The 143,224-nt window shown below is 43.7% G+C and overlaps 9 protein-coding genes across 9 annotated transcripts; 5 read left to right on the top strand and 4 right to left on the bottom strand.

Annotated features, from left to right (window-relative positions):
• Positions 1-5,347: 5,347 nt before the first annotated feature.
• LOC133002550 (natterin-3-like) lies at positions 5,348-6,963 on the bottom strand. The gene is made up of 2 exons (XM_061072399.1): positions 6,870-6,963; positions 5,348-6,435 (listed from the first exon to the last, which is right to left on the bottom strand). The coding sequence occupies exons 1-2, from the start codon at positions 6,961-6,963 to the stop codon at positions 5,348-5,350; spliced, it is 1,182 nt and encodes a 393-aa protein (XP_060928382.1).
• An 18,288-nt stretch (positions 6,964-25,251) lies between these two features.
• On the bottom strand, positions 25,252-27,885 carry LOC133001427 (natterin-3-like). The gene is made up of 2 exons (XM_061071001.1): positions 26,796-27,885; positions 25,252-25,292 (listed from the first exon to the last, which is right to left on the bottom strand). The coding sequence occupies exons 1-2, from the start codon at positions 27,883-27,885 to the stop codon at positions 25,252-25,254; spliced, it is 1,131 nt and encodes a 376-aa protein (XP_060926984.1).
• Positions 27,886-30,712: 2,827 nt separating this feature from the next.
• LOC133001426 (beta-1,3-galactosyltransferase 2-like) lies at positions 30,713-46,829 on the top strand. Its single transcript, XM_061070999.1, has 4 exons — positions 30,713-30,772; positions 40,603-40,824; positions 41,316-41,817; positions 46,576-46,829. Exons 1-4 carry the CDS (start codon positions 30,713-30,715, stop codon positions 46,827-46,829), a joined length of 1,038 nt encoding a protein of 345 aa, XP_060926982.1.
• A 3,943-nt stretch (positions 46,830-50,772) lies between these two features.
• On the top strand, positions 50,773-53,938 carry LOC133002258 (calumenin-A-like). Its single transcript, XM_061072030.1, has 7 exons — positions 50,773-50,816; positions 51,114-51,350; positions 51,953-52,146; positions 52,223-52,386; positions 52,538-52,598; positions 53,418-53,617; positions 53,781-53,938. Exons 2-7 carry the CDS (start codon positions 51,115-51,117, stop codon positions 53,883-53,885), a joined length of 960 nt encoding a protein of 319 aa, XP_060928013.1. The 5' UTR covers positions 50,773-50,816; position 51,114; the 3' UTR covers positions 53,886-53,938.
• Positions 53,939-56,301: 2,363 nt separating this feature from the next.
• On the bottom strand, positions 56,302-57,862 carry LOC133001424 (natterin-3-like). Its single transcript, XM_061070997.1, has 2 exons — positions 56,805-57,862; positions 56,302-56,308 (listed from the first exon to the last, which is right to left on the bottom strand). The coding sequence occupies exons 1-2, from the start codon at positions 57,860-57,862 to the stop codon at positions 56,302-56,304; spliced, it is 1,065 nt and encodes a 354-aa protein (XP_060926980.1).
• A 5,476-nt stretch (positions 57,863-63,338) lies between these two features.
• LOC133001419 (beta-1,3-galactosyltransferase 2-like) lies at positions 63,339-86,119 on the top strand. The gene is made up of 5 exons (XM_061070993.1): positions 63,339-63,398; positions 70,077-70,148; positions 71,251-71,472; positions 71,927-72,393; positions 85,930-86,119. Exons 1-5 carry the CDS (start codon positions 63,339-63,341, stop codon positions 86,117-86,119), a joined length of 1,011 nt encoding a protein of 336 aa, XP_060926976.1.
• A 4,059-nt stretch (positions 86,120-90,178) lies between these two features.
• LOC133001418 (calumenin-A-like) lies at positions 90,179-93,491 on the top strand. Its single transcript, XM_061070992.1, has 7 exons — positions 90,179-90,222; positions 90,520-90,774; positions 91,377-91,570; positions 91,647-91,810; positions 91,962-92,022; positions 93,015-93,214; positions 93,387-93,491. Exons 2-7 carry the CDS (start codon positions 90,521-90,523, stop codon positions 93,489-93,491), a joined length of 978 nt encoding a protein of 325 aa, XP_060926975.1. The 5' UTR covers positions 90,179-90,222; position 90,520.
• A 19,481-nt stretch (positions 93,492-112,972) lies between these two features.
• Positions 112,973-114,870, top strand: LOC133001228 (protein FAM163B). Its single transcript, XM_061070746.1, has 2 exons — positions 112,973-113,065; positions 114,427-114,870. The coding sequence occupies exons 1-2, from the start codon at positions 112,973-112,975 to the stop codon at positions 114,868-114,870; spliced, it is 537 nt and encodes a 178-aa protein (XP_060926729.1).
• A 10,937-nt stretch (positions 114,871-125,807) lies between these two features.
• On the bottom strand, positions 125,808-142,040 carry adamtsl2 (ADAMTS-like 2). The gene is made up of 18 exons (XM_061072237.1): positions 141,936-142,040; positions 138,566-138,708; positions 138,327-138,402; positions 138,029-138,131; positions 137,218-137,363; positions 136,795-136,918; positions 136,533-136,613; positions 136,251-136,426; positions 135,752-136,055; positions 134,253-134,604; positions 132,346-132,449; positions 131,575-131,701; positions 131,275-131,488; positions 130,371-130,526; positions 128,982-129,152; positions 128,466-128,642; positions 127,941-128,085; positions 125,808-125,935 (listed from the first exon to the last, which is right to left on the bottom strand). Exons 1-18 carry the CDS (start codon positions 142,038-142,040, stop codon positions 125,808-125,810), a joined length of 2,832 nt encoding a protein of 943 aa, XP_060928220.1.
• Between the last annotated feature and the right edge of the window lie 1,184 nt (positions 142,041-143,224).

Below are 143,224 nucleotides of genomic sequence, written 5' to 3'. Positions count from 1 at the left end.
AAGATGATCAGTGACTGTATATAAATATGATCAGTGACTGTATATAAAGAGGATCAGTGACTGTATATAAAGATGATCAGTGACTGTATATGAAGATGATCAGTGACTGTATATAAATATGATCAGTGACTGTATATAAAGATGATCAGTGACTGTATATGAAGATGATCAGTGACTGTATATAAATATGATCAGTGACTGTATATAAAGAGGATCAGTGACTGTATATAAAGATGATCAGTGACTGTATATAAATATGATCAGTGACTGTATATAAAGATGATCAGTGACTGTATATAAATATGATCAGCGTCTGTATATAAAGATGATCAGTGATTGTATATAAAGATGATCAATGACTGTATATAAATATGATCAGTGACTGTATATAAAGAGAATCAGTGACTGTATATGAAGATGATCAGTGACTGTATATAAATATGATCAGTGACTGTATATAAAGAGGATCAGTGACTGTATATAAATATGATCAGTGACTGTATATAAAGATGATCAGTGACTGTATATAAATATGATCAGTGACTGTATATAAAGAGTATCAGTGACTGTTTATAAAGTTGATCAGTGACTGTATATAAAAAGGATCAGTGACTGTATATAAAGAGGATCAGTGACTGTATATAAAGAGAATCAGTGACTGTATATAAAGAGGATCAGTGACTGTATATGAAGTGGCTCAGTGACTGTATATAAAGATGATCAGTGACTGTATATAAAGATGATCAGTGACTGCATATAAAGATGATCAGTAACTGTATATAAAGACGATCAGTGACTGTATATAAAGATGATCAGTGACTGTATATAAAGATGATCAGTGACTGTATATAAAGATGATCAGTGACTGTATATAAATATGATCAGTGACTGTATATAAAGATGATCAGCGACTGTATATAAATATGATCAGTGACTGTATATAAATATGATCAGTGTCTGTATATAAATATGATCAGTGTCTGTATATAAAGTTGATCAGTGACTGTATATAAAGATGATCAATGACTGTATATAAATATGATCAGTGACTGTATATAAAGAGGATCAGTGACTGTATATGAAGATGATCAGTGACTGTATATAAATATGATCAGTGACTGTATATAAAGAGGATCAGTGACTGTATATAAATATGATCAGTGACTGTATATAAAGATGATCAGTGAGTGTATATAAATATGATCAGTGACTGTATATAAAGAGGATCAGTGACTGTTTATAAAGATGATCAGTGACTATATATAAAGATGATCAGTGACTGTATATAAAGATGATCAGTGACTGTATATGAAGATGATCAGTGACTGTATATTAATATGATCAGTGACTGTATATAAAGATGATCAGTGACTGTATATATAAAGATGATCAGTGACTGCATATAAAGATGATCAGTGACTGTATATAAAGATGATCAGTGACTGTATATAAAGATGATCAGTGACTGTATATAAAGAGGCTCAGTGACTGTATATAAAGATGATCAGCGACTGTATATAAAGATGATCAGTGACTGTATATAAAGACGATCAGTGACTGTATATAAAGATGATCAGTGACTGTATATAAAGATGATATGTTACTTCAATAAAGATGATGAGTGACTGTTTATAAATATGATCAGTGACTGTATATACATACCATCAGTGACTGTATATAAAGATGATCAGTGAGTGTATATAAAGATGATCAGTGACTGTATATAAAGAGGTTCATTGACTGTATATAAAGATGATCAGTGACTGTATATATAGATGATCAGTGACTATATATAAAGATGATCAGTGACTGTATATAAAGACGATCAGTGACTGTATATAAAGATGATCAGTGAGTGTATATAAAGATGATCAGCCACTGTATATAAAGATGATCAGCCACTGTATATAAAGATGATCAGTGACTGTATATAAAGACGATCAGTGAGTGTATATAAAGATGATCAGTGACTGTATATAAAGATGATCAGCCACTGTATATAAAGATGATCAGTGACTGTATATAAAGATGATCAGTGTATATAAAGATGATCAGTGACTGTATATAAAGAGGTTCAGTGACTGTATATAAAGATGATCAGTGACTGTATATAAAGATGATCAGTGACTGTATATAAAGAGGTTCAGTGACTGTATATAAATATGATCAGTGACTGTATATAAATATGATCAGTGACTGTATATAAAGATGATCAGTGACTGTATATGTTGGGACTGAGGTCCCAGTGATCTGACTTATAACAAAGAGTCGTAAAACTTGGGACCCGCCTCAGGTGACCCCTTACATTTAAAAAATCCAGCATGGAGCTCTTATCTCCATGTGGCAGAAGATCACTTCCTGGGTCCCCCACTGTAAACCGCCCCTTGGGGCCAAATTCTGATAGTTAATTGGCCGGGGGCCACACTGACCCCTGACCCCTCCTCCCAGGGGGGAGTCACCTGGAACATGACTTAAAAAGGCTGTGCTTCCAGAAACCTCTCTCTTTCCTCCAAAGCTGACGTTCCCACCAGGCCCTTTCGGGTCTGCCCAGAGGTTCCAGCAAACTTAAGGAGGGAACTACTTTTCTCTTAACTGCTCTTTTTCACTCCAGCACAGAGGTCCCCACCAGGCCCTCCGGGTCTGACCAGAGGTTCCCGTTGCTTAAGGAGGCAATAAGATGTTTGTTTCAATTCATTTCATTCATTTATTCTTTTATCTTAGTCGACGTTTTTATTTTGAAAAGGACTTTTCCTGTTTAAACTTTGAAAGACCAAACAGGAAATTGCTCGCTGGACGATCTCAGACTGTTTCATTTTCCCCACGGACTTTACTTTTGTTTTTCCAACGATCTACAAACGGCTTCAAACCAGCCGTCCCCTGCAGAAGCGCGAGATTCATTCCGCTGAGGAGCACGAGCTCCACATCCCTGAAGAAGAAGGACGACGTTCATCCCGTCACGGAGCACGAGAAAATCCGCTCCTTGTCCGGTCCAGCGGCCGAGCTCCGGAGCTCCGCTCGTGAGAGAGACCACGTGATTCACTGGCCCCCGACACATTCGCGCCGAGGCGCAGACACACCGCGAGGGTGGTACAGTAAGAGACTTGATTATCTGGGCAGATGTTAGTTTAATATGTAGCGTATTGATTTAATACTTGAGTGTATTTTGTTGATGGAACCTCCGTGTTCCATTGTTTTAGCCGGCCACTACTCCGAGCCGCTACTTCCGGTTTCCGGTTTGATGGCAATGTTTTGTGTTACAGTAATTAGGGCCGCGAGAAGCGCCTCCGCCCGCACTGTTAACGTCTGTGTGAGTCTGCAGTGATTTCACCGATCAGAACCTCGGCCCACAACGTTCGCTTGAGGGCTGAGGGGTGAATCACTGTTAATCTATCTCTGGCGTGTTTTTAAGAGCTTCTTTGAACTCTCCTTACATGTTTTCTCTCTCTCTCTCTCTCTCTCTCTCTCTCTCTCTCTCTCTCTCTCTCTCTCTCTCTCTCTCTCTCTCTCCTTCTAACTAGACCTATACACACTTTCGATCTGTATTTAGAATACAGTTCATGTAAGATAGTTAAATCTATATTCAGAGAGGCTGAACACATCTGGAAACCATTCGGCCCCCAAAGCCAAGCAGAGATAAGAATTCTCTTTGTCTGAAATTTCCTTTGTGTAATTCATGTGACGACCACCAGTGTGAGCTCCGGCCACATGGTGTCATTAACATAGACTCCATCTTGAATAACGCAAGTTAACCCACCATTTTGAGTCTATTATTGCCACGCCTCCTCTCTCTCTCTCCTCCCATCCTGGCTCTAAATTCATAACGGCTCCGCCATCTTGTTTTGTAGTCAATCCGCCATTTTGAGAGTTTTTAGGCCTTGATTCCACGAATCATGATCGGCCGCTATCTTAGATGTGACTGCGTCATCGCCACGCCCCCTTCCTTTTCTCTCTCTCTCTCGCTCTCTCACACACACACACACACACACCCCCACACACACACACACACACACACACACACACAGACACTTTGAGAGACACAGACAGATACACACACACAGAGACACATAGATGGACCAGAGGTTACATGCGTGTTCTAAATTGTGATAAGCTGCTGTTGTTATCTTTGAAATATGGGAGTTTGTTAAAATGATAAATCATTAAATAACACTAACTTTATTTCACATACACACACATAGACACACATACACAGAGAGACACTTTGACACAGACACACACACACAGAGACAGACATACATAGGTAGACCGCAGGTTTTACATGTATTTTCTGAATTGTGATAAGTGCTGCTGCTGTGTTTATCTTTGAAATATTGGAGCTTGTTAAAATGATAAATCATTGAATAACATTATAACTTTATTTCCCCTTTTTAATGAATACTTTTGTAATTAAAGTATCTGTAGTCTGTGATTATTTGTGCATAAGTGTGTGAATACAGCTGGATTATGATTGCCTGTGCTCGAACTTAGAAGCCTTCACTGTTAAGTAATCGTTAATATTAAAATATTGACATTATTAATTTGACATTTATCATTATGAGACTGATAATTATAGCTTGATTTGTTGGTCCCTGGAAACCAGGGTGGTGCCCCCCTTTCTCAATTATTAATATAGATAGTATTATTCTTAAATTGATAATTTTATTGTTTTTGACTAATTCTTTTCATTATTCTTGGTTGATAACCTTATCATTGTTAATATAGCTTGTACTTTCTAATTGATAATTCCTATTTTCTCATTAGTGGTTTTATTGTTATTTGATTACTGATCATCTTCAATTAATAATTTAATTATTTTGATAGATAATTTTTATTATTTTAATAATCATATTTCATGATTATTAATAATTAGCCAACGTCAAGTCTACTCCTATTGCACAACATATATATAAAGATGATCAGTGACTGTATATAAAGACGATCAGTGACTGTATATAAAGATGATCAGTGACTGTATATACAGACCATTAGTAATTGAATAGTTCAAATGTTTCAATATCAAGCAACAGAACTGGTTGATTAACTTTTTAATAATTTAACAGTTACTTTTTATCTGTATAATAAATACATCTCAGTTTAATGTTTTGGACAAAAAATTGAATAAAGTATATCTGCATTGTACTTTAGGAATAGAAGGAATAATCAGTCAAATCTGTTTAATCAGTGTATGTTGTATTATATATATATTTATATGTTGTATTATTGTATTTTATTTAGTGCAGTAAAGAGCTTGTGAAAACAATGGAGGAGGATTTCATTTGTGTGATTTGTTTTTTATTGAGACACTTTATTAGTTCTTAATACAACAAACACCAGATGTTCTCTCAGTCCATCACGGACACGGCTTGGCGTCGGCCACCGGCTCGCAGCGGTCCACCACCGCCCGCACTTCTCCGATCTGCACGCCGTCGTACGTCCCGGTGATGGACGTCCACTGGGTCTCTCCGTTGCGGTAGGTGCGGCTGAGCCGAGCCGTGTAGGGGATGTCGGCTTTGATCTTGCGACCTTCCATGCGGACTTTGCAGGAGTAGTTGGGTTGAACCGTTAGCTCCACAGACACCGAGTGGCTGAGCGACTCCACCATGGTGGTTCCCTTGGTAAACTCTAGCGTCTTCTCGCCGCCCAGCTCGATGCCCCCGGAGCCGATGAATGGGATGTTAGCGGTGATGCTGCCTGTGATGCCGAGCATGGTGGATCGGCCGATGTTCCACGTGGTCTCCACCTCGCTGGTCTTTGAGATGGTGACTGTCTTCGTCACCGCTTGGCACTCGTTGTTGGTGATGCCGGAAATACGCATGGTCTCAGGAGGATACTGGAAGATGGCGACCTCGTCGATGGCGTACTTGACGTCACTGATGTGCTGGGTGTAGGCGTCCTTGTTGATGGCCAGGACCTGGTACTTCTTGTACCAGTACTCGTCGCCTTCCCAAGGCAGGAAGAAGGCCTCGAACTGAGGAACCACCTTCCCCAGGCCGTACTTGTTCTTGCCAACGTAGATGCTAACACCTGGGCAGGTTCTGACTGAATCCTGAGGCACTGAACCGTAGGAGCCTTCCTTCCACTCCAGGAACTCAAAGTTGTCTTTGTTGGCCAGCAGCTCGAACTCGGAGGCGTAGTACTCACGGTCTCCATAGGGGTATCGGCAGTACGGGCCCAGGCTGGGGCTGTAGAAGCCGGCCTCACACCGGAATTTGCAGATGTAGTCTTGGCGCTCGGTGTAGCCGTTGTAGATGGAGACGGCTCCGTTGGGCAGAGAGCCGCTCCAGGCCTGCCACTCCAGGTTCACGTTATCGGTGAACATGTAGGAGGAAGGCAGGTCCTGCTGCTGCTCCAGGTCGGGGGGGGTCAGGGGACTCGACACCACGTTGTCACCGGTGGACTGAGGCTCCAGGTCCTCCAGCTCTGGGTTCAGCAAAGAAACTGTGGGAAATAGAAGTTCACATGTTAAACCACAAGTTCATCTCATGGTATTATCTGTAAAAAACAAGGACTAAATAAAGATGGACGACATGACAGCTCCTGAAAGTGAAGCCAAAATATCTCCACTTAAATGCAGCCCCCTGGTGGCTGGCTGCAGTATAGGTCACAAACCCTACCTCCATGTTATCGTATGGGACATGGGCTTCACCAAAAAAATCAGAGTATATGTTAAATTAAAGTTTCTCATATATATTTTTTGCCATCACCTCGGTCAAAAACATTTTGTTTTCAGCCCTGTTTGTTTGTTTGTTTCGTTTGAATGTTAACAAGATTAATGCAAAATGTATTGGACGAATTTCCAGAAAAGAAAACATCTGCATTAGAAGTGATTTATGGTCTAAATCTGTTTATGTCTCAATAATCTGAGGGTTCACCTTTCCTTAGCTGCGAGCTCTTCTTCAGGATGTCCTGCAGACTGGCTGAGGTCAGAGCCATCAGGCCGCACAGCAGCAACAGGGACAGCTTCATCTGGGGATCAAACATAAAACATTTCCATATCTTTATCATCAATACAATTAAAGCAGTTTTTAACAGAATCAGGATCTAAACATTCAATCTTCAGACATGAGAGTGGACGACTCCATCCTGTCCTCTGGGCTGAGCACTGGAGACAAACTCCCCTAAAATAATAATAAAATAAAACTACAAACTGTACTGATGTATTTTGTCAGATTTAGTTTGACATTTTTTAATCCTATTCTGGGTCTTTCAATGTTAATGATTTTAATCTGGTATCATTATTTCTAATGTTGAAAATTGTCTGACTAACAATAGTTATCTTATGTTTAAGCTTAGTACAAGTACAAGCTTTATTGCTGTTACAACATGAGCAGACCTGAGTGTTAAATAATACGTTAGATGAAAATACACTCAATGTATAAATCATACTTTTTAAAAGACTTTTACTGTTTGTGTCTATTTAAAATTTACTATGAAAATGGTATTTATAAAAATCCACCTTCAGTTATACCATCACTGTTATAATTTACTATTCACACTATTAATAGTCGCAGTTTATGAAACTATTCTCGATGATCTAAAGTAGTTTTTTCTATTTGAATTAAACAACTATTATATATATATATATATATATATATATATATATATATATATATATTTATTATAGTGCAACAATTAATGATACTTTAATTTTAAAGTCTTTAGCTGAAACACTGTAATAAAACAATAGTGTAAATCTCAAACTGTACTAATAACATCACTATATGTGGAAGAGCCTGAGCAGCACTCACCTTCACAGCCGCTCCCCCACTGGCTCCCTCACCTGCTGCTTTATAAACCTGATTTATGACTGAATCATAAACACGCGCTGACCTCGACCAATCAACACAAACTGGTGCAACAGCTGAGGAGGACTGGGGGCTGCTTCTTATTATTATTTCTTTGGATTTGGTTTTTAAGATTTTCTTCCTTGTGAATGTTTGTTTATTGTTGGTTTATTTGATGGTTAGTGGTTGTGTTGGTTGGTTTATTTCTTGGTTTATAGGTTTGTTGGTGAGTTTGTTAGTTGTTTTGTAGTCTTGTTAGTTGGTTGGTTCACTTGTTAGTTTGGTTTGTTTGTGGTTTGTTTCACTAGTTAGTTGGTTTTATGTGGTTTGTCTGAGACAGAAGTGAGAAAGTCCATCAGTAACTTTCCTGTGTAAAGTGATCGTGCTGTTCTCCTGATCCATTGTGACCTGAGGGCAAATAAATCCAGGATAAGATTCAGGATTATTAACGTGTAAAGTGTAACAGGCTGATAAGGACGTGACTTATCATCGGCTCTTTTGTTCACACTATCTCACTCAATGACCTGAAGTGTATCAGCTGATAATCACAGAATTACTACAGGGAATAAAAGAATCTCCTCTCATGACAGAGAGAAGAAATCAATCACTTCATCACTTCTTCTTAGTCGACATCACGTGAGAGGTCGAGATAATGAGCTGAACCTCGAAGGAAAACTCAATAAATAAAAATTATCTTGACTCAACGACAACGACATCTCATAGTTTTCATCAGTTTGATCAGTTGCCATGGAGACGGCTCAGGTGTCACTAAGTCGCATGATGACCTGTCTGGCCTGTAGATTTGAATTGTCCATCAATAAACACAAAACTGGTTATTTGTTCTTTGTATTTACAAATCGAATTGAAAATCCAGTCTAAGAATAATATATGAATATAAAATACATCACATGCAATATTTGGAGTATTAATTAATTATGTTATAAGTAGGGATGTCCGATATTGACTTTTTTCCGATATCCGATATTCTCCAAATTCTTAATTTCCGATACCGATTTCAACCGATATGGTATACCGATATACATATGCAGGCGTTTTTTCCCCCAGACTAATTTTAGGTCCCATCACATTATTTTCTGCCATACATTGTCTATATAAAAATAAGGAAACTACTTCAACTTATGGAAAAGTTCCATATTTATTAACATTTTGTCAACAGATTGGATCATCATACTTTTCCTGAGATCATCCTGACAATGCCAATTACAACTAGGACAAATCTGATTTCATAAAAGTGCAAAGATATAGCCTAGAGACAGACTCAGTCCTTAGCCCATTACTTGGACTAATACAGTATTTGTCAATTTAAAATATAAACTGGGCTCAATCAGCCCTGCTAAACATGAGCAAAAACACAACCTGTAATATTAATGTGGTGTGCAATAAAAACAAGAAAGGCACACAGTTCAGTTCAATTCAAACAGAGTAGTAAACAAAACACCTTTTGTCCAGAAAATGATGCTGAAAGATTGATGGGCCATATGTAACTGTCCATAACTTGGCTAAAACAATCATTACAAATATAAACCGTTTCTTTCTGCCCTCTCTTTCATAATGAATAACAAAAAATGTGCAAATAAAAAAGGCACAAAACTAAAAACAGCTTCAGTTGAAAGAAGCAAACATAAATTAGAGTGCAACGACTTAAAGTGCTCTAATTCTCATCCTCGTACTACTGTTTAAGAGGGAGATTTTTCTGAATGAAAATAAGCATCTCAGCATTGTCGCAATGTATACGATTCCTCTTCTCGTCGATGACATGCGAGACAGCACTGAACAGCCGTTCGCTGTCTACACTGGTGCAGGGTGCAGTGAGGTACTTGCGTGCTACATGGGCAAGAGCAGGGAAGCTGACTGTTTGAGCGACAGTTGCGTTGTTTTCTGCAGGGAGTCCTTTCCTCCCTCGTTGTTGTTTTGCCTTACTTTGCTGCAAAAACGCTTCGTGTGCCTAGGGGTGGTTCTTCTTAATGTGACAGATTAAATTCGAAGTGTTGAATGACGAAGCCTTGCTCCCCCCTCGCATGACATGCGCCTCACAATCTTTACAAACCGCAAATCTGCTATCCGCAGGTGAAACGTTAAAAACATTCCAGACCGCAGACATTTTGTGAAGCAACTAGCGGGCAACCTGTTAGCCACACTAACCACACTCTTCTGTTGTTGTTTTGGTTCCTGGTGCGGTTTGTTGATGTCATCAATTGCGCACCGGTAAATGTCAGGACCCAACAAGCAGCAGCGGCAGCACAACCCAGGCATTATAATCGGTTTTCATTATCGGTGGAAAATCCGATAACGATATGAACAGATATTAAAAAAATAGGCTAATATCGGCCGACCGATATTATCGGACATCCCTAGTTATAAGCTCAACAAATGAGACTTGATCTTTAATGTAGGAGCTTCTTTACATTGTGCTGTTGGTGATGTCTTAGTGCCACCTGCTGGATGTATTGGATATTTCAACATCTACTTTGATTTTTTTGTTTAGACCTTGTTCCATCTGCTGACATGGAGGGGGTGGAGTTTATGACCTATACTACAACCAGCCACCAGGGGGTGATTGAGATGTTTTGAGTAATCATGCCGTCCATCTTTAGGCTGTTAGCTAGGTAACTGTTGAACCCCCCAGTTTCCCGGTGTTATGCTAAGCTAAGCTAATTGCCTCCTGTTTCTACAGTAACTGAAACAAATCATCTTAGCACTATCAGTGTTGTACTTCACGCCCTTCATGTCCCACACCAGGTTTCCCTCATAGTTGGATTTTCTCTTTAAATTCTTGAAGCGTTCTCTCAATATAATCAAAAGAAATGAAGAAGAAGCTTTGGTTAAAACAAGGAAAGAGACAAATATTCAGAAAACGACCATCGAAGAGTTCACAGGTTTGAACTTCAAATTACAACTTTGAACAACACCATGAGGTTTGCACCACACTGCCCTCTGGTGGCATCAAACAGAAACCAGTCAGATCATTGTTATTGTTCACTGCACCGGATTTTATTATTAAATCAAAACAGATTTTCTTTCATTTAATTTAAAATCTTTAGAATTTAAGTTTTTTTTGTTCCTTCAAGAAACAAGAGAAAGTTGATGCTTTGTTTCTCCCTCCCTCCCTCCTACTTTCTTTCTTTCTTTCTTTCTTTCTTTTTCACTCCTTCCCTCTTTCCCTCCCTCCGTCCCTCCCTCCCTTCCCTCCCTCCATCCCTCTCTCCATCCCTCCCTTCTGTCCCTGCTACTTTCTTTCTTCCTCCCTCCCTCCCTCATCCCTTCCTTCCCTCCTCCCTTCTTTCTCCCTCCCTCCCTTTTTCTTATTGACGAAGAAAAGACAAGATGATGACTTCTTTACTTCTTTTGGACCAATAAGAAACAAACATGGCAACTCTCTGTAATATACTGATAAAGAAAGTCTGCACATCAGCACATATTTATAAGATGATAATTGTTGTGCAATAATGGTTAGGCGTTCAATAAATGTGGTTATCAAAATTTATTATAAAACATTAATATTTAAAATATTAATATTAAATCATAACTTTAGTTTGTTTGTGCTCTGACAGGCAAGGTTGATTTGCCTATATGTAAAACCAACGGTGTTCATCTCCTGCTGATGATTGGTCCAGCCAATGAGAATCGAGCACATGCTGAGTTGGACCAATTCAATTGGTAGAGATGGAGGAAGAGGGAAACCGAGAGAGGGAGGGAGAGACAGAGAGACAGAGAGACAGAGAGAGCAGGTGAAACGACAGGTGAGTTCAGCTGTTTGTTTTTATTTGATAAAGAACTGTCATCATCATGATGAGATCATAGTGAGAGAGGTGTATGTAGATGTGTTTAATATCTAAATGTGTCTCAGGATGATCCATCTGTTGCTGATTTGCTTCGTCTCCTGCGTCGTCCTCGGCAGCAGCGAACAAACAGAGAAGAAGAGCGGAGTGATCGAGGAAGAGCCGCTCTCTCACCTCGAGGACCAACACGACCACGACCACGAGCACAAGCACGAAGCTCTTCTGGAACCAGATGGAGCGAGAAGCTTCACCCAGCTCGCCCCAGAGGAGAGCATCACTCAGCTCGCGTGAGTTTACGACTTACTTCGTAAACTCACGCGAGCTTTGGTGTTTTGCGCACCTACAGCATCATCAACACGTCACGCCAGGAGGAGGACCCAACGAGCCAGGAAGGCAGGACTGCCTAGTGAACCAGCCAACGAGGCACTCCTGCGTGTACAAGAACCTCTGTCACTCAAAGTACATGGATATATAAAGTATGTGCGCACTTTGTCTAAGCGCCATCATTCGTTGAATGTTACTCAACATGAACCGTCTTTTAGTTATCGGCATCGTCCTCTTGGTCATCCTCTGCAGCAACGAGCATGCAGAGAAGAACAGCGGAGTGATCGAGGAAGAGCCGCTCTCTCACCTCGAGGACCAACACGACCACGTGCTCGACCACGGCTATGACCACGACCACGACCAAGACCACGAGCACGACCACGAAGCTCTTCTGGAACCAGATGGAGTGAGAAGCTTCAACCAACTCGCCCCAGAGGAGAGCATCACTCAGTTCGCGTGAGTTTACGACTTACAGCCTCTTGGTGTTTTGCTTTGTTTTTCTGTAAAGTTGTTACCATCAACGCAGACACTCAGACGTCAGAGTATCAGTTGTGCTCGTATCCGCGAGTGGCTTCGATGAAGTTCTCTCTCTTCACTCATGTTTCACCTTTAAGTCTGTGAACCTGTCACTCGCAATCTGTTGCAGTTCTACATCCTCACGGTTTCATAGTTCAGTAGTTTTTGCATAAAACAAACTAACAAACAACCTGATGACAACTTAACGTCCTCGGTGGATTTAATGAAACAAATGACAGAGTTCAGGTGAAATGAGGAAAAGACTCTTTCACAGACGTGTGTGTACGTGTCCTCTGTCTCTCATGAGTCTCCTGCTCAGGGCCTCATTTATAACCGTTGCGTCTGAAAATTCCTTTGTGTTAATTCACGTGGCGACCGCCATTTTGTGCTCACGTGGCGACATTAGCACAGGCTACATTTTGGATGTGACAAGACCATGTCACCACGTGACTGCGTCATACGTCATTGGCAGGCACGCAGGCACGCAGGCGCACACACACACACACACACACACACACACACACACACACACACACACACACACACACACACACACACACACACACACACACACACACACACACACACACACACACACCACAGGTTTTACATGTATGGTCTGAATTGTGATAAGTGCTGTTGCTCTGTCTATCTTTGAAATATTAGAGTTTGTTAAAATGATGAATCATTAAATAACATTAACTTTATTTCCCCTTTTTAATAAATGCTTTTGTAATTACAGTATCTGTAGTCTGTGATTATTTGTGCATATGTGTGTGAATGCAGCTGGATTATGATAGCCTGTGCTCGACCTCAAAACCCTTCATTGTTTATTATATAATCATTAATATTAATTATTGAGATTATTAATTTAACTTTTATCATATGAGACTGATATTTATAGTTTGACTCGTTGGTCCCTGTAACCAGGGTGGTGAACCGCTACGATAAGTAATAATTACAGATTGTATCATTCTTAATTGATAATTTTATTGTTTTCATTAATTATTTAACTATTATTAATTGATAACCTTATCATTTCTAATTAATTATTTAACTATTCTTAAGTGATAGCCTTATCATTTTTAATTATTTTCAATAAATAATTTTATTATTTTAATAATCATATTTCATGATTATTAATAATTAGCCAACGTCAAGTCTACTCCTATTGCACAACATAAATGGTGCCCCCTGTGAGGCCATCTAACTCCAGCTGTATCATAATACTTTGTACAATAATCCAGATTCATTTTTCCCAGAAATTTTTTTTTTGAAAAATTAATTTTAATTTTTTTTTAATTTTGAATTGATCATGATTAATTGTTAAAGAAGAAAATTATTTTGGAAATGTATTCTTTTTGCAAATTTTTATTTTTAATTAATTTGCACCTTTGCCAAACAGGTATACCAGTGCCTTGTGTATCCGTAATTGGTTGCTCATCTCAATGCACAATAATTATAATTAATTTTTTTAAATTGCTTACCAGAATGTTGAGTACCTAATCCCCCGTTCACATACTCCCAATCAGCAACTTGGTACCTAGGCAGCAATTTTTTAAAGATTTGGGAGAAGGAACCAACATTGGGACAAACAGCTTATGTCTTTAAGGTAAAGCTCTGGACAAGGCATCAGCCATCACATTTTCAGAACCCTTAATATGACGTATCTCCAGATGGTATGGTTGTAAAAACAAACACCATCTCATTAAGCGTTGGTTTGAGCTCTGTAGCGAATGCAGAAAAGTTAAAGGATTGTGGTCAGTGTACACCACTAAAGGCCTACATCCTTGACCGATGTACACCTCAAAGTGCTGCAAGGCCCAAATTAATGCCAGGGCTTCTTTCTCTATAATAGAGTGATTCAACTGGTAAGAGTTAAACTTGCGAGAGAAAAAGCTGACTGGCCTCTCAATCCCTGTTGCATCTTGCTGCAGCAACACAGCACCAGCACCCAAATTGCTGGCATCCACCTTCAGCTGGACAGGTTTTTCCAACTGTGGAGCTGCAAGCACAGGAGCACAAGTTAGCAAAGTTTTCACTTCATTAAAGGCTTCCTGACACCGATCTGACCACTGGAATTTAACCTTTTGGCTCATCAGGTCAGTCAAAGGAGCAACAACTGCTGACAAGTTTGGACAGAACCCCCGATAATAACCCACCATACCAAGAAACCTGGAAAGCTCCCTCTTTGTAGTGGGAGAAGGAAACTTCTCAATGGCCTCCAACTTTGCTGTTAGAGGGCACACCACACCCTGCCCAACCACTTTACCCAGATATATATATTTTTCTTTTTACCAGTCTGTGCTCGGGTTACTCTAACTGCTGGAAATACCTCTGGGTAAACAGGTTCCCTCACCACTGGGTTAGAACAACCTACCAGTGAAGGCAGTAGATCAGGCCATACTTTGTTTCCAGCCAGATCATTCCCTAGGATAATCGCCACTCCTGGAACCGGTAATGATGGCCGGACTCCCATGGACACCTGTCCCTTAACCAGTGGTGGAATGTAACAAAGTATTTTTACTTCGTTACTGTACTTAAGTAAATTTTTACGTATCTGTACTTTACTTAAGTAAAAATAATAGTGCATACTTTTTACTTTTACTCCATTACATTTTGCAGCTATTATCTATACTTTTACTCCGCTACATTTCAACAATATGAGTCGTTACTCGTTACATTTTATGAACACAGTTTCGCCAAAATGTTGCTGTGACGGAGCGGCTCCGTCACTGACCACCAGCGCTCCACACACGCACACAGAGTCACACACACGCACACGCAGCCACACACATGCCAACAAACATTTCCACTCTTCCTGTTAAAGTTCATAGTTAATCACTATCTAACCATCAGCTACTCTGTTTAGCGCTGGGCCGACAGAGGGTGCACACTCCACTCGTCAGCTCCGCATCTGGGTTACACACACATACGCACACACACACACACAGTCACACACAGTGGCTGGTAGCCAGCCGTCCGGACCACTCTGTGAAGAAGGAGGAGGAGACGTTTCTTTAGTTTTAACGCGGCCACTTTATTTATTGCCTGTCCACCGGAGCAACACTCTCATCACCTCTAGGTGCTCGTTCACTTCTCGTATTCACACACTTCTTGCGCAAGTTACCCAGGTGCACTACGTCCCTCTCTGGGCCCGTTCCTTAAAGGGGCAGGCCATACCTGCAAATGTTGTTGCTTATAATTATTACTAGTAGTGACTCCCCAGATGAGACACATAACCCTCATGTAGATAAGGTGCATAACCCAGATCACATTCTCCTGCATTTAGTTTTGGGTTAGTATGGAATTTTACAGCATCCAGTGCCTTCTCCCTGTCAATCTGCTGGGCACGAGCCGCAAGGGCAGCACGCTTAGGTCCCCTGCTATTTTGGGGAACCTTGTTCTGTGACCTGAGGGCAGGACACTCGTCCTTCCAGTGTCCCTCCCCTAGACAATAGTTACAGGTTCTGGTTTCATTCCCTTTATCCCTCGAGCCATACGAGGACTTTAACTCTGGACTCAAAACCTCTCCACTCAGTTTAACCTGACGACCACTAGATAGATCTTCCCTGTGCCACCAGTCATACATCTTATGGGTTAAGGAGTATTCATCAGCCAACACAGCAGCCTCTCTTACCGTTCCAACTTGCTGCTCATTTAGGCAAGTAGTAACTCGGTCAGGAAGAATATCTTTGAACTGCTCCAACAGAACCAATTCCTTAAGACCTTCCATTTCATTTACCTCAGAAGCTAGAAGCCAGCGATTAAATTGGGTGGTCAGTCCTCGCACCAGCTCTACATATGTTTGCCCTTCTGATTTTCTCAGTTTCCTGAACTGCTGGCGATACGCCTCCGGCACAAGTTCATAGGCCCTAAGTACTGCAGCCTTAACCTTGAAATAGTTCTGAGTATCCGCTACACTTAGAGCAGACAATGCCTCTTGAGCCTTACCTGTGAGCACACATTGTAAGAGCAACGTCTTCTCTACATCAGTCCACTGGCGTGCTTGACCTAACCGCTCAAAAAGACCAAAGAAAGTATCCACATCCTTTTCACAAAATGTTGGTAGCAACTTTAAATTATAAACTACATCAAAAGTATCTGTGGACACTGCTGCCACAACTGGTGACAACTTACCCTCTTTAATCAGCTCCAGTTCAAGCAGCCTAGTAGTTACTTTTAATCGTTCAAACTCCCATTCTTGCTCCCTGGCATGAACTTCACTTTCCTGTTGGTGATGTAGCAACATCATTTCTTTCTTCTGTTCAAATGTTATGGCACCAAAATCAGAAAGGAAAAAAGCTTGTACTGCCCTTTAACCTGGATCTGGCCGCTACTTCCTCATCAGCAACAACCTAGTCTCTGGAAGAATCAGAAGGGGGGAGCACTGGCAAAACACCAACCTTTTCTAACTGGGCCTTTAAAGTAGCGTACATTACTTCCTTGCGAACCGTTTTAGGAAGCTCCATTTCATAATGCTCAGCAATTTTTAGCAACTGCTCCCTGGTACCTTTTCCGTGCACCTCCACACTGGGAAACTGCACAAAATCCTCCATGGTAGCCATCGTTTCAAAAAACCCACCCCAGATTTTTCTGTTTAATTTATATACATTTCATCACCTTTGGAATACCTCTCCCCTGACTATCTGCCTAACCAATGCTAACTACCTTCTCTAGACCCTAGTCTTCATGCATTTCATGACAGGTGTTTTAAACACAAAACCAATGACCAGGTAAAGCCCCAGCTATGCTGTTACTCACCGGACGGACATGGACGTGTACCCAAGACACGAAGTCAAATCATGTTTATGCACAAAAATAACAATCCAACAGCCCCCCCGAGAGAGATACTGTTGCTTAGTCCTACCAGGAAAGGTAACTCCAAAGGTAAATCCCTCTAATTAGTGCCTGATAATGAATTCAATTAGTCCCAGTGATGTAAGCTCCAAGTACTACATTCACTCTCTAAAGTTATCACACACTCTGGTCAACCAGTGCACTATTCCAGGGGAACCTTAACCTACTAGAGGCCTATTACGTTCTCCGTATAGAAAAGACTGAGAAACAAACCTGGATCTGGATTTCGGACGAGCCCCCACTTGTTACTCCTTGGCTCAGGTGGTGCAACAAGAACCACAGACAGCCACAAAGTTCTGTAGTCATAGTCTTTATTCTAGCAAGAATAAATACAAACAAAACCTCCAGATGCCCCTGTGGAGGTAGACCCGGTGAATGAGAGAGAGACAGAGCCCAGTCTGCAGGGCTCCCAAGTAGTGGTTCCCCAGGTGTTCCACATTCCCACTGATCATCTGTCCGACTCCGCCGACAGGAGCCTGAAAACACGCCCAAGCACAGGAGACAACTCCAGGGTTGTCACAACTGTGTTTCTCTCTGCAGAATCCTCGTGGACAGAATCGACATCGACAAAGACGATGTCGACATAGCCGCCGACACCGACATCACACTGCAGATCAGCGCCGACACCGGTAAAAAGTTCCGCTTACAACTTTCACTCAGAACTCAACTGTTAATAAAATACATTAAATATGTGAATGTTCTGTAAACTAGAAAGAATTTTCAAGGTTTAGGGAGGACGGACGTTTAAAGTGGACCTCAGAGGTGGAGCAGGTAGAGGAAGTGGAGGAGGTATGGGAAGTGATGGAAGTGAAGGGAGCGGAGGAGGTAGAGGAAGAGGAGGAAGTGGAGGAGGAAGAGGAAGTGGAATAGGTGGAGGAGGAAGTGAAGGAGGTATAAGAAGTGATGGAAGTGAAGGAAGCGGAGGAGGTAGAGGAGGAGGTGGAGCAGGTGGACAAGATAGAGGACATGGAATAGGTGGAGGAGGAAGTGAAGGAGGTATCAGAAGTGATGGAAGTGAAGGAAGCGGAGGAGGTAGAGGAAGAGGAGAAAGTGGAGGAAGTGAAGGAGGTAGAGGACGTGGAATAGGTGGAGGAGGAAGTGAAGGGAGCGGAGGAGGTAGAGGAAGAGGAGGAAGTGGAGGAGGTAGAGGACGTGGAATAGTTGGAGGAGGAAGTGGAGGAGGTATAAGAAGTGATGATAGTGAAGGAAGTGGAGGAATTAGAGGAGGAGGTGGAGCAGGTGGACAAGATAGAGGACATGGAATAGGTGGAGGAGGAAGTGAAGGAGGTATAAGAAGTGATGGAAGTGAAGGGAGCGGAGGACGTAGAGGAAGAGGAGGAAGTGGAGAAGGTAGAGGACGTGGAATAGGTGGAGGAGGAAGTGGAGGAGGTATAAGAAGTGATGGAAGTGAGGGAAGTCAACGAGGAAGAGGAGGAGGTAGAGGAGGAAATGGGGGAGGTATAAGAAGTGATGGAAGTGAAGGAAGTCGACTAGGAAGTGGAGGAGGTAGAGGAAGTGGAAGAGGTATAAGAAGTGATGGAAGTGAAGGAAGCAGACGAGGAAGTGGAGGAGGAAGACTACGAGGAGGAGGAGCCTAAGTCTGATCAGTTTGTCGTCACCTCCCACAGGTCACCCTCTCACGAAAGAAGATCTCAACATCCTCCAGATGCTGCAGGTGGATCTACACTTCACAGCCGCCGACACCGACATCAAACTGCAGATCAGCGCCAACACCGGTAAAAAGTTCTGCTTACAACTTTCACTCAGAACTCAACTGTTTATAAAATACATTAAATATGTGAAGGTTCTGTAAACTAGGAAGAATTTTCAAGGTTTAGGGAGGACGGACGTTTAAAGTGGACCTCAGAGGTGGAGTAGGTAGAGGAAGTGGAGGAGGTATGGGAAGTGATGGAAGTGAAGGGAGCGGAGGAGGTAGAGGAAGAGGAGGAAGTGGAGGAGGTATGGGAAGTGGAATAGGTGGAGGAGGAAGTGGAGGAGGTATAAGAAGTGATGATAGTGAAGGAAGTGGAGGAGGTAGAGGAGGAGGTGGAGCAGGTGGACAAGATAGAGGACATGGAATAGGTGGAGGAGGAAGTGAAGGAGGTATAAGAAGTGATGGAAGTGAAGGAAGCGGAGGAGGTAGAGGAGAGGAGGAAGTGGAGGAGGTAGAGGAAGTGGAATAGGTGGAGGAGGAAGTGGAGGAGGTATAAGAAGTGATGATAGTGAAGGAAGTGGAGGAGGTAGAGGAGGAGGTGGAGCAGGTGGACAAGATAGAGGACATGGAATAGGTGGAGGAGGAAGTGAAGGAGGTATTAGAAGTGATGGAAGTGAAGGAAGCGGAGGAGGTAGAGGAAGAGGAGAAAGTGGAGGAGGTAGAGGAAGAAGAATAGGTGGAGGAGGAAGTGAAGGAGGTATAAGAAGTGATGGAAGTGAAGGAAGCGGAGGAGGTAGAGGAAGAGGAGAAAGTGGAGGAAGTGAAGGAGGTAGAGGACGTGGAATAGGTGGAGGAGGAAGAGGAGGAGGTATAAGAAGTGATGGAAGTGAAGGAAGTCGACGAGGAAGTGGAGGAGGTATAAGAAGTGATGGAAGTGAAGGAAGCGGAGGAGGTAGAGGAAGAGGAGGAAGTGGAGGAGGTAGAGGACATGGAATAGGTGGAGGAGGAAGTGGAGGAGGTATAAGAAGTGATGGAAGTGAGGGAAGTCAACGAGGAAGAGGAGGAAGTGGAGGAAGTGGAGGAGGTAGAGGAAGTGGAATAGGTATAAGAAGTGATGGAAGTGAAGGAAGTCAACGAGGAAGAGGAGGAGGTAGAGGAGGAAGTGGGGGAGGTATAAGAAGTGATGGAAGTGAAGGAAGTCGACTAGGAAGTGGAGGAGGTAGAGGAAGTGGAAGAGGTATAAGAAGTGATGGAAGTGAAGGAAGCAGACGAGGAAGTGGAGGAGGAAGAGTACGAGGAGGAGGAGCCTAAGTCTGATCAGTTTGTCGTCACCTCCCACAGGTCACCCTCTCACGAAAGAAGATCGCAACATCCTCCAGATGCTGCAGGTGGATCTACACTTCACAGCCGCCGACACCGACATCAAACTGCAGATCAGCGCCAACACCGGTAAAAAGTTCCGCTTACAACTTTCACTCAGAACTCAACTGTTTATAAAATACATTAAATATGTGAAGGTTCTGTAAACTAGGAAGAATTTTCAAGGTTTAGGGAGGACGGACGTTTAAAGTGGACCTCAGAGGTGGAGTAGGTAGAGGAAGTGGAGGAGGTATGGGAAGTGATGGAAGTGAAGGGAGCGGAGGAGGTAGAGGAGAGGAGGAAGTGGAGGAGGTAGAGGAAGTGGAATAGGTGGAGGAGGAAGTGGAGGAGGTATAAGAAGTGATGATAGTGAAGGAAGTGGAGGAGGTAGAGGAGGAGGTGGAGCAGGTGGACAAGATAGAGGACATGGAATAGGTGGAGGAGGAAGTGAAGGAGGTATCAGAAGTGATGGAAGTGAAGGAAGCGGAGGAGGTAGAGGAAGAGGAGAAAGTGGAGGAAGTGAAGGAGGTAGAGGACGTGGAATAGGTGGAGGAGGAAGTGAAGGGAGCGGAGGAGGTAGAGGAAGAGGAGGAAGTGGAGGAGGTAGAGGACGTGGAATAGTTGGAGGAGGAAGTGGAGGAGGTATAAGAAGTGATGATAGTGAAGGAAGTGGAGGAATTAGAGGAGGAGGTGGAGCAGGTGGACAAGATAGAGGACATGGAATAGGTGGAGGAGGAAGTTAAGGAGGTATAAGAAGTGATGGAAGTGAAGGGAGCGGAGGACGTAGAGGAAAAGGAGGAAGTGGAGAAGGTAGAGGACGTGGAATAGGTGGAGGAGGAAGTGGAGGAGGTATAAGAAGTGATGGAAGTGAGGGAAGTCAACGAGGAAGAGGAGGAGGTAGAGGAGGAAATGGGGGAGGTATAAGAAGTGATGGAAGTGAAGGAAGTCGACTAGGAAGTGGAGGAGGTAGAGGAAGTGGAAGAGGTATAAGAAGTGATGGAAGTGAAGGGAGCGGAGGACGTAGAGGAAGAGGAGGAAGTGGAGGAGGTAGAGGACGTGGAATAGGTGGAGGAGGAAGTGGAGGAGGTATAAGAAGTGATGATAGTGAAGGAAGTGGAGGAGGTAGAGGAGGAGGTGGAGCAGGTGGACAAGATAGAGGACATGGAATAGGTTGAGGAGGAAGTGAAGGAGGTATAATAAGTGATGGAAGTGAAGGAAGCAGAGGAGGTAGAGGAAGAGGAGAAAGTGGAGGAAGTGAAGGAGGTAGAGGATGTGGAATAGGTGGAGGAGGAGGTATAAGAAGTGATGGAAGTGAAGGGAGCGGAGGACGTGGAGGAAGAGGAGGAAGTGGAGAAGGTAGAGGACATGGAATAGGTGGAGGAGGAAGTGGAGGAGGTATAAGAAGTGATGGAAGTGAGGGAAGTCAACGAGGAAGAGGAGGAGGTAGAGGAGGAAATGGAAGAGGTATAAGAAGTGATGGAAGTGAAGGAAGCGGAGGAGGTAGAGGAAGAGGAGAAAGTGGAGGAAGTGAAGGAGGTAGAGGATGTGGAATAGGTGGAGGAGGAAGAGGAGGAGGTATAAGAAGTGATGGAAGTGAAGGGAGCGGAGGACGTAGAGGAAGAGGAGGAAGTGGAGAAGGTAGAGGACATGGAATAGGTGGAGGAGGAAGTGGAGGAGGTATAAGAAGTGATGGAAGTGAGGGAAGTCAACGAGGAAGAGGAGGAGGTATAAGAAGTGATGGAAGTGAAGGAAGCGGAGGAGGAAGAGGAAGAGGAGGAAGTGGAGGAGGTAGAGGACATGGAATAGGTGGAGGAGGAAGTGGAGGAGGTATAAGAAGTGATGGAAGTGAGGGAAGTCAACGAGGAAGAGGAGGAAGTGGAGGAAGTGGAGGAGGTAGAGGAAGTGGAATAGGTATAAGAAGTGATGGAAGTGAAGGAAGTCAACGAGGAAGAGGAGGAGGTAGAGGAGGAAGTGGGGGAGGTATAAGAAGTGATGGAAGTGAAGGAAGTCGACTAGGAACTGGAGGAGGTAGAGGAAGTGGAAGAGGTATAAGAAGTGATGGAAGTGAAGGAAGCAGACGAGGAAGTGGAGGAGGAAGAGTACGAGGAGGAGGAGCCTAAGTCTGATCAGTTTGTCGTCACCTCCCACAGGTCACCCTCTCACGAAAGAAGATCGCAACATCCTCCAGATGCTGCAGGTGGATCTACACTTCACAGCCGCTGACACCGACATCAAACTGCAGATCAGCGCCAACACCGGTAAAAAGTTCCGCTTACAAGTTTCACTCAGAACTGTTTATAAAATACATTAAATATGTGAAGGTTCTGTAAACTAGGAAGAATTTTCAAGGTTAAAGTGGACCTCAGACGTGGAGCAGGTAGAGGAAGTGGAGGAGGTATGGGAAGTGATGGAAGTGAAGGGAGCGGAGGAGGTAGAGGAAGAGGAGGAAGTGGAGGAGGTAGAGGAAGTGAAGGAGGTATGGGAAGTGATGGAAGTGAAGGGAGCGGAGGAGGTAGAGGAAGAGGAGGAAGTGGAGGAGGTAGAGGAAGTGGAATAGGTGGAGGAGGAAGTGGAAGAGGTATAAGAAGTGATGATAGTGAAGGAAGTGGAGGAGGTAGAGGAGGAGTTGGAGGAGGTGGACAAGGTAGAGGACTCGGAATAGGTGGAGGAGGAAGTGAAGGAGGTATAAGAAGTGATGGAAGTGAAGGAAGCGGAGGAGGTAGAGGAAGAGGAGAAAGTGGAGGAAGTGAAGGAGGTAGAGGACGTGGAATAGGTGGAGGAGGAAGTGGGGGAGGTATAAGAAGTGATGGACTTTAAGGAAGTCGACTAGGAAGTGGATGAGGTAGAGGAAGTGGAGGAGGTATAAGAAGTGATGGAAGTGAAGGAAGTCGACGAGGAACAGGAGGAGGTAGAGGATAAAGTGGGGGAGGTATAAGAAGTGATGAAGTGAAGGAAGTCGACGAGTAAGTGGAGGAGGAAGAGTACGAGGAGGAGGAGCCTAAGTCTGATCAGTTTGTCGTCACCTCCCACAGACGTCCCTGTCACAAAAGCAGATCTCAACATCCCCATGGTCCTGCAGGAGAATACAACACTTCACAGCCGCCCGCACCGACATCAACCTTCAGATCTCCGCCAACACCGTATTTTATTATTGATACATATGAAGTACAGTTTAATGCAAGAGGTAGTGATGGATAAAGTTTTCTCTAAAAAACAAGTTAAGTCTTTCATTCTCACTTTCCACCTTAAAACTATGAAATGAACTGAACTTGACATGTCCTCCAAAAAGTTCTTAAATGTTGTGTTGACTTGTTAAATGTTTAATGTTTGACATGTTTAATGTCATTGCACTAATATTTTTTCAAGATTCTCCTTTCATTAAAAATAACTGTTTTTGGATTGGATTTATGACCCCTTGTCCTTTTTTGCACTGTATAAGAGCGGCCCCCATCAAGTTGTTGGAAGTAACTAAGTAACTTTTACTTAAAGTACATTTTAAATGAACTACTTTTTACATTTACTTGAGTAGATTTTTAGATGGGTACTTTTACTTGTACTTAAGTAAAATTTCATCAAAGTAAAGGTACTTTTACTTGAGTACAATATTTCAGTACTTTTTACACCTCTGATGATTTTACTTTGAATGATACATTTATTAAAAGTTCCATTCACTTTTTGTTTACATTGTAAAACTTTAAAACTTCTGTTTGATCAATAATTTAAAATCACCTTCAGTTTATGAGTTTTTACTGCTTCATTTCTCCAGTTAAATCTTTTGCTGATAAACACTTTATTGATCAGTTTATTGATCAGTTTGCTGTTTCACAGGTTAAATGTCATAATTTACTGGTTTCATAGTTTTTAAAATTAATCAAACACGTTGATGTTTAACACTAAACCCCAGTTTTTTCTTTTTTTCTTGAATATGTTTAAAGTCAAAGTTTCTGGAGAAACATTCATAAAAACTTCTCTATATATTTTTTTAAAAGAACCAAAAATATTTAATTGTTCCTGTTTGAAATAAGTGAAAGCAGATTTCTTATTTCTCAACCACTTAAATCCTGAGTCGATCTTCAAACATGATCAATTTAGGTTTGAATCGATTTGTCTCAGTAACAAACAACGAGCAGCAGAGAAAACATTTATCATTATTTTCCTGAAGCTCTTTAACAGTTTAACAGTTTCTATAGAAACACTGAGTCCTTTAGCTTTCACTCAGTTGAAATACTGTGATGCGTCACCAGGGGGCAGCAGCACACAGACAACAACAAAGGAACAATAATGAAGTGGTTTGTTTTAATCTCACTAAATATATATATTATTGCTCAGCGTGACTCTGACCTTTCTGTTTCTGTTCATGAAAACGTATGGATTCCTTTGACCTCGGGGGTTCGATCCTTGTTTATCGATTATTTAAACCACAGACAGGAAGTGAACCTGTGATGTGACATCATTTAAATAAATAAAATCCCAGTTCACCTTAAAGCTCGTGTGCAGAAATCTACAGAAAACATTGAGCAATGTTCTAATGAGCGGCCGTTAGAGTCGAGGTCCTGCTCTGATGTGACAGCACCACTTTGTGTTGTATGTCCGTGTGTGATAAAGATAGATGGATAGAAAGAAAGATGGAGTCTATGTTTTATTTATCGGTGGTAAAGTGGCGGTGAGAGCTGCAGTGAAACCATCAGTCCACAACATGGCCGACCTGAGTGTGGCTGAGCGCTGCGTCGGAGGTCGACCTCGAAGTCGTACCGCTAGCGCCAAAGTAACCAAGTTCACCACAGCTGCAGTTCACCTAGAGGGCAGTAGTGAGGCAGGTAGAGCGACCGGAGCAAAACAGCAAAATGATTTTATATCAGAACTGAAAAAGTATCTTCAGTTGCCCAACAGCTCGTTAGATTCAGCTGAGCGTCCAGGACGAGTCTCTCTTAATGAGACACTGACAGAGACGAGCAGTTCACGGCCTGGAGACACTTCCTGAGGTGGATCTGTCAGAGACTGAAGGGAAGCACGATAAACACTATACTGATTAAATAATGATAGTAATTTTATTATTATAAGAAACACTGCACAAACAGAGACGTTTAAAACTTTAAAACAGGTTAAATATTGTGTGAGACTTGTCCTAATCATAATTATATTGTTTAAAAAGACAGAATTATTCTTAATGTAAGGAGAAATATTGCATTTCATTATCATTCATTCACTTATTTATTGTAAAGTAAAACAATTTACATTTTATTTGGTTTCATTTCATGTTACTTTTTTCTCCTGTGATTAATGATTAATGATGTTAATCATCATCATTAATGATGTCCACAATTGGGGTGATTCTACCTCTATATTGTTCTTTCTTCTCCTCCCCTACTTTGCTGCGCTTTCTGAATCGTGCACCTGATAATTTAATCCTTTTTTGATTCATCTTCAACTCTTTCCATCGCCTCCCCACACACACACACAAGAGAGTATGTGCTTGTGTTTTTCTGTCTGTTTAGACACAACTGACAAATGTGTGGATTAAGCAGTGTTTGGCAAGTTACTGAAAATTAGTAATTAGTTACAGTTTCTAGTCACTTCTTTTAAAAGTAATTGATTTACCCCACCAGTTACTGTATATCAAAAGTAATTAGTTACTAGGGAAAGTATCTTTTAAGTTACCTTTATGTCTGCTTTTTAAATGTAATGAATATGAACTGTACTGAACAGTCAAACACAATACATATATTTTTTAGACCTATTTATTGTAATCAACAGGGCAACAGGCCCATTTGTGGGTCATTTGGTACCGGGCCGCACTATTATCCGGTAATTTTTCAAAATAAAACCGTTTTATTTTGAAAAATTACCGGATCCTCTGCGTTATGACTCATGCTTTACGCATGTCAAGACGCTCGTCTCGGTCACGTCACTTTTTCGCTGAACACAAACCAGCACGGTATTTGTCAGACCCATTTGTCAACAAACCAGGTTAATCCAGCATGTTTGTTTAAGAAGAAGATCAGACGCTGGAGATCGCAAATGACGGCGGCCTTAAAAGTATTTTTGAGAAAACAACTCTACCGGTGTCCTGGATTAAAGTCACGGCAGAATGCCCTGAGATCGCCACAACAGCACTTACAACTCTGTTGCCATTTACGACATCATATCTGTAGTGACATGATAGACCGTTTGAAATATATCAATTTTCAGTATATTTTCCGGCCCGATTTGCTCGCAGCAAGCGAAAAAAATAGAACATACACCGGAACCATCGCTGCAGATCGCGAGCCGGCCGCGGCGCTGCCGGTGCGAACAGCCCAATTATTTAACATCGGCGCGGAAAGGAAGCGGACAGCTTTCGTGGCGCCTCGCGGCGCTTCTATCTCCGGTGCGTCCCCGGGTTTAGAAGATGATGTTGTGATGTGAATGTTTTGGTTTATATTGCATGTGTCACGTCATGATAAATCAGTCCCTTGTGCCGCCCTCTCGGCATTTTGCGCCCTAGGATACCGCCTACTTCGCCTATGCCAGGAGCCGCCCCTGGTATCGATTCTCGTGACATCCCTAGACACGGCTTGGCGTCGGCCACCGGCTTGCAGCGGGCCACTACCGCCCGCATTTCTCCGATCTGGACGCCGTCGTACGTCCCGGTGATGGACGTCCACTGCGTCTCTCCGTTGCGGTAGGTGCGGCTGAGCCGAGCCGTGTAGGGGAGGCCGGCCTTGATCTTGCGACCTTCCATGCGGACTTTGCAGGAGTAGTTGGGTTGAACCGTGAGCTCCACAGACACCAAGTGTCTGAGCGACTCCACCATGGTGGTTCCCTTGGTAAACTGTAGCGTCTTCTCGCTGCCCAGTTCGATTCTCCCGGAGCCGATGAATGGGATGTTAGCGGTGATACTGCCTTTGATGCCGAGCATGGTGGATCGGCCGATGTTCCACGTGGTCTCCACCTCGCTGGTCTTTGAGATGGTGACTGTCTTCGTCACCGCTTGGCACTCGTTGTTGGTGAGGACGGACATAAGCATGATCTCAGGAGGATACTGGAAGATGGCGACCTCGTCGATGGCGTACTTGACGTCACTGATGTGCTGGGTGTAGGCGTCCTTGTTGATGGCCAAGACCTCGTACGTCTTGTACCAGTACTCGTAGCCTTTCCAAGGCAGGAAGAAGGCCGTGAACCTAGGAACCACCTTCCCCAGGCCGTACTTGTTCTTGCCAACGTACGTGCTACCACCTTTGCACGTTCTGACTGAATCCTCCGGCACTGAACCGTAGGAGCCTTCCTTCCACTCCAGGAACTCAAAGTTGTCTTTGTTGGCCAGCAGCTTGAACTTGGGGTTGTGGTACTCACGGTCTCCATAGGGGTATCGGCAGTACGGGCCAAGGCTGGGGCTGTAGAAGCCGGCCTCACACCCGGATTGGCAGATGTAGTCTTGGCGCTTAGTGTAGCTGTTGTAGATGGAGACGGCTCCGTTGGGCAGAGAGCCGCTCCAGGCCTGCCACTCCAGGTTCACGTTATCGGTGAACATGTTCTGCTGCTGTGGACTCGTCACCACCCTGGCTGAGGTCAGAGCCATCAGGCCGCACAGCAACAACAGGGACAGCTTCATCTGGGGATCAAACACAAAACATTTCCATATCTTTATCATCAATACGATTAAAGCAGTTTTTAATAGAAACAGGATCTAAACATTCAATCTTTGGACATGAGAGTGGACGACTCCATCATGTCCTCTGGGCTGAGCACTGGAGACAAACTCCCCTAAAATAAAACTACATACTGTACTGATGTATTTTGTCAGATTTAGTTTGACATTTTTAATCCTATTCCGTGTCTTTCAACGTTAATGATTTTAATCTGTATCATTATTTGTAATGTTGAAAATTGTCTGACTTACAATAGTTATCTTATGTTTTATTTTTTTAAGTACAAGCTTTGTTCCTGTTACAACATGAGCAGACCTTAGTGTTAAATAACACGGTAGATGAAAATACACTCAATGTATAAATCATACGTTTTAAAAGACTTTAACTGTTTGTGTCCATTTAAAATTTACTATGAAAATCGTATATGAAAATCCACTTTCAGTTATACCATCACTGTTATAATTCACAATTCACACTATTAATAGTCGCAGTTGATCAAACTACTCTTTAAGCAGAATAATATAAGTCTTTGAATATCATGAGAATAGTGTAATATTTATTATCTTCACTTCACAAAAATCGATATACAGGTGTATCATGACCAGTCAAACAAAAAAGTCTTTAGATGCAAGTGGAAAAACACAACAGGAAGCCTGCTATTTTGCATTTAGTGGCCATTTTGGCCATATTGCAAATTTTTTGTTTGATGCACTTGTACCAGGGTTTTCATCGGATCAACGTCAAATTGAGACGAGTGTCATCACAACAAGATGGAGATAAAAACTGACTGACAAATTTTTTTCTAGTCACACGGTGTGACCGTGGCGTGGCGTCAAAGTTTGATTACATGCCATGAAAACAGGATGTTCTGTACATACATCAACCATGAATCCTTTGATGCTGAGCCGGTTAAATATCAAAAGAATCTTTGTTTTTATTATTATTTTCAGGCAAAACGCATGCAACGCTTCAAAATGCATGTGCTCGGGCCCGCCCAGTGCTGCTTTGCAGCCCTAGAAATTGTATTTGGTCTTGGTTTTATATATATATATATATATATATATATATTTTTTATTTTACATTTTTACCATCAATTTGAGAAATATCAAGAAAAGAGAAATACCCAAATACAGGCAGCTCAAAGTTTCAGATTAAAGAAATGTTTTGAGTATGTGTAAAGAAAAATGTAAATCTTTTCTATGAACTTAAAGTTGTTATGTTGATGATCAAATTAAGTAAGATTTGAATACCGTATTGTAATCTAACAGCTAGAAATTGACGTGTATAACTAAAAAATGACAAAGGATCCTCTTTCCCAAAGCTTGTCCACCCCTAAGGGTGCATGCACACCACTTTGGGAATCCCTGATGTCGCCAAATACAAGTTACGACGAGGCAATCAATGTTTTTCAGAATGATCACACATTTGGGACTGTACACCTCAAAGGATGAAATGTTTTTCCTTCTTAATAGGAGATGCACTTGACAATTCTGACACCAATCAGGCCTCATCCCCTGAAATTGACAATGAGGCAGTCGAAGAAATGAAGCTGCATGTACCAGGCCAAGATTGTTTCAGATGGAGCAGACAATACCTTAAACACTTCCTTGATGTTTGTTAAACACGATGATGAGGAAATATCTGATCATCACTTGTGACATAAGGGATACAGACTATACCCCATCCTATGATGAGTCCTTGTGATCAGAGACCATCCAAGGATTTCATAAGCGATCCAGACTATACCCCATCCTATGATCAGTCCTTGTGATCAAAAACCATCCAAGGATGTCTTAAGCGATCCGTATATTGAATATTTGGTTAATACGTTTGTGTTTTTTGAAAAAACTGAAAAAATGACTTCGACCATTGTGACAATATACAAGATCTTGTTATCAAACAGTTATGACAAAGAAATGTGATATAGGTTTAACCTTCAACTTTAATAAATAGTAAATGGTGTAAAATAAACATCTTCTCTGTATACAAGCTGTTTTCATATTGGTGCATATCAGCCAACATATCTAAGGAGTCATTGCAGTTGACACACAAATACTATGCATAAATTACAATGATTCTGAAGTTATGATTACATTTTCTAGTATTATACTTGAAACTTGATATTTTGCATTTAACCATCAATTTTATAGAAATATCAAGAAAAGAGAAATACCCAAATACAGGCAGCTCAAAGTTTAAGATTAAAGAAATGTTTAACCAGCCCCCGTCAGCCGGACAACTCCGCTGGCTTCACACACTTGTCACATTAATCGTAGAATTGTAGTTGTGTTTGGGTTTATTGTGATACAGGCTGTGGCGTTTCTACATAAGGGGAAGGTGGGGCACTGCCCCACCAGATGGCGCTGTTGTGCAGAAAGCTGAACATCTGAACTTTGTGGCAAAAATATATTTTATTTTATTTTATATGCAAAGTAGCGTGAATGTTTGTGTGAATAACCTTGACTCACAAGCATTATAGTCTTGTTTTGAAGTCATTTGATTTGTGTTTGTGTTTCTGTCTGTGAGTTTGCTTTGTGAAACGCTTCCCTCTTGCCGTCCGTCTCTGTTCTGACCTCTGTGACTTGTTCTGCCTCTGTTCATCGCCTTCCTCCCCGAAGCATGTGACCATCTGATCACACAGTCTCTGCACAGTCAGACAACCGGAGGAAAACTTGTGACCGAAGCAGCAGCTGTGGAGCTGGCGGCGTCAGCTCAGTTCTCCGAGAGATAAAAACTGGACCCTGGCGTCTCCACACTCCTTCATCCATCTGTGCACCTCCGCCACCCAACATGGACTGCGGCATCTTCACCTCCAAGACCGTGCTCCTCTTCCTCAGCTTGGTGTTTTGTGTGAGTCGATGAGTCATTTCTCCACCTCCCAAGATTAGTTTTTGAGTAAATCGGATTTGTTGTGTTCTTTTACAGCTGTATTAGTTATAACTTATAAGCCAGATGTGCGACCATGCATAACGCAAATCAGAGCTGTGACCTGATAAACACGTCGGTGTCTTGCTGCTCTTGTCTCTACTCCGCAGTTCCTCATTTTGACTTTTTGCTCAGTTGCGCAATTTATCACACGCATCTGCGCAATTTATTCTTAAAAAACCCAATGTGATAAAAAGTTAATGGCCACAAGTTACCTCTCTCAATAATGGGAATTTAAATGTAATTGACTTGTCGATGACGGTGATTTGTCACCCAGCCACTCGGACTGACGAGTTTATATCTAGCTTTGTATCGATTCATAATACTTCTGATATGTATATTGTTAGTTGTAGTGGATGAATTCACCCTGACTCTCCTTCATTTAGTTTCACAAGAAAACAGTTGTAGGTTCTCTTTGCATCAGGGACCCAGTGAAGTCCTCTATCTGCAATGTGGCTCATGTTTGTCTAATTCGATTACTGAGAGATCAAATTGGCCTGAGTGTGTTTCCAAAAACAAACTACAGACATGATGGTTTATCATTTTTCATTTCTATATCCACAGTTTAAATTATTAATTAAATCAATTAAATTATTTTTCATCCTCTTTGCAGTTCACACTGACCTTGTTATCATCTTTGGTTGTGTAATGAGTCTCTTTAGGGATTTCCAATGTCAAAGGAGTTATTTCATCCTGTATTTTTCAACATGTCCTAAAGCCTCTCCTTTATATCCCACCAGCAATTAAACTATTCCTGCCATATTCCAAACATATTTTATATAAACTGCAGGTTTCTGTTTTTGAAGCAGCAACAATTCAATGTGTGCAATGCTCATTTATTAACCACATAACGCTAAAGACCAACATCAGGGTTTGTTTTCTACACAGCTCTGTTGTGTAGTTTGTCACGCTCGTTGGCCATAAATGAAGAATGTGGGAAAAGTAGTCTGCTTATTATTAGAACAGTGAACATCTGTCTTAAATTTTTCCAGTGATTCATCAGCTGTGTGAGTTTGATCATGACAAATTTCGGCATCTTGAGCAAAACTATCTAGAACTAGGAAAAAGCAAAGATTAAAAAATAGTTTTTATTACTGATCAAAGGTCAGGGAGGTCCCTATTGTTATTGTAAGGATTATTTATTCTTCTTATTATTATTATTATTATTCAGGCAAATGAATTGGCTTTTTGAGGGCTTTAACATGCTCAACTTCTTACCAAAATTTGCAGAAAGTTAGAAAGTGGTGAACATTTACGTATTCTGAAGGAATTTTCAATGGGCGTCGCAAAATGGCTCAACGGTGCCCCCCGAGACAGCCCGAGACCCCTGGAACGTGTTCGCATTGACCGGTCTTCACAAAAATCGATATACAGGTGTATCATGACCAGACAAACAAAAAAGTCTTTAGGTGCAATTGGAAAAACACAAGTCAAACAAAAACAGGCTTTTTGTTTGACCAGACAAACAAAAAGCCTGCTATCTTGCATTTAGTGGCCATTTTGGCCATATTCCACATTTTTACTTTGATGTACTTGTACCAGGGTTTTCATCGGATCAACGTCAAATTGAGATGAGTGTCATCACAACAAGATGGAGATAAAAACTGACTGACGGATTTTTTTTTAGTCACACCGTATGACCGTGGCGTGGCGTCAAAGTTTGATTACACGCCATGAAAACACGATGTTCTGTCACGCTGACATACATGGACCATGAATCCTTTGATGCTGAGCCGCAAACAAACAACTCCACTCCTGCAGTGTCTGCTCAAATTCTTACCAACATTTGCAGAAAGTTAAAACTTTTTGAGGGCTTTAACATGCAAAATGGAGATATAAACTTTCAATAATCACATATCGTATGGTTTTTTTCTGCGATACCTGAAATAATAGCTCGACAACTTCACACATTAGTCTTAAAAAGACAGCATCACTCATCAAGTCAATCAATCAAAGTTTATTTAGGGCCCGAGCACTGATCAAAGGTCATGGAGGTCCCTATTGTTATTGTAAGGATTATTCTTCTTCTTCTTCTTCTTCTTCTTCTTCTTCTTCTTCTTCTTCTTCTTCTTCTTCTTCTTCTTCTTCTTTAGGCAAATGAATTGGCTTTTTGAGGGCTTTAACATGCTCAACTTCTTACCAAAATTTGCAGAAAGTTAGTAAGTGGTGAAAATTTACGTATTCTGAAGGAATTTTCAATGGGCGTCGCAAAATGGCTCAACGGTGCCCCCGAGACCCCTGGAACGTGTTCACATTGACCGGTTTTCACAAAAATCGATATACAGGTGTATCATGACCAGACAAACAAAAAAGTCTTTAGGTGCAATTGGAAAAACAGGAAGCCTGCTATCTTGCATTTAGTGGCCATTTTGGCCATATTCCACATTTTTACTTTGATGTACTTGTACTTATTATTATTATTCAGGCAAATTAATTGGCTTTTTTTATTATTATTATTGTATTCTATAGTCTAACCCTTATACTTATATTTATACCTCTACTATTTATCATATCATATTATATCATACTCTTTGTATATTCTTTGTATATATAAGTCTATATACACATATTTATACATGTGTACATGTTATTATTATTATTATTATAGGAATTATTATTCCTATTTATTCAATGTATTAACTTTTAATGTATCAACTTTTTTATTGTACCCTCGGCACCATTGAAAATGAGGGTCTTATCCCTCAATGTGTCTTCCGAGGCTTAAATAAATATTCAATCAATTATATTTACTATTATTATATATACTGTTGCTGCCATTATTACTATATACTGCTATTATATTGGTATAATTACTATCATATATAAATATATATTATGTTATATTATATACTGTACTATTTTTATATACTGTCTAACAATAACATTACTATCATATCATCAGTACTATTACCATCATCTTGCCACTGCACCTTATCTACCTATTTATCTTGTGTTTCTGTTTTTATTCTTTCTACCTCAATATCTTTTATTTTATTCTATTGTATTGTATTTTATTGTATTCAAATATACCGGCTGCTATGACGACTTAATTTCCCTTCGGGGATGAATAAGGTAATCTATCTATCTATCTATCTATCTATCTATCTATCTATCTATCTATCTATCTATCTATCTATCTATCTATCTATCTATCTATCTATCTATCTATCTATCTATCTATCTATCTATCTATCTATCTATCTATCTATCTATCTATCTATCTATCTATCTATCTATCTATCTATCTATCTATCTATCTCTCTCTCTCTCTCTCTCTCTCTCTCTCTCTCTCTCTCTCTCTCTCTCTCTCTACCTACCTACCTACCTACCTACCTACCTACCTACCTACCTACCTACCTACCTACCTACCTACCTACCTACCTACCTACCTACCTACCTACCTACCTACCTACCTACCTACCTACCTACCTACCTACCTACCTACCTACCTACCTACCTACCTACCTATCTATCTATCTATCTATCTATCTATCTATCTATCTATCTATCTATCTATCTATCTATCTATCTATCTATCTATCTATCTATCTATCTATCTATATAGATAAGACCAAAAGTAAAAAAGTTAAGAAACATTGTTTGTCTTCTGTTGCTGTGCTGTGTTGCTATGAATAGTAACAAACTAAATGAATCACACTGATTTGTTTCCCTCCAACACTGTGTTAATTGATCAGGGCCATGAATCCTGTATATATTCAGAAAGACAGAGGTAGATATTACAGTACTAGTCATATTTATTCAAATGTAACATATTTACAACATTCACATCATTAAATCATTTCAAATATGTACAAAGGGGGAACAGGGGAGGGGTTTGTTTTGAGGAGTAGGAAAAGGGTGAGGGAGGCGGGGGCAAGGAGGGAAAAGTCAGTGCTTCTCCACCTCTTCTCTCTCCTCCAGCTCATCTCGGCCTCCTCCTTTCTGCAGCTCAGTCCCATAGTTGGAGTTGTCTCCTGTTGCAGTTTCGTCTCCAGCACCTGACTCTCCCTAAGCTCCTTTTCTTTTGTAGTGCGCAAGCCCGGGCAGCCGATGTAGGGAGTTCTTTCTGGGTTTCGCATGTGAGGAGCTGGTTCTTGTCAATGAGCTTAACCATCGGCCTCCGCTGTCCGACCTCCAGTAGTTTGACCTGGTTTTCCTTGTTGACCTCCAGCTCACTGCCACAGCTTGTCTCAGGCTCCTGGTGCAGGCTCCTGGTTATTATTATTATTCAGGCGAATAAATTGGCTTTTTGAGGGCTTTACCATGCTCAACTTCTTACCAAAATTTGCAGAAAGTTAGAAAGTGGTGAAAATGTACTTATGTCTATCTGTCATCAGCAGCAACATTTTTCAAATTATTCAAGTTGTATTTGGCAGCCCTTGTGGAGATGTGCTTGAAATAAATGGTTAGCCAGGAAAGTATAAAAAACAGTTTGCTTCAATATCAGTAAGAATAGTATTTTCACTTTATTCTTAACAGGATAAACCTGGCTGTATCAATATTAGTGTCCATGGAGTCATTGTCAGTTAACTGAATTCATATGAATACTGAAGACATGAGCATACAACTTGGTTCAAAAGTAGTAGGTCAGTAACTGTTTGTTGTGTACAGCTACGTTTGTCATTTGTCTAGTATATGCACTGACGCTTTAACGCCATAGAAGTTCCCAACTCATACAAAATATATTGAAGTTGAAGGAGAAACAATAAGTTCATTTTAAACGTTCTTATGAATGTTAGTGTTTTTAACTAAGAGTCCTTTGATAATGCCTATGATATCCCATCTCTGCCTTTAAACAGTGTGGAATCAATGGCAGCTGCCTCAAAGGCAACAAAGTCAATGTGGCATCAGAGGCACTTGCCTTTGTTGCCACACTGACTTTACATAAACTTTAACATGCTCAACTTCTTACCAAAATTTGCAGAAAGTTAGAAAGTGGTGAAAATTTACGTATTCTGAAGGAATTTTCAATGGGCGTCGCAAAATGGCTCAACGGTGCCCCCGAGACCCCTGGTACGTGTTCAAATTGACCGGTCTTCACAAAAATCGATATACAGGTGTATCATGACCAGACAAACAAAAAAGTCTTTAGGTGCAATTGGAAAAACACAACAGGAAGCCTGCTATCTTGCATTTAGTGGCCATTTTGGCCATATTCCACATTTTTACTTTGATGTACTTGTACCAGGGATTTCATCGGATCAACGTCAAATTGAAATGAGTGTCATCACAACAAGATGGAGATAAAAACTGACTGACACATTTTTTTTTTAGTCACATGGTGTGACCGTGGCGTGGCGTCAAAGTTTGATTACACGCCATGAAAACACGATGTTCTGTACATACATCAACCATGAATCCTTTGATGCTGAGCCGGTTAAATATCAAAGGAATCTTTGTTTTTATTATTATTTTCTGGCAAAACGCATGCAACGCTTCAAAATGCATGTGCTCGGGCCCGCCCAGTGCTGCTTTGCAGCCCTAGAAATTTAATTTAATTTTGATACTGTATTTTTGCTATCATATTTATTTATTATTATTATTTAGGCAAATTAATTGGCTTTTTGAGGGCTTTAACATGCTCAACTTCTTACTAAAATTTGCAGAAAGTTAGACAGTGGTGAACATTTACGTATTCTGGAGGAATTTTCAATGGGCGTCGCAAAATGGCTCAACAGTGCCCCCCGAGACCCCCCGAGACCCCCGGAAAAAGTGTAGTAAAAAGGAAAAAGACTGTTAAATTTAATTATACTTATTATTATTCAGGCAAATGAATTGGCTTTTTGAGGGCTTTACCATGCTCAACTTCTTACCAAAATTTGCAGAAAGTTAGAAAGTGGTGAAAATTTACGTATTCTGAAGGAATTTTCAATGGGCGTCGCAAAATGGCTCAACGGTGCCCCCGAGACCCCTGGAACGTGTTCACATTGACCGGTCTTCACAAAAATCGATATACAGGTGTATCATGACCAGACAAACAAAAAAGTCTCCCCAACAGACAGAATGCAACATGAAGATGATGCATTTAATTTTCCCATGCTATTTGTGGGTGTGTTATTTTTCCCTGTTGGAGAATCCCATACCGGGTCTTCCTCCAAAGCTTAACGCCGGCTTCACACCGGACGCTGAAGCGCAGCGCAGCGCTAATAATATCACACACTTTTGCTGTACAAGACCAGCTTCTTCCCAGCTGCAGTTGGCCTTATCAACAAGGCCCGGGACCCCCACCTGACTTGGACTTTTATTCCGCCCCCACACCTCAAGGATGTGTTAGATTAACACATGCTATATTTTATTATACTGCATTACATCGCATTTTGCATTTCACTTTTTACTTTTTATCTTTTATATATTTTATATATATATATATATATATATATATATATATATATATATATATATATATACTGTTTTTCTTATGTGTGCTGTATTTATAATGTTTATTTATTATGGAGAATACCTAGCCCCCCCTCTCTCTCTATTTTTATCTATATGACTGCTTGTGTGGCTGTAGTGTATGGGCAGAGGGGGACATTTAATAATGTGATTGGTAAAATTAAAACTCCAGGACAACAGAAGCATATTTGATCATTTATATCATATAAAATATGTCATCAATATTGTTTAAATCCATTTTTTCAGTGTGTTTCCCGGCGCGATACCTTCCTTGCAGTGAAAAGATGTCATGGAGGGGAACTAGGAGGTGGTGGTTTTGGCTGATGCTGTTCCTCGTGATGGAAACATTATTGTTCATATTCCACTATTCAACCACGGAAGTATTATTGCCTTTGAGGAGAAGCTCGGCATCTCGCAACAGTATAACGACAGCCTACGATGTGAGTATATTTACTGGCCTGTGCTTCCATTTCATATAAAGGGAGCTTTGAAAAGGACAGAGGCAAAAAATAATATACACATAATGTATTTGTGCTGTTCTTCCTATTTATCTTGTGAGAGGAACAACTATGCACTTGAGATGAGTCACCAGCAGCAGAGCTGGAATTGCACTCCTGCTTTAATGCTAGGGTTGGTAATCCTAGAAGAGCTAGCAAGAGCAAGCTACACAGAATGCAACAGATACCTCGACTCCCTCCTATCAGCCCTCTCATCAAAGCTACGACACAACACATGAATGTGCACTGACTGACTAAGTGCGAGAAGACAACTTTTCCGTCATTCACCCACTAGCTCCTGAAAGGGCCACAGACAATCACTCTTTTCTTATTCAGACTACTTTTCTTTTCGTATACAGGATATTAATGAATCAGATACAAAGTCTAAACAACTTACCAGCCCTAACTTGAAGTGCCATGTTTATACTATTTTTAAATTATTATACAGCAGTCACATGTATATGATATAACTGTAGGCCGCAGCACAGTTCATATCTACCATCTTATGAAGCACCTGCAGTGGCTACAGAATCAATAATGATACCACAAGGATACTGCAAAAACTGTGATTTCTATGTCTGTATTTCCCCTCTGGTACAGGCCTGAATCAAGACTCAGATTAGTGGGGCAATTAATAAAGATGGCGGTGGGCACCTTTTCACACAGTGGACTTAGGGCCTGATCTACTAATGGTTTGCGGGTGTAAAAACTTGTGCAAACTTGATTTCACCTGCAGAAAGGGTAAGGGTTTAGGGTTAGGGTTAGGGTTAGGGTTATTTAACCGCTTGCATGTTCCATTAGTAGAACATGCAAGCTGATCTACTAATGGTGCGCACTGAGGATTGTGTGCAGAATAACGTCCGTTTAGCAATTTGCCTTAAGGAATATGCAATATTATAATAATATCGGCCGCGCACACAATGTGATTTACAAAGCCTGAAAATAATTGCGGTGGTTATGACTCTGTCTTTATTTATTCAGTTTGAAAGGTAGGTGCTAATCGGCACAGATGGCTGCAGCCAAATAAAACTGAGCATTCACAGCCACTAAAGAATAGAAAATCGATCTCAAGCCTCCGCCCCCTCGCTCAGAGAGACACACACAGTGAGATCAGAGCTTGTTCACAGTGGAAACACCGAGTTTCTCTGGTCTCAGCTGCTCAGAGATCAGCACCGCAGCTTCTTGGTCAGAGCAGAAGCTGCAGTTTCTGTGTTATAAATGTAAATGTTAAATGTTACACTTAAATGTTAAATCTAAATGCTAAATCTAAATCTCAATGTTAAATCTAAATCTAAATGTGAAATCTAAATGTTTAATCTAAATCTAAATGTTAAATTTTAATCTAAATGTTAAACCTAAATGTTAAATCTAAATCTAAATGTTAAATCTGAATTTAAATCGAAATGTTAAATCGAAATGTTAAATCGAAATGTTAAATCGAAATGTTAAATCGAAATGTTAAATCGAAATCGTAATGTTAAATCGAAATGTTTCGGGTGAAACTAAATATTTAACTAATATGCAAATTCAAATGCCGGTAACAGGAAGTAACAAAATAAAAGCTTTCCTGCTTTTTTTGTCCTTTGCCAATCACATCTGTGGTTTTTGACTGCTGGGCGTAAAATATCAAAAACACTTGAAAGATAATGTTGCTATTATTTTGCTAATGTTTTTTCAGGCTCCTACTAGCTACAATAACACACCTGGGCAAGCCACACCCTCCACCTCCACTGGGATGTCATACCGCTCGGTATACTTTCATACCCATGTAACCTAGCTGGCTGTTTGTTTGTGTTTTAATCTTTTAATCACTAAAAACGTATTGCTCCCTTGTAATGCACAGGTTATTCAAGAGAGAATTCTAGACATTATAACAGATGAGCATTCACATCCACTCATTATCTTTCTGACTGAAGAGAATTATAGATTGTATTGTACGTTTATTTAAGGAATGTTTAACTAAATAAAATGGACAATCAAAAGATGAGGTTACTGGGAGGTAGGGTTGCAAAATTCCGGGAATATTCAAAGTTGGAAACTTTCCATGGGAATTAACGGGAATTAACGGGAATATACAGGAATTCATGGGAATAAACGGGAATATATGGGAATTAACGGGAAAATACGGGAATAAACTGGAAATGTTGTGGGTAATTTATACTAACTGTATTTACCTTGTCATATACAGACATAAATGTAAACATTTTGTTTTGTCATAGGCTGATTTGAGCCCTGAAGAACTTTGGACACTTGACTATGTGCTTCTGCATCGTTGTGTCATTCTTAACATAGGTCTTTACACAGTATCTGCACATGTACACAGCCTTTCCTTCTACATTGAATGGGGTGAAATGTCTCCACACATGAGAGAGTGCACGTGGCATTGTTCTGTAGAATAAGATGAGAAAAAAGTTTGTAAAAAAACACTAATGCAATGCTAGAGATATAAATAGTTAGCCAAACAATTGGAATTGTCTGTAAACATATTTTACAATTGATGGATAAATGAATGGAAATAGGCTAGATGAACAGATGAACAATCCTCAATCAGCATGCTAATATATTTTCCCCAGAAATATCATCGAAACTTACCTGACTAGTCCTTCACTCTACAGCAGGCCTCAATAGTCCTGCTGTAGATGACAGCGTTCATATATTTTGGCTTCATTTCTGGATAGTGGGAGAAAATGGAGACATGTCGTCTATCTTTATATCAAGTCTATGGTACCTACAAGAGTTCTAATATTCCCTTGCATGGTGTATAAATCCAGCTTTTCTCCCTGTTATCAGGCTGTTTCATCTTCTTTTATTACAAGATGCTTCTGTAGCCTACTTTAACTTTAACCTCCTCTGCTTGCACAGTACTTTGTGGCGTACCCACACCAGTATCGTTTCATAGTGGACGAGCCACACAGATGTCGACAGGAAACACCATTCTTGGTTCTCATGATTCCAGTAGCCCCCCATAACAGAGGGGCCCGTGACGTCATCCGTAACACATGGGGCAAAGAAACCACAGTGCAGGGCCACTTGGTCAGCTACTACTTCCTGCTGGGACTGTCCGGAGCGGGAGACGGGTCCGAGGTCCTTGAGGAGCAAGTGAGTGCGTTCGTTAATGAAATCTGAATGGGTTTTTTTAGAATCCATTTTGACCATCAAAAACAAGACTCATAACTGAAGAGAAGAAAAATTGGTCCAAAGGTTAATTGGGGGGAAATCAAACTGCATTTCTGCTCTTGCTGTTTGCAGACGACAAAAAATGGAAAGAGCAACAGCATCTGCTTCTGTTATCATAACCCTCACAGGGTAATCAGAGCTTGAGATGCCAGGTTAAAGCTGCAGTCAAACAAAATGCACTACAGAGACATCTCCTCAGACCAACTCTGAATTAAACCATATTAGCTTTTAAAAGATTTCGGTTCCACATTTGCATTTCCAGTTCTTTTTTATAGAGACCTGAGGTGAGTAGATAATGAGTGAATTATAATTTTTGGGTGAACTGGTTGCTCCCTTGTTTACAAAAAACATATTCATATCCCTGTTTGAAACTAAGTCTCCTATCTCTCTTTCTTTAGCTGTTACAGGAAAGCCGGCGACATCATGACCTACTCCAGAGTGACTTCATGGACAGCTACAATAACCTCACCATTAAAACCATGGTGATGTTTGAATGGCTCAACTCCCATTGCCCCAACACCTCCTACGCCATGAAGGTCGACACGGACATGTTCCTAAATGTTCAAAACCTTGTCTCCATGCTTGTGACGGCCCCCCGACATCTCTACATGACTGGACTCGTGTCGAGGGGCGCTTATGTTGTTCGAGACAATAGCTCAAAATGGTATTTGCCTGTGTCTGCCTTCCCCGAATCAACGTACCCACCGTTTGCCCAGGGACCGGGCTATGTGTTCTCAATGGATTTACCCATTAAGATACTGGGAGCGTCGTTGCAGATTAGAGCAGTCTACATTGAAGATGTGTACGTGGGACTGTGCATGAGACATCTGGGGCTCACACTAACAGATCCTCCTCATATTGGCTTGTTCAGGATATCAATGCCTTTTTTTCCCGGCACCTGTTACTGGTTATTATTATTATTATTATTATTAATATTATTATTATTTTTCAGGCAAATGAATTGGCTTTTTCGAGGGCTTTAACATGCTCAAATTCTTACCAAAATTTGCAGAAAGTTAGAAAGTGGTGAAAATTTACGTATTCTTAGGAATTTTCAAAGGGCGTCGCAAAATGGCTCAACGGTGCCCCCCGAGACCCCTGGAACGTGTTCACATTGAGTGGCCATTTTGGCCATATTCCAAATTTTTACTTTGATGTACTTGTACCAGGGTTTTCATCGGATCAACTTCAAATTGAGATGAGTGTCATCACACAAGATGGAGATAAAACCTGACTGACGGATTTGTTTTTAGTCACACGGTGTGACCATGGCACGGCCTCAAAGTTTGATTACACGCCATTATTTTTATTATAATTATTCATTTTTAGGGCCCGAGCACTGACTTCAAAGGTCAGGGAGGACCCTTTGGTTATTGTAAGGATTATTAGCTTCTTCTTATTATTATTCACGCAAATTAATTGGCTTTTTGAGGGCTTTAACATGCTCAACTTCTTACCAAAATTTGCAGAAAGTTAGAAAGTGGTGAAAATTGACGTATTCTGAAGGAATTTTCAATGGGCGTCGCAAAATGGCTCAACGGTGCCCCCCGAGACCCCTGGAACGTGTTCACATTGACCGGTCTTCACAAAAATCGATATACAGGTGTATCATGACCAGACAAACAAAAAAGTCTTGAGGTGCAATTGGAAAAACACAACAGGAAGCCTGCTATCTTGCATTTAGTGGCCATTTTGGCCATATTCCACATTTTTACTTTGATGTACTTTTACCAGGGTTTTCATCGGATCAACGTCAAATTGAGATGAGTGTCATCACAACAAGATGGAGATAAAAACTGACTGACAGATTTTTTTTTAGTGACACGGTGTGACCGTGGCGTGGCGTCAAAGTTTGATTACACGCCATGAAAACACAATGTTCTGGACATTAAAACACGATGTTCTGTACATACATCGACCATGAATCCTTTGATGCTGAGCCGGTCAAATATCAAAGGAATCTTTGTTTTTATTATTATTTTCAGGCAAAACGCATGCAAAGCTTCAAAATGCATGTGCTCGGGCCCGCCCAGTGCTGCTTTGCAGCCCTAGAAATTTTATTTGTTTATTGATCTTGTTATTATTATTATTATTCAGGTAAATGAATTGGCTTTTTGAGGGCTTTAACAAGCTCAAATTCTTACCAAAATTTGCAGAAAGTTAGAAAGTGGTGAAAATTTACGTATTTTGGAGGAATTTTTAATGGGCGTCGCAAAATGAATCAACGGTGCCCCCGAGACCCATGGTTATTATTATTAGGGCCCGAGCACAGACATCAAAGGTGTCTGGTGAGACCCTATTGAAATTGTAATGATTATTAGGGCCTGAGCACTGATCAAAGGTCATGGAGGACCCTATTGTTATTGTAAGGATTATTATTATTATTCAGGCAAATGAATTGGCTTTTTGAGGGCTTTAACATGCTCAACTTCTTACCAAAATTTGCAGAAAGTTAGAAAGTGGTGAAAATTTACGTATTCTGAAGGAATTTTCAATGGGCGTCGCAAAATGGCTCAACGGTGCCCCCCGAGACAGCCCGAGATCCCTGGAACGTGTTCACATTGACCGGTCTTTACAAAAATCGATATACAGGTGTATCATGACCAGACAAACAAAAAAGTCTTAGGTGCAATTGGAAAAACACAACAGGAAGCCTGCTATCTTGCATTTAGTGGCCATTTTGGCCATATTCCACATTTTTACTTTGATGTACTTGTACCAGGGTTTTCATCGGATCAACTTCAAATTGAGATGAGTGTCATCACAACAAGATGGAGATAAAAACTGACTGACGGATTTTTTTTTTTTTTAACATGGTGTGAGCGTGGCGTGGCGTCAAAGTTTGATTACATGCCATTAAAACACGATGTTCTGTAACGCTGTCATACATGGACCATGAATCCTTCAGGGGTGTCCAAACTTTTTGTCCCGAGGGCCACATACAGAAAAAAATACCAAGGACTGGGCCACTCACGCCTCCACGCCCCCCTGCCCTGGAGCGGACTGTTGACAGTCGCGTCGCTCAGGGCGGGGGGCCGTGGCGTGGTGGCGTTCTGAGGGACAGCTAGCAAGTCAGCAAAGCAATTCACCGCCAGACCACCAGGTGCGTGCCCCTTCTTGCATGTCTCTGAAAACGCAGAAGCATGCACCTGCCTCTCCCCTGTCGAAGAAGCCTGGCCCCATAAAGCAAAACAAAGTGCTTTAAGTAAGTGCCATTTTTGCTCTACTTAAGTTTTTTTTTTTTTTTATAAATTATATTTTTAGACATTGATGCGGGCCAATTAAAAATGGATGGCGGGCCGCAGTTGGCCCGCGGGCCGTAGTTTGGACACCCCTGTCCTAGATCAAAGGAAACTTTATGTCTTGCAAAGGTCACGTCTCTTTCTCTCTCAGAACTGGTTATTTTTGTTTTTTTCAGACAAAAAGCATGCAACGCTTCAAAATGCATGTGCTCGGGCCCACCCAGTGCTGCTTTGCAGCCGTAGAAATTTTAGTTATTATTATTATTATTATTCAGGCAAATGAATTGGCTTTTTAAGGGCTTTACCATGCTCAACTTCTTACCAAGATTCGCTTATTATCCTGACTGTCCTCCTATTTCCTCATTTTATTTACATTTCAACTTAAAAAAGGTCAGAACTCTGTTTCTGTTTCATAGTTTTTACTATTTTGATCCCAACATTAAAATCACATCACTCGGCTGCTGTTGAATAAACATTTTTACAGACAGAATCATTTTGGCTTCATCACATCAAACAGACAAATGTTCATATATGTTGGATTATTTCATATGTGAACAGACTTTATGTGATTGAACATGAATCGTGTCTCATGTGTGAGTTTTGATAAAGTTTGTTGAATGTGAACAATGATCAGCTGTTATTGATAACTGTGTTTTTATGTGGATCTTCATCAGTTTGCTCGACTTCATGGATCCAGACAAAATCTAAATGATAGAAAACATTTTCCATGAAAGTAAAAAACGAACCAAAGATAAAGATCAGAAAATAATGAAATCTTTTTACACACGTGGAAAAGTCGACAGGAGAAATAAAAACGAGTGAGAAGTAAAAGGAGAAATAAACAAAGCTTTAGAATAACGAGTTTAACATTTATATTTATTATTATTATTATTATTATTCAGGCAAATCAATTGGCTTTTTGAGGGCTTTAACATGCTCATCTTCTTACCAAAGTTTGCAGAAAGGTAGAAAGTGGTGAAAATTTACGTATTCTGAAGGAATTTTCAATGGGCGTCGCAAAATGGCTCAACAGTGCCCCCCGGGACCCACGAGACCCCCGAGACCCCTGGAACATGTTCGCATTGACCGATCTTTAGTATTATTATTATTCATTTTTTTTCTTTTTCTTCTTCTTCTTCAGGCAAATGAATTGGCTTTTTGAGGGCTTTAACATGCTCAACTTCTTACCAAAATTTGCAGAAAGTTAGTAAGTGGTGAAAATGTACGTATTCTGAAGGAATTTTCAACGGGCGTATTCCACATTTTTTGTTTGGTACCAGGGTTTTCATCGGATCAACTTCAAATTGAGATGAGTTTCATCACAACAAGATGGAGATAAAAACTATCTGACGGATTTTTTTTTAATCACAGGGTGTGACCGTGGCGTGGCGTCAAAGTTTGATTACACGCCATTGAAACACGATGTTCCGTAACGCGGTCATACATGGACCATGATTCCTTTGACTTCAGTCTTCCTAGATCAAAGGAAACTTTATGTCTTGCAAAGGTCACGTCTCTTTCTCTCTCAGAACTGGTTATTTTTGTTTTTTCAGACAAAAAGCATGCAACGCTTCAAAATGGATGTGCTCGGGCCCACCCAGTGCTGCTTTGCAGCCCTCAAAATGTTAGTCTTCAATGTATCTGATTCTGCTGCACCACTGTTTACACCTGAACCCCCCCTCCCCCCCAATCAAGAAGTGTGTTAGGAAAGACATCAAAGGATTCTTCTTCTTCTTCTTCTTCTTCTTCTTCTTCTTATTCTTCTTCTTCTTCTTCAGGCAAATGAATTGGCTTTTTGAGGGCTTTAACATGCTCAACTTCTTACCAAAATTTGCAGAAAGATAGTAAGTGGTGAAAATTTACGTATTCTGAAGGAATTTTTAATGGGTGTCGCAAAATGGCTCAACGGTGCCCCCGAGACCCCTGGTACGTGTTCACATTGACCGGTCTTCACAAAAATCGATATACAGGTGTATTTTAAATTGAAGTTGCTATTTTAAACACATAAAACATTAATAGGTGAAACATCAAGACTTATTATAAGAGTGTAAAGAAATTAAAACAAACTTCCCACTCGTGAGTTTCACTTTTTCATCTGAAGTACAAAGATTTTCAACCTTTTTAATATAATTTGAGCTTTAAAGCAAAAACTGCAGTAAATGTTCACTTTTTAAAACTCACTGCAATCTGGTTTTTACTTAAATGAGTTATTCCATGATAAATTAGGTCAAATCCCTGGATACATTAAAAGAAAACTTTATATAAAATTTAAACAATTCATTTTTGTTCCCTTTCATCAACTTTTAAAACTTTCATCTGGCATGGAGCCTACAATGATCACACAGGAGATGTGAGTATATGTTGCAGAAGTTCTAAATTCTCATTGTGTTGCTCTCACCTTGCAGAACTCATCCAGCTCCAGGAACGGTGATAGGAAGTCGGAGGGCATGGTCGGCTCCTCTGTCCCAGCAGAGCCCAGGAGCCAAAGGTCTGATCCCACAGCTCAAGAGGTTTAAAAAAGTTTCTGAGTCCAACTGGAGGAAGAGGGAGATGAGCCCAGGAGAGGAAGGGGTCGGGGGAATGGTGAAGAATGAAACAGCTCAGAGTTTGTCTCTCTGCAACTTGTTGGAGATGATCAGGCTGAGAGGAGCTGCAGGTTCTGGAGTCTAGAGGAGGAGAGGGGTGAGGAGTGAGAGATGCTGGGAGCTGTTAAGGCGTGTTGGTTTATCCTATAATATGAGAGAAGCCGATCCAAGATTTTGGTTCAATCAAATGTTTTATTTAAAGATACAATGAAGAGTTATTCATAGCTATGGACAATTATCACAGCCCATGCTAATTAAGTTAGCAGTAGGAAGATAATAATGGCCCCGAACAGCAGGGGTCGTGTATAATTATAACAGTAGATTTGATGTGATTGGTTATGAATATTTGGAGGGGAGTCACCGCAAATCACTTTGGATCTCCCTTATTGGTCCAGCCGCAGTCCCACGCCTCTTGTCACCGAATCCAGGAAGTAACAGGGAGCAGCTCTCCGTCATGCACCTACGCTACTCTACCGGTTGCTAGGGCAACTCTATCTACCCTGACAGTCTGATGTTGTCTCGTAATTTAGCCTTGAGTAGAAAATGTCTTGCTCCAGCCATCTCGGCTGCACCAATGTAACCATAACAAACTCTTTTCGACTCTCCTATCAGGACAGCTGTGAGACAGATTCTCAACAGAGCTGGAAGGTAGACGTGACTCCAGGAGGAAAGTTCCTGGACCATCTGCTGGAATCTGTTTAAATAGTTGGGGAACCCCCCCCCATGCACACCCACCCCCTTCCTGTGTTCCTCAGGGGGCAGGGCAGGGAGTGTGTGTTAATGTGTGTGTGTGTGTTTTGGGTGGATGGGGGAGGGGTCCTGCATTGTAAAGGCCGGCGCATGCTTCTGCGTTTTCACGGGCCCGGAGACGCAGGAGCCCTTCCGGGCCCCTCACGGCCCTTCCTACGTCCTTACGTGCGTCGGCCAATTTTTCTAACTAGACGGCAAAGCCCTGCAAGCGTCAACCGCCTGCAAGGGCTGTGATTGGTCTGCTAACTTCATCATTTCCGGAGTTGCATTTCCGGTTCATGCCCGGACACCACGGAAGATTTAGAAGAACGAATATGGACCAGATAGAAGAGCACTTGGCAGAAGAGATCCGAAACTATGACCACTAGTATAACCCGTCACTAACCGGCGGATTTTTCCGCCAGTAAAAGGCTCTGAGGAGCCGCCGTGGCGATGTAAATATATCGCTCTTCTTCGGGCCACACACGAAGAAGAGCCGACTTCGACAAAAAACATTACTCCGCCTAGTGTTCTGGCGGGGAATTGCATGGCAACCCGCGCAACGGTTGGAAAACCATGAATGAGAACGAGTCCTGCGTTACAGCTGCGTGCCTGCGGGCGAGAGAGAGCTGCGCCAACCTCCGCTGCTCAAGTAACGAGCCAGTTTTGAGAATGTAAGAAGTAGAAAGTACAGATATTTTTGTTCAAATGTAACGAGTAAAAGTAAAAAGTCGTCACGAAAATAAATACTCAAGTAAAGTACATATATGTGAAAAATCTACTTAAGTACAGTAACAAAGTATTTCTACTTCGTTACTTCCCACCACTGTGTATATATATTACAATCTTTATATTTCAAGCCTTAGAATGAATAAAAGTGTCTCTTCTCTCTGAGGTTATATTTTATATTCATGGCCCTGACATGTGGGTCGCTGGTGACCCGGCCTCTCAGCACTGATCGTCACAGCTTTTCACTTCACGGCTCGTTGTTGTGTTGAGATGCAAATGCAGGTCAGTAAAGATGGTTCAAAGCTTGACGGAAGGAGAAGTGTGAAGTGTCGCCTGTCGCCCGGTGATACAGCCTCACAACAAACAGGCCTGTTGATCTGAATGTGTCACAGTGGGATTTCTAAAATGGGCCCATGACCAGAAGTCAGGAGCCTCTTTCCAGCAGAGATCCAGCTGCAGCAGAAGAAACCAGACAAACTGGCTTGTTGGTGCACCAGGGTTTGGTGTCAGATAATGTTGTGTTACAGCCGGCACTCAGATCCCAGACGTGACATGTTCAGATGTGGATCTGCTTCCACATTCCTGCATCGACAAGGAGCGAACGACAACACAAGTATTTCATTATTTCTTTAGATTTGGTTTTTAAGATTTTCTTTCTTGTGAATGTTGGTTTATTGTTGGTTTATTTGCTGGTTAGTGGTTGTGTTGGTTGGTTTATTTCTTGGTTTATGGGTTTTTTCATGAGTTTGTTAGTTGTTTTGTAGTTTGGTTTGTTGGTTGGAATTGTTAGTTTGGTTTGTTTGTGGTTTGTCTAAGACAGAAGTGAGAAAGTCCATCAGTAACTTTCCTGTGTAAAGTGATCGTGCTGTTCTCCTGATCCATTGTGACCTGAGGGCAAATAAATCCAGGATAAGATTCAAGATTATTAACGTGTAAAGTACAACAGGCTGATAAGGACGTGACATATCATCGGCTCTTTTGTTCACACTATCTCACTCAATGTCCTGAAGTGTATCAGCTGATAATCACAGAATTACTACAGGAAATAAAAGAATCTCCTCTCACGACAGAGAGAAGAAATAAATCACTTCTTCTTAGTCGACATCACGTGAGAGATCGAGATTATGAGCCGAACCTCGAAGGAAAACATTAAAAAAATTAAAATTATCTTGACTCAACGACAACAACATCTCATAGTCTTCATCAGTTTGATCAGTTGCCATGGAGACGGCTCAGGTGTCACTAAGTCGCATGATGACCTGTCTGACCTGTAGATTTGAATTGTCCATCAATAAACACAAAACTGGTTATTTGTTCTTTGTATTTACAAATCGAATTGAAAATCCAGTCTAAGAATAATATATGAATATAAAATATATATATATTGGTGATGTCTTAGTGCCACCTAGTGGATGTATTAGATATTTCAACATCTACTTTGATTTTTTTGTTTAGACCATGTCCCATCTGCTGACATGGAGGGGTGGAGTTTATGACCTATACTACAACCAGCCACCAGGGGGTGATTGAGATGTTTTGAGTTGTCATTCCGTCCATCTTTAGGCTGTTAGCTAGGTAACTGTTGAACCCCCCAGTTTCCCAGTGTAATGCTAAGCTAAGCTAATTGCCTCCTGCTTCTACAGTAACTGAAACAAATCATCTCAGCCCCGTCGGTGTTGTACTTCACGTCCTTCATGTCCCACACCAGGTTTCCCTTATAGTTGGATTTTCTCTTTAAACTCTTCAAGCGTTCTCTCAATATAATCGATAGAAATGAGGAGGAAGCTTTGGTTAAAACAAGAAAAGAGACAAATATTCAGAAAATGACCATCGAAGAGTTCACAGGTTTGAACTTCAAATTACAACTTTGAACAACACCATGAGGTTTGCACCACACTGCCCTCTGGTGGCATCAAGCAGAAACCAGTCTTATCATTGTTATTGTTCACTGCACCAGATTTTATTATTAAATCAGAACAGAATTTCTTTCATTTCATTTAAAATCTTTAGAATGTAAGTTTTTTTTTGTACTTTCAAGAAACAAGAGAAAGTTGATGCTTTGTTCCTCCCTGCCTTCTTTTTTCCCCGCCTCCTTCCCTACTCCCTACTTTCTTTCTTTCTCCCTCCCTCCCTCCCTCCCTTTCTCCCTTCCTTCCTGCCTTCTCTCCTCCCTTCTTTCTCCCTCCCTCACTTTTTCTTATTGAATATAACAAACCAAAAGCAAACTAACATGGCAACTGTCTGAAAAATAGAAATAAAGAGTGTCTGCACATCAGCACATATAAGAACATCTATGAGCATATACCTGAATTAATTCAGAGCCTTTGTAAATATCACAGAAATAAAAAGCTAAACTACCATAATAAATAATAATCCTCTTTTTGTTTTTTAAAGATGTGAAACCAACGCTGTTTATCTCCTGCTGCTGATTGGTCCCAAATAAAACTAACAGCCAATGAGAATTGAGCACATGCTGAGGTGGACCAATTAAATTGGGAGAGATGGAGGGAGAGGGAAACCGAGAGAGGGAGGGAGAGAGAGAGAGAGAGATATACAGAGAGACAGAGAGAGAGAAAGAGAGAAAGAGAGAAAGAGAGAGCAGGTGAAACGACAGGTGAGTTCAGCTGTTTGTTTTTATTTGATTAAACTTAGTTAACAAATGCCATAAATAAAGTTTAAAATTTGTTAAAGTCATTTTTCAAAGAAGAAAGAAAATTATGATTTTCAGAAAAATGACGTCACATAAAAAATAATCTGCATATTGTTGCAGTCATCGTAGTGACGTGAAGAACTTTCATCATGATGACATCACAGGGTTAAATCTCTCTATCTATGAATGTTTGTGTTTGAACTTAAAACATTAAAGGTGTTTATAGATGTGTTTAATGTTTAATATCTAAATGTGTCTCAGGATGATCCGTCTGTTGCTGATCTGCTTCGTCTCCTGCGTCGTCCTCGGCAGCAGCGAGCAAACAGAGAAGAAGAGCGAAGTGATCGAGGAAGAGCCGCTCTCTCACCTCGAGGACCAACACGACCACGACCACGACCAAGACCACGACCAAGACCACGAGCACGGAGCTCTTCTGGAACCAGATGGAGCGAGAAGCTTCAACCAGCTCGCCCCAGAGGAGAGCATCACTCAGCTCGCGTGAGTTTACGACTTACAGCCTCTTGGTGTTTTGCTTTGTTGCCTCTGTAAAGTTGTTACCATCCACGCAGACACTCAGACGTCAGAGTTTCAGCTACAGTTGTGCTCACTTCACTCATGTTTCACCTTTAAGTCTGTGAACCTGTGACTCACAATCTGTTGCAGTTCTACATCCTCACGGTTTCATAGAGAACGGCTCAGTAGTTTTTGCATAAAACAAACTAACAAACAACCTGATGACAACTTAACGTCCTCGGTGGATTTAATGGAACAAATCCCAGAGTTCAGGTGAAATGAGGAAAGGACTCTTTCACAGACGTGTGTGTACGTGTCCTCTGTGTCTCATGAGTCTCCTGCTCAGGTGTGTCTTCCTGTAAACGTGTCGGCTGCTTGGAAACATTCAGCTTTTCACTTCCTGTTCCGCAGGTTAACGTGAACTCGACTCGTTCAACAGGTTCAACTTGTTACAACGTGTTGTAATGTTGGAAATAAAACAGTTAATCATTTGAATGTCCCACTTGTCACCACATTGTTACGATGATGACGTGTGATGTCATACTGTCAAAGCTTCTAAACTTTATTAACTGTGTTTCTCTCTGCAGAATCCTCGTGGACAGAATCGACGCAGACAAAGACGATTTCATCTCCGAGGACGAACTGAAGATCTGGATCCAAAACGTTCAGAGGAACTACACGAATGGACAAGTGGAGGATCGGTGGAAGGACTTCGACACGGACGAGGACGGCCTGATCAGCTGGGACGAGTATAAGAACGTCTCGTACGGCAGCTACATGGGTAAGAACCCACCCATCAAACCCTGAGTCACGTGACGTCACATGACCTCTGATCGGTTTGTCTTCTCCTCCCACAGACGACCCTCTCACGAAAGAAGATGTCAACATCCCCCAGATGCTGCAGGAGGAGCGACGCTTCAGAGCCGCCGACACCGACGCCGATCTGAAGCTCCACAAACTCGAGTTCAACGCTTTCCTTCATCCGGAAAACTTCCATCACATGAGGGACGTGGTGGTTCAGGCGAGTGATGTCACTGAGAGCTGTGATGTCACTGAGAGCTGTGATGTCACTGAGAGCTGTGATGTCACTGAGAGCTGTGATGTCACTGATTCCCACTCATTCAGTGTCATATATTAACGTGAACATTGTTTATTTCAAATGGCACGAACAGGAAACGATAGACGACTTTGACAAGAACGGAGACGGTTCCATCGACGTGAACGAGTTCATGGGTAAAAAGTTCCGCTCACAACTTTCACTCAGAACTCAACTGTTTATAAAATACATTAAATATGTGAAGGTTCTGTAAACTAAGAAGAATTTTCAAGGTTTAAGGAGGACGGACGTTTAAAATGGACCTCAGAGGTGGAGCAGGTAGAAGAAGTGGAGGAGGTAGAGGAAGTGAAGGAAGTGGAGGAGGTAGAGGAAGTGGAGAAGGTAGAGGAAGTGAAGGAAGTGGAGGAGGTAGAGGAAGTGGAGGAGGAAGTGAAGGAGGTATAAGAAGTGATGGAAGTGAAGGGAGCGGAGGAGGTAGAGGAAGAGGAGGAAGTGGAGGAGGTGGACAAGGTAGAGGACGTGGAATAGGTGGAGGAGGAAGTGGAGGAGGTATAAGAAGTGATGGAAGTGAAGGAAGTGGAGGAGGTAGAGGAGGAGGTGGAGGAGGAAGTGGACAACGTAGAGGACGTGGAATAGGTGGAGGAGGAATTGAAGGAGGTATAAGAAGTGATGGAAGTGAAGGAAGCGGAGGAGGTAGGGGAAGAGGAGGAAGTTGAGGAGGTAGAGGACGTGGAATAGGTGGAGGAGGAAGTGGAGGAGGTATAAGAAGTGATGGAAGTGAAGGAAGTCGACGAGGAAGTGGAAGAGGAAGAGGAAGAGTACGAGGAGGAGGAGCCTAACTCTGAACCCTCTGGTTTGGTTTTGGTGAATACAGTTTGAATTGAATCTGTGGTAAATGGTTAATAAAGGATTAAAATGATTCTAACGTTGTCACCAGACTGGAGTCAAACAGAATCTGACTCTCCTGTAATCTGATTACTTGATCCCGGCTGCAGATGAACTGTTCCCTCCAGGAAACGATGATAACGATTCGGATTTGATGGAGAAGCAACGTCAGGACTTCCTCGAGGAAAAAGACATGAACAAAGACGGGAAAGTGGACAAACAGGAACTGATGGAGTTGATGTTTCCGGCTAATCATGACGCCGCCGACTCTGAAGCCAAACACCTCCTGAAGGAGTCCGACACCAACCAGGTCCAGATTCACTTCAAACTCACGTCTTATTGTTTATCCTAACATTTTCACACTGATGATTTTAATTCAGTCTCACCCTCAACAGTTAGTTTGTTAAAACATATTTAACAATGTCAATAAATGAAGAGTTTCACCTTCACCTCTTCTTCTTCTTCTTCTTCAGGATGGAAAACTGACCAAGTCGGAGATTCTGGACAATCACAAGCTGTTTGTTGAAAGTCAGGTGACGAACTACGGAGAAGCTGTGGTGCCACACGACGAGTTGTAGATCTGTGGATGGTTTTCAGATTAAATAAACATGATTTCACTTTGAATGATGAATTTATTTTGAAAAAGTTCCATTCACTTTTTGTTTACATTGTAAAACTTTAAAACTTCTTTGTGATCAATAATTTAAAATCACCTTCAGTTTATGAGTTTTTACTGCTTCATTTCTCCAGTTAAATCTTTTGCTGATAAACAGTTTATTGATCTGTTTAATGTCATAATTTACTGATTTCATAGTTTTAAAATTATTCAAACACGTTGATGTTTTTAACACTAAACCCCAGTTTTTTATTTTTTTATTTAATATGTTTAAAGTCAAAGTTTCTGGAGAAACATTCATAAAAACTTCTCTATATATTTTTTTAAAAGAACCAAAAATATTTAATTGTTCCTGTTTGAAATAAGTGAAAGCAGATTTCTTATTTCTCAACCACTTAAATCCTGAGTCGATCTTCAAACATGATTAATTTAGGTTTGAATCGATTTGTCTCAGTAACAAACAACGAGCAGCAGAGAAAACATTTATCATTATTTTCCTGAAGCTCTTTAACAGTTTAACAGTTTCTATAGAAACACTGAGTCCTTTAGCTTTCACTCAGTTGAAATACTGTGATGCGTCACCAGGGGGCAGCAGCACACAGACAACAACAAAGGAACAATAATGAAGTGGTTTGTTTTAATCTCACTAAATATATATATTATTGCTCAGCGTGACTCTGACCTTTCTGTTTCTGTTCATGAAAACGTATGGATTCCTTTGACCTCGGGGGTTCGATCCTTGTTTATCGATTATTTAAACCACAGACAGGAAGTGAACCTGTGATGTGACATCATTTAAATAAATAAAATCCCAGTTCACCTTAAAGCTCGTGTGCAGAAATCTACAGAAAACATTGAGCAATGTTCTAATGAGCGGCCGTTAGAGTCGAGGTCCTGCTCTGATGTGACAGCACCACTTTGTGTTGTATGTCCGTGTGTGATAAAGATAGATGGATAGAAAGAAAGATGTAGTCTATGTTTTTTTTTATCGGTGGTAAAGTGGCGGTGAGAGCTGCAGTGAAACCATCAGTCCACAACATGGCCGACCTGAGTGTGGCTGAGCGCTGCGTCGGAGGTCGACCACGAAGTCGCACCGCTAGCGCCAAAGTAACCAAGTTCACCACAGCTGCAGTTCTCCTAGAGGGCAGTAGTGAGGCAGGTAGAGCGACCGGAGCAAAACAGCAAAATGATTTTATATCAGAACTGAAAAAATATCTTCAGTTGCCCAACAGCTCGTTAGATTCAGCTGAGCGTCCAGGACGAGTGTCTCTTAATGAGACACTGACAGAGACGAGCAGTTCACGGCCTGGAGACACTTCCTGAGGAGGATCTGTCAGAGACTGAAGGGAAGCACGATAAACACTATACTGATTAAATAATGATAGTAATTTTATTATTATAAGAAACACTGCACAAACAGAGACGTTTAAAACTTTAAAACAGGTTAAATATTGTGTGAGACTTGTCCTAATCATAATTATATTGTTTAAAAAGACAGAATTATTCTTAATGTAAGGAGAAATATTGCATTTCATTATCATTCATTCACTTATTTATTGTAAAGTAAAACAATTTACATTTTATTTGGTTTCATTTCATGTTACTTTTTTCTCCTGTGATTAATGATTAATGATGTTAATCATCATCATTAATGATGTCCACAATTGGGGTGATTCTACCTCTATATTGTTCTTTCTTCTCCTCCCCTACTTTGCTGCGCTTTCTGAATCGTGCACCTGATTTAATCCTTTTTTGATTCATCTTCAACTCTTTCCATCGCCCCCCCACACACACACACACAAGAGAGTATGTGCTTGTGTTTTTCTGTCTGTTTAGACACAACTGACAAATGTGTGGATTAAGCAGTGTTTGGCAAGTTACTGAAAATTAGTAATTAGTTACAGTTTCTAGTCACTTCTTTTAAAAGTAATTGATTTACCCCACCAGTTACTGTATATCAAAAGTAATTAGTTACTAGGGAAAGTATCTTTTAAGTTACCTTTATGTCTGCTTTTTAAATGTAATGAATATGAACTGTACTGAACAGTCAAACACAATAAACATATATTTTTTAGACCTATTTATTGTAATCAACAGGGCAACAGGCCCATTTGTGGGTCATTTGGTACCGGGCCGCACAGAAAGAATAAACATTTTACATGTTTTCTGTTTTATCTATTATCCGGTAATTTTTCAAAATAAAACCGTTTTATTTTGAAAAATTACCGGATCCTCTGCGTTATGACTCATGCTTTACGCATGTCAAGACGCTTGTCTCGGTCACGACACTTTTTCGCTGAACACAAACCAGCACGGTATTTGTCGGACCCATTTGTCAACAAACCAGGTTAATCCAGCATGTTTGTTTAAGAAGAAGATCAGACGCTGGAGATCGCAAATGACGGTGGCCTTAAAAGTATTTTTGAGAAAACAACTCTACCGGTGTCCTGGATTAAAGTCACGGCAGAATGCCCTGAGATCTCCACAACAACACTAACAACTCTGTTGCCATTTCCGACATCATATCTGTAGTGACATGATAGATCGTTTGAAATATATCAATTTTCAGTATATTTTCCGGCCCGATTTGCTCGCAGCAAGCGAAAAAAATAGAACATTCCCCGGAACCCTCGCTGCAGATCGCGAGCCGGCCGCGGCGCTGCCGGTGCGAACAGCCCAATTATTTAACATCGGCGCGGAAAGGAAGCGGACAGCTTTCGTGGCGCCCCGCGGCGCTTCTATCTCCGGTGCGTCCCCGGGTTTAGAAGATGATGTTGTGATGTGAATGTTTTGGTTTATATTGCATGTGTCACGTCATGATAAATCAGTCCCTTGTGCCGCCCTCTCGGCATTTTGCGCCCTAGGCAACCGCCTACTTCGCCTATGCCAGGAGCCGCCCCTGGTATCGTCGGCCACAGGCTTGCAGCGGTCCACTACCGCCCACATTTCTCCGATCTGGACGCAGTTGTACGTCCCGGTGATGGACGTCCACTGCGTCTCTCCGTTGCGGTAGGTGCGGCTGAGCCGAGCCGTGTAGGGGATGCCGGCCTTGATCTTGCGACCTTCCATGCGGACTTTGCAGGAGTAGTTGGGTTGAACCGTGAGCTCCACAGACACCGAGTGGCTGAGCGACTCCACCATGGTGGTTCCCTTGGTAAACTCTAGCGTCTTCTCGCTGCCCAGTTCGATTCTCCCGGAGCCGATGAATGGGATGTTAGCGGTGATGCTGCCTGTGATGCCGAGCATGGTGGATCGGCCGATGTTCCACGTGGTCTCCACCTCGCTGGTATTTGAGATGGTGACTGTCTTCGTCACCGCTTGGCACTCGTTGTTGGTGAGGACGGACATAAGCATGATCTCAGGAGGATACTGGAAGATGGCGACCTCGTCGATGGCGTACTTGACGTCACTGATGTGCTGGGTGTAGGCGTTCTTGTTGATGGCCAGGACCTGGTACGTCTTGTACCAGTACTCTTTGCCTTTCCAAGGCAGGAAGAAGGCCGTGAACCTAGGAACCACCTTCCCCAGGCCGTACTTGTTCTTGCCAACGTAGGTGCTACCACCTTTGCACGTTCTGACTGAATCCTCCGGCACTGAACCGTAGGAGCCTTCCTTCCACTCCAGGAACTCAAAGTTGTCTTTGTTGGCCAGCAGCTTGAACTTGGGGGTGTGGTACTCACGGTCTCCATAGGGGTATCGGCAGTACGGGCCAAGGCTGGGGCTGTAGAAGCCGGCCTCACACCCGGATTGGCAGATGTAGTCTTGGCGCTTAGTGTAGCTGTTGTAGATGGAGACGGCTCCGTTGGGCAGAGAGCCGCTCCAGGCCTGCCACTCCAGGTTCACGTTATCGGTGAACATGTTCTGCCGCTGTGGACTCGTCACCACCCTGGCTGAGGTCAGAGCCATCAGGCCGCACAGCAACAACAGGGACAGCTTCATCTGGGGATCAAACACAAAACATTTCCATATCTTTATCATCAATACGATTAAAGCAGTTTTTAATAGAAACAGGATCTAAACATTCAATCTTTGGACATGAGAGTGGACGACTCCATCATGTCCTCTGGGCTGAGCACTGGAGACAAACTCCCCTAAAATAAAACTACATACTGTACTGATGTATTTTGTCAGATTTAGTTTGACATTTTTAATCCTATTCCGTGTCTTTCAACGTTAATGATTTTAATCTGTATCATTATTTGTAATGTTGAAAATTGTCTGACTTACAATAGTTATCTTATGTTTTATTTTTTTAAGTACAAGCTTTATTCCTGTTACAACATGAGCAGACCTTAGTGTTAAATAACACGGTAGATGAAAATACACTCAATGTATAAATCATACGTTTTAAAAGACTTTAACTGTTTGTGTCCATTTAAAATTTACTATGAAAATCGTATATATGAAAATCCACTTTCAGTTATACCATCACTGTTATAATTCACAATTCACACTATTAATAGTCGCAGTTGATCAAACTACTCTTTAAGCAGAATAATATAAGTCTTTAAATAGCATGAGAATAGTGTAATATTTATTATCATCACTTCACAAAAATCGATATACAGGTGTATCATGACCAGACAAACAAAAAAGTCTTCAGATGCAAGTGGAAAAACACAACAGGAAGCCTGCTATTTTGCATTTAGTGGCCATTTTGGCCATATTCCAAATTTTTTGTTTGATGCACTTGTACCAGGGTTTTCATCGGATCAACGTCAAATTGAGACGAGTGTCATCACAACAAGATGGAGATAAAAACTGACTGACACATTTTTTGTGTGTGACCGTGGCGTGGCGTCAAAGTTTGATTACATGCCATGAAAACAGGATGTTCTGGCCATTAAAACACGATGTTCTGTACAAACATCGACCATGAATCCTTTGATGCTGAGCCGGTTAAATATCAAAAGAATCTTTGTTTTTATTATTATTTTCAGGCAAAACGCATGCAACGCTTCAAAATGCATGTGCTCGGGCCCGCCCAGTGCTGCTTTGCAGCCCTAGAAATTGTATTTGGTCTTGGTTTTATATATATATATATATTTTTTTTTTTTTATTTTACATTTTTACCATCAATTTGAGAAATATCAAGAAAAGAGAAATACCCAAATACAGGCAGCTTGGCCATTGTGACGATATACAAGATCTTGTGATCAAACCGTTATGACAAAGAAATGTGATATAGGTTTAACCTTCAACTTTAATAAATAGTAAATGGTGTTGTTTTCATATTGGTGCATATCAGCCAACAAATCTAAGGAATCATTGCAGTTTACACACACATACTGTGCATAAATTACAATGATTCTGAAGTTATGATTATATTTTATAGTATTATATTTGAAACTTGATATTTTACATTTTTACCATCAATTTGAGAAATATCAAGAAAAGAGAAATACCCAAATACAGGCAGCTCAAAGTTTCAGATTAAAGAAATGTTTTGAGTATGTGTAAAGAAAAATGCAAATCTTTTCTATGAACTTAAAGTTGTCATGTTGATGATCAAATTAAGTAAGATTTGAATACCGTATTGTAATCTAACAGCTAGAAATTGACGTGTATAACTAAAAAATGACAAAGGATCCTCTTTCCCAAAGCTTGTGCACCCCTAAGGGTGCATGCACACCACTTTGGGAATCCCTGATGTCGCCAAATACAAGTTACGACGAGGCAATCAATGTTTTTCAGAATGATCACACATTTGGGACTGTACACCTCAAAGGATGAAATGTTTTTCCTTCTTAATAGGAGATGCACTTGACAATTCTGACACCAATCAGGCCTCATCCCCTGAAATTGACAATGAGGCAGTCGAAGAAATGAAGCTGCATGTACCAGGCCAAGATTGTTTTAGATGGAGCAGACAATACCTTAAACACTTCCGTTGATGTTTGTTAAACACGATGATGAGGAAATACCTGATCATCACTTGTGACATAAGGGATACAGACTATACCCCATCCTATGATGAGTCCTTGTGATCAGAGACCATCCAAGGATTTCAAAAGCGATCCATACATTGAATATTTGGTTAATTTGTTTGTGTTTTTTGAAAAACCTGAAAAAATGACTTTGGCCATTGTGACGATATACAAGATCTTGTGATCAAACCGTTATGACAAAGAAATGTGATATAGGTTTAACCTTCAACTTTAATAAATAGTAAATGGTGTTGTTTTCATATTGGTGCATATCAGCCAACAAATCTAAGGAATCATTGCAGTTTACACACACATACTGTGCATAAATTACAATGATTCTGAAGTTATGATTATATTTTATAGTATTATATTTGAAACTTGATATTTTACATTTTTACCATCAATTTGAGAAATATCAAGAAAAGAGAAATACCCAAATACAGGCAGCTCAAAGTTTCAGATTAAAGAAATGTTTTGAGTATGTGTAAAGAAAAATGCAAATCTTTTCTATGAACTTAAAGTTGTCATGTTGATGATCAAATTAAGTAAGATTTGAATACCGTATTGTACTCTAACAGCTAGAAATTGACGTGTATAACTAAAAAATGACAAAGGATCCTCTTTCCCAAAGCTTGTGCACCCCTAAGGGTGCATGCACACCACTTTGGGAATCCCTGATGTCGCCAAATACAAGTAACGATGAGGCAATCAATGTTTTTCAGAATGATCACACATTTGGGACTGTACACCTCAAAGGATGAAATGTTTTTCCTTCTTAATAGGAGATGCACTTGACAATTCTGACACCGATCAGGCCTCATCCCCTGAAATTGACAATGAGGCAGTCGAAGAAATGAAGCTGCATGTACCAGGCCAAGATTGTTTCAGATGGAGCAGACAATACCTTAAACACTTCCGTTGATGTTTGTTAAACACGATGATGAGGAAATATCTGATCATCACTTGTGACATAAGGGATACAGACTATACCCCATCCTATGATGAGTCCTTGTGATCAGAGACCATCCAAGGATTTCATAAGCGATCCAGACTATACCCCATCCTATGATCAGTCCTTGTGATCAAAAACCATCCAAGGATGTCTTAAGCGATCCGTATATTGAATATTTGGTTAATACGTTTGTGTTTTTTGAAAAAACTGACTTCGACCATTGTGACAATATACAAGATCTTGTTATCAAACAGTTATGACAAAGAAATGTGATATAGGTTTAACCTTCAACTTTAATAAATAGTAAATGGTGTAAAATAAACATCTTCTCTGTATACAAGCTGTTTTCATATTGGTGCATATCAGCCAACATATCTAAGGAGTCATTGCAGTTGACACACACATACTATGCATAAATTACAATGATTCTGAAGTTATGATTACATTTTCTAGTATTATACTTGAAACTTGATATTTTGCATTTAACCATCAATTTTATAGAAATATCAAGAAAAGAGAAATACCCAAATACAGGCAGCTCAAAGTTTAAGATTAAAGAAATGTTTAACCAGCCCCCGTCAGCCGGACAACTCCGCTGGCTTCACACACTTGTCACATTAATCGTAGAATTGTAGTTGTGTTTGGGTTTATTGTGATACAGGCTGTGGCGTTTCTACATAAGGGGAAGGTGGGGCACTGCCCCACCAGATGGCGCTGTTGTGCAGAAAGCTGAACATCTGAACTTTGTGGCAAAAATATATTTTATTTTAATTTTATATGCAAAGTAGCGTGAATGTTTGTGTGAATAACCTTGACTCACAAGCATTATAGTCTTGTTTTGAAGTCATTTGATTTGTGTGTGTGTTTCTGTCTGTGAGTTTGCTTTGTGAAACGCTTCCCTCTTGCCGTCCGTCTCTGTTCTGGGCACAACGGGGCAAGCATCAGACGTGTGCCATGGGAACACCAATCAGCGTGAACCACACAGACCACAGTTAAAATCGGGCCTAACCGGGAGAGTGGGCATTTTCAGATGGGCCCTATGAAATCTCCAAAGCTACTCGACTCCAGCGTCAGCCTGTTTCCGGTTCGACGTCACCTGAGCCAACAGGCTACCCCCGTCAGTGAACGCCACCCGAGTCTGTGGACAGGTTCACTCACATCGGATGAATAATAAGTTTTGATGTTCTGCTTGTTCTCCTGACAGAGAGGCTAAAGACGTGTGAGCTCCCGTTTCTGAGGTTAGTCAAGTTTAGTATTGTATTTATCTGTAAGTAGTAATTCAAAGGGACGTGTACCTGGTGGTTAGCTTAGCTTGGCGGCTAGCCTGCAGTCAGGCTACATGATCCGGTCCAACCAGCAGAGAGAAGCATTAGTTAATGAGGATGAGTGTGTTTGGAGAATAAGCTATGCAATACTAATAATGTGGAAGAACTCCATTCATTGTCTTGGTAGTGCACAGTTCAATCCAAAACAATATTCAAAATCAGTAGTTGAATATCCACAGAAAATAAAGATACAAACTTTGTTCATAAGTAACACTTCCTCTACATTAATGCCATACTTTTATGTTTCCTATCATTTTATTAGGAACGGACGAGCCTGAAGGACACAGCTGTGCTGACAGTGTTCTGTCTCTTATGGCAAAGAAGAAAAATAAAACACTGGGTTCTTTTCTAAAGTGTATCAAATCAGAAAGCAAAAGATAAACATTGTTCTAATAAGTGTTCATTTGAATATATAATATATAATGAATATAGAAATTAACTCTATTATCCATGACACTGAGCAATGACTGCCAACTCTAAACAGTTGCAGGCCGTCTTTAGTTAGGGAGGAAAACACAAAGTGTTGTGCAGATGAAGCTGGTGCATGTCGCCTCATGTTGATAATAATAAATTAATAAATTATGTTATTTGAGCTATGTGTCTGTCTAATCTTTTTACTTTGTTGCAATCATTTTACTTTAATGCTGTATTATAGGCAACATATTTGTGTCGTGCAGAGCGCTAAAGCCTGTGAAATGTATTGGAAATAGGATTTCTGCTCCCTGCTCAAAATGCAGCCCATGGTATATCTCACTGGTCTATATAGGCCTACTGCTTATAATAATCAGCTACCTCTATTTTTGTGACGATGACATGACGTCATACAAAATTGCCCCACCAGATATGTCAGGCTAAAATCACCACTTGCAACTTGCGATGATTAAAGGCTAGGGAATGAGTGTCCTCGCAACCATATAGAGACGTGCATGCGTGTATGCGAGAGAGAGAGTGTGTGTGTCTGTGTCTGTCAGCTCCCAGGGAGGGGGGGGGGGGGCTGTCAGACCTGTTCTGCCTCTGTTCATCGCCTTCCTCCCCGAAGCATGTGACCATGTGATCACACAGTCTCTGCACAGTCAGACAACCGGAGGAAAACTTGTGACCGAAGCAGCAGCTGTGGAGCTGGCGGCGTCAGCTCAGTTCTCCGAGAGATAAAAACTGGACCCCGGCGTCTCCACACTCCTTCATCCATCTGTGCACCTCTGCCACCCAACATGGACTGCGGCATCTTCACCTTCAAGACCGTGCTCCTCTTCCTCAGCTTGGTGTTTTGTGTGAGTCGATGAGTCATTTCTCCACCTCCCAAGATTAGTTTTTGAGTAAATCGGATTTGTTGTGTTCTTTTACAGCTGTATTAGTTATAACTTATAAGCCAGATGTGCGCCCATGCATAACGCAAATCAGAGCTGTGACCTGATAAACACGTCGGTGTCTTGCTGCTCTTGTCTCTACTCCGCAGTTCCTCATTTTGACTTTTTGCTCAGTTGCGCAATTTATCACACGCATCTGCGCAATTTATTCTTAAAAACACAATGTGATAAAAAATTAATGGCCACAAGTTACCTCTCTCAATAATGGGAATTTAAATGTAATTGACTTGTCGGCCACTCGGACTGACGAGTTTATATCTAGCTTTGTATCGATTCATAATACTTCTGATATGTATATTGTTAGTTGTAGTGGATGAATTCACCCTGACTCTCCTTCATTTAGTTTCACAAGAAAACAGTTGTAGGTTCTCTTTCCATCAGGGACCCAGTGAAGTCCTCTATCTGCAATGTGGCTCATGTTTGTCTAATTCGATTACTGAGAGATCAAATTGGCCTGAGTGTGTTTCCAAAAACAAACTACAGACATGATGGTTTATCATTTTTCATTTCTATATCCACAGTTTGCTCCAATTAAATTATTTTTCATCCTCTTTGCAGTTCACACTGACCTTGTTATCATCTTTGGTTGTGTATTGAGTCTCTTTAGGGATTTCCAATGTCAAAGGAGTTATTGCATCCTGTATTTTTCCTAAAGTCCTAAAGCCTCTCCTTTATATCCCACCAGCAATCACACTATTCCTGCCATATTCCAAACATATTTTATATAAACTGCAGGTTTCTGTTTTTGAAGCAGCAACAGTTCAATGTGTGCAATGCTCATTTATTAACCACATAACGCTAAAGACCAACATCAGGGTTTGTTTTCTACACAGCTCTGTTGTGTAGTTTGTCACGCTCGTTGGCCATAAATGAAGAATGTGGGAAAAGTAGTCTGCTATACTTGTACTTATTATTATTATTCAGGCAAATGAATTGGCTTTTTGAGGGCTTTAACATGCTCAACTTTTTACCAAAATTTGCAGAAAGTTAGAAAGTGGTGAAAATGTATTATTATTATTATTCAGGCAAATTAATTGGCTTTTTTTATTATTATTATTGTATTCTATAGTCAAATACTTATACCTCTACTATTTATCATATCATATTATATCATACTCTTTGTATATTCTTTGTATATATAAGTCTATATACACATATTTATACATGTGTACATGTTATTATTATTATATTTACTATTATTATATATACTGTTGCTGCCATTATTACTATATACTGCTATTATATTGGTGTAATTACTATCATATATAAATATATATTATGTTATATTATATACTGTACTATTTTTATATACTGTCTAACAATAACATTACTATCATATCATCAGTACTATTACCATCATCTTGCCACTGCACCTTATCTACCTATTTATCTTGTGTTTCTGTTTTTATTCTTTGTACCTCAATATTTTTTATTTTATTCTATTGTATTGTATTTTATTGTATTCAAATATACCGGCTGCTATGACAACTTAATTTCCTTTCGGGGATGAATAAAGTAATCTATCTATCTATCTATCTATCTATCTATCTATCTATCTATCTATCTATCTATCTATCTATCTATCTATCTATCTATCTATCTATCTATCTATCTATCTATCTATCTATCTATCTATCTATCTATCTATCTATCTATCTATCTAGATAAGAACAAAAGTAAAAAAGTTAAGAAACATTGTTTGTCTTGAATAGTAACAAACTAAATGAATCACACTGATTTGTTTCCCTCAGACACTGTGTTAATTGATCAGGGCCATGAATCCTGTATATATATTCAGAAAGACAGAGGTAGATATTACAGTACTAGTCATATTTATTCAAATGTAACATATTTACAACATTCACATCATTAAATCATTTCAAATATGTACAAAGGGGGAACAGGGGAGGGGTTCGTTTTGAGGAGTAGGAAAAGGGTGAGGGAGGCGGGGGCAAGAAGGGAAAAAGTGGGTGAAGTCAGTGCTTCTCCACCTCTTCTCTCTCCTCCAGCTCATCTCGGCCTCCTCCTTTCTGCAGCTCAGTCCCATAGTTGGAGTTGTCTCCTGTTGCAGTTTCGTCTCCAGCACCTGACTCTCCCTAAGCTCCTTTTCTTTTGTAGTGCGCAAGCCCGGGCAGCCGATGTAGGGAGTTCTTTCTGGGTTTCGCATGTGAGGAGCTGGTTCTTGTCAATGAGCTTAACCATCGGCCTCCGCTGTCCGACCTCCAGTAGTTTGACCTGGTTTTCCTTGTTGACCTCCAGCTCACTGCCACAGCTTGTCTCAGGCTCCTGGTGCAGGCTCCTGGTTATTATTATTATTCAGGCGAATAAATTGGCTTTTTGAGGGCTTTACCATGCTCAACTTCTTACCAAAATTTGCAGAAAGTTAGAAAGTGGTGAAAATGTACTTATGATTTGCATTTGCACAAATTACCCAAACATACAAAAATAATAGGGGACATTTTGAATGTCTATCTGTCATCAGCAGCAACATTTTTCAAATTATTCAAGTTGTATTCGGCAGCCCTTGTGGAGATGTGCTTGAAATAAATGGTTAGCCAGGAAAGTATAAAAAACAGTTTGCTTCAATATCAGTAAGAATAGTATTTTCACTTTATTCTTAACAGGATAAACCTGGCTGTATCAATATTAGTGTCCATGGAGTCATTGTCAGTTAACTGAATTCATATGAATACTGAAGACATGAGCATACAACTTGGTTCAAAAGTAGTAGGTCAGTAACTGTTTGTTGTGTACAGCTACGTTTGTCATTTGTCTAGTATATGCACTGACGCTTTAACGCCATAGAAGTTCCCAACTCATACAAAATATATTGAAGTTGAAGGAGAAACAATAAGTTCATTTTAAACGTTCTTATGAATGTTAGTGTTTTTAACTAAGAGTCCTTTGATAATGCCTATGATATCCCATCTCTGCCTTTAAACAGTGTGGAATCAATGGCAGCTGCCTCAAAGGCAACAAAGTCAATGTGGCATCAGAGGCACTTGCCTTTGTTGCCACACTGACTTTACATAAACTTTAACATGCTCAACTTCTTACCAAAATTTGCAGAAAGTTAGAAAGTGGTGAAAATTTACGTATTCTGAAGGAATTTTCAATGGGCGTCGCAAAATGGCTCAACGGTGCCCCCGAGACCCCTGGTACGTGTTCAAATTGACCGGTCTTCACAAAAATCGATATACAGGTGTATCATGACCAGACAAACAAAAAAGTCTTTAGGTGCAATTGGAAAAACACAACAGGAAGCCTGCTATCTTGCATTTAGTGGCCATTTTGGCCATATTCCACATTTTTACTTTGATGTACTTGTACCAGGGTTTTCATCGGATCAACGTCAAATTGAAATGAGTGTCATCACAACAAGATGGAGATAAAAACTGACTGACACATTTTTTTTTTAGTCACATGGTGTGACCGTGGCGTGGCGTCAAAGTTTGATTACACGCCATGAAAACACGATGTTCTGTACATACATCAACCATGAATCCTTTGATGCTGAGCCGGTTAAATATCAAAGGAATCTTTGTTTTTATTATTATTTTCTGGCAAAACGCATGCAACGCTTCAAAATGCATGTGCTCGGGCCCGCCCAGTGCTGCTTTGCAGCCCTAGAAATTTAATTTAATTTTGATACTGTATTTTTGCTATCATATTTATTTATTATTATTATTTAGGCAAATTAATTGGCTTTTTGAGGGCTTTAACATGCTCAACTTCTTACTAAAATTTGCAGAAAGTTAGACAGTGGTGAACATTTACGTATTCTGGAGGAATTTTCAATGGGCGTCGCAAAATGGCTCAACAGTGCCCCCCGAGACCCCCCGAGACCCCCGGAAAAAGTGTAGTAAAAAGGAAAAAGACTGTTAAATTTAATTATACTTATTATTATTCAGGCAAATGAATTGGCTTTTTGAGGGCTTTACCATGCTCAACTTCTTACCAAAATTTGCAGAAAGTTAGAAAGTGGTGAAAATTTACGTATTCTGAAGGAATTTTCAATGGGCGTCGCAAAATGGCTCAACGGTGCCCCCGAGACAGCCTGAGACCCCTGGAACGTGTTCACATTGACCGGTCTTCACAAAAATCGATATACAGGTGTATCATGACCAGACAAACAAAAAAGTCTCCCCAACAGACAGAATGCAACATGAAGATGATGCATTTAATTTTCCCATGCTATTTGTGGGTGTGTTATTTTTCCCTGTTGGAGAATCCCATACCGGGTCTTCCTCCAAAGCTTAACGCCGGCTTCACACCGGACGCTGAAGCGCAGCGCAGCGCTAATAATATCACACACTTTTGCTGTACAAGACCAGCTTCTTCCCAGCTGCAGTTGGCCTTATCAACAAGGCCCAGGACCCCCACCTGACTTGGACTTTTATTCCGCCCCCACACCTCAAGGATGTGTTAGATTAACACATGCTATATTTTATTATACTGCATTACATCGCATTTTGCATTTCACTTTTTACTTTTTATCTTTTATATATTTATATATATATATATATATACTGTTTTTCTTATGTGTGCTGTATTTATTATGTTTATTTATTATGGAGAATACCTAGCCCCCCCTCTCTCTCTATTTTTATCTATATGACTGCTTGTGTGGCTATAGTGTATGGGCAGAGGGGGACATTTAATAATGTGATTGGTAAAATTAAAACTCCAGGACAACAGAAGCATATTTGATCATTTATATCATATAAAATATGTCATCAATATTGTTTAAATCCATTTTTTCAGTGTGTTTCCCGGCGCGATACCTTCCTTGCAGTGAAAAGATGTCATGGAGGGGAACTAGGAGGTGGTGGTTTTGGCTGATGCTGTTCCTCGTGATGGAAACATTATTGTTCATATTCCACTATTCAACCACGGAAGTATTATTGCCTTTGAGGAGAAGCTCGGCATCTCGCAACAGTATAACGACAGCCTACGATGTGAGTATATTTACTGGCCTGTGCTTCCATTTCATATAAAGGGAGCTTTGAAAAGGACAGAGGCAAAAAATAATATACACATAATGTATTTGTGCTGTTCTTCCTATTTATCTTGTGAGAGGAACAACCATGCACTTGAGATGAGTCACCAGCAGCAGAGCTGGAATTGCACTCCTGCTTTAATGCTAGGGTTGGTAATCCTAGAAGAGCTAGCAAGAGCAAGCTACACAGAATGCAACAGATACCTCGACTCCCTCCTATCAGCCCTCTCATCAAAGCTACGACACAACACATGAATGTGCACTGACTGACTAAGTGCGAGAAGACAACTTTTCCGTCATTCACCCACTAGTTCCTGAAAGGGCCACAGACAATCACTCTTTTCTTATTCAGACTACTTTTCTTTTCGTATACAGGATATTAATGAATCAGATACAAAGTCTAAACAACTTACCAGCCCTAACTTGAAGTGCCATGTTTATACTATTTTTAAATTATTATACAGCAGTCACATGTATATGATATAACTGTAGGCCGCAGCACAGTTCATATCTACCATCTTATGAAGCACCTGCAGTGGCTACAGAATCAATAATGATACCACAAGGATACTGCAAAAACTGTGATTTCTATGTCTGTATTTCCCCTCTGGTACAGGCCTGAATCAAGACTCAGATTAGTGGGGCAATTAATAAAGATGGCGGTGGGCACCTTTTCACACAGTGGACTTAGGGCCTGATCTACTAATGGTTATTTAACCGCTTGCATGTTCCATTAGTAGAACATGCAAGCTGATCTACTAATGGTGCGCACTGAGGATTGTGTGCAGAATAACGTCCATTTAGCAATTTGCCTTAAGGAATATGCAATATTATAATAATATCGGCCGCGCACACAATGTGATTTACAAAGCCTGAAAATAATTGCGGTGGTTATGACTCTGTCTTTATTTATTCAGTTTGAAAGGTAGGTGCTAATCAGCACAGATGGTTGCAGCCAAATAAAACTGAGCATTCACAGCCACTAAAGAATAGAAAATCGATCTCAAGCCTCCGCCCCCTCGCCCACGCTCACTCGCTCAGAGAGACACACACAGTGAGATCAGAGCTTGTTCACAGTGGAAACACCGAGTTTCTCTGGTCTCAGCTGCTCAGAGATCAGCACCGCAGCTTCTTGGTCAGAGCAGAAGCTGCAGTTTCTGTATTATAAATGTAAATGTTACACTTAAATGTTAAATCTAAATGCTAAATGCTAAATCTAAATCTAAATCTCAATGTTAAATCTAAATCTAAATGTGAAATCTAAATGTTTAATCTAAATCTAAATGTTAAATTTAAATCTAAATGTAAAATCTAAATCTAAATGTTAAATCTGAATTTAAATCGAAATGTTAAATCGAAATGTTAAATCGAAATCTAAATGTTAAATCTAAATGTTTCGGGTGAAACTAAATATTTAACTAATATGCAAATTCAAATGCCGGTAACAGGAAGTAACAAAATAAAAGCATTCCTGTTTTTTTTGTCCTTTGCCAATCACATCTGTGGTTTTTGACTGCTGGGCGTAAAAATATCAAAAACACTTAGAAGATAATGTTGCTAATATTTTGCTAATGTCTTTTCAGGCTCCTACTAGCTACAATAACACACTTGGGCAAGCCACACCCTCCACCTCCACTGGGATGTCATACCGCTCGGTATACTTTCATACTCATGTAACCTAGCTGGCTGTTTGTTTGTGTTTTAATCTTTTAATCACTAAAAACGTATTGCTCCCTTGTAATGCACAGGTTATTCAAGAGAGAATTCTAGACATTATAACAGATGAGCATTCACATCCACTCATTATCTTTCTGACTGAAGAGAATTATAGATTGTATTGTACGTTTATTTAAGGAATGTTTAACTAAATAAAATGGACAATCAAAAGATGAGGTTACTGGGAGGTAGGGTTGCAAAATTCCGGGAATATTCAAAGTTGGAAACTTTCCATGGGAATTAACGGGAATATACAGGAATTAACGGGAATAAACGGGAATATATGGGAATTAACGGGAAAATACGGGAATAAACTGGAAATGTTGTGGGTAATTTATACTAACTGTATTTACCTTGTCATATACAGACATAAATGTAAACATTTTGTTTTGTCATAGGCTGATTTGAGCCCTGAAGAACTTTGGACACTTGACTATGTGCTTCTGCATCGTTGTGTCATTCTTAACATAGGTCTTTGCACAGTATTTGCACATGTACACAGCCTTTCCTTCTACATTGGATGAGGTGAAATGTCTCCACACATGAGAGAGTGCACGTGGCATTGTTCTTTAGAATAAGATGAGAAAAAAGTTTGTAAAAAAACACTAATGCAATGCTAGAGATATAAATAGTTAGCCAAACAATTGGAATTGTCTGTAAACATATTTTACAATTGATGGATAAATGAATGGAAATAGGCTAGATGAACAGATGAACAATCCTCAATCAGCATGCTAATATATTTCCCCCAGAAATATCATCGAAACTTACCTGACTAGTCCTTCACACTACAGCAGGCCTCACTAGCCCTGCTGTAGATGACAGCGTTCATATATTTTGGCTTCATTTCTGGATAGTGGGAGAAAATGGAGACATGTCGTCTATCTTTATATCAAGTCTATGGTACCTACAAGAGTTCTAATATTCCCTTGCATGGTGTATAAATCCAGCTTTTCTCCCTGTTATCAGGCTGTTTCATCTTCTTTTATTACAAGATGCTTCTGTAGCCTACTTTAACTTTAACCTCCTCTGCTTGCACAGTACTTTGTGGCGTACCCACACCAGTATCGTTTCATAGTGGACGAGCCACAAAGATGTCGACAGGAAACACCATTCTTGGTTCTCATGATCCCAGTAGCCCCCCATAACAGAGGGGCCCGTGACGTCATCCGTAACACATGGGGCAAAGAAACCACAGTGCAGGGCCACTTGGTCAGCTACTACTTCCTGCTGGGACTGTCCGGAGCGGGAGACGGGTCCGAGGTCCTTGAGGAGCAAGTGAGTGCGTTCGTTAATGAAATCTGAATGGGTTTTTTTAGAATCCATTTTGACCATCAAAAACAAGACTCATCACTGAAGAGAAGAAAAATTTCTGCTCTTGCTGTTTGCAGACGACAAAAAATGGAAAGAGCAACAGCATCTGCTTCTGTTATCATAACCCTCACAGGGTAATCAGAGCTTGAGATGCCAGGTTAAAGCTGCAGTCAAACAAAATGCACTACAGAGACATCTCCTCAGACCAACTCTGAATTAAACCATATTAGCTTTTAAAAGATTTCGGTTCCACATTTGCATTTCCAGTTCTTTTTTATAGAGACCTGAGGTGAGTAGATAATGAGTGAATTATAATTTTTGGGTGAACTGGTTGCTCCCTTGTTTACAAAAAACATATTCATATCCCTGTTTGAAACTAAGTCTCCTATCTCTCTTTCTTTAGCTGTTACAGGAAAGCCGGCGACATCATGACCTACTCCAGAGTGACTTCATGGACAGCTACAATAACCTCACCATTAAAACCATGGTGATGTTTGAATGGCTCAACTCCCATTGCCCCAACACCTCCTACGCCATGAAGGTCGACACGGACATGTTCCTAAATGTTCAAAACCTTGTCTCCATGCTTGTGACGGCCCCCCGACATCTCTACATGACTGGACTCGTGTCGAGGGGCGCTTATGTTGTTCGAGACAATAGCTCAAAATGGTATTTGCCTGTGTCTGCCTTCCCCGAATCAACGTACCCACCGTTTGCCCAGGGACCGGGCTATGTGTTCTCAATGGATTTACCCATTAAGATACTGGGAGCGTCGTTGCAGATTAGAGCAGTCTACATTGAAGATGTGTACGTGGGACTGTGCATGAGACATCTGGGGCTCACACTAACAGATCCTCCTCATATTGGCTTGTTCAGGATATCAATGCCTTTTTTTCCCGGCACCTGTTACTGGTTATTATTATTATTATTATTATTAATATTATTATTAGTTTTCAGGCAAATGAATTGGCTTTTTCGAGGGCTTTAACATGCTCAAATTCTTACCAAAATTTGCAGAAAGTTAGAAAGTGGTGAAAATGTACGTATTCTTAGGAATTTTCAAAGGGCGTCGCAAAATGGCTCAGCGGTGCCCCCCGAGACCCCTGGAACGTGTTCACATTGAGTGGCCATTTTGGCCATATTCCACATTTTTACTTTGATGTACTTGTACCAGGGTTTTCATCGGATCAACTTCAAATTGAGATGAGTGTCATCACACAAGATAGAGATAAAAACTAACTGACGGATTTGTTTTTAGTCACACGGTGTGACCATGGCATGGCCTCAAAGTTTGATTACACGCCATTATTTTTATTATTATTATTCATTTTAAGGGCCCAAGCACTGACTTCAAAGGTCAGGGAGGACCCTTTTGTTATTGTAAGGATTATTAGCTTCTTATTAGGGCCCGAGCACCGAATGGTGAGAGGCCCTATTGAAATTGTAATGATTATTATTAGGGCCCGAGCACCGAATGGTGAGAGGCCCTATTGAAATTGTAATGATTATTAGGGCCCGAGCACCGAATGGTGAGAGGCCCTATTGAAATTGTAATGATTATTATTATTAGGGCCCGAGCACCGAATGGTGAGAGGCCCTATTGAAATTGTAATGATTATTCTTATTATTATTATTATTATTGTGACTAAAGTGAATTGGCTTTTTGAGGGCTTTAACATGCTGAACTTCTTACCAAACTTTGCAGAAAATTAGAGGGTGGTGAAAATTTACGTATTCTGGTGTATTTGGAAATGGGCGTGGCAAAATGGCTCAACAGCGCCCCCTGGAACCCAGCCCCTAGGTTTCCACATAACCGATTTTCACCAAAATCGGGCAAGAGGTGTATCGTGACTAATCATGAAAAAAAGTCACAAAGGGCATTATGAAAAACGCAACAGGAAGCCCGCCATTTTGGATTTAGTGGCCATTTTGGCCATTTTGGCGATTTTTACTTTAATGTACTTGTCCCAGGGCTTTCATCAGATCAACTTCAAATTCAGATGAGTGTCATCACAACAAGATGGAGAAAAAAGTTGACTTAAAAAATCAACTTTTCGTCACACCGTGTGACCTTGGCGTGGCATCAAAATTTGATTAAACGCCATCAAAACACGAGGTTCTGTATCTCGGACAAACACGATCCAATCGAGTCCAAACTAGACACATAAGACAAGAGACCCGGCCTGATGACATCTGCACTGAAATCATGACTTAATATCACAGCGCCCCCTGGTGGCATCAGGAAATGTATGTTTTTTTGCATGTCTTACACTTGGATGTATTTCTCCTCATCCACTGACCTCAACCATGTCAAACTGTATCAAATGGGTCTCAAGACATTGATAATGAAGATATAAGATTACTGTGATTTTTCGTCAAACGCCATACTAATGGCGTGGCATCAAAGTTCATCAACTCGCCATGACACATGAAATTGCTGTAACTTCCGTGTTCATGGTTCCATCTCACTCAAACTACACGTGTGTGTTAACATCCCCCCCCTTAAGATATTCATATGGTTTTAAGAAATGGGCGTGGCAAAAAAACTGACTAGCGCCCCCTAAAGGGCAGCCCTGGCACTACGATTGGTTGACATGTACAAAAATTTATTATGGCATGTGTCTTTTCATAACAAACAAATAAGTCTCTTGGATCGATATGTTAGACCAAACAGGAAGTCCGCCATTTTGGATTTAGTGGCCATTTTGACCATATTCCACATTTTTACTTTGACATACTTGTCCCAGGGCTTTCATCAGTTCATCTTTAAATTCAGATGAGTGTCATCACAACAAGATGGAGATAAAAAATGATTTAGGGATTGTTTTTTCGTCACACCGTGTGACCGTGGCGTTGCGTCAAAGTTCATCAACTCGCCGTGAAACACGAAATGCTGTAACTTCAGTGTTCATGGTTCTATCTCACTCAAACTACATGTGTGTATCAACACCCCCCCCCTGGAGATATTCATATGGTTTTAAGGCCGTGTGACCGTGGCGTCGAAGTTTGATTAAACGCCATCAAAACACGAGGTTCCTTACTCGGACATATATTGTCCAATCAACTCCAAACTAGACATGTAAGACTAGAGTCCCGGCCTGATGACATCTACACAGAAATCATGACTTTAAATCACAGCGCCCCCTGGTGCCTACAGGAAGTGAAGCGTTTATTGTCCAATTAAGTCCAAACTAGACATGTACGACTAGAGTCCCAGCCTGATGACATCTACACAGAAATCATGACTTTAAATCACAGCGCCCCCTGGTGGCTACAGGAAGTGAAGCGTTTATCCTTGCCACAGAGAGGAAAACGCATCCAACGCGGAGACGTGCGCCTGGTCATCGACCGCTCTCTCCCCCGACCGCAACAGGCTTCAACGTGCAGGTGCTCGGGCCCGCAAGTGCTACAACGTAGCCCTAGTTATTATTATTATTGTGACTAAAGTGAATTGGCTTTTTGAGGGCTTTAACATGCTGAACTTCTTACCAAACTTTGCAGATAATTAGAGAGTGGTGAAAATGTACGTATTCCGGAGTATTTGGAAATGGGCGTGGCCAAATGGCTCAACAGCGCCCCCTGGAACCCAGCCCCTAGGTTTCCACATAACCGATTTTCACCAAAATCGGGCAAGAGGTGTATCGTGACAAATCATGAAAAAAAGTCTCAAAGGGCATTATGAAAAACGCAACAGGAAGCCCACCATTTTGGATTTAGTGGCCATTTTGGCCATTTTGGCGATTTTTGCTTTGACGTACTTGTCCCAGGGCTTTCATCAAATCAACTTCAAATTCAGATGAGTGTCATCACAACATGATGGAGAAAAAAACTGACTTAAAAAATCAACTTTTCGTCACACCGTGTGTCCTTGGCGTGGCGTCAAAGTTTGATTAAACGCCATCAAAACACGAGCTTCTGTATCTCGCACATACATGATCCAATCAAATCCAAACTACACACATAAGACAAGAGACCCGGCCTGAAGACATCTACACTGAAATAATTTCTTAAAATCACAGCGCCCCCTGGTGGCTACAGGAAATGTCTTGTTTTTTGCATGTCTTACACTTGGATGTATTTCTCCTCATCCACTGACCTCAACCATGTCAAACTGTATCAAATGGGTCTCAAGACATTGATAATGAAGATATAAGATTACTGTGACTTTTCGTCAAACACAGTATTAATGGCGTGGCATCAAAGTTCATCAGCTCGCCGTGAAACACGAAATTGCTGTAACTTCCATGTTCATGGTTCCATCTCACTCAAACTACATGTGTGTGTTAACATCCCCCCCCTGAAGATATTCATATGGTTTTAAGAAATGGGCGTGGCAAAAAAACTGACTAGCGCCTCCTAAAGGGCAGCCCCGGCACTACGATTGGCCGACATGTACAAAAATCTATGGGGACATTTGTCTTTTCATAACAAACAAATAAGTCTCTTGGATCGATATGTTAGACCAAACAGGAAGCCCGCCATTTTTAATTTAGTGGCCATTTTGACCATATTCACCATTTTTACTTTGATGTACTTGTCCCAGGGCTTTTATCAGTTCAACTTTAAATTCAGATGAGTGTCATCACAACAAGATGGAGATAAAAAATGATTTAGGGATTGTTTTTTCGTCACACCGTGTGACCATGGCGTGGCGTCAAAGTTCATCAACTCGCCGTGAAACACGAAATGCTGTTACTTCAGTGTTCATGGTTCTATCTCACTCAAACTACATGTGTGTATCAACAGCCCCCCCCCTGGAGATATTCATATGGTTTCAAGTCCGTGTGACCGTGGCGTCGAAGTTTGATTACACGCCATCAAAACACGAGGTTCTGTATCTCGGACATATATTGTCCAATCTAGTCCAAACTACACATGTAAGACTAGAGTCCCGGCCTGATGACATCTACACAGAAATCATGACTTTAAATCACAGCGCCCCCTGGTGGATACAGGAAGTGAAGCGTTTATTGTCCAATTGAGTCCAAACTAGACATGTAAGACTAGAGTCCCAGCCTGATGACATCTACACAGAAATCATGACTTTAAATCACAGCGCCCCCTGGTGGCTACAGGATGTGAAGCGTTTATTTATTGTCCAATTGAGTCCAAACTAGACATATTGGACTAGAGTCCCAGCCTGATGACATCTACACAGAAATCATGACTTTAAATCACAGCGCCCCCTGGTGGCTACAGGAAGTGAAGCTTTTATCCTTGCCACAGAGAAGAAAACGCATCCAACGCGGAGACGTGCGCTTGGTCATCGACCGCTCTCTCCCCCGACCGCAACAGGCTTCAACGTGCAGGTGCTCGGGCCCGCAAGTGCTACAACGTAGCCCTAGTTCTTATTATTATTATTGTGACTAAAGTGAATTGGCTTTTTGAGGGCTTTAACATGCTGAACTTCTTACCAAACTTTGCAGATAATTAGAGAGTAGTGAAAATTTACGTATTCTGGAGTAATTTGAAATGGGCGTGGCAAATTCGCTCAACAGCGCCCCCTGGAACCCAGCCCCTAGGTTTCCACATAACCGATTTTCATCAAAATCGGGCAAGAGGTGTATCGTGACAAATCATGAAAAAAAGTCTCAAAGGGCATTATGAAAAACGCAACAGGAAGCCCACCATTTTGGATTTAGTGGCCATTTTGGCCATTTTGGCCATTTTTGCTTTGACGTACTTGTCCCAGGGCTTTCATCAAATCAACTTTAAATTTAGATGAGTGTCATCACAACATGATGGAGAAAAAAACTGACTTAAAAAATCAACTTTTCGTCTCACCGTGTGTCCTTGGCGTGGCGTCAAAGTTTGATTAAACGCCATCAAAACACGAGCTTCTGTATCTCACACATACATGATCCAATCAAATCCAAACTACACACATAAGACAAGAGACCCGGCCTGAAGACATCTACACTGAAATAATTTCTTAAAATCACAGCGCCCCCTGGTGGCTACAGGAAATGTCTTGTTTTTTGCATGTCTTACACTTGGATGTATTTCTCCTCATCCACTGACCTCAACCATGTCAAACTGTATCAAATGGGTCTCAAGACATTGATAATGAAGATATAAGATTACTGTGACTTTTCGTCAAACACAGTATTAATGGCGTGACATCAAAGTTCATCAGCTCGCCGTGAAACACGAAATTGCTGTAACTTCCGTGTTCATGGTTCCATCTCACTCAAACTACATGGGTGTGTTAACATCCCCCCCCTGAAGATATTCATATGGTTTTAAGAAATGGGCGTGGCAAAAAAACTGACTAGCGCCCCCTAAAGGGCAGCCCCGGCACTACGATTGGCCGACATGTACAAAAATCTATGGGGACATGTGTCTTTTCATAACAGACAAATAAGTCTCTTGGATCGATATGTTAGACCAAACAGGAAGCCCGCCATTTTTAATTTAGTGGCCATTTTGACCATATTCACCATTTTTACTTTGATGTACTTGTCCCAGGGCTTTTATCAGTTCAACTTTAAATTCAGATGAGTGTCATCACAACAAGATGGAGATAAAAAATGATTTAGGGATTTGTCCTTCGTCACACCGTGTAACCGTGGCGTGGCGTCAAAGTTCATCAACTCGCCGCGAAACACGAAATTGCTGTAACTTCAGTGTTCATGGTTCTATCTCACTCAAACTACATGTGTGTATCAACACCCCCCCCCTGGAGATATTCATATGGTTTTAAGGCCGTGTGACCGTGGCGTCGAAGTTTGATTAAACGCCATCAAAACACGAGGTTCTGTATCTCTGACATATATTGTCAAATTGAGTCCAAACTAGACATGTAAGACTAGAGTCCCAGCCTGATGACATCTACACAGAAATCATGACTTTAAATCACAGCGCCCCCTGGTGGCTACAGGAAGTGAAGTGTTTATCCTTGCCACAGAGAGGAAAACGCATCCAAAGCAGAGACATGCGCTTGGTCATTGACCGCTCTCTCCCCCGACCGCAACAGACTTCAACGTGCAGGTGCTCGGGCCCGCAAGTGCTACAACGTAGCCCTAGTTATTATTATTATTTTTCACACAAAAGGATGGGCTTTTTGAGGGCTTTAACGTGCTCAAAAAGTTATGAAACTTTGCAGTAAGTTAGTAAGTGGTGAAAATTTACGTATTCTGGAGTATTTGGAAATGGGCGTGGCAAAATGGCTCAACAGCGCCCCCTGGAACACAACCCCTAGGTTTCCACCCAGCCCCTAGGTTTCCACATAACTGATTTTCACCAAAATCGGTCAAGAGGTGTATCGTGACTAATCCTGCAAAAAAGTCTCAAGGGGCATTATGAAAAACGCAACAGGAAGCCCGCCATTTTGGATTTAGTGGCCATTTTGGCCATTTTTGGCGATTTTTACTTTAATGTACTTGTCCCAGGGCTTTCATCAGATCAACTTCAAATTCAGATGAGTGTCATCACAACAAGATGGAGAAAAAAGTTGACTTAAAAAATCAACTTTTCGCCACACCGTGTGACCGTGGCGTGGCGTCAAAGTTTGATTAAACGCCATCAAAACACGAGGTTCTGTATCTCAGACATATTTGTTCCAATCGATTCCAAACTACACACATAAGACAAGAGTCACGACCTGAAGACATCTGCACTGAAATCATGACTTAATATCATAGCGCCCCCTGGTGGCAACAGGAAATGTCTTTTTTTTTGCATGTCTTACACTTGGATGTGTTCCTCCTCATCCACTGACCTCAACCATGTCAAACTGTATCAAATGGGTCTCAAGACATTGATAATGAAGAAATAAGAATACTGTGACTTTTCGTCAAACGCCATAGTAATGGCGTGGCATCAAAGTTCATCAGCTCGCCGTGAAACACGAAATTGCTGTAACTTCCGTGTTCATGGGTCCATCTCCCTCAAACTACATGTGTGTATCAACATCCCCCCCTTGAAGACATTCATATGGTTTTAAGAAATGGGCGTGGCAAAAAAACTGACTAGCGCCCCCTAAAGGGCAGCCCCGGCGCTACGATTGGCCGACTTGTACAAAAATGTATTAGGGCATGTGTCTTTCCATTACAAACAAATAAGTCTCTTGGATTGATAGGTTAAACCAAACAGGAAGTCCGCCATTTTGGATTTAGTGGCCATTTTGGCCATATTCACCATTTTTACTTTGATGTACTTGTCCCAGGGCTTTTATCAGTTCAACTTTAAATTCAGATGAGTGTCATCACAACAAGATGGAGATAAAAATTGATTTATGGATTTATCGTTCGTCACACCGTGTGACCGTGGCGTGGCGTCAAAGTTCATCAACTCGCCGTGAAACACCAAATGCTGTAACTTCCGTGTTCATGGTTCTATCTCACTCAAACTACATGTGTGTATCAACAGCCCCCCCCTCAAGATATTCATATGGTTTTAAGGCCGTGTGACCGTGGCGTCGAAGTTTGATTAAACGCCATCAAAACACGAGGTTCTTAGCTCGGACATATATTGTCCAATCGAGTCCAAACTAGACATGTAAGACTAGAGTCCCGGCCTGATGACATCTACACAGAAATCATGACTTTAAATCACAGCGCCCCCTGGTGGCTACAGGAAGTGAAGTGTTTATTGTCCAATTGAGTCCAAACTAGACATGTAAGACTAGAGTCCCAGCCTGATGACATCTCCACAGAAATCATGACTTTAAATCACAGCGCCCCCTGGTGGCTACAGGAAGTGAAGTGTTTATCCTTGCCACAGAGAGGAAAACACATCCAAAGCGGAGATGTGCGCTTGGTCATCGACCGCTCTCTCCCCCGACCGCAACAGACTTCAACGTGCAGGTGCTCGGGTCCGCAAGTGCTACAACGTAGCCCTAGTTATTATTATTCACGCAAATTAATTGGCTTTTTGAGGGCTTTAACATGCTCAACTTCTTACCAAAATTTGCAGAAAGTTAGAAAGTGGTGAAAATTGACGTATTCTGAAGGAATTTTCAATGGGCGTCGCAAAATGGCTCAACGGTGCCCCCCGAGATCCCTGGAACGTGTTCACATTGACCGGTCTTTACAAAAATCGATATACAGGTGTATCATGACCAGACAAACAAAAAATTCTTAGGTGCAATTGGAAAAACACAACAGGAAGCCTGCTATCTTGCATTTAGTGGCCATTTTGGCCATATTCCACATTTTTACTTTGATGTACTTGTACCAGGGTTTTCATCGGATCAACTTCAAATTGAGATGAGTGTCATCACAACAAGATGGAGATAAAAACTGAATGACACGGTTTTTTTAACACGGTGTGACCGTGGCGTGGCGTCAAAGTTTGATTACACGCCATTAAAACATGATGTTCTGTAACGCGGTCATACATGTACCATGAATCCTTCAGGGGTGTCCAAACTTTTTGTCCCGAGGGCCACATACAGAAAAAAATACCAAGGACTGGGCCACTCACGCCTCCACGCCCCCCTGCCCTGGAGCGGACTGTTGACAGTCGCGTCGCTCAGGGCGGGGGGCCGTGGCGTGGTGGCGTTCTGAGGGACAGCTAGCAAGTCAGCAAAGCAATTCACCGCCAGACCACCAGGTGCGTGCCCCTTCTTGCATGTCTCTGAAAACGCAGAAGCATGCACCCGCCTCTCCCCTGTCGAAGAAGCCTGGCCCCATAAAGCAAAACAAAGTGCTTTAAGTAAGTGCCATTTTAGCTCTACTAAATTTTGAGTTTTTTTTTTTTTTTTTATAAATTATATTTTTAGACATTGATGCGGGCCAATTAAAAATGGATGGCGGGCCGCAGTTGGCCCGCGGGCCGTAGTTTGGACACCCCTGTCCTAGATCAAAGGAAACTTTATGTCTTGCAAAGGTCACGTCTCTTTCTCTCTCAGAACTGGTTATTTTTGTTTTTTTCAGACAAAAAGCATGCAACGCTTCAAAATGCATGTGCTCGGGCCCACCCAGTGCTGCTTTGCAGCCGTAGAAATTTTAGTTATTATTATTATTCAGGCAAATGAATTGGCTTTTTAAGGGCTTTACCATGCTCAACTTCTTACCAAGATTCGCTTATTATCCTGACTGTCCTCCTATTTCCTCATTAGGGCCCGAGCACAGACATCAAAGGTGTCTGGTGAGACCCTATTGAAATTGTAAGGATTATTATTATTATTATTATTATTATTATTATTATTATTATTATTATTATTATTATTATTATTCAGGCAAATGAATTGGCTTTTTGAGGGCTTTAACATGCTCAACTTCTTACCAAAATTTGCAGAAAGGTAGAAAGTGGTGAAAATTTACGTATTCTGAAGGAATTTTCAATGGGCGTCGCAAAATGGCTCAACGGTGCCCCCCCGAGACAGCCCGAGACCCCCGGAAGGTGTTCCCATTGACCTATCTTCACAAAAATCGATATACAGGTGTATCATGACCAGACAAACAAAAAAGTCTCTGGGTGCAATTGGAAAAACACAACAGGAAGCCTGCTATATTGCATTTAGTGGCCATTTTGGCCATATTCCACATTTTTTCTTTGATACACTTGTACCAGGGTTTTCATCGGATCAACTTCAAATTGAGATGAGTGTCATCACGACAAGATGGAGATAAAAACTGACTGACGGATTTTTTTTAATCACACAGTGTGACCGTGGCGTGGCGTCAAAGTTTGATTACACGCCATTAAAACATGATGTTCTGTAACGCGGACATACATGGACCATGAATCCTTTGATTTCAGTCTTCCTAGATCAAAGGAAACTTTATGTCTTGCAAAGGTTACGTCTCTCTCTCTCAGAACTGGTTATTTTTGTTTTTTTCAGACAAAAAGCATGCAACGCTTCAAAATGGATGTGCTCGGGCCCACCCAGTGCTGCTTTGCAGCCCTAAAAATGTTATATTTTCATATATTTTAGTTGTATATATATTTGTATATATATTTATTATTATTATTATTATTATTATTATTATTCAGGCAAATGAATTGGCTTTTTGAGGGCTTTAACATGCTCAACTTCTTACCAAAATTAGCAGAAAGTTAGAAAGTGGTGAAAATGTATGTATTCTGAAGGAATTTTCAATGGGCGTCGCAAAATGGCTCAACGGTGCCCCCCGAGACAGCCCGAGACCCCCGGAAGGTGTTCCCATTGACCTATCTTCACAAAAATCGATATACAGGTGTATCATGACCAAACAAACAAAAAAGTCTCTGGGTGCAATCGTAAAAACAAAACAGGAAGCCTGATATTTTGTATTTAGTGGCCATTTTGGCCATATTCCACATTTTTTCTTTGATACACTTGTACCAGGGTTTTCATCGGATCAACTTCAAATTGAGATGAGTGTCATCACAACAAGATGGAGATAAAAACTGACTGACGGATTTTTTTTTAATCACACGGTGTGACCGTGGCGTGGCGTCAAAATTTGATTACACGCCATTAAAACACGATGTTCTGTAACGCGGACATACATGGACCATGAATCCTTTGATTTCAGTCTTCTTAGATCAAAGGAAACTTTATGTCTTGCAAAGGTCACGTCTCTTTCTCTCTCAGAACTGGTTATTATTATTATTCAGGCAAATGAATTGGCTTTTTGAGGGCTTTAACATGCTCAACTTCTTACCAAAATTAGCAGAAAGTTAGAAAGTGGTGAAAATTTACGTATTCTGAAGGAATTTTCAATGGGCGTCGCAAAATGGCTCAACGGTGCCCCCCGAGACCCCCCGAGACCCCCGGAAGGTGTTCCCATTGACCTATCTTCACAAAAATCGATATACAGGTGTATCATGACCAAACAAACAAAAAAGTCTCTGGGTGCAATTGTAAAAACAAAACAGGAAGCCTGATATTTTGTATTTAGTGGCCATTTTGGCCATATTCCACATTTTTTCTTTGATACACTTGTACCAGGGTTTTCATCGGATCAACTTCAAATTGAGATGAGTGTCATCACAACAAGATGGAGATAAGAACTGACTGACGGATTTTTTTTTAATTATTATTATTATTAGTATTATTATTATTATTATTATTATTATTATTATTCAGGCAAATGAATTGGCTTTTTGAGGGCTTTAACATGCTCAACTTCTTACCAAAATTTGCAGAAAGTTAGAAAGTGGTGAAAATTTACGTATTCTGAAGGAATTTTTAATGGGTGTCGCAAAATGGCTCAACGGTGCCCCCCGAGACCCCCCGAGACCCCCGGAAGGTGTTCCCATTGACCTATCTTCACAAAAAATTGTAAAAACAAAACAGGAAGCATGATATTTTGTATTTAGTGGCCATTTTGGCCATATTCCACATTTTTTCTTTGATACACTTGTACCAGGGTTTTCATCTGATCAACTTCAAATTGAGATGAGTGTCATCACAACAAGATGGAGATAAAAACTGACTGACGGATTTTTTTTTAATCACACGGTGTGACCGTGGCGTGGCGTCAAAATTTGATTACACGCCATTAAAACACGATGTTCTGTAGCGCGGACATACATGGACCATGAATCCTTTGATTTCAGTCTTCCTAGATCAAAGGAAAATTTATGTCTCGCCAAGGTCACGTCTCTCTCTCTCTCTCAGAACTGGTTATTTTTGTTTTTTCATTCTTATTATTATTATTATTATTATTATTATTTTTATTTACATTTCAACTTAAAAAAGGTCAGAACTCTGTTTCTGTTTCATAGTTTTTACTATTTTGATCCCAACATTAAAATCACATCACTCGGCTGCTGTTGAATAAACATTTTTACAGACAGAATCATTTTGGCTTCATCACATCAAACAGACAAATGTTCATATATGTTGGATTATTTCATATGTGAACAGACTTTATGTGATTGAACATGAATCGTGTCTCATGTGTGAGTTTTGATAAAGTTTGTTGAATGTGAACAATGATCAGCTGTTATTGATAACTGTGTTTTTATGTGGATCTTCATCAGTTTGCTCGACTTCATGGATCCAGACAAAATCTAAATGATAGAAAACATTTTCCATGAAAGTAAAAAACGAACCAAAGATAAAGATCAGAAAATAATGAAATCTTTTTACACACGTGGAAAAGTCGACAGGAGAAATAAAAACGAGTGAGAAGTAAAAGGAGAAATAAACAAAGCTTTAGAATAACGAGTTTAACATTTATATTTATTATTATTACTATTATTATTCAGGCAAATCAATTGGCTTTTTGAGGGCTTTAACATGCTCAACTTCTTACCAAAATTTGCAGAAAGTTAGTAAGTGGTGAAAATGTACGTATTCTGAAGGAATTTTCAATGGGCGTATTCCACATTTTTTGTTTGGTACCAGGGTTTTCATCGGATCAACTTCAAATTGAGATGAGTTTCATCACAACAAGATGGAGATAAAAACTATCTGACGGATTTTTTTTTAATCACAGGGTGTGACCGTGGCGTGGCGTCAAAGTTTGATTACACGCCATTGAAACACGATGTTCCGTAACGCGGTCATACATGGACCATGATTCCTTTGACTTCAGTCTTCCTAGATCAAAGGAAACTTTATGTCTTGCAAAGGTCACGTCTCTTTCTCTCTCAGAACTGGTTATTTTTGTTTTTTCAGACAAAAAGCATGCAACGCTTCAAAATGGATGTGCTCAGGCCCACCCAGTGCTGCTTTGCAGCCCTCAAAATGTTAGTCTTCAATGTATCTGATTCTGCTGCACCACTGTTTACACCTGAACCCCCCCTCCCCCCCAATCAAGAAGTGTGTTAGGAAAGACATCAAAGGATTCTTCTTCTTCTTCTTCTTCTTCTTATTCTTCTTCTTCTTCTTCTTCTTCTTCAGGCAAATGAATTGGCTTTTTGAGGGCTTTAACATGCTCAACTTCTTACCAAAATCTGCAGAAAGATAGTAAGTGGTGGAAATTTACGTATTCTGAAGGAATTTTTAATGGGTGTCGCAAAATGGCTCAACGGTGCCCCCGAGACCCCTGGTACGTGTTCACATTGACCGGTCTTCACAAAAATCGATATACAGGTGCATTTTAAATTGAAGTTGCTATTTTACATAAAACATTAATAGGTGAAACATCAAGACTTATTATAAGAGTGTAAAGAAATTAAAACAAACTTCCCACTCGTGAGTTTCACTTTTTCATCTGAAGTACAAAGATTTTCAACCTTTTTAATATCATTTGAGCTTTAAAGCAAAAACTGCAGTAAATGTTCACTTTTTAAAACTCACTGCAATCTGGTTTTTACTTAAATGAGTTATTCTATGATAAATTAGGTCAAATCCCTGGATACATTAAAAGAAAACTTTATATAAAATTTAAACAATTCATTTTTGTTCCCTTTCATCAACTTTTAAAACTTTCATCTGGCATGGTGCCTACAATGATCACACAGGAGATGTGAGTATATGTTGCAGAAGTTCTAAATTCTCATTGTGTTGCTCTTACCTTGCAGAACTCATCCAGCTCCAGGAACGGTGATAGGAAGTCGGAGGGCATGGTCGGCTCCTCTGTCCCAGCAGAGCCCAGGAGCCAGAGGTCTGATCCCACAGCTCAAGAGGTTTAAAAAAGGTTTCTGGGTCCAACTGGAGGAAGAGGGAGATGAGCCCAGGAGAGGAAGGGGTCGGGGGAATGGTGAAGAATGAAACAGCTCAGAGTTTGTCTCTCTGCAGCTTGTTGGAGATGATCAGGCTGAGAGGAGCTGCAGGTTCTGGAGTCTAGAGGAGGAGAGGGGTGAGGAGTGAGAGATGCTGGGAGCTGTTAAGGCGTGTTGGTTTATCCTATAATATGAGAGAAGCCGATCCAAGATTTTGGTTCAATCAAATGTTTTATTTAAAGATACAATGAAGAGTTATTCATAGCTATGGACAATTATCACAGCCCATGCTAATTAAGTTAGCAGTAGGAAGATAATAATGGCCCCGAACAGCAGGGGTCGTGTATAATTATAACAGTAGATTTGATGTGATTGGTTATGAATATTTGGAGGGGAGTCACCGCAAATCACTTTGGATCTCCCTTATTGGTCCAGCCGCAGTCCCACGCCTCTTGTCACCGAATCCAGGAAGTAACAGGGAGCAGCTCTCCGTCATGCACCTACGCTACTCTACCGGTTGCTAGGGCAACTCTATCTACCCTGACAGTCTGATGTTGTCTCGTAATTTAGCCTTGAGTAGAAAATGTCTTGCTCCAGCCATCTCGGCTGCACCAATGTAACCATAACAAACTCTTTTCGACTCTCCTATCAGGACAGCTGTGAGACAGATTCTCAACAGAGCTGGAAGGTAGACGTGACTCCAGGAGGAAAGTTCCTGGACCATCTGGTGGAATCTGTTTAAATAGTTGGGGAACCCCCCCCATGCACACCCACCCCCTGCCTGTGTTCCTCAGGGGGCAGGGAGTGTGTGTTAATGTGTGTGTGTGTGTTTTGGGTGGATGGGGGAGGGGTCCTGCATTGTAAAGGCCGGCGCATGCTTCTGCGTTTTCACGGGCCCGGAGAAGCAGGAGCCCTTCCGGGCCCCTCACGGCCCTTCCTACGTCCTTACGTGCGTCGGCCAATTTTTCTAACTAGACGGCAAAGCCCCGCAAGCGTCAACCGCCTGCAGGGGCTGTGATTGGTCTGCTGACTACATCATTTCCGGAGTTGCATTTCCGGTTCATGCCCGGAAAACCACGGAAGATTTAGAAGAACGAATATGGACCAAATAGAAGAGCACTTGGCAGAAGAGATCCGAAACTATGACCACTAGTATAACCCGTCACTAACCGGCGGATTTTTCCGCCAGTAAAAGGCTCTGAAGAGCCGCCGTGGCGATGTAAATATATCGCTCTTCTTCGTGCCACACACGAAGAAGAGCCGACTTCGACAAAAAACATTACTCCGCCTAGTGTTCTGGCCGGGAATTGCATGGCAACCCGCGCAACGGTTGGAAAACCATGAATGAGAACGAGTCCTGCATTACAGCTTCGTGCCTGCGGGCGAGAGAGAGCTGCGCCAACCTCCGCTGCTCAAGTAACGAGCCAGTTTTGAGAATGTATGAAGTAGAAAGTACAGATATTTTTGTTCAAATGTAACGAGTAAAAGTAAAAAGTCGTCACGAAAATAAATACTCAAGTAAAGTACATATATGTGAAAAATCTACTTAAGTACAGTAACAAAGTATTTCTACTTCGTTACTTCCCACCACTGTGTATATATATTACATCTTTATATTTCAAGCCTTAGAATGAATAAAAGTGTCTCTTCTCTCTGAGGTTATATTTTATATTCATGGCCCTGACATGTGGGTCGCTGGTGACCCGGCCTCTCAGCACTGATCGTCACAGCTTTTCACTTCACGGCTCGTTGTTGTGTTGAGATGTAAATGCAGGTCAGTAAAGATGGTTCAAAGCTTGACGGAAGGAGAAGTGTGAAGTGTCGCCTGTCGCCCGGTGATACAGCCTCACAACAAACAGGCCTGTTGATCTGAATGTGTCACAGTGGGATTTATAAAATGGGCCCATGACCAGAAGTCAGGAGCCTCTTTCCAGCAGAGATCCAGCTGCAGCAGAAGAAACCAGACAAACTGGCTTGTTGCTGCACCAGGGTTTGGTGTCAGATAATGTTGTGTTACAGCCGGCACTCAGATCCCAGACGTGACATGTTCAGATGTGGATCTGCTTCCACATTCCTGCATCGACAAGGAGCGAACGACAACACAAGTATTTCATTATTTCTTTAGATTTGGTTTTTAAGATTTTCTTTCTTGTGAATGTTGGTTTATTGTTGGTTTATTTGCTGGTTAGTGGTTGTGTTGGTTGGTTTATTTCTTGGTTTATGGGTTTGTTCATGAGTTTGTTAGTTGTTTTGTAGTTTGGTTTGTTGGTTGGAATTGTTAGTTTGGTTTGTTTGTGGTTTGTCTGAGACAGAAGTGAGAAAGTCCATCAGTAACTTTCCTGTGTAAAGTGATCGTGCTGTTCTCCTGATCCATTGTAACCTAAGGGCAAATAAATCCAGGATAAGATTCAAGATTATTAACGTGTAAAGTACAACAGGCTGATAAGGACGTGACATATCATCGGCTCTTTTGTTCACACTATCTCACTCAATGTCCTGAAGTGTATCAGCTGATAATCACAGAATTACTACAGGAAATAAAAGAATCTCCTCTCACGACAGAGAGAAGAAATAAATCACTTCTTCTTAGTCGACATCACGTGAGAGATCGAGATTATGAGCCGAACCTCGAAGGAAAACATTAAAAAAATTAAAATTATCTTGACTCAACGACAACAACATCTCATAGTCTTCATCAGTTTGATCAGTTGCCATGGAGACGGCTCAGGTGTCACTAAGTCGCATGATGACCTGTCTGACCTGTAGATTTGAATTGTCCATCAATAAACACAAAACTGGTTATTTGTTCTTTGTATTTACAAATCGAATTGAAAATCCAGTCTAAGAATAATATATGAATATAAAATATATATATATTGGTGATGTCTTAGTGCCACCTAGTGGATGTATTAGATATTTCAACATCTACTTTGATTTTTTTGTTTAGACCATGTCCCATCTGCTGACATGGAGGGGTGGAGTTTATGACCTATACTACAACCAGCCACCAGGGGGTGATTGAGATGTTTTGAGTTGTCATTCCGTCCATCTTTAGGCTGTTAGCTAGGTAACTGTTGAACCCCCCAGTTTCCCGGTGTTATGCTAAGCTAAGCTAATTGCCTCCTGCTTCTACAGTAACTGAAACAAATCATCTTAGCACTATCAGTGTTGTACTTCACGTCCTTCATGTCCCACAACAGGTTTCCCTCATAGTTGGATTTTCTCTTTAAACTCTTCAAGCGTTCTCTCAATATACTCGATAGAAATGAGGAAGAAGCTTTGGTTAAAACAAGGAAAGAGACAAATATTCAGAAAATGACCATCGAAGAGTTCACAGGTTTGAACTTCAAATTACAACTTTGAACAACACCATGAGGTTTGCACCACACTGCCCTCTGGTGGCATCAAGCAGAAACCAGTCAGATCATTGTTATTGTTCACTGCACCAGATTTTATTATTAAATCAGAACATAATTTCTTTCATTTCATTTAAAATCTTTAGAATGTAAGTTTTTTTTGTACTTTCAAGAAACAAGAGAAAGTTGATGCTTTGTTCCTCCCTGCCTTCTTTTCTCCCCGCCTCCTTCCCTACTCCCTACTTTCTTTCTTTCTTTCTCCCTCCCTCCCTCCCTCCCTTTCTCCCTTCCTTCCTGCCTTCTCTCCTCCCTTCTTTCTCCCTCCCTCACTTTTTCTTATTGAATATAACAAACCAAAAGCAAACTAACATGGCAACTGTCTGAAAAATAGAAATAAAGAGTGTCTGCACATCAGCACATATTTATAAGATGATAATATACGCACATAGTTCTCTCTAAGAACATCTATGAGCATATACCTGAATTAATTCAGAGTCTTTGTAAATATCACAGAAATAAAAAGCTAAACTACCATAATAAATAATAATCCTCTTTTTGTTTTTTAAAGATGTGAAACCAACGCTGTTTATCTCCTGCTGCTGATTGGTCCCAAATAAAACTAACAGCCAATGAGAATTGAGCACATGCTGAGGTGGACCAATTAAATTGGGAGAGATGGAGGGAGAGTGAAACCGAGAGAGGGAGGGAGAGAGAGAGAGAGAGATATACAGAGAGACAGAGAGAGAGAAAGAGAGAAAGAGAGAAAGAGAGAAAGAGAGAGCAGGTGAAACGACAGGTGAGTTCAGCTGTTTGTTTTTATTTGATTAAACTTAGTTAACAAATGCCATAAATAAAGTTTAAAATTTGTTAAAGTCATTTTTCAAAGAAGAAAGAAAATTATGATTTTCAGAAAAATGACGTCACATAAAAAATAATCTGCATATTGTTGCAGTCATCGTAGTGACGTGAAGAACTTTCATCATGATGACATCACAGGGTTTAATCTCTCTATCTATGAATGTTTGTGTTTGAACTTAAAACATTAAAGGTGTTTATAGATGTGTTTAATGTTTAATATCTAAATGTGTCTCAGGATGATCCGTCTGTTGCTGATCTGCTTCGTCTCCTGCGTCGTCCTCGGCAGCAGCGAGCAAACAGAGAAGAAGAGCGAAGTGATCGAGGAAGAGCCGCTCTCTCACCTCGAGGACCAACACGACCACGACCACGACCACGACCACGACCACGACCACGACCAAGACCACGAGCACGAGCACGGAGCTCTTCTGGAACCAGATGGAGCGAGAAGCTTCAACCAGCTCGCCCCAGAGGAGAGCATCACTCAGCTCGCGTGAGTTTACGACTTACAGCCTCTTGGTGTTTTGCTTTGTTGCCTCTGTAAAGTTGTTACCATCCACGCAGACACTCAGACGTCAGAGTTTCAGCTACAGTTGTGCTCACTTCACTCATGTTTCACCTTTAAGTCTGTGAACCTGTCACTCACAATCTGTTGCAGTTCTACATCCTCACGGTTTCATAGAGATCGGCTCAGTAGTTTTTGCATAAAACAAACAAACAAACAACCTGATGACAACTTGACGTCCTCGGTGGATTTAATGAAACAAATCCCAGAGTTCAGGTGAAATGAGGAAAAGACTCTTTCCCAGACGTGTGTGTACGTGTCCTCTGTGTCTCATGAGTCTCCTTCTCAGGTGTGTCTTCCTGTAAACGTGTCGGCTGCTCGGAAACATTCAGCTTTTCACTTCCTGTTCCGCAGGTTAACGTGAACTCGACTCGTTCAACAGGTTCAACTTGTTACAACGTGTTGTAATGTTGGAAATAAAACAGTTAATCATTTGAATGTCCCACTTGTCACCACATTGTTACGATAATGACGTGTGATGTCATACTGTCAAAGCTTCTAAACTTTATTAACTGTGTTTCTCTCTGCAGAATCCTCGTGGACAGAATCGACGCAGACAAAGACGATTTCATCTCCGAGGACGAACTGAAGATCTGGATCCAAAACGTTCAGAGGAACTACACGAATGGACAAGTGGAGGATCGGTGGAAGGACTTCGATACGGACGAGGACGGCCTGATCAGCTGGGACGAGTATAAGAACGTCTCGTACGGCAGCTACATGGGTAAGAACCCACCCATCACACCCTGAGTCACCTGACGTCACATGACCTCTGATCGGTTTGTCTTCTCCTCCCACAGACGACCCTCTCACGAAAGAAGATGTCAACATCCCCCAGATGCTGCAGGAGGAGCGACGCTTCAGAGCCGCCGACACCGACGCAGATCTGAAGCTCCACAAACTCGAGTTCAACGCTTTCCTTCATCCGGAAAACTTCAATCACATGAGGGACGTCGTGGTTCAGGCGAGTGATGTCACTGAGAGCTGTGATGTCACTGAGAGCTGTGATGTCACTGAGAGCTGTGATGTCACTGAGAGTTGTGATGTCACTGATTCCCACTCATTCAGTGTCATATATTAACGTGAACATTGTTTATTTCAAATGGCACGAACAGGAAACGATAGACGACTTTGACAAGAACGGAGACGGCTCCATCGACGTGAACGAGTTCATGGGTAAAAAGTTCCGCTCACAACTTTCACTCAGAACTCAACTGTTTATAAAATACATTAAATATGTGAAGGTTCTGTAAACAAAGAAGAATTTTCAAGGTTTAAGGAGGACGGACGTTTAAAATGGACCTCAGAGGTGGAGCAGGTAGAGGAAGTGGAGGAGGTAGAGGAAGTGGAGAAGGTAGAGGAAGTGAAGGAAGTGGAGGAGGTAGAGGAAGTGGAGGAGGTAGAGGAAGTGAAGGAAGTGGAGGAGGTAGAGGAAGTGGAGAAGGTAGAGGAAGTGAAGGAAGTGGAGGAGGTAGAGGAAGTGGAGGAGGAAGTGAAGGAGGTATAAGAAGTGATGGAAGTGAAGGGAGCGGAGGAGGTAGAGGAAGAGGAGGAAGTGGAGGAGTTGGATGAGGAGGTGGACAAGGTAGAGGACGTGGAATAGGTGGAGGAGGAAGTGGAGGAGGTATAAGAAGTGATGGAAGTGAAGGAAGTGGAGGAGGTAGAGGAGGAGGTGGAGGAGGAAGTGGACAACGTAGAGGACGTGGAATAGGTGGAGGAGGAATTGAAGGAGGTATAAGAAGTGATGGAAGTGAAAGAAGTCGACGAGGAAGTGGAGGAGGTGGACAAGGTAGAGGATGTGGAATAGGTGGAGGAGGAAGTGAAGGAAGTGAAGGAAGTGAAGGAGGTATCAGAAGTGAAGGAAGCGGAGGAGGTAGGGGAAGAGGAGGAAGTTGAGGAGGTAGAGGACGTGGAATAGGTGGAGGAGGAAGTGGAGGAGGTATAAGAAGTGATGGAAGTGAAGAATGTCGATGAGGAAGTGGAAGAGGAAGAGTACGAGGAGGAGGAGCCTAACTCTGAACCCTCTGGTTTGGTTTTGGTGAATACAGTTTGAATTGAATCTGTGGTAAATGGTTAATAAAGGATTAAAATTATTCTAACGTTGTCACCAGACTGGAGTCTACAGAATCTGACTCTCCTGTAATCTGATTACTTGATCCCGGCTGCAGATGAACTGTTCCCTCCAGGAAACGATGATAACGATTCGGATTTGATGGAGAAGCAACGTCAAGACTTCCTCGAGGAAAAAGACATGAACAAAGACGGGAAAGTGGACAAACAGGAACTGATGGAGTTGATGTTTCCGGCTAATCATGACGCCGCCGACTCTGAAGCCAAACACCTCCTGAAGGAGTCCGACACCAACCAGGTCCAGATTCACTTCAAACTCACGTCTTATTGTTTATCCTAACATTTTCACACTGATGATTTTAATTCAGTCTCACCCTCAACAGTTAGTTTGTTAAAACATATTGAACAATGTCAATAAATGAAGAGTTTCACCTTCACCTCTTCTTCTTCTTCTTCTTCATCTTCTTCAGGATGGAAAACTGACCAAGTCGGAGATTCTGGACAATCACAAGCTGTTTGTTGAAAGTCAGGTGACGAACTACGGAGAAGCTGTGGTGCCACACGACGAGTTGTAGATCTGTTGATGGTTTTCAGATTAAATAAACATGATTTCACTTTGAATGATGAATTTATTTTGAAAAAGTTCCATTCACTTTTTGTTTACATTGTAAAACTTTAAAACTTCTTTGTGATCAATAATTTAAAATCACCTTCAGTTTATGAGTTTTTACTGCTTCATTTCTCCAGTTAAATCTTTTGCTGATAAACAGTTTATTGATCTGTTTAATGTCATAATTGACTGATTTCATAGTTTTAAAATTATTCAAACACGTTGATGTTTTTAACACTAAACCCCAGTTTTTTATTTTTTTATTTAATATGTTTAAAGTCAAAGTTTCTGGAGAAACATTCATAAAAACTTCTCTATATATATTTTTAAAAGAACAAAAATGTTTAATTGTTCCTGTTTGAAATAAGTGAAAGCAGATTTCTTATTTCTAAACCATTTACTTCCTGAGTCGATCTTCAAACATGATAAATTTAAGTTTGAATCGATTTGTCTCAGTAACAAACAACGAGCAGCAGAGAAAACATTTATCATTATTTTACTGAAGCTCTTTAACAGTTTAACAGTTTCTATAGAAACACTGAGTCCTTTAGCTTTCACTCAGTTGAAATACTGTGATGAGTCACCAGGGGGCAGCAGCACACAGACAACAACAAAGGAACAATAATGAAGTGGTTTGTTTTAATCTCACTAAATATATATATATTATTGCTCAGCGTGACTCTGACCTTTCTGTTTCTGTTCATGGAAACGTATGGATTCCTTTGACCTCGGGGGTTCGATCCTTGTTTCTCGTTGCAGTCGAGCAGCAGCTGAGAGAAAGTCAATAACTGTGGTTTGTGTTATTATCCCAGTTCAACATCACTGGTTCACTGGTGCTGGTAAATGATCGACCTATAGAATCACTGCACTCGTTAATGACTCTCAGCTGATGTGTTTTAAACCACAGACAGGAAGTGAGCCTGTGATGTGACATCATTTAAATAAACAAAATCCCAGCTCTATATATCTATATCTATAGAAAACAGACGTTAGAGTCGTGGTCCTGCTCTGATGTGACAGCACCACTTTGTGTTGTATGTCCTGATCATTGTGTGTATGTGCGTGTGTGTGTGCATGTGTGTGATATAGATAGATGGATAGAAAGAAAGATGGAGTCTATGTTTTATTTATCGGTGGTAAAGTGGCGGTGAGAGCTGCAGTGAAACCATCAGTCCACAACATGGCCGACCTGAGTGTGGCTGAGCGCTGCGTCGGAGGTCGACCACGAAGTCGCACCGCTAGCGCCAGAGTAACCAAGTTCACCACAGCTGCAGTTCACCTAGAGGGCAGTAGTGAGGCAGGTAGAGCGACCGGAGCAAAACAGCAAAATGATTGTATATCAGAACTGAAAAAATATCATATTGGTAACTGAGACTGAGTTGTAAAAACTTTAGGAAAAAAATATAATATTACAGGAATAAAGCTGGACTTCCTTATAAAGAAAACAAATATTGACTTTAATGTCACGACTTTATTCTGGAAATCTCAGTTGCCTTACACTCAGTCGCACTCGAAAATGGTTTGTAAGGAGTCAGAAGGTCAGAGGTCACGCTCAGTAGATCACAGATTCTGCAGAGTGAGTTGACCTCTGACCTATGTGCTCTATGTGCTCTATGTGCTCTATCTGCTCTGCCCTTGAACGTCCCGTCAGGCTTCATTTCAGCCGAGCGAGCGTTTCGGTCGGGGGGGGGGGGGTAGATGGCTGCCTGACAGCGATCAGCCCAACAGCTCGTTAGATTCAGCTGAGCGTCCAGGACGAGTCTCTCTTAATGAGACACTGACAGAGACGAGCAGTTCACGGCCTGGAGACACTTCCTGAGATGGATCTGTCAGAGACTGAAGGGAAGCACGATAAACACTATACTGATTAAATAATAATGATTATTTTATTATCACAAGAAAAAATGCACAAACAGAGAGGTTTAAAACTTTGAAACAGGTTAAATATAGTGTGAGACTTGTCCTAATCATAATTATATTGTTTAAAAAGACATACTTATTTTTAATGTAAGGAGAAATATTGCATTTCATTATCATTCATTTACTTATTCATTGTAAAGTAAAAACAAATTTACATTTTATTTGGTTTCATTTCATGTTAGTTTTTTTTCTCCTGTGATTGTTGCTGTTTCCCAGAATCCTCCTGGGTTACGCTCTCATTGTGCAGCGAGCTGCTTGTTGTGTTTGTATGTTGGTCACGTGGAGCTCATACACGCCATGTACACGTCATGTTAACATGTAAACAAACAGCCTCGGGGGTGCGCTGACTAAACATGTGTCCAACAACACAAACAGCCCCAGTGTGTTGAGTCAGTGCTGAGGTTCAACTCTCTCACATCCAACATGTGATTCATTATTCAGCCACTTCCAGTAGATCAGTACAGAACCAGACACCAGCAGCAGGTCCACATCTTCCACTGGGATATATGATCATATATAAAACTGTGAATATGATCAGATATTAAATTATATATAACAGTGATGGTGAAGAGTCAGAGCAGGGATTTCTTTTCTCTGACTGACAACGATGTGGAACTGACAGGAAGTGTTAGCTTCGTGTTCACCGCTGGGAGTCGAGTCATGTGACTGATGAGAACCAATCAGGAAGAGAACGTAGAAGAGATTTCAGACTACAACGAGACCAGCAACGTTTTAGTCTGTGATCCAGAGGACAGCACAAGACAAGTTTCTAAAGTAAAATGTTTCAGTTTGGACGCAGCCTCAGCAATACTCAGATTCTTTACTTACGGCAAAATACTAATAAGTTAGTATCTAAAAATACTCATTAAATGTACACATCAGTAAAAAATTACTTTAAAAGTTTGTCCAAAGAACCACAAGATGAATCTGAACAGTTGTTATTCTCATGTATTGTTTTTGTTATCTTAACATAGCAGTTATAAAACATAACTGTGAAATGATGAAGTTCTGTTTCAGAGTAATTCTCCTTTGATATTAGATACGTTGAAGTTGCAGTAGAGTTTATGTACATGTAGTACCTCCGTGCAGTATGTGTGTAATTGTACTTTCCACCTCTTGCATATCTGCATCTTTATGATAAAGGGATGAAACACGGGTTACGTCACCTCGCCTGCAGAGCTGAATCGGTTCCAGCGAGCGAGGTGCAGATTGCATCAGAGCCGGTGGTCGCACGCCCCGACGAGCACACGGGACAATAAGAGCCCGTCGTCATGTGAGAGGAGCCGAGCGGCCGGGGCCACCATGAAAAATGCATCGGCTCCATCGCCGAGCACATTTACATGTGAGAGCTTCATCTCACCTGGCAGCTGCTGCTTTGTGTTTGCCTGTGGACTGTGAGTGTAACTGCAGATCGGCCGTGAGGAGACCTTCAGTGAGGAGAAGCTGCAGCTGAGCTCCAGACCCGATCACAGCTTCTATCCCACATCGGTGAGGAGCTCTACGTGGAACACGGCTCATCGGAGCTTCAGACTCTTTCTACCACAGGACGTCAATAGTTTGTCCCGTTCAGGTAACTCAGGGTCAAAGGTACAATGACAAGTGTTGGACAGGAAGAAACCGGTTCAATCAAAATAAAACAAAAAACACGCTGATGGAGGGGCAGAATTCAAGATATGTACAGGATGGAATACCTGACTGCACTATTACAACTGAAAACAGAGGTTTTTAAAAACAGCTGGTCCCCGATTGCTCTACATTTCCATCTGATATGAGAAAAAAAAAAAAAAAAATATATATATATATATATTGCTTTTGTCTTCCCTTTGTTTCCCCTTTTAACCAATGGACATATGCAGGTCATACTATTTCAGAATAATGTCTTGATGAAATGTAATGTGAAATGTATTGTGTCTGTGGACATTGCTAATCAGTAACTTGATTTCGATATATTTGGATCATGATGGCCTGGACCCGGGAACATACATGGACAGTTAACCCCAGTAACCTAAGACTTGAACCCGTGATACCTAATTTCATGTTAAAAACGATGTACTGTATGACTGTATGTGACAAAAGGAAATAAAAAGAAGTTCAAAAAAAATAAATAAAAAAAAACACGCTGATGCAATCCAAAACTAAGACTGTATACATCCAAAGGTGCTTGGACTTTAACTGTACAGTGTGTGTTTGTATCGTTATCACACCGTGTGTGTAGAAGTTCACATTTCCAAATAAGGCTCAAATACATATTTATGCAAAGTTAACGCCCTTTTACCAAAGTAAAAAAAAGCTTTAAAGTAGTCTTGATTGACAGCTGTGGCTGGTGGAGGGGGTGTGTGGGCGGGACCTTCATGCTGATCATCTGATCACTCCACTTCTCCACAGACTCTGAGTCCGAACGACTTTTCGGAGTTTATATCTGAGGTATTTCAGGAGAAAGTATTTCTCTACTCAGTGGCTGACGTCACGTTTCTGAACATCTTTGAAGCTCGGAGTCGTTGTCAGAGTCGCAGCTCGTCTGTAGCAGGTCGTCTTGAGAGGCCACGACTCACAGATCTACATCTCAAACATGTCCTGGATCTGCTCAGACTTCGGTCTCTGTGTTGTGAATCTTCTCCTCTGCTGCCACCTTCTTCCCATCAGGCTGAGCTCCGGCCTCCGTGACCTGTCCACCTCGTGGACGTGATGAATCCTGACCCGCTGCCCCCCCCCAGGCCGGAGCTGCCCACTCCCCCCCCCCCCCCTCTGACTCATCAGTTGCTGCTGTCAGCGTCTCGATGCTAATATCCTGAACAATATGCTAATACCCACCGCTGAATATTCATCAGCTGATTGGACGACATGCAGGACGACAGCTGGGAGCAGAGACTCCGTGTCATTGGAGGAAAAGTGCAACTGAACTCTGACACTGTTCTGTCTAAACTTCCTGACGGGGTGAGTCAGCGGGTGAGCCGGGGTCACGGGTTTGATTCCCGGAGTCGCACAGAGCAGGTGAGTTTAAAGAAATAAATGTTCACTGAGGCAGAAAACAAAAAACAGAAAAACAAATGTTTCAGGTTTTCTCAACGTGTGTCCAACCTGACGTTTCTATTATCAGAGTTTGGTCCAAAGCACAGCTGATGGTTTAAATAACTTCTAGATTAAATTAATGATGCTCACTGTCAAACATAATGTTACTACACCTTTAAATCTCGTGTGTTTTATTTCTCTTATTCCAGGATCTGAGTGTGGATCAGAGAGCAGCTGAAGAAGCTCAGCAAGTGGAGGTCACGTCTTTAACTTTCACTTTTATGCAGATTTAGTTAAACAATCTCCTGCTTTATTTGTTTTCACCTGCACTTCATCATTACGCATAAATTAACATTACCATTAATATTCTGACCCTCGGCTCTGAAAACAGTTTTGACCTTTATTTATTCACAGAAGTTTCTCTTCACTGACGTCAGGATGAAAAAGAGCAAAACACAAATCTCTGCTCATGTCTCCTAATCTGTCTCCTCATCTGTCTCCTCATCTGTCTCCTCACCTGTCTCCTCATCTGTCTCCTCATCTGTCTCCTCACCTGTCTCCTCACCTGTCTCCTCATCTGTCTCCTCACCTGTGTCCATCTCATCTGTCTCCTCACCTGTCTCCTCATCTGTCTCCTCACCTGTCTCCGTCTCATCTGTCTACTCACCTGTCTCTTCACCTGTCTCATCTGTCTCCTCACCTGTCTGATCTGTCTCCTCACCTGTCTCCTCACCTGTCTCCTCACCTGTCTCCTCACCTGTCTCCTCATCTGTCTCCTCACCTGTGTCCATCTCATCTGTCTCCTCACCTGTCTCCTCATCTGTCTCCTCACCTGTCTCCGTCTCATCTGTCTCCTCATCTGTCTCCTCACCTGTCTGATCTGTCTCCTCACCTGTCTCCTCACCTGTCTCCTCATCTGTCTCCTCCCCTGTCTCCTCACATGTCTCCTCACCTGTATGATCTGTCTCCTCCCCTGTCTCCTCACCTGGCTCCTCACCTGTCTTATCTGTCTCCTCACCTGTCTCCTCACCTGTCTCCTCACCTGTCTCCTCACCTGTCTCCTCACCTGTCTCATCTGTCTCCTCATCTGTCTCCTCACCTGTGTCCATCTCATCTGTCTCCTCACCTGTCTCCTCATCTGTCTCCTCACCTGTCTCCGTCTCATCTGTCTCCTCATCTGTCTCCTCACCTGTCTGATCTGTCTCCTCACCTGTCTCCTCACCTGTCTCCTCATCTGTCTCCTCCCCTGTCTCCTCACATGTCTCCTCACCTGTATGATCTGTCTCCTCCCCTGTCTCCTCACCTGGCTCCTCACCTGTCTTATCTGTCTCCTCACCTGTCTCCTCACCTGTCTCCTCACCTGTCTCCTCACCTGTCTCATCTGTCTCCTCCCCTGTCTCCTCACCTGTCTCCTCACCTGTCTGATCTGTCTCCTCATCTGTCTCATCTGTCTCCTCATCAGTCTCCTCACCTGTCTCCTCCTCTTTCTCCTCACCTGTCTCCTCACCTGTCTCCTCACCTGTCTCCTCATCTGTCTCCTCACCTGTGTCCGTCTCATCTGTCTCATCACCTGTCTCCTCCTCTGTCTCCTCACCTGTCTCCTCATTAGTCTCCTCACCTGTCTCCTCACCTGTCTCCTCACCTGTCTCTGTCTCCTCTGTCTCCTCCCCTGTCTCCTCACCTGTCTCCTCCTCTGTCTCCTCACCTGTCTCCTCACCTGTCTCATCTGTCTCCTCACCTGTCTCCTCCCCTGTCTCCTTATCTGTCTCCTCACTTGTCTCCTCACCTGTCTCATCTGTCTCCTCACCTGTCTCCTCCCCTGTCTCCTCCCCTGTCTCCTCCCCTGTCTACTCACCTGTCTCCTCCTCTGTCGCCTCACCTGTCTCCTCACCTGTCTCATCTGTCTCCTCACCTGTCTCCTCCCCTGTCTCCTTATCTGTCTCCTCACTTGTCTCCTCAATTGTCTCCTCACCTTTCTGATCTGTCTCCTTACCTGTCTCCTCATCTGTCTCCTCACCTGTCTCCTCATCTGTCTCCTCCCCTGTCTCCTCACATGTCTCCTCACCTGTCTTCTCACCTGTCTCCTCACCTGTCTCCTAACCTGTCTCCTCCCCTGTCTGCTCACCTGTCTCCTCCTCTGTCTCCTCCTCTGTCTCCTCCTCTGTCTCCTCACCTGTCTCCTCACCTGTCTCCTCATCAGTCTCCTCCCCTGTCTCCTCACCTGTCTCCTCACCTGTCTCCTCACCTGTCTCATCTGTCTCCTCACCTGTCTCCTCCCCTGTCTCCTCCTCTGTCTCCTCACCTGTGTCCTCCTCACCTGTGTCTTCCTCTGTCTCCTCACCTGTCTCCTCACATGTCTCCTCAACTGTCTCCTCACCTATCTCATCTGTCTCCTCACCTGTCTCCTCACCTGTCCCCTCATCAGTCTCCTCACCTGGCTCCTCACCTGGCTCCTCATCAGTCTCCTCATCTGTCTCCTCACCTGGCTCCTCATCAGTCTCCTCATCAGTCTCTTCCTCTGTCTCCTCCTCTGTCTCCTCACCTGTCTCCTCACCTGTCTCATCTGTCTCCTCCTCTGTCTCCTCACATGTCTCCTCACCTGTCTCCTCACCTGTCTCCTCACCTGTGTCCTCATCTGTCTCCTCATCAGTCTCCTCACCTGTCTCCTCACCTGTCTCCTCACCTGTCTCCTCAACTGTCTACTCACCTGTCTCTCCTGTCTCCTCACCTGTCTCCTCACCTGTATCCTCACCTGTCTCCTCCCCTGTCTCCTCCTCTGTCTCCTCACCTGTCTCCTCCCCTGTCTCCTTATCTGTCTCCTCACTTGTCTCCTCCCCTGTCTCCTCACCTGTCTCCTCACCTGTCTCCTCCCCTGTCTCCTCCCCTGTCTCCTCACCTGTCTCCTCATCTGTCTCCCTGTGGAGGTTCACTGTCTGTAAACCTGATGAGATCAGTGTCAAACAAAACCTCCTTGTTTTCATCTCACTTATTCACAAAGACAAATTCCTCTGACCTCACGTGAGGACCGAGGAGATGAGTGTGAGTCCTCCTCGCTCTGACATGTCTGAATGTTGGACGCACCTCCTGCTGTGTTAGTGGGACAGGAACGGGCTGAGATGGCGGTCAGGTGCTCTCAGGCTCCATATCCAATAAAAGCCTCTTCAAACGGAGATGCTCTCCTCCCGCTTCAGTGGAGACCATTCCTTGAAAAAGCCTTTTTCTTCTCAAAGTGGGGTCAGTGCGTCACAGAGACGACCGAGCCATCAAATAGAAATCTTTGTGTTTCATTATTAATAAAACTGTTGGTTCTTCTCTGTGCGCTGCAGGAGGGGGAGGAGGCAACAAGCTGCGACATGTCGTCCTGACAGAGAAACTCCGGGAACTGCTTCTACGATAGCACCAGTAAATCTGGATGGATTCATCTCCAGATAAACTGGTTCACGTCAAGTCAAGGTTTTCAGAAGCTCTGGACGAGGAAATATAGAAAACACTTCATTGTGTAAAATTGATTAATTGATTCTCAAATAAGACAAATGAGACAGTTTCAGTCTGTAAATATCACGATGGATGACGTTTCTGTCACAATTCAGAATGACGCAAAATACCATGATGGCAGAGACAAATGTCACCATCTTGCGAGGATGGAACTGCTCTATCTAGATCGACCAATCAGGAGTCACTTCAGCTGTCGATCGCAACTTTTTGAAAGCAGAAAAACAACAAACGTTAATCAATGGAATCAACACTTAGTTATAATCTGGTTCAAGACATTTGTGTTTCTTTACGTTTAAATTGTAAATGTCAGAAAATAACGACTCAGCGTTTCTAAGAGACTTCAGTGAGAAACGCAACAGGAGAAAGAATCTGCAGCAAATGGGTGAAAAAGAGGAAAAGACGCCAGAAACCAAAGAGTCTTCAAAAAGCTTGAGTGTCTTTTTAAAAACGAGAAACAAGACACACAAAGAAGAAGCTTGTGTCTGAGGACGAGATGGAAACAGGTTCTTTCCTGTGTTTTGTCTGAAGGTGAGAGTCTGTTTGTTCACGGGTCAGACTCCGCCCTCTGCTGATGACGCAGGCAGACATCACGGCCCGTAACATGAGGATAACTCTACATGTTGTATAAACTCTGAGGTTCAGTGAGAGTGCCGGGGGGGGGGGGGGGGCTGATGTGGCGGATCAGGCTAACATCACATGTCCTTCACTCGCTAAGCCCTACCGACACTGAGAGCCCTCACACCTGAGCGAGGAGCAGTCCAGGAGTCTGACCTTTCCCAGACGAGCGATGAGCTGATGAAACGATAACAGAGCTGAGGTCCCCCCCCCCCCTCGGACCTCTCTCTGAAATCCCTTGACTAAATAACCGAGGAAACAGGAGACACCTGTTGGCTGACGGCTCGGATCGCTGCAGGAAGTCTGGACGAGATGAAAACATTCACATGTCGAACAGAAACACTTCAAGAGCTGCTGCTCGACTCCAGAGGGTTTGAAGCATTCGACTCATTTAGCTCGACACTGGAAACACGACTTTAAAACCAACTCCAGCTCCATCACAAACCAGAAGGTGAAGAAAACCAACTCTAAATATGTCTGATTGATTTTACGATTCGTGAATTTTCCTGGGAAATTAGTGAAAATGTTAAAGAAAGTGATAAAAGCTTAAAAAGTTCCTGGATTTGCCCCCTGATGAATTCTTCTCCGACCCAAACCTGGGTCAGAGTTACATGTTACATGGAAACTGGTCCAGCAGTTCCTCAGGGTTCTGTGCTCGGCCTGATTCTATTTACTTCCTATATTCTTCCAATAGGAAATTAACCAGGGAATACTCATTATTATGCCGATGAAACCCAGTTATATTTATCCATGAAACCAGCCGACGCTCAAACGCTAACTCGTACTCGTACTTATCCCTATCATAAGTTTGTGTAGCAGTTTTTATTCCAAGGTTTAAGAACAACGTGGTTTTAAATCAGTGTTTGGGTGACTCTGGGGACAGAAGCGTCTCTGACAGGCAGATACCTGCAGGCCGCCTCGTCACACGTGACCTCACTGACAGGCCTGGCTGTTAAAAACAGTTTTAATGAGGATGTGTCAGGATGGATGAACTTTCCTCTGATTCACTGCACAGACGAGACAGAGCAGCTCCCTGTGCGTCTCCTCTGTCGTGAAGGAACTGCTGATTCATTTCTGTTTGTTGTTGTTTCTGCTCAAAGGCTGCATAGAGAACAAACTGTTATTAAAGGTATAAATGAATAACGTGCACAGACTAAAGTTCAGTTTCTGTATCGACGGTGGAAGCTCATCGTTCTGATGGAAGAGACGTCTCCTCTCACAGATCTGTCCTGCAGCTAATCAACCAATCAATGTCCTCTCCAGCTTCACCACCGGCAAATAAAAAGTCCCTTACTAACAGGCTTAGAACTGAGTGGTAAACAATAAGAAAAAAATTCAATTCAAATTAAATATAAAGTGTATTATATTTGAAAATGAAAATACTAAGTGTACACGGCGTAGATGCAGAACCAGAGAATAATGGAAATAACAATAGAAATGAAAATAACATTAGACAATAAGTGGCAGAAACTAGTAATGATAACAGGAATATGTTTTATGGAATATGTCACATGATAGTGAACATTATATGATTAAAACAACAATTTATATTTCACATGATATTATCAGTACCGGTGTTTGATGGCCACAGAAAGAAACGACTCTGCTGTGGTCTCACACCTTCAGTGTGATGTGAGACTCCACAACACAGGACAGGAAGTTCCTCTTAGATATTCATGGTCCTCAGAGGATGAACTCTGGCCTCGGTGTGACTTGCTGTCATGTTGATGCTGAAGCTCTTTCATCCGTCTCCTGCTCGTTCTCTTCTCTGGTTTGACGTTCGGAGACGAGGATCTGTGTCGCTCAGCATTTGTTCCACTTCACTTCCTGAGCTCCACAAACCTCAGAGCGACATGATACCCACCACATGTCAGTGTCCCCCCCGGTGTCTCTCACATCCCGACAAACCTCCTGCTCGTCCCGGCTCGCTGTCACTGATCTGAGATCTTGTTCTTTCAGTCACAACATCAGCGAGAAGCAGATCCCAGCGAGTCCCCGGCTGACAGGAGGCTTCCTCAGCGTCTGAAGCTGAAGACTGTCTCTCGTCATAAAACATCGTCCTTTTAATACAGTTTTCATTGATATTGGTGGATTCAAACAGAAACTGATGCAGCTCGACTTTGACTTGTCATGGAAATTTCTCAATAGTCAAGCACAAGTCATTACAATTGTTCATTCTGGAAGTTTAATTCTACATCTGCAGATGGGCATCATCGTACAAAACCATGGCAAAGATTTCATACAATGAGCAATGACATACAGGACACACAGCACTGTTATACATGTCAAAGTTCCCCCTGGAGAGGAACACATGTTATCGATTAACCTCTTTGATCATTAGAAATAGGTGATCAGTATCCCGTCTCCTACTCTGTCTCAGGCCCCTTGAGTGAAACATCTGTATTCAAAGATGTCTTATCAATGTTTTACAACCCACTCACATCCCCTGTCATGTGAATTCATCGTTAGGTGACCCTGTGGGTGAGGAACTCATATAACATCTGTTACTTGAGCAACACCCTGATATGTAAGGGAATCCATTTGCTCATCTTTCTATACATCAAAGCCCAAATGGTAAAATTGCCACCACAGACTGTATGGTCTGAATCCGACTCATGTGACCTGCTCTCCGACCTCGGCCGGTGACGAGAGCTCCTGCTGTTAACGAATCCATCAGCCTGATGAGAGGATCGATGCAAAGTGGATGGTGTCATGGAGCCGTGTCATTGGACGAGCAGTGAGAGGAGGCAGGTGACGACATGTTGAGTGTGAGTGTTTTCACACCCGAGCTTTTCATTCACATCCATCCCTTCTGTGTTTGAATGTTTGTTTCCACCGTTTAGAACCAGATCTCCTCTTCTGCTCCATTGGTCTGAGGAACCGTTCACACCTGGTTCAGACTGAAGATGTGAAACAGTTCTTTCTCTCAAAATCCACTGATGTTTCTGCTTATTATCATTTATGCGTTGTTCATCTCAATCAATCGATCATAAACATCCACATCTCAGACTTTCTCCACTTCCTGATTTTAAATAAAGTCGTGTTTGATGGCGTCTGAAGTTTGGTGGCTGGACTCCAGGTGGAATGTTCATCTCTTCTCGTTGCTTCTCGTTGTTTCCTCCGGGAGCAGCTGGATGTTGAAGTGTTGAAACACAGCAGTGGCAGAAAAGAGGAGAAATAACCTCTAATGTCTCCGCTCATTAATACTGTATCAGGGGCTCTTGTCTGTGGAATCTCATCCTGCTTTAACCTCTAAATAATTCACACAATAAAATCTTTTCTTTCTCTGCCTCGCTCGTCTTTTCTTGGCGCTGCCTTAAGTGGAGCGCTGGAGGAGAGAGAGGAGCTGGAGAGGAACCAGCAGTAAGCTCATCCTCATCTTGCTGACAACATCTCTAACAACCAACATCTCCTTCTTCTTGAAGTCCATCATCATGTTGAACTGGCTCCAAATTACTTTAAAGAGCTGAAAGTTAAAACTGAAGAACCTCTTGAAGTCCTGAAGGTCTGCGTTAAACACTGATACGGCCGCTGAGAAGGTCTTTGTTGTTCTGGTGAGTTCATGCCATGAGTTTAAATACGTGTTTGATGAAATACAGTCGACCATCAAGCTGCAGCATCTGAAGAGAACTTTAGAATCCGTTGCATCACAGACGTTTATATACACGTCACTGCTGATTGGACAAAACCTCAGACACGCCCACCAAACAACACCAAACAAACCTCGAAGGCATTTGAGCGAAAGTGTCTTAACACGTGGAAAATGTCACAAAACGTCAACAACTGGTTTGAGGAGATGTATCAGTGGTGAACCTTCAACTCCCAAAAATGTGAGATAATGTTTAAAGTTGTGTTATTGTGCACTTTGAAGAGTCAGGTCCATATGTGATGATATCAACCTTAATGGCCTGAAAACAAGTGTCTAGAAAGATAGATAGATAGATAGATAGATAGATAGATAGATAGATAGATAGATAGATAGATAGATAGATAGATAGATAGATAGATAGATAGATAGATAGATAGATAGATAGATAGATAGATAGATAGATAGATAGATAGATAGATAGATAGATAGATAGATAGATAGATAGATAGATAGATAGATAGATAGATAGATAGATAGATAGATAGATAGATAGATAGATAGATAGATAGATAGATAGATAGATAGATAGATAGATAGATAGATAGATAGATAGATAGATAGATAGATAGATAGATAGATAGATAGATAGATAGATAGATAGATAGATAGATAGATAGATAGATAGATAGATAGATAGATAGATAGATAGATAGATAGATAGATAGATAGATAGATAGATAGATAGATAGATAGATAGATTACTTTATTCATCCCCGAAAGGAAATTAAGTCGTCATAGCAGCCGGTATATTTGAATACAATAAAATACAATACAATAGAATAAAATAAAAAATATTGCGGTAGAAAGAATAAAAACAGAAACACAAGATAAATAGGTAGATAAGGTGCAGTGGCAAGATGATGGTAATAGTACTGATGATATGATGGTAATGTTATTGTTAGACAGTATATAAAAATAGTGCAGTATATATAGTATATAATATAACATAATATATATTTATACATGATAGTAATTATACCAATATAATAGCAGTATATAGTAATAATGGCAGCAACAGTATATATAATAATAATAGTAAATACAATAATAATATGTACACATGTATAAATATGTGTATATAGACTTATATATACAAAGAATATATAGAGAGTATGATATAATATGATATGATATATAGTAGAGGTATAAATATAAGTATTTGACTATACAATAGATAATATAATATACTATGAGTGTAAAAATATGTAGACAGAGTGTGCAAAAGACAATATTATTGTATAAAATGATATATAATACCAATATCAATCTCGATACCAGAAGAGCCCAGGAGATTGTGTGTGTGATCGGATTCTGTTCAGAGACCCACACTGATCCTGGATCAGCTCTACAGGATCAGAGAAGGACCCAGTGTTGTCCTGTATCTGATCCTGGATCAGCTCTACAGGATCAGAGAAGGACCCAGTGTTGTCCTGTATCTGATCCTGGATCAGCTCTACAGGATCAGAGAAGGACCCAGTGTTGTCCTGTATCTGATCCTGAGGAACAAACCCATCAACATGATGAAGGTTCATGAAGCTGGAGATCCGGTCCCTGATCACGTGTCTCCAGCCTGTGGTTTAATGAGGTCAAATTGATCAATTCAAATCTCTGGAACGTGATTGGAGGATTGACGCGCACCCTGCAGGTACTGGCTTTTTGTCCATTGCGCGCTGCTGTGACGCGCGGTCACGTCCGGATTGAGCGCGCACTGCCGCGGGAGCGCGCACTGAGTGAGCGCATCCACAATTAATTACAAAGCGGAGCCGAGCTTCTCGTGCGGGAGTCACCGTGCGTGAGGATCCGGTTTCTGCGGTTTCTGCGGCTCCGTTTGGCCAAAGAGAAGAAGAGAAGAAGAGAAGCGACCTGGAGCTCAGGAGGAAATACCTGGACCTTCTCGACCTCCTGACTGTTCCCTGCAGGAGACAGCAGCTGTGGATGCTGAGCTCCTGAGCTCCTGAGAACCTGAGATCCTGAGCTCCTCTCCTCCATCAGCTGGAGAAGTTCCGGAGGAGCTCGGCTCAGATGCGTGTGGATGTCCAGCTCCTCGCCGGGTTCCTCCTCCCTCAGCTGAAACCCGACCTGCTGCTCCCCGAGGGGGGTGGGGGGGCGCCCCGAGCTGACCAGGAGCCGCGGGAGACAACATGGGACGATACTGATGTGATGGGTGAGATGATCACAGCTCTGTGGTTCAACTGGGATTCTAATGTTGGAGCCAGGATTAAACCTTGGTGCTGGGAAACTGTTTAGAATTTGTTAAACGCGTAAAAGTGTGATATATTAATTTTAAATTAATAATTCCACTGAAACAAACAGCAGCCAAGGTTAATTAATTATCTCACACATTGTTAATTGAATGATTGAAAAGTTCGCCTTGATTCTTATGTTGTCACTTTGGGTTCTGGAACTTTTACGCACGAAGTTTCTCAGCGAGGAGCCGCTCAAAAGTGACACGTGACCATAAACACTAATATAATATAATATAATATAATATCACAGATATAATCCTGCTCAAATGCTTCATACGTTGTGTTTGCATGTTCCAGTGTCACGTGTCTGTACTCATGCGTAACACTGAGTATTAATCTCGTCCCTGTACGAATTAATTATTTTTCTAATAATTCAATACATTTATTTGATAAATATCATAAAGTCATGAGTCCCAACGTTGTTCGAACTCTCACCATCACCTCAGAGAATCTTTATTTCCGTGAAGAGAAACTGAGTCTTTTCAATTATTTATTTTCATAAAGTAGTTTAATTTAAATATGAGTCTAAAAATATTCATATTACTTTGAAAATATCCCAAATGAGTGTGTTGCTAATCCAGACCCACACTCACACTATGCACACAACATATGTGTGTATAGTGTTAACTACTGAGGATTGAAAATCATATTTAAATAATATTTAAAATAAAAGATCCCAGTTTGATAAATGAAATTAGCTTAATATTTTCTGCTATAAATCAATGTTTAATATTTTTTGTCTTCATCTCGATTCTGCTTTTTCATTAGTGCGTGTTTTTACAACACAAACAGGTTAAAATGATGCTGATTTATTTGTGCATTGTTTCGCGTTTTTCATAAAACAACACATTTATGACTAACAGATGAAAAGTTAATTTAAAGATGGAAATGTTTTAAATTCTCTGATATTTATTTCTGTCGAAACAAGGACAAAGATTCAATGTGTTTATTTGCACTGAAGGAGGAAGGCTGGATGTTGACCTTTGAGTGTGTGTGTGTGTGTGTGTGTGTGTGTGTGTGTGTGTGTGTGTGTGTGTGTGTGTGTGTGTGTGTGTGTGTGTGTGTGTGATGCTTGAGTGGTTGTGTGGGTGTAAACGACTGACCGTACTGATGTCATCGCTATGGAAACCCAGGTCATTAGCAGGTGATGAGCTGCTCCTCAGGCTGCTGATGAGACGAGACGTGAGAGTCACAGAGTCACAGCTGCAGCAGCTTCAACATGTAACTCACATGTAACTCACATGTAACTCACATGTTCACCAGCAGTGGAACACGGATCATCTGATGCTGAATCTGTCGTGTTCCGTCCTTTACACTGGACACTTTGCTTAATGACCTTTACAGCTACACGCTAGCTGCAGGCTAACGCTACGAGCTGCCTGAGCCGTGTGGAGAGAGAGAGTCGTCTCTGGAGTGAAGAGGAACTTGACGTGTGTTTAGATGAAGTTAACGAGTTAACTTCAGATCAAGAGCAGGTCCACACGTCAATCACACGTCAATCACACGTCAATCACACATCAATCACACATCAATCACATGTCAATCACATGTCAATCACATGTCAATCACATGTCAATCACATGTCAATCACACGTCAATCACATGTCAATCACACGTCAATCACACGTCAAGCAGACACATCCCTGGTCACGCTCCGTTTGTCTCTGATTCATCAAGTTACCCTTTCCCTCCCTTTGTCCAATCGTCCTTCTTCATCATACCTCGCTCTACTCATCCCTTCATCCTCCTCATCCTCTTCATCCTCATCTCCCTCATCCTCTCATCTTCTTCATCCTCATCTCCCTTCATCCTCTTCATCTTCTTCATCCTCATCTCCATCATCCCTACCCACAACTCTTCATCCCCATCCTCCTCATCCCCACATCCTCTCATCCTCTTCATCCTCATCTCCCTCATCCTCATCCTTACCCACAACCCTTCATCCTCCTCATCCCCACATCCTCTCATCTTCCTCATCCTCATCTCCATCATCCCTACCCATATCCTCCTCATCCCTACATCCTCTTCATCCTCTATTCCATCATCCCCACCCAAAATCCTTCATCCTCCTCATCCCTTCATCCTCTTCATCCTTATCTCCCTCATCTCCCTCATCCCTACCCACAACTCTTCATCCCCAACCCTACTCATCCCCACATCCCCTCATCTTCTTCATCCTCATCTCCATCACCCCTTATCCCCTCATCTTCTTCCTCCTCATCCCCCTCATCCCTACCTTTGACCTTCACCTTCTTCTTCTCCCTTGGTGCACACCTCTCATCTCTCAGTCTAGAGACTGAATCCACACTCTCTCCTTGACTGACCAATCAGACACATCTGCTCCTCAACCTCAACAACCAATCATCTTCCTCCACATCCATTCCATCCATCCCAGTAAAACCTCAACACACACATCGTGACAGGCTCCTTATAGTGAAGCTTCCTGTGTATTCCAGTGCAGAGCTCAGCCACAGAAATGATCTGCATTGTGATTTGTTCCTGTTGTAACTAACTGGTCCCTGATTGGCTCTGGATTTCAGCGACCAGCCCGAGATGGCGTTGGACAGAATATCCAAACTGGAGGCTTCAAATCAGCAGCTCACAAACTTCAGGTTAAATCCGTCTGCAGAGACTCAGTCTGTTACCGAGTCTGAACGTGAAGCTTCTTCCAGCCGTCGCCCCCTGCTGTTCGTTAGATGTTTGACGGCGTCCTGGCCGGAACGTGTCACAGTGCGACCGTCCAATGACACGACACCCTCCTGACCCTGGTCCCGCCCACACAGGAAGGAAATGAGCTGATGGCTCCCCTGACTCTGTTCATTCAATTCTGCTTGTCTTTCTGTTTTCTTGTATAAAACATGAGCAGAAGTTAAATATTAGCGTCTCAGATTTGAATCCACGATCAGGGATGAGTGAGGTCATGTGACTGTTGAGCCCGACGCTGGCCACGCCTCCAGGGAAACGTGTTCCATTTCCATCTGTCCTCACATTCAAGCTTGAGGAATATTTCCTTGTGTCCCTTCAGAGTTGTAGTTTTTCTCTCCATCGACTAATGCACACTTAATTCTGATCCGCTGCATTAAACATGAAGCCAAAGTGAATAATAAAACACATAAAGTCTCAGTCTGATGTAATTTGAAGCAGATTACAAACAGATTTCTTTACTCGACTCAAGAAGAACCTGGTGTCACCTTCCTCGCTGTCATCTTCATCGCGTCTGTTTTCTCCTCCTCGTCACAAACCTTCCAGAGACTGATAAATATTACAGCAGGTGGATTGTTTTTAATGCTGGAGGCTCTCTCCGCTCCCCCCCCCCCCCCCCCAGGCTGTCGTTCTGTGACAGCTCTCACAAAGTTTCCTGCAGATTTTCTTAAAACCTCACGGGTCACGTCCCTTTTTGCTTTAGATGTTCTATCGGTGGTGAAGGTAACAGAAGGCAGCTTTTAACCAGGAGACAGATCCTTGTTTTTATTTTTAAACGTGCGGGAGAATAAAACCTGGTAAACAGACCTGGGCGGGGGGGTGGTGGGGGTTTGCGCTCTGCTTGCTGCCTCATTGTTTAATTGTCATGTTGCTGTGGGAGCACTCAGCCGAACGCCCTGGACTGAAATATGCAAAGTGTTTAATGGAATCCAGTTAGCCGGCGAAATGCTAACTTCATTAAAGAACACGTCCGTAAAGCTGGAGGTCTGTCAGAAGTTTTTATCTTTATCTTTCTCCGCTAAGTTTCGAGCTGGAGTCGGGTTGTTCTCCTGAAACGTTCTGGAGCTTCTGCATCATGTGAGAACACAAAGTGACTCTGGAACTTTTCTGGAACTTTTCCTGAAGCCTCCGAGAAAAACATCTGGAAAACCCCCAGTGAGCGAGTCGACGTGTTGATGTCTCTGGTTCGTTGTTTGATTATAATTCCATTACAGGGATATTTGGGCTTTATTTTTTTGTATCCCTCTCTTCCCTCCTCCCTTCTCCCGACCTTCCTCCATCTTCACTTTCTCCTTGACCCCCCCCCCCCTCATAATCATCCTCTCCATCTGTTCCCAATTCCTCCGTTTCTCTCCTTCCTCTTGATCTCCTTTTCTTATCCCCTTCTCTCACTCATCCTACCTTGTTCTCATCTCTCCTTTTGGTCCATTTCCACTTTCATCTCTTCTCCTGCACCCTCCTCCTCCTCCTCCTCCTCTTCCTCCTCCTCCTCCTCCTCCTCCTCCTCCTCCTCCTCCTCCTCCTCCTCCTCCTCCTCCTCCTCCTCCTCCTCCTCTTCCTCCTCATCCTCCTCCTCCTCCTCCTCCTCCTCCTCCTCCTCCTCCTCCTCCTCCTCCTCCTCCTCCTCCTCCTCCTCCTCCTCCTCCTCCTCCTCCTCCTCCTCCTCCTCCTCCTCCTCCTCCTCTTCCTCCTCCTCCTCCTCCTCCTCATCCTCCTCCTCCTCCTCCTCCTCCTCCTCCTCCTCCTCCTCCTCATCCTCCTCCTCCTCCTCCTCCTCCTCCTCCAGGCTGTTGATGGAGAGGATTTCGAATGTCAGCCGGGACCGTGGTCATCGCAGGAGGAATTCTGGCTACAGTCATCTTACTGACCATCGTCGCTGTTCTGTGTTTATGTAGGTTACAGGTACGACTGTTGAACTATTCAGTGCACGTTCCACAGCTTCTCATCCATGAAATGAGAGTTGGTGCCACTCACTTCTCCATCTGCATGACTCAGAACTTTTGATGCTGGTTGTGTGGGAATAAAAGCTCATTTATTCTGCATCATGAAGACGTGACTGCCCTCATGCTTCCACGTGTCTGTCATGTTGGCTCCATCGTTAAGGAAAACGTCCGCTTGATGTTGAAATGTCTTCCCTGTGTCCCATGAGCGTCTCGCTTGGATTACTGGTGATATCGACACCATCAGATGCTCTGAAAGGCATTTTCTATAGTGTCTGACAGGAAAGTCACGACTGCATCAAAGAAACCAGTGTGTTCTTGGTGTGTCGTGTCAGATTTAACGCTACGATGCCACAGGCTCTCAGAGAAAGAGCTGAACACACGGAACAAACCAAATAAATTGAAAATGAGGAAAGTTGTTACACTTCATTCTGAGAGGAAGGTGAATGTTCGAGGTATGAACCTGATCTGAGGAGAATTCAGACGAGAATCAAAGTCAGATGAGTTACTGATGTGGAAACAATTAGTTTTGTTTTCTGAATCGTTAGACGACTCAGAAACTGAAGCTGGACCTGAAGGTTCCTGAGGATCGATGGCTTCAGGAATCAGAAGGACTGTCTCTTTAAGAAACACGTTCGAACCCTGTTCATAACTCCTGATATTTAGAAGTCGCTGAATTGAAATTGTTATAACTCTTGAAGCTGACTGTTATGTAGGAGCCACGTTAGCATGTAGGAGCCACGTTAGCACGTAGGAGTCACGTTAGCATGTAGGAGTCACGTTAGCACGTAGGCGTCGCGTTAGCATGTAGGAGCCACGTTAGCACGTAGGAGTCACGTTAGCATGTAGGAGTCACGTTAGCACGTAGGCGTCGCGTTAGCACGTAGGAGCCACGTTAGCACGTAGGAGTCACGTTAGCACGTCTGAGGTTCGTGTTAGCACATAGAAGTTGCGTTAGCACGTAGAAGTTGCATTAGCACGTAGAAGTTGCGTTAGCACGTAGGAGCCACGTTAGCACGTCTGAGGTTCGTGTTAGCACGTAGAAGTTGCGTTAGCACGTAGGAGTCGCGTTAGCACGTAGAAGTTGCATTAGCACGTAGGAGTCACATTAGCACGTAGAAGTTGCATTAGCACGTAGGAGTCACGTTAGCACGTAGAAGTTGCATTAGCACGTAGGAGTTACATTAGCACGTAGGATTCACGTTAGAACACAGGATTCACGTTAGCACGTAGAAAGTTCGAGTTAGCATTAGTAAATCACGTTATAAGTTTGAACAGTGACTCAGATTGGTATTTTTCTCTTCTTGTGTTTCACTGCACCAGTATTACTGCTGTAAGAGGGAGGAGTCTGAGAAGGGGGAAGAGGAGGAGCCGGAGTTCTCCAGCATGTCGCCCTGCCGCCCCCTGGCTCTGTCAGCTCCTCCCACTCCCCCGACGCCGGAGCGCTACAGCGACGAGCACGAGACTTACCCCCCCACCTTCCTCACCGAGCCCAATGGGCCGGTGGGCTACTCCCCGACCCCCCCGCCGCGCAGGTGCCAGCGCTCGCACGCCTTCTGCCCGTCCTGCGCCCGCTGCTCGCTGCCGTTCTACCTGCAGCACCCGGAGCGGCTGTGCAGCGCCGGGCGGGGGGGCGGCTACAGGACTGTGCAGCAGCAGGACCTGGAGCTGCCCATGGATCTGGCCAGTTTCTACCAGAAGCTCAACCTCATCCGCTCCGTCACCATGAGGGAGGTGGTCACCCACAGCGTCAGCACCGACGTGTAGAGCAGCGCCCCCTGCTGGCCGGCGGACAAACGGACTTCGTCAGTTGCATCGTGCTGTGGCTGCAGTACCTACACTGACCTGAGGGCTTCTACGTGGCAGCCATGTTGGAGGTCCACACCTCCGATACGAACCCGAACACAAAATGTTTCTGACAAACTTGAATGGACTGAATTTTCGTCAGTTGTGATCATCATTCTGTGATTTAGCTTTAGTCAAGTAAATAACCAATATGTGTGTTTGTGAAAAGATAAACCAGAAAATCAACAATCTTTTGTCAGTGAAGTTAACACCGACTTTCTTTGTTTTGTTGTTTGAATGCATCACGGGGGGGGGGGGGGGGGTGAAATCGATCCAGTGCCACTAAGATTTTCATGGGATTTGTAAGAAAAGTTTATAACAACACCAAACGTATCCTTTAATCTTCAAAGAGTTTTTGGGGAAGAAGAAAAAAAGCTAAAGTTTTGTCTTTATAGTTTATCGTCTTTCACCAACAGTCACAAGAAGCTATTTCAGTTTTTCACTGTTTTCACAGACAATATTATTTGTAAGTAGACGCGTTGTTGTTACTGTTCCAGCTGATTATAAAGTTTAACGTTCTGTACGTGGTTCTGCTGCAGTGACTCAACGTTACTATACAACCTCACTGTGGTTCAATGGAAACGACACCAGACATGTTTACATGGACACCAATATTCTGATTTTACAAGACAATAGTCTGAATAAGAATAAACAGCAAGATCTGATCAACTAAACCTGAACAAGGTCATAACTCAGAATAAACAACAATCTAATAAAGGAATGTGGTTGTTGTTGTTCTCATTATAATCTCATGTTTTCACCGGATTGTGCGACAACAACCAACGACATTTACCAACTGCTTGACAACACAATTGTCTCATTCAGAATAAAGTCCAGAGTCAGATTATTGGTGTCCATGTAAACGTTGATGTTGATTTATTCTGGAGCTTCAGAGGCTCAGTGAAGCTGCTCAGGTGATTCCACTTGCGTGTGTGTGTGTGTGTGTGTGTGTGTGTGTGTGAGTGTGTGTGTGTGAGTGTGTGTGTGTGAGTGTGTGTGTGTGTGTGTGAGAGAATTGTCAGTGTGGAGACCTGAGTGAAGCTGAAATCAGCCGAACTGAGTGAAAGGAGATAAAACCTTCTCAGTCGATTTGCTTCAGATCATCAGTTCAGTTTCTGAGTCGCTAAGAATCACCGGGAATCATATTCTTCCATAATCATGACCACGTTAATATCTTCTGTGAACAAGTTGCTAGTTTGAAGACACAAAGAAGGAGTTTGATTGTTTTCTTTTTTGGCAAATGTTGAATTTATCTTGACTTATTCTGACTTTCTGGAGCATTTCTGCTCCTTTTGTTAAATGTTTCGTGACAAAATTAGGAGAATGAAATGAAGGAGGTGATGAAATGTTGAGAAATCAAAACTTTTGTTTAAAATACTGAGTTGAAGTTATAAACTTTGGTCTTTTAAAGATTTTTAAGTTGTTTTCTTGTCTTAAGAATTAAAAAAAATTACAAAAATGTCATCGGATCTTTGTCAAAAAAATTGACCTTTTTAATACAAGAAGCAACATGTGGTATAAAGTCTGGTTTGATTATGATGTTTGATTAAAAAACGTATAAAAGCTAAAGATCCCCCCCCCCCCACACAGATCCTCTGGTCGGCCCATGTTTGTGTTCACTTGTGTAGATTTGTCAGATCGTGATTTGTGCGTTTTGAGTTTTCTGACCTGAGTCGGTGAAGCAGCTGAGTTCAGGCTCGTCTGCAGACAGGAAACAGTTCAAAGGGCTTTTAGAGCAACGACCTTACGTCTCCTGAACGATGATGCTCAGAGGTCAGAGGTCAGAGGTCATCACTCCAACGGGAGATAACGCAGTAACTTGAACATTTTGGAAAAAGCTATTTGCTGCTATAAAACAGGACTTGCTTCTTCTGGTCGGCCATCGTTTTTCTGTCATGTGATATTTGTGATTTCAGTGTTTTTTGAATCAACGTGTGTGAAGCCTCAGGTCGGTCGTCATGACGATCTAAAGGACGAACGAGCGCACAACACAATGATTGTGTCTCTTTCACTTTGTCAAGTTTGTAAAATAGCGTCCGGACGCCGAGCTGTGTCATGTGACTGCGTCTCTTTAACATACAGAATAAAGGTGTTGAACGCAGCGTGTCTGTCTGTTCACTTCTTCAAAAACCAAACTCTGTGTTTAACAAACCAGGATTTAATAAAAGACACGAGATCAAACCGAACCAGGACCTGGTTCATTCACATGTGAAATCACAACTCGTGTGTAAACTGTTATTAGAGAATTTACTTAAATCTCGGTAAATCTCCGAGGAAACGAGGATAAAGAAATTAAAGATGTAAATCTACGAGAAGAAATTACAAGATTTCTGGATTATCAAGTGCTAAATTTTGCAAATATCAAGAAAGCTAAAGAAATATCCAACATGTGTTTTGTTGAGATGAAACTGATCCAACTGATGAAGCAACTTTCCATCAGTTCACATTGAAAACAACAGAGACGCTCATTGAAACTGTTTAATTGAAATACACGTCAGTACCAGGAAACACTTCAGTTCATTATCAACAGTACACAGTCTGCATACTTGAGTTTTGTACAAAGAGGTATCAGGTATATAAAAACACACAATAGTTACACACGAGACTTACATGTACACGTCTGAATACATGACTTCAAGTGTCAGGAATCTTTCTGCCTGTGCTGCTCCTCCGTCACGCACACAGAACACAAACACACAACTGGCATCAGCTGAACCGATGAATAACCATCGCTGGCATCAGCAGCGTCACGATAAATGAAAATGTGCTATGACTAATAAATACGCTGCGTCCACGTCCTGCAGGCGTGACGGCACGGCGCCAAGCCACGGGCGCTGGAGCGGAAATGTGCATCGGCTTTTCTCCTTTTGAACTTCCTGTTGGGCCGTGCCGGACTGAATCACAATTAAATAAGATTTCTGTATTAAATATTCTAGTCATGCAGTATATTCAGAAATAATTTAATAGATCTTTTAATCGACTCAACGGTTGGAGGAAGAGTTTCTCAGTAAAAGTCAGTTTGGCTTAAAATGTCATTTTCAGAATCATTTCTAAGACGATCACGTCAGCGGAAAAGAACGAAACCACAGAGAAGAATTACAATAATAAATGATTCATGAGTTAATATTTGCTGTCGTTTCCAATTCATTTTCAAATAGTCAAATAGAAAAATATATATTTTTTACCATAATAATTACAAAAGAGTGAAGAGTTGTTCCTCGTGACTCTTTTAATCCTTTTAGTCCAAATCAAATCGGTTTGGAAAATAATCTAGAAAAAGACGTGAAAAAAGAGAATCTGTGTTTTAATGTGTGAAAGTTGCAGATGATTCATGAAATGACTCATGAGCAGATTTCACAATTGGATCATTTAAACCAGGGGTTTTCAACCGGGGGTTCGCGGCCCCCTGGTGGTCCGCGACGGCATTGCAGGGGGTCCGCGACATTCGCTTTGATATTTCAACACATTTCCAGATTACTGTTGAATATCGTGAAAAATATCTAAAATAAGAAAAATATGTCTAAAATAATATAAAGGTGCTGGTGATCATGAGGTTAAACTTAAGTAGGCCTCACTTGTTTGTGTGATATTGTATGATTATCATTTGTGACATATTCTGCATCACTTTGTCATCTTCCCTCTTCAGTTGTAGCCCCAGTTTATGTTGATTGTTATTGATCACCGTTACTTTAACGTTCTCTCAACATGTCAGCTACATGTCTGTACATTTAAGCCATGAACGTTATATATTGATGTACATACGGTTCTGAGATGCAGAACAACTACAAACTGCTTTTTAATTTTGTTTTCAATTCTTAAGCACTGAAAATCAACTGTTTTTGTTGTTTTTTACACAGATTTTTCTAGATTTGTTTGAGGTTTTTAAATAAAACCAACATGGAAAACCAAATGTTAAAACTTCCTTCTATCCACATGCACACACACACGCAGGCACATCAGTGGGCCGTGGATTACTCTCTAGTCAGCATGGTCCCTGGGACAAAACCAGTTGAAAACCCCTGATTTAAACTATCAAAGTGACAAATGGAGCGACATGAATCCAGAGTTATCGGAGGAAGCTCCTCCTCCTCCTCCTCCTCGTTATTCACAGTAACCTCCTGCAGGAGAAGACACAGTCGGGTGGAGGGAGGGGTCCGGGACTAGGAGGGCGGAGGCAGGGGTCCGGGACTAGGAGAGCGGAGGAAGGGGTCCGGGACTAGGAGGGCGGAGGCAGGGGTCCGGGACTAGGAGGGCGGAGGGATGGGTCCGGGACTAGGAGGGTGGAGGGAGGGGTCCGGGACTAGGAGAGCGGAGGAAGGGGTCCGGGACTAGGAGGGCGGAGGCAGGGGTCCGGGACTAGGAGGGCGGAGGGATGGGTCCGGGACTAGGAGGGCGGAGGGAGGGGTCTGGGACTAGGAGGGTGGAGGGAGGGGTCCGGGACTAGGAGAGCGGAGGAAGGGGTCCGGGACTAGGAGGGCGGAGGCAGGGGTCCGGGACTAGGAGGGCGGAGGGATGGGTCCGGGACTAGGAGGGCGGAGGGAGGGGTCCGGGACTAGGAGGGCGGAGGGAGGGGTCCGGGACTAGGAGGGCGGAGGGAGGGGTCCGGGACTAGGAGGGAGGGGTCCGGGACTAGGAGGGTGGAGGCAGGGGTCCGGGACTAGGAGGGCGGAGGCAGGGGTCCGGGACTAGGAGGGCGGAGGCAGGGGTCCGGGACTAGGAGGGCGGAGGCAGGGGTCCGGGACTAGGACAGCGGAGGAAGGGGTCCGGGACTAGGAGGGCGGAGGGAGGGGTCCGGGACTAGGAGGGCGGAGGGAGGGGTCCGGGACTAGGAGGGCGGAGGGGGGGGTCCGGGACTAGGAGGGCGGAGGGAGGGGTCCGGGACTAGGAGGGCGGAGGCAGGGGTCCGGGACTAGGAGGGCGGAGGGAGGGGTCCGGGACTAGGAGGGCGGAGGGAGGGGTCCGGGACTAGGAGGGCGGAGGGAGGGGTCCGGGACTAGGAGGGCAGAGGGAGGGGTCCGGGACTAGGAGGGCGTAGGGAGGGGTCCGGGACTAGGAGGGCGGAGGGAGGGGTCCGGGACTAGGAGGGCGGAGGGAGGGGTCCGGGACTAGGAGGGCGGAGGGAGGGGTCCGGGACTAGGAGGGCGAAGGGAGGGGTCCGGGACTAGGAGGGTGGAGGGAGGGGTCCGGGACTAGGAGGGCGGAGGCAGGGGTCCGGGACTAGGAGGGTTGATGGAGGGTGGAGGGACTAGGAGGGTGGAGGGAGGGGTCCGGGACTAGGAGGGTGGAGGGAGGGGTCCGGGACTAGGAGGGTGGAGGGAGGGGTCCGGGACTAGGAGGGTTGATGGAGGGGTCCGGGACTAGGAGGGCGGAGGCAGGGGTCCGGGACTAGGAGGGCGGAGGGAGGGGTCCGGGACTAGGAGGGTGGAGGGAGGGGTCCGGGACTAGGAGAGCGGAGGGAGGGGTCCGGGACTAGGAGGGCGGAGGGAGTGGTCCGGGACTAGGAGGGAGGGGTCCGGGACTAGGAGGGCGGAGGGAGGGGTCCGGGACAAGGAGGGTGGAGGGAGGGGTCCGGGACTAGGAGGGCGGAGGCAGGGGTCCGGGACTAGAAGGGTGGAGGGAGGGGTCCGGGACTAGGAGGGCGGAGGGAGGGGTCCGGGACTAGGAGGGCAGAGAGAGGGGTCCGGGACTAGGAGGGCGGAGGGAGGGGTCCGGGACTAGGAGGGTGGAGGGAGGGGTCCGGGACTAGGAGGGAGGGGTCCGGGACTAGGAGGGCGGAGGGAGGGGTCCGGGACTAGGAGGGCGGAGGGAGGGGTCCGGGACTAGGAGGGTGGAGGGAGGGGTCCGGGACTAGGAGGGCGGAGGGAGGGGTCCGGGACTAGGAGGGTGGAGGGAGGGGTCCGGGACTAGGAGGGTGGAGGCAGGGGTCCGGGACTAGGAGGGCGGAGGGAGGGGTCCGGGACTAGGAGGGTGGAGGGAGGGGTCTGGGACTAGGAGGGCGGAGGGAGGGGTCCGGGACTAGGAGGGAGGAGGGAGTGGTCTGGGACTAGGAGGGCGAAGGCAGGGGTCCGGGACTAGGAGGGAGGAGGGAGTGGTCCGGGACTAGGAGGGCGGAGGGAGGGGTCCGGGACTAGGAGGGTGGAGGGAGGGGTCCGGGACTAGGAGGGAGGGGTCCGGGACTAGGAGGGCGGAGGGAGGGGTCCGGGACTAGGAGGGCGGAGGGAGGGGTCCGGGACTAGGAGGGCGGAGGGAGGGGTCCGGGACTAGGAGGGCAGAGGCAGGGGTCCGGGACTAGGAGGGCGGAGGCAGGGGTCCGGGACTAGGAGGGCGGAGGGAGGGGTCCGGGACTAGGAGGGCGGAGGCAGGGGTCCGGGACTAGGAGGGTGGAGGGAGGGGTCCGGGACTAGGAGGGTGGAGGGAGGGGTCCGGGACTAGGAGGGCGGAGGGAGGGGTCCGGGACTAGGAGGGTGGAGGGAGGGGTCCGGGACTAGGAGGGCGGAGGGAGGGGTCCGGGACTAGGAGGGCGGAGAGAGGGGTCCGGGACTAGGAGGGCGGAGGGAGGGGTCCGGGACTAGGAGGGGGGAGGGAGGGGTCCGGGACTAGGAGGGCGGAGGGAGGGGTCCGGGACTAGGAGGGCGGAGGGAGGGGTCCGGGACTAGGAGGGCGGAGGCGGGAGGGGTCCGGGACTAGGAGGGCGGAGGGAGGGGTCCGGGACTAGGAGGGCAGAGGGAGGGATCCGGGACTAGGAGGGCGGAGGGAGGGGTCCGGGACTAGGAGGGCGGAGGGAGGGGTCCGGGACTAGGAGGGCGGAGGGAGGGGTCCGGGACTAGGAGGGTGGAGGGAGGGGTCCGGGACTAGGAGGGTGGAGGGAGGGGTCCGGGACTAGGAGGGTTGATGGAGGGGTCCGGGACTAGGAGGGCGGAGGCAGGGGTCCGGGACTAGGAGGGTTGATGGAGGGGTCCGGGACTAGGAGGGCGGAGGGTCCGGGACTAGGAGGGCGGAGGGAGGGGTCCGGGACTAGGAGGGCGGAGGGAGGGGTCCGGGACTAGGAGGGCGGAGGGAGGGGTCCGGGACTAGGAGGGCGGAGGCAGGGGTCCGGGACTAGGAGGGAGGCGGGAGGGGTCCGGGACTAGGAGGGTTGAGGGAGGGGTCCGGGACTAGGAGGGCGGAGGGAGGGGTCCGGGACTAGGAGGGAGGGGTCCGGGACTAGGAGGGTGGAGGGAGGGGTCCGGGACTAGGAGGGCGGAGGGAGGGGTCCGGGACTAGGAGGGCGGAGGGAGGGGTCCTGGACTAGGAGGGTTGATGGAGGGGTCCGGGACTAGGAGGGCGGAGGGAGGGGTCCGGGACTAGGAGGGTGGAGGGAGGGGTCCGGGACTAGGAGGGCGGAGGGAGGGGTCCGGGACTAGGAGGGCGGAGGGAGGGGTCCGGGACTAGGAGGGTTGATGGAGGGGTCCGGGACTAGGAGGGTGGAGGGAGGGGTCCGGGACTAGGAGGGCGGAGGGAGGGGTCCGGGACTAGGAGGGCGGAGGCAGGGGTCCGGGACTAGGAGGGAGGCGGGAGGGGTCCGGGACTAGGAGGGTGGAGGGAGGGGTCCGGGACTAGGAGGGCGGAGGCAGGGGTCCGGGACTAGGAGAGCGGAGGGAGGGGTCCGGGACTAGGAGGGCGGAGGGAGGGGTCCGGGACTAGGAGGGCGGAGGGAGGGGTCCGGGACTAGGAGGGTTGATGGAGGGGTCCGGGACTAGGAGGGTGGAGGGAGGGGTCCGGGACTAGGAGGGCGGAGGGAGGGGTCCGGGACTAGGAGGGCGGAGGCAGGGGTCCGGGACTAGGAGGGAGGCGGGAGGGGTCCGGGACTAGGAGGGTGGAGGGAGGGGTCCGGGACTAGGAGGGCGGAGGCAGGGGTCCGGGACTAGGAGAGCGGAGGGAGGGGTCCGGGACTAGGAGGGCGGAGGGAGGGGTCCGGGACTAGGAGGGTGGAGGGAGGGGTCCGGGACTAGGAGGGCGGAGGCAGGGGTCTGGGACTAGGAGGGCGGAGGGAGGGGTCCGGGACTAGGAGGGAGGGGTCCGGGACTAGGAGGGTGGAGGGAGGGGTCCGGGACTAGGAGGGCGGAGGCAGGGGTCCGGGACTAGGAGGGTTGATGGAGGGGTCCGGGACTAGGAGGGTGGAGGGAGGGGTCCGGGACTAGGAGGGAGGGGTCCGGGACTAGGAGGGTGGAGGGAGGGGTCCGGGACTAGGAGGGAGGGGTCCGGGACTAGGAGGGTGGAGGGAGGGGTCCGGGACTAGGAGGGTTGATGGAGGGGTCCGGGACTAGGAGGGCGGAGGCAGGGGTCCGGGACTAGGAGGGTTGATGGAGGGGTCCGGGACTAGGAGGGCGGAGGGTCCGGGACTAGGAGGGCGGAGGGAGGGGTCCGGGACTAGGAGGGCGGAGGGAGGGGTCCGGGACTAGGAGGGCGGAGGGAGGGGTCCGGGACTAGGAGGGCGGAGGCAGGGGTCCGGGACTAGGAGGGAGGCGGGAGGGGTCCGGGACTAGGAGGGTTGAGGGAGGGGTCCGGGACTAGGAGGGCGGAGGGAGGGGTCCGGGACTAGGAGGGAGGGGTCCGGGACTAGGAGGGTGGAGGGAGGGGTCCGGGACTAGGAGGGCGGAGGGAGGGGTCCGGGACTAGGAGGGCGGAGGGAGGGGTCCTGGACTAGGAGGGTTGATGGAGGGGTCCGGGACTAGGAGGGCGGAGGGAGGGGTCCGGGACTAGGAGGGTGGAGGGAGGGGTCCGGGACTAGGAGGGCGGAGGGAGGGGTCCGGGACTAGGAGGGCGGAGGGAGGGGTCCGGGACTAGGAGGGTTGATGGAGGGGTCCGGGACTAGGAGGGTGGAGGGAGGGGTCCGGGACTAGGAGGGCGGAGGGAGGGGTCCGGGACTAGGAGGGCGGAGGCAGGGGTCCGGGACTAGGAGGGTTGATGGAGGGGTCCGGGACTAGGAGGGCGGAGGGAGGGGTCCGGGACTAGGAGGGCGGAGGGAGGGGTCCGGGACTAGGAGGGCGGAGGGAGGGGTCCGGGACTAGGAGGGCGGAGGGAGGGGTCCGGGACTAGGAGGGCGGAGGCAGGGGTCCGGGACTAGGAGGGAGGCGGGAGGGGTCCGGGACTAGGAGGGTGGAGGGAGGGGTCCGGGACTAGGAGGGCGGAGGCAGGGGTCCGGGACTAGGAGAGCGGAGGGAGGGGTCCGGGACTAGGAGGGCGGAGGGAGGGGTCCGGGACTAGGAGGGTGGAGGGAGGGGTCCGGGACTAGGAGGGCGGAGGCAGGGGTCTGGGACTAGGAGGGCGGAGGGAGGGGTCCGGGACTAGGAGGGAGGGGTCCGGGACTAGGAGGGTGGAGGGAGGGGTCCGGGACTAGGAGGGCGGAGGCAGGGGTCCGGGACTAGGAGGGTTGATGGAGGGGTCCGGGACTAGGAGGGTGGAGGGAGGGGTCCGGGACTAGGAGGGAGGGGTCCGGGACTAGGAGGGTGGAGGGAGGGGTCCGGGACTAGGAGGGAGGGGTCCGGGACTAGGAGGGTGGAGGGAGGGGTCCGGGACTAGGAGGGCGGAGGCAGGGGTCCGGGACTAGGAGGGTTGATGGAGGGGTCCGGGACTAGGAGGGTGGAGGGAGGGGTCCGGGACTAGGAGGGAGGGGTCCGGGACTAGGAGGGTGGAGGGAGGGGTCCGGGACTAGGAGGGAGGGGTCCGGGACTAGGAGGGTGGAGGGAGGGGTCCGGGACTAGGAGGGCGGAGGCAGGGGTCCGGGACTAGGAGGGTTGATGGAGGGGTCCGGGACTAGGAGGGCGGAGGCAGGGATCCGGGACTAGGAGGGCGGAGGGAGGGGTCCGGGACTAGGAGGGCGGAGGGAGGGGTCCGGGACTAGGAGGGCGGAGGGAGGGGTCCGGGACTAGGAGGGAGGCGGGAGGGGTCCGGGACTAGGAGGGCGGAGGGAGGGGTCCGGGACTAGGAGGGCGGAGGGAGGGGTCCGGGACTAGGAGGGAGGCGGGAGGGGTCCGGGACTAGGAGGGCGGAGGGAGGGGTCCGGGACTAGGAGGGCGGAGGCAGGGGTCCGGGACTAGGAGGGCGGAGGGAGGGGTCCGGGACTAGGAGGGCGGAGGGAGGGGTCCGGGACTAGGAGGGCGAAGGGAGGGGTCCGGGACTAGGAGGGTGGAGGGAGGGGTCCGGGACTAGGAGGGCGGAGGCAGGGGTCCGGGACTAGGAGGGTTGATGGAGGGTGGAGGGACTAGGAGGGTGGAGGGAGGGGTCCGGGACTAGGAGGGCGGAGGGAGGGGTCCGGGACTAGGAGGGTGGAGGGAGGGGTCCGGGACTAGGAGGGCGGAGGCAGGGGTCCGGGACTAGGAGGGCGGAGGGAGGGGTCCGGGACTAGGAGGGCGGAGGGAGGGGTCCGGGACTAGGAGGGCGGAGGGAGGGGTCCGGGACTAGGAGGGTGGAGGGAGGGGTCCGGGACTAGGAGGGCGGAGGGAGGGGTCCGGGACTAGGAGGGCGGAGGGAGGGGTCCGGGACTAGGAGGGCGGAGGCAGGGGTCCGGGACTAGGAGGGTGGAGGGAGGGGTCAGGGACTAGGAGGGCGGAGGGAGGGGTCCGGGACTAGGAGGGCGGAGGCAGGGGTCCGGGACTAGGAGGGCGGAGGGAGGGGTCCGGGACTAGGAGGGTGGAGGGAGGGGTCCGGGACTAGGAGGGCGGAGGGAGGGGTCCGGGACTAGGAGGGTGGAGGGAGGGGTCCGGGACTAGGAGGGCGGAGGCAGGGGTCCGGGACTAGGAGGGCGGAGGGAGGGGTCCGGGACTAGGAGGGTTGATGGAGGGGTCCGGGACTAGGAGAGCGGAGGGAGGGGTCCGGGACTAGGAGGGTGGAGGGCGCACGGCGCGGCACGAGTGGCAGCAGGCCTTGCTGTAGTACCAGTGGCTGCACAGATTGACCTTCAGAGCCAGCAGGCAGTTGGTGGAGGGCCGGTCCTGACAGCTCTCATCTGCCAAATCAAAGATCCTTTAGAAAACATGGAACTGTTCTTCTACAACAAAATCCTCGTTCTATTTAGTAAATGAGGAAAATTAAACGGTTGAAGAAACAAAAATCAAAATAAATCCAGAATCACATTTTTATCGTAAGAAAACAAAGGAAAACTTGCAACTTCGGACTTTTCACAATTCTTATCTCACTGATGTTCAAGTGTTTCTGATCAGTTTGGTTTTAATTTGTGATTTGAGACGTGATGATTGACAGCCTGACTCCTGATTGGTCGACAGCTCGATCCTGTGACTCAACTCCACCATCACTGCTGCTCAAACACAAATGACTTAAAAATGAGGTTTAACCCCCAGGTGGCGCTGTTCTCAGATATGTTAGCTTCATTTCACTGACAGTTGCTGTTTGGGGGGGGGGGGGGGGGGGGTTGTTCGTTCTTGAGTTGATTTCAAGGATGAATTGATGTGACTTTGGTTGTTGAAGGTCAAAGGTCACTGTGACCTCACAAAACATGCTTTGGTCTCTTGATATCTCAAGTCTGTCTTTATGGAATTAAATTAGACAGATTATATTTCAGTGGTCAAAGGTCACAGTGACCTCATGAGTCTTTTTTAACAGATTGTGTTTCTGGAACTTTCAGACTTTAAATTATTTGATCCTTCGACGACCTCCAGGAAGAGAAGCTTCACGTCACTGGTTCCTCTCAGTGAGACTTAAATCATTTAAATCAAGATCACATGATTCCAGTATGAAACCAGGGACCAGAGACGGAGACGTGTGGCTGGGAGACAGACAGGAGGACAGACAGGAGGACAGACAGGTTTCTGGGAGAGGACAGACAGGAGGACAGAAAGGTTGCTGGGAGAGGACAGACAGGAGGACAGACAGGAGGACAGACAGGAGGACAGACAGGTTGCTGGGAGAGGACAGACAGGAGGACAGACAGGTTTCTGGGAGAGGACAGACAGGAGGACAGACAGGAGGACAGACAGGTTTCTGGGAGAGGACAGACAGGAGGACAGAAAGGTTGCTGGGAGAGGACAGACAGGAGGACAGACAGGAGGACAGACAGGTTTCTGGGAGAGGACAGACAGGAGGACAGAAAGGTTGCTGGGAGAGGACAGACAGGTTGCTGGGAGAGGACAGACAGGAGGACAGACAGGAGGACAGACAGGTTTCTGGGAGAGGACAGACAGGAGGACAGAAAGGTTGCTGGGAGAGGACAGACAGGTTGCTGGGAGAGGACAGACAGGAGGACAGACAGGAGGACAGACAGGTTTCTGGGAGAGGACAGACAGGAGGACAGAAAGGTTGCTGGGAGAGGACAGACAGGTTGCTGGGAGAGGACAGACAGGAGGACAGACAGGAGGACAGACAGGTTTCTGGGAGAGGACAGACAGGAGGACAGAAAGGTTGCTGGGAGAGGACAGACAGGTTGCTGGGAGAGGACAGACAGGAGGACAGACAGGTTGCTGGGAGAGGACAGACATGAGGACAGAAAGGTTGCTGGGAGAGGACAGACAGGTTGCTGGGATAGGACAGACAGGAGGACAGACAGGAGGACAGACAGGTTTCTGGGAGAGGACAGACAGGTTGCTGGGAGAGGACAGACAGGAGGACAGACAGGAGGACAGACAGGTTTCTGGGAGAGGACAGACAGGAGGACAGAAAGGTTGCTGGGAGAGGATAGACAGGTTGCTGGGAGAGGACAGACAGGAGGACAGACAGGTTGCTGGGAGAGGACAGACATGAGGACAGAAAGGTTGCTGGGAGAGGACAGACAGGTTGCTGGGAGAGGACAGACAGGAGGACAGACAGGAGGACAGACAGGTTTCTGGGAGATGACAGACAGGAGGACAGACAGGAGGACAGACAGGAGGACAGACAGGTTTCTGGGAGAGGACAGACAGGAGGACAGACAGGTTGCTGGGAGAGGACAGACAGGAGGACAGACAGGTTGCTGGGAGAGGACAGACAGGAGGACAGACAGGAGGACAGACAGGTGTTACCGGGGGGCTCGGTGGGACAGGCCTGCAGCGTGCAGGTCTGCTTGGCCACCGGCCTGGTGAGCGGGTCGCAGCCCCGGACCAGCTCCCGGCTCTGGTAACACTTCACGTCCCTCATCCGCACGCCCACGCCACACGTCTTCGTGCACTGAGGAGACACACAACACACACACACCTTACACAACACACACAGGTCCAAAGGTCCAACTGAAGAGAATCAAACAAAGGGATTAAATAAAAAGATTGATGATGTTATTTTAATTTGACTGACACAGAGAACCAGTTTGGTCCCCTGTTCCCACACGGCTGTTCCCTGTGTTGTGTGTTCCCCAGATTTACTGTATTTACACACAATGACAAAGGTTCTACAGGTGTGTGTCTTCCCCTGGTCCCGTGTTCCTCAGGCTCTAGTGGGTTCTCCGGTTCTCCGGCCTCACATCTTTTTCCAGCTCAACCGGAGGGTGAATGTTAAAGTGAACTCAGGGAACCCAGAACACTGGGATCGTCCCAGTGAGGTGTAGTACTCACCTCCGACCAGGGGGTGGTGTACCACTTGAAGCACGGCCTCTCGAAGCAGGTGTTCTCCTCCTCCGGCTTCTCGCTGCCTCCGCACGCCTCCTCCTCGAAGATCTGGAACTTTCCTCCGCTGATGCCGACGCACATGAGCGTCCTCCGCTTCACGCCGCGCCCGCAGGTTGTGTTGCACTGTGGGTCGGGACACAACACAGTTACTGACGCACAACCCGAGGGACGTTACAACCTTCTCCTTGTGTCTGACTGCAGCTCGGTTGCTCGGCGACCAGACAGAAATTCTTCATGGTCTACAAGACTCGATCAGGAGCCAACACCTGAGGAAACAGCTGAGGAGCCGAATCCATCACAGAGCTTTTCAAATTCACTGAATAATTCTTTATAACAAACTAGAGAAACACAAATAAAAATCATGTCTCCTTTAGTTTTACAATATAGAACAAGAAGGTTAATATATAGTGAACTTGTTTAAGTGAAATATCAAACTGATCAGGATGAGGAAGGTGGTCTCACCCTCTCCCAGTCTTGGCTCAGCCAGTGGGGGGCGCAGTCCCTCTCTCCACAGGGGTGGATGGCCAGTGGCTTGTCCTCCACAGAGCACTGGTTCTCCGGGACCACGCGTCCGTCCCCGGCCTTACAGTACACGTGACGCATCGTCTTCCCCTGGCCACACGAGCCCGAGCACTGAGGCGACAGGAGGGCAAAGGTCAGAGGGCGTGAATCACAGGAGACAGCGGCGTCCAACACGTGAAGTCAGATCAGGTCAGAGTGACACGTGTGAGGAGACAGCTTCACGTCACAGGATCGATTCCCTGAGCAAACACTCGTTATCTGACTGTCGTTAAGAAAATATATAAACTGTTCATTATGCTTTTATCGAAGCATTTTTTAGTGTTTTTATACGTCAGGTTTTTTGATGCTTTTCTTTGTACAATTTAAGGCTTTTCACTGGAATTCAAGAAATAAAATCGAAATTAAAAAATGAAACTGCAAAGTGTGTTTGCGTGGGGGCTGCATAAATCTGCGATTAATAAATGTTTAGAAAATAACCCAGGAATATTAAATCATAATGAAGAATAAAACTTTCTGACAAAATTAATGAAAAAGGGGAATTTATTTGAATTGACCCTTCAAAATAAAATCAAACATGTGCAAACTGGCAACGTCTTAAGATGCAGATGTTTGTGTTTCTGTTTAAAAAAAACTGTTTAAACCAACTCATCAAACACGAGAGGAAATTAAATGAGTCAATAAAACCACAGATTTACGGCAGAGGATGTTTCACTGGTTCTGTTCGACTGCACAGCTGAACATCATAAACCAGTAAATCCCAGTAAACTAGAAACACTCACAGTGTGTAAATAATAATAAATATGCCTGACCCAACATTAGCTGTTGCACCAGGAGCCGTATTTCACAGGAACATTTCTCGGCTGTTCGAGCTCCCGCCGGCTTTTTCCAGGTTCGACTCGACGGTTGTAAATTAGACGTGAAAGTTTCCAGACGTGGACTTTGAATGGAAAATCATCAGAAACTACATTTGTCTGTACGACACCGATAAAAGCCACAAATTCACACAGAGTGTGTTCGCTGTAGTGAAGACGGCCGAGGACAGGTGAGCCATCAATCTCAGGAACATGAGACGAAGGAAAAGCTGTTTCAAATGAGAGGAATTTATCTTCTTTTATGAATGACTCAGACACAGGAAATAAGAATTATTCTACGAAGAAACCTTAAATCAACCAGATGGACTTTTCTTCACTGTCTGTGATTTTAACGGCAGAGAAAACAATATTTATAACTGGGTCGACAGTAACAAGTTCCTATTATTTATATCTGTATGTAATGATCTATATTCCCAGATCAGATGACAGAGCACAGACACAGAGGGAGGAAACTCACGGGTCCCCACTCGGACACGGTCCAGTGGCGTTCACAGGGCGGACCCGTGCAGTTCTTGATGCTGGGTGGTCTGGTCATCGGGTCACATGACCGGGTCTCATCGGTGCAGCGGACGTCCCGGGTCACCTGGGCTCGGAGGCCGCACTTCGCAAGACACTGAGACCAGGACGCAGAACGAGACCATTCAAGCTTTTTATGAGCAAAACGTTTTAACCCTTTGATGCACAAGCTATGCAAATCCCTTCGAAGGCACAACATGGGTCAAGAATTACAAGTTTTGATAAGTATGGCATGTGAAAAGTTGTCCACAGTAAACATAACATAACTAACTATAACATTTACAAATCAAAGGTTCCTATCAAATTCACTCTTGCATACATGGGTCATTTTTGATCCATGTGTGTAAACTTGATGTGGTAATACAAAAACTATTTTTGTTCAAAAATTAAGACAGAGAAAATGAAAATAATGATTTGTAGTAATCAAAAACAAGATATCTTAATGAATACTTTGTAATATTAAATGATTAAATAAATTAAAACGATATAGCAAAGAAGCACAGCCATGCATGAAATAACATGTGAAATGAATGTGGATCATTTTTGACCCATGTTGTGCCTTAGAAGGGTAGTGATACAAAAATTATTTTTATTAAAAAAGTAAAAAAGGACAATTGAAAATAAGAATTTGTAATTATCAAAAACAAGTTAATTGAGGAATTCCTGGAACTCTGAATGATGAAATCAAATTTATTGCAAAGATATTTACAATCAAAACTCCATCAGGTCACTTTTGACCCATGTTGTGTATCAAAGGGTTAATACAGTAAAAAAATTTCAAATTAAAAAGTGGAGAAAGTAAAACCAGTGTGAAGAGGGGCGTGTCCTCCGGTTTGCTCTCGTACCTCCGTCCACTCGGCCACCTCCCACTGGGGCCCGCAGGCCGGGCTCTTGCAGGCCCGCCTCTCCACGGGTCGCTCCAGGTCGGCCAGGGTGCAGAGGTCACTGTACACCGAGCTGTCCAGGCCGGGCGACAGCATCTTCCAGCAGCGGACCTGCCGGAACTGGAATCCCTCGCCACACGTCCTGGAGCACTCGCTCCAGCTGCTCGCCTCCCACCTGCACGCCAGTTCATCACGCTTTATAACATACTACACACAACACTGTGTGTTACACACAATGTGTTCAGTGTTTGTTTTCCTGACCTGGGCTGACACTCTCTGCCGATGCAGAAGTCGTGGACGGGCTCGGGTCGGGTCAGAGCGTCACAGTACATGTCGTGCACCTCGATGCCGTCGTAGCGAACACACGACACGAAGGACCTGGACACGCCTGCACCGCGAGAAACAAACCATCAACTGGAGGCTACACAACATTTTATACACAAAGAAAACTCAAAGTGCTGCAAAGAAAGAAAGAAAGAAAATATTCAAAGTAGCAGCAGAAATAAAAGTGTTGAAGTTTCTGTCTCGCTTTATTTAAAATGTTGTTTTATTGTGAAGTTTAATGATGTTTAAGAATAAAAATCTGCTGATTCAATCAGTAAAATCATTGAATAAAGCAGCTTCTTGTTTCTCTGACTCGTCTCTGATTGGCTGAGAGTCGACCTAACGTTTGCTCAGCTTGTTTCTCTGAAGACTTCAGATCCAGACGACCGAAATCCTTCATCTGCTTCAAATATCAAGTTAAAACCCAAGATGTAAAAAGTGCTTCATAAACATGTGACTTTTGACTGGTCTGACAATAATCACTGACACATGCACAAAGAGGATGTGACGCCACCAACAGGCGATCACATGAAGCGCAGCAATTAAAGTTTCTTCTAACACTGGTCAGAGGATTTTAGACTATTTAAATATGGAAAAGTTACAGATTGAACCTTTGACGTTTGTCTGTGTGTGTGTGTGTGTGTGTGTGTTTGTGTGTGTGTGTGTGTGTGTGTGTGTGTGTGTGTGTGTGTGTGTGTGTGTGTGTACCTATAGAGCACGTCATGCTGCAGGGCTCCTGAGAGGAAAGTTTCCAGCGATACATGTCGGCAGGACTCAGCTTCAGGTTCTTCTGGTAGAGCCTCTGATTCCCCCTGAGAGAGACACACACACACACACACACACACACACACACACACACACACACACACACACACACACACACACACACACACACACACACACACACACACACACACACACACACACACTGTATAAGGAAAGGAAAACTGTGTCTGTAGCAGAATTTATTTGTGTGTCATACAAGAATTCCGCCTCATCTCTGTGAGATTTGACCGGAGTCGTTCATGTAACGACTCTGCAGGAGTTTGTGTTTCTCCTCAGACTCGAGGAGACTTTACACCCAGTGATCACTCGGCTGATTCTCCGTCTCCATGGCAGCAGATCACGCCCTCACTTCTTTCATCACATTAAAGTCGTGTTCACATTCTTGTCATCACGCCGGTCACTCTCCCTCCGACAGCCGCCAGACGTTTCCTCCCCAGAGTCGCTCCCGCTCCGACGGATCACTTTCCTCCTTCGCATCAAACTTTCACTTTTCCTGAAAACACTTTGATTAACTTGCTTGAGAGCCGAGGGCGTGTCGGGGGTTTTACGGCGACTGGCTCAGACCTGCTACATGAATGACATGAAATATAAATTTGATGGATGTAAGAGCTGCTGGCTCGACCTGTCTGTCTGTGTGTCTGCTCCTACTGTCTGTACTGTATCACCACAGTTCCTACACCTGTCTGTCTGTCCCTGGAGGTCTGTCTGTCTCCTCTGTGTGGACGTCTCCAGAGGAGAACCACGGTGTCCAACCTGTCTCTCATACAGAACCTGCAGCACCTCCACAGTGTCTGAACATCGAGGCTCAGTTTGATAATACAGACGGAATCCAGTCAGAGAGGAAACTGTTTCCTGAGACTCCAAACTGACGGTGGACGTCTGTTCATCATCTGAAAACGATATGTCCTTCTTATCTTTGTGCTGTTGGGTGGTCTGGTTCTGCTGGATTAGCTGGTCCTGTTAGAGAACCTGGTTCTGCTGGATTACCTGGTTCTGCTGGATTACCCAGTTGTGTTGGATTATTTAGTTCTGCTGGATTATCTGGTTCTTGTAGAGAACCTGGTTCTGCTGGATTACCTGGTCCTGTTAGAGAACCTGGTTCTGCTGGATTACCTGGTTCTGCTGGATTACACAGTTGTGTTGGATTATTTAGTTCTGCTGGATTATCTGGTTCTTGTAGAGAACCTGGTTCTGCTGGACTACCTGGTTCCCTTGACCTGATTCTGTTAGAGAACTTGGTTCTGCTGGATTAGTTGGTTTCCTTGGATTACCTGGTTTTATTGGATTATTTAGTTCTGTTGGATTACCTGGTCCTGTTAGGGAACCTGATTCTTTTGGATAAACTGGTTCTGCTGGATAACCCAGTTGTGTTGGATTATTTAGTTCTGCTGGATTACCTGGTCCTGTTAGATAACCAGGTTCTGTTGGAGAACCTGGTTCTGATGGATTACCTGGTTCTGTTAGATTAGTTAGTTCTGCTGGATTACCTGGTTCTTGTAGAGAACCTGGTTCTGTTGGAGAACCTGGTTCTGCTGGATTACCTGGTTCTGTTAGATAAATTAGTTCTGCTGGATTACCTGGTTCTTGTAGAGAACCTGGTTCTGCTGGATTACCCAGTTATGTTGGATTATTTAGTTCTGCTGGATTACCTGGTCCTGTTAGGGAACCTGATTCTTTTGGATTAACTGGTTCTGCTGGATTACCCAGTTGTGTTGGATTATTTAGTTCTGCTGGATTACCTGGTCCTGTTAGATAACCAGGTTCTGTTGGAGAACCTGGTTCTGCTGGATTACCTGGTTCTTGTAGAGAACCTGGTTCTGCTGGATTACCTGGTTCTGTTGGAGCGGCTGGACGTCCTCCCTGTGTTCTGCACCGTTTTGTTCTGGGACACCGGGTCTCCGCTGTCATTGCGTCTGCGGCCCAGCGTGAACTCCAGCGTCTCGTTCAGACCGAACTCTCGCTCCAGGCTCAGGTCCGACTCGCCGGGTCCCAGCTCGGACGAGAACAGGCCGCCGCCCTCCGTCAGCAGCTGGTTGGAGGAGATGTTGATGAGCAGCTCGTCGGGGCTGATGCGTCCGTCCAGCAGAACCCTCCAGATGAGGTTGGGTGAGTCGGGTCCTGGATCCAGGACTCCAGCGGCAGCGGCCGGGTTCACAGTGCTGCCGGTGTGACTGCTGTTTCCTTCTGATGGACGAGAGAGAGAGAGAGAGAGTTCAAAACTACAGCATCACTTTAACAGTCGCTTAACAACAAATAAATACTATAAATATCACTCCTCTAAGTTTCACCTCCATGTTTGGTCAGATCACAAACACCTCGACAGTCTGATATAACTTTGACCTGAGAGTTGAGTCTGCTCCACCACCCATACAAATACACTTCCTACACATATATTCATATTCATATTATTTAATTTAATATTCCCCACTCCTTCACCCGGTGAACACTTACTGCTGCTTCGTTCTGCTATGCTTTATGCTTTATGCTTTATGCTATATGCTATATGCTATATGTTATATGGTATGTCATTTTTTAAATTTTGTAAAAAGCCTGTCTACTGCCTAGATGTTTCCTGTCATGTCATAAGAATTTCACTGCTCCGATGACACTGTCATTGGTGCATGTGACAATAAACTTTGATTTGATTTGAATCAACTGCTTTCTGAAACAAAAACTGAATAATATGAGGAGAAACAGAAAAGGAAGCCGAGAGGATAGAGTCTGAGTCTGTGACGTCAGCCTGTGTGGAGCCGTCTCCTTGCACCAGCACCAGCACCAGCACCCCCCCCCCCCCACCACCACCAGCACCACCAGCAGCTGAAGACATGTAATGGCCCGGACGGTCAGCTGAGCGAGCTGAGAGCCATTACCGCTCAAGTTTGCGATGCAGCCGTTTTTTTTAAAAAGGGGGTGAAAACACCAAATGTCTGAATTTTTCATCGGCTCTCGATCTCCTTTGTGTGTCTGTAGGATGAATAATGCAGAGACGTGAAGGGCCGTCGCACACACGTCCAGAGAAACAGCCGAGAAGAGGGTGAAGCCTCTGACCCAGTTTGACTCGTCAGCTAATAAACCGCTGGAGCTGAAGATTCTGTTCGAGCTCCGTGGAGACGATCACGTGTGAGTCGTCATAAATATCAGCTGATAAGGAACCAAACACGAACCTTGAACTCTTGAACTATGAACTCTGAAATGTCTTTATATAGATGGACGACATTATGCTTCCCTAAAGGTGAAAGCAAAATGTGTGGCTCGCCCCCTGGTGGTTGGCTGCAGTACAGGTCATAAACCTACTCAAGTGGGATATGTTACCGACGCTGGTCTCCACCTGTGAGTTTTGGTGCAGCCGCTGCGTCCTGGTCGCAGTCGATGGACGCCGTCTCCTCGTAGACCTCATTGGTCTCTTGGCCCTTCTGGCCGTCTGCGGCCCCCGGCTCCATCTGGCCCTGGGGGTCCACCTGCTCATGGACGCTGCTGTTCGGGGACAGCAGCGTCCCCACCTCCACCGAGACCTCGCCGGCGGAGGTGTCGGAGCCGGTGTAGACAGGAGGAGGCGGGATGGGCGGCAGCGAGTCCCGCAGGACGGTGTACTCGTAGGTGATGTACGGGATTCGTCCGTTCTGGTTCCAAACCTGAGGGAGGAGAAGAAGTTGAGGTTAGACTGGTTCATGAAACTTGGTCCTCGAGCTGCTGGTTCTTGTGATGAAGAAGAAAGAGACGAGACACAACCAGCTCTTCCTTTATTAAACAGTGTGTGATGAAGGTGAACGTGAAGGTGAGTGAGGACAGGTGAGGACAGGTGAAGACAGAGGAGACCTGAGACGTACCAGGATATTGATCGCCTGATCGATGGGGCCTTTGACCACGATGTACTCGATCCCGGTCTCGTACACGTCCATGGGTCGACGGTACTTGAAGACGGTGCCGGCAGCGTGGAAGTTCTGAGGCGTGTCCACCTTGTAGGCTCCGTTGAAGAAGAAGTTTCCCGCCTGGTCGGTCACAGCTGGAGAGTAGAAGACACGTTGGACACTTTACAAAGACTCTTAAATCGTGTTTCCACTCCAGGAACCCGGGTCTAATGAAAGCTCCAGGTAAATTCAACAACTCACCCAGAAGATCCGCTGACTTCTTCCTCTCAATGATCTGGATGTCCCATGATCCTTCAGGGATTTGAGTAATGAAAGAATAACCTGGACGGCAAGAAACCAGAATGAACTTTAATCTCTGGTTCTCTTATTTAATCTGAGCATCATTTGAACTTTTCATTCTGAACTGAGTAGACAAATGAAAAGAATGTTTTCTCGAAACAGTGAGTAAGAGAAAGAAATTCACAGAATTACAGGTTCATTCTGAAGGTTTAAATGTTTTCACCGAGAGTGGTGGCTCCGCGGCGGGAGTTCCCGTTGACTCGGCTGCAGCTGCTGCCGTCGCCCTGACAGACGCCGCACTTATCCAAAGTGTTGGAGGAAAACAGAACTCCGTCACATCCGATTGGCTGAGCAGAAGAGCAGAGGAGGTGGAGCTTATCAGTAATTACACGTTACCAATATAGAGAGTTAATCATTTTTTATGAGATCAGATTATTTTGAATATTATGAGCCTGACATGAATTAAATGTGCACTTCTCTTTCTCTACTAAGTGCTTTCAGAATTAAATTTAAAAAATATATTTCTAAAAGATAACCAAGGTCCTCGGTGAGATTTAACCTTTTCCTCCTTCTCTCCCTCCCTCCTGAGCAGTGAGTGACCGGAAGTAAACCAGTAAAACCAAAGTAAATACGCAGCTGGACTCACCTCACACTTACCGTCCACGCAGACGCCGCGGTAGCTGCTGTCCTTGCAGGACGTTCCGTCCCGAGCCGTCACCATCAGCTGCCGCTGGCCGTCGGTCGTGGTGCAGTGGAGGTCACAGGGGTTACTGGAGATGTGGACGTAGTCGTCTGGAGGAAAACGCAGGTCAAAGGTCAAGATCTCACTATGATCTAGTTCTCTTCAGGTTGGACCTCGATACCACGGATATAAATTATGTCATCACCACAAGTGGGCAGCATTTGTGTAAGAGATTATTGGATTTATGGGTCTGAAAGTGGGACAAGCGTCATGTGTTTGTGCATCAGTTCATTTGATCTTTTAATTGAGGGACTAAAGAATGTTGTCTGACATACGTACGTCCTGTCCTCATCTCCTACTCAGGCTACGTCTACATATACTGGACTCTGATTGGTTTGTAGATGGCTTGTTGTCAGTGTAAAAATCATATCAGGATGCATGGGTCTAATTACCTTCATGGCCTTGCTGAGGAACCTAACTTTTAAGTTTATGAGTCGGCTGGACCGCTCGACAAATCTAATAATTGATCTTATGACAGACGCTGGCCGCAGCTCTGTCAAATACACATCCAAGATCTGGGAACCCTTCTTTCCCTGTATATGTTAATGTAATGTATTGATTGTATGTATTGTTGTTTTTCTCTGTGGGCCCTGAGCCTGTATTAAAGTTTATATATCAGTCTGTTTAAACTTTAAATGACAGATTCAGCAGCAGAGACCTCAGTGACCTCCGGTGAGTCTCTGGAGGAAATGGGAGGTTTAACGAGTGTTATTACCAGGATACAGAGGTTTCCACTGGAAGTTCCTCCCGCTGTAAAGCTGCGAGTCGAAGGACCAGCACTGCTCCTCTCTGAAGCTCCGCCCAGCGGCCGGACACTCCTGCAGAGACACCACACCATTTCAACTGTTTTACAGAGTGTTCACAAATAAAGTCTCTGCAAGTGTTTATTTGTTCGGGAAAGGTTTTCTGAGCCTCGCCCGGCGACCACATGCTGTCACGCCTGGAGGCTTCCCGCCACAACCACAGTCCTCTGCTGGGAGCCAATCAGGAGTGAGCTGAAGTGTGTGACTCACCTTCGTGTTGCAGAGGTGATACTTCTTCGCAGTTCCTGTGCACGTCATGTTGTCTTTCCCAGCAGCAACTTTCTTTCTTTGGACAGAAAACAAACATGTAAAGAATTAACAACCACAACAACGATATAAGTGTGTGTGTGTGTGTGTGTATAAGTGTGTGTGTGTGTGTGTGTGTGTGTGCGTGTGTGTGTGTGTGTGTGTGTGTGTGTGTGTGTGTGCGCGTGTGTGTGTGTGCACACCTCTGTTTGAGGCAGTGTCTTTCCTGTGACTTCACGCCGCCTCCGCAGGTTCGAGTGCAGGCGGTCCACTTGGCCCACTCCCCCCACCAGTACGTGTTCACCTCCAGCTCCTCCTCCAGACTGTTGGAGGCCACACCCTCCTCCTACACACACACACACACACACACACAGCCATGTCTCTACCTTTTTGTCCTCATAAAAATGACAAGTCCCCATAATGTCACTTTATGATGCAGGTCCCCACAACGTACGTAAAACCTACCCCACACACACAGTTTTGGTATTGGCTATTTATTAAATCTTTTTATTTTAATATTTTACTGCATGAAATAACTAATTTGTGTGTCTGTACTTTTTTATGATTCTATGTAATAATACTGTGAATAGAACCATGATGATCGTTTCATCTCCTATAACAGTAATAACTCTTGCATGTTGTGTGTCTGGTTGTGTAACAGTAATAGTCCAGGCAAAGTAGCCCATTTTGGAGCCAAAAATAGAAGTAATTGTAAAATAATTTTTTTCAGCATAGATTATTTCTATGAGGTGTCCAGAACAACATACTAAAAGTCCTAAGAAATCCTAGTTGAGGAAATATGTTTAATTCTCATCAATGTGCCAATAAGGCAACAATACACCCCAAAAAGACTATTTTTTTCCTTTACTCCTATCAAAATGAAACTTTACACAATGAAAGTAGCCATGAAACGTAACATTTTTTGTATTACAAGTTTCTTTGAAAATGTATTTATGTATGTATTTGTAATACATATGAATGGTGTTTGCCTATGCAAATTAGGACATATTCATTAAGTGTGGAGCTCATGTGCTTGTCAAATTCATTTCAAAAGAAACTTGTAATACAAAAAATGCTACGTTTCATGGTTACTTTCATTGTGTAAAGTTTTATTTTGATTGGAGTAAAGGAAAAAAATAGTCTTTTTGGGGTGTATTGTTGCCTTGTTGGAACATTGATGAGAATTAAACATATTTCCTCAACTAGGATTTCTTAGGACTTTTAGTATGTTGTTCTGGACACCTCATAGAAATAATCTATGCTGAAAAAAAATCTTTTACAATTAGTCGGTCGTAAAACGCTACTTTGCCTGGACTATAATAGTTGTGGTACTCTGGTTCCACCGTGCTGCACAAGCGAGTGCGTCAGCAGCCGATAGAGCGACAGCGTGCGAGCGTCAGAGCGTTTTGTTCGGCGGCTCCGTCGCGTGAAGACACTCAAACATTTCGCACATTCCCGATGTGCAGCGGCAGCGTTGACTCCGGCCGCGGCTGCGTCCCGTCACTCGCACACATTCATCGCAGTGACCAGAGGAATGTGCACTGAGCTCCTTCTACAAGGTGTGAGACAGAGCAGCTGCGAGAGAGGGCGAGAGACACTGGAAATACCAGACAGACGGCGTAAGTGAGAGAGAGGGAGAGCGAGAAGATGATGAGTCGACTGTAAAGAGAGAGATTCGACAGCGAGCTCAGATTCATGAGTTTATAATGTTTTTATTCCACTTCTCTGGATTAAATTCTGCTGTTTGATCTCCTTTGAGAATATTGGACGATGACGACGGATCTAATCCATCGTCAGTGAAAAACTGAAAAGCAGCAGGACAAAGACCATGTGATCATTAGATTGACAGGTGGATTGTTGTAAGGATTTTGGTTCCTCCCACGCTGAAGCTTACGAGACGACCAGCTGCCAGGCAGAGTTAGTTTTGTTTAGACAAATAAAAAACTACTTTAGGAGAAAAACACTTTTGTTCTTTTCTCGTGACAAAATCAGTAACTTTAGGGGATTTGAATAAATGACAAATGCTTTTATTTTTATTGTGTGGAATCATTTTCACATTTCAGTCCTGACTCACGACTGAAAATAAATGAACATGAAGATATTATCGTGTTTTCTTCCAAACACGGAGCTGTTGTCTGAATGTAGGTGCATCAGTGAAGTAAAGACATTAGTGAGAAACTTTAAAAAGTGGAAATGTTGCTTGACATCATGCAGACGACATGAAGTTGGGTTGAAAACACTCGACTCCACTCGTTGACATCAATCACATTTTTGCTCCCTGCTTGGAAACTGCATTTTTATTAGCCAGCATTAATACAGAAGAATGTGGTGCAGACCAGATGATACGACTCCAACCTGAAGACTCAGGGTTTTGGCAAATGCTCAGTAGCACACAAATACAAGCAAAAAGAAATAAAGGCATTTCCTCAAAAGCCACCAGCGTCATTAATAGGGTTGCAAAGTTTCCGGAAATTTACCGGAAACTTTCCATGGGAAGTTGAGCTCGGGAATTTGGGGAATGTTGAAAAAAAAACTAAAATACGCAAATTAAACACTGTGCAATAAAAACATCATTCAAAACTCTATTTTAAAGATGTATGGAACGTTGAGTTTCAACCCTCCACTGTGCATTCTTCCATCACATGCACAGATAACTCCCAGCATGCTTCACTCTACAGCAGGGCTATTGAGGCCTGCTGTAGAGTGAAGGACTAGTCAGGTAAGTTTCCATGATATTACTGGGAAAATATATTAGCATGCTGATTGAGGATTGTTCATCTGTTCATCTAGACTATTTCCATTCATTTATCCATCAATTGTAAAATATGTTTACAGACGATTCCAATAGTTTGGCTAACTATTTATATCTCTGGCATTGCATTAGTGTTTTTTTACAAACTTTTTTCTCATCTCATTCTACAGAACAATGCCACGTGCACTCTCTCATGTGTGGAGACATTTCACCTCATCCAATGTAGAAGGAAAGGCTGTGTACATTTGCAAATACTGTGCAAAGACCTATGTTAAGAATGACACAACGATGCAGAAGCATATAGTCAAGTGCCCAAAGTTTCCTCAGGGCTCAAATCAGCCTATGACACAACTAAATGTTTATATTTATGTCTGTATATGACAAGGTAAATACAGTTAGTATAAATTACCTACAGCATTTCCAGTATATTCCCGTTAATTCCCATGGAAAGTTTCCAACTTTGAATATTCCCGCAATTTTGCAACCCTAGTTATTAATAATGAAAGTTACGTGCAAGACCTTTAATGCTCTAACTGTTCTCTGCAGTATGAGAATCCGGTTCCAGTGATGAAATTCTAACTCAACACTGTTTGAAAAGAAGTTGGACCGAAAGTTCTCTGATCTGCAGCTCGATGGACTTTAAGCTATTTAGACCAAAACTTTGTTTCTTCTGAGACATCTACGGGCATTTCTAGTTTTAGTTTTCAGATTTACTCACAGCTCATTTTGTCTGTCGTCTTCACAATCTGCTCAAAGAAGTCTGAGTTTGTTAAAACCACCAGTCAAACATGATTTTCAGTGATAAGCAGTGAGGTGTGTACCTGAAGCCCCCTGGTGGACAGGTTCCCCATCGACACCGCCAGCGTCAGGAAGCCCAGCAGGACCACGCCCGACTCCCCACATCGATCCCAGGACCTCCCCCTCATCCTGGGTCATCAGAGGGAGAAAGAAATCAGATCATCACTGGCACAATGTGAAAAATACACAAAACTTCCAAATATTACAATATATTTGTGGTATTCGTGTTTTTTAGGTCTTGAAACCATCAGGACTACTTCAACACACATTGAAGTAATGAGGTGTGAAGGTGTTGGTCTGGAGGAGCTGCTGTGATGAAGCTTCTCTGGGCTTCATCACACTCGGCTGGTTTCTCTTCTCGTGGACGGAGACGGGAGACGATGTCCAGAGTCTTTGTTCGAAGCCTGAAGACGAATGTCTGACGCTGCGTCTTCTCCTCCAGACGTCTTGAAGTTGTCACTGGAGTTTATTCGTGTTTACGGAGTTAGTGTAAAGGCAGCACGTACAAATCCTCGATGCTAAACGCAACCACGCAGTGTGAAGCGAGAAGGAAACGGTCATAGACACGTTTTGACCACCGAGACGTAACCTGTTGGTTTGTGAGCTGCTGTATCGAAGCCTCTGACGTTTGACTTTTCTCCAGCGCCATCTTGGTTTAACTTAACTCTTTCCTGTTGGTGATGAAAGTCTTTTCTCACCCGACACAGAGCAGCTACTGTTTGGATTAATTGTCGGAGTCTGGCCCAGAAAACGAGTCTGTGTTTCCAGAAGCACCAGTGATGAGTGTTTAACAAAGGCTCGAGGGCACGAGAGGAAACATCACGACCACTAATGACCTCTTGTGGTGTTAGAAACCAGGTCCAGGCCCTCGTGGTGAGCCGGGGATGAAAGTGTGCTGCTGAGACGTGTGGGTGTTTCTTCATGTCGTTCCAGATTGAGGCTTCTCCTGCTTCCAAACCCACAGACCAGGCCTGAAGCTGCAGCTCTTTTTCTTTTTAATGCCACAGGAAGACATTTGTGGTCGTAATATTTCCTCTCTGACTCCTCAGTGAAATCTCTCGCCTCGCTGAATATCTGGGGTGGGGGGGAGGGGGGGGGGGTGTTCCTGAAGAGCTGCTACTGTATCACAGACAGAGAGGAGGATGTTTCCCAGTAAATCAAGATGACTCAAGATGACGCACATGAAGTAACTACACAGGAAATTCAAACTGCACCAACTTTTTCAGAACTCAACGGAAAACTGGATGCAGAGTTTGAAATTCACTTGTGAAGAAGCAGCAGAGAGATTGTTCGGGTTCGGACTCGTTCATCA

This window comes from Limanda limanda, chromosome 5 (genome assembly GCF_963576545.1).
Source record: "Limanda limanda chromosome 5, fLimLim1.1, whole genome shotgun sequence".
NCBI lineage: Eukaryota > Metazoa > Chordata > Actinopteri > Pleuronectiformes > Pleuronectidae > Limanda > Limanda limanda.
This window is presented reverse-complemented; position numbering and strand designations above follow the sequence as displayed.

Excerpts from the sequence above, each read along its gene's own strand:
- LOC133001228 (XM_061070746.1), top strand. The coding sequence starts at position 112,973 with ATGTCAGCCGGGACCGTGGTCATCGCAGGAGGAATTCTGGCTACAGTC. Across the intron at positions 113,066-114,426 it reads TGTGTTTATGTAGGTTACAG|TATTACTGCTGTAAGAGGGA; the intron begins GTACGACTGTTG and ends TCACTGCACCAG.
- LOC133002258 (XM_061072030.1), top strand. The coding sequence starts at position 51,115 with ATGATCCGTCTGTTGCTGATCTGCTTCGTCTCCTGCGTCGTCCTCGGC. Across the intron at positions 52,599-53,417 it reads CGACGTGAACGAGTTCATGG|ATGAACTGTTCCCTCCAGGA; the intron begins GTAAAAAGTTCC and ends TCCCGGCTGCAG. Across the intron at positions 53,618-53,780 it reads AGGAGTCCGACACCAACCAG|GATGGAAAACTGACCAAGTC; the intron begins GTCCAGATTCAC and ends CTTCTTCTTCAG.
- LOC133002550 (XM_061072399.1), bottom strand. The coding sequence starts at position 6,963 with ATGAAGCTGTCCCTGTTGCTGCTGTGCGGCCTGATGGCTCTGACCTCA. Across the intron at positions 6,436-6,869 it reads GAGCTCGCAGCTAAGGAAAG|TTTCTTTGCTGAACCCAGAG; the intron begins GTGAACCCTCAG and ends TATTTCCCACAG.
- LOC133001418 (XM_061070992.1), top strand. The coding sequence starts at position 90,521 with ATGATCCGTCTGTTGCTGATCTGCTTCGTCTCCTGCGTCGTCCTCGGC. Across the intron at positions 92,023-93,014 it reads CGACGTGAACGAGTTCATGG|ATGAACTGTTCCCTCCAGGA; the intron begins GTAAAAAGTTCC and ends TCCCGGCTGCAG. Across the intron at positions 93,215-93,386 it reads AGGAGTCCGACACCAACCAG|GATGGAAAACTGACCAAGTC; the intron begins GTCCAGATTCAC and ends CATCTTCTTCAG.
- LOC133001424 (XM_061070997.1), bottom strand. The coding sequence starts at position 57,862 with ATGAAGCTGTCCCTGTTGTTGCTGTGCGGCCTGATGGCTCTGACCTCA.
- adamtsl2 (XM_061072237.1), bottom strand. The coding sequence starts at position 142,040 with ATGAGGGGGAGGTCCTGGGATCGATGTGGGGAGTCGGGCGTGGTCCTG. Across the intron at positions 134,605-135,751 it reads GGCTGCACCAAAACTCACAG|GAAACAGCAGTCACACCGGC; the intron begins GTGGAGACCAGC and ends GTCCATCAGAAG. Across the intron at positions 129,153-130,370 it reads CCGTGTCCGAGTGGGGACCC|TGCTCGGGCTCGTGTGGCCA; the intron begins GTGAGTTTCCTC and ends CTGTCGCCTCAG.
- LOC133001426 (XM_061070999.1), top strand. The coding sequence starts at position 30,713 with ATGGACTGCGGCATCTTCACCTCCAAGACCGTGCTCCTCTTCCTCAGC. Across the intron at positions 30,773-40,602 it reads TCCTCAGCTTGGTGTTTTGT|TACTTTGTGGCGTACCCACA; the intron begins GTGAGTCGATGA and ends CTGCTTGCACAG. Across the intron at positions 41,818-46,575 it reads GCCTTTTTTTCCCGGCACCT|CTCCAGGAACGGTGATAGGA; the intron begins GTTACTGGTTAT and ends GAACTCATCCAG.
- LOC133001419 (XM_061070993.1), top strand. The coding sequence starts at position 63,339 with ATGGACTGCGGCATCTTCACCTTCAAGACCGTGCTCCTCTTCCTCAGC. Across the intron at positions 63,399-70,076 it reads TCCTCAGCTTGGTGTTTTGT|GCTCCTACTAGCTACAATAA; the intron begins GTGAGTCGATGA and ends ATGTCTTTTCAG. Across the intron at positions 70,149-71,250 it reads CTGGGATGTCATACCGCTCG|TACTTTGTGGCGTACCCACA; the intron begins GTATACTTTCAT and ends CTGCTTGCACAG.
- LOC133001427 (XM_061071001.1), bottom strand. The coding sequence starts at position 27,885 with ATGAAGCTGTCCCTGTTGTTGCTGTGCGGCCTGATGGCTCTGACCTCA. Across the intron at positions 25,293-26,795 it reads AGGGGCGGCTCCTGGCATAG|TCTCTGACAGATCCACCTCA; the intron begins GCGAAGTAGGCG and ends GCTTCCCTTCAG.